At 40.1% G+C, this 144,179-nt stretch overlaps 1 protein-coding gene across 1 annotated transcript; it reads left to right on the top strand.

Annotated features, from left to right (window-relative positions):
• The first annotated feature begins 48,497 nt into the window (after window positions 1-48,497).
• GRM3 (glutamate metabotropic receptor 3) lies at window positions 48,498-142,025 on the top strand. The gene is made up of 5 exons (XM_065939642.1): window positions 48,498-48,965; window positions 72,790-73,645; window positions 118,446-119,512; window positions 129,826-130,000; window positions 141,952-142,025. Exons 1-5 carry the CDS (start codon window positions 48,498-48,500, stop codon window positions 142,023-142,025), a joined length of 2,640 nt encoding a protein of 879 aa, XP_065795714.1.
• The last annotated feature ends 2,154 nt before the right edge of the window (window positions 142,026-144,179 follow it).

The following is a 144,179-nucleotide window of genomic DNA, read 5'->3' as shown; positions in this document are numbered from 1 at the left end:
TACACTGGGAGGCACTTTTTGGTAGTTCTAAAGTCACAGACCTCATTAATTAGAGTCAAGACTTCTGGCCTTAATTCCATATATTTCTACTTTACAGCTATTTTCCCGCTTTAAAAAATTACCTAGAATTTAAGTTCTTATGCAGTCCTAATAGCCCCAAATAACGGAACTACTAATACAACCCACACCTGAAACTTCATTTTGTGCCTGACACAAATCATTTCTTTTAACAGCAATAAAAATTCACAGGTAATATAGAAATTGTGTTTGTTGAATGAATCCCAAAGAGGTCATCTTTCCTTGAGTCTCAATACAGGTGGACTCTATGACCTGTAACATCTCCTATTGAGTTCTACATTATTAAAAAAAATTAAATAACATGAGGAATATGGTTCAAATGATAGCCATAATGATAATTAAAAGGAATGACAATGACACCTGTGAGAAAAGGTAGACAAAATTAGAACTGGTAATGCTAGAGTGGGAGCAGGCTGGGGAGTAACGCTATCCTTCTAGTACCCAGGGCAATACTGCATACAGAACGGTGATTGTCTGAGTCCTGTTGGTACTGATAGCAGGAGAAAAAGCAGAATATGTCTAAGTACTCATTCCTTTCTTAGCACTAACCTTAAAGGGGAGTTGAATGGATGCTAAGAAAAGTCACTAAACACAAGATTTTATTACCAAAACAAAGTAGTAATAGTCATTCACTGTTTGCTCAGTCATGTCTGACTTTTTGTGACCCTATGGACTATAGCCCATCAGGCTCCTCTGTCCATGGAATTTTCCAGACAAGAATATTGGAGTGGGTTGCCATTTCCTCCTCCAGGGGAATCTTCCCGACCCAGGGATCGAACTCAGGACTCCTGCATTGCAGTCAGATTCATTACCACTGAACCACCTGGGAAGCCTTTGGTCATTCACCAAAGGGCTTTTTGAGGGCTTCTCTGGTGGCCCAATGGTAAAGAGTCCGCCTGCCAATGCAGCAGTCCTGAGTTTGATCCCTGGGTCGGGAAGATCCCCTGGAGGAGGAAATGGCAACCCACTTTAGTATTATTGCCTGGAAAGTCTTTTGGAAAGAAGAGTCTGGCGGGCTACAGGCAATGGAGTCGCAGAGTCAGACAGGACTTAGTGACTAAATAAAAACAAACAAGAAAAGAACTTTTTACTGAGATATTTTTAAAAACTAAACATGTATTTGCATCTCATCATGGGGAGGCAGGTTGTGGTGATGTCCAGAGTCGGGGAGCCACACACCTGTTCTTTGAGGGAGGCTGAAGGTGCTGATTGGACACAAAGGTAATGACCAAATATCATTTAATTAAGCGAAGAAGATTCTGAGAATTCTGAGGATTTCTTCTCCAGCCCTGCCTCACCAAATGCAGTCTTCACCTTGTTCCCTCATATCGCTATACCAGCATATCGCTGCGAATCTTTGGCAGCGTAGATCACACTGAGCTATATTGGTTTGCTGAGCCCTTGTGGCAGATGCATAATGCAAAATCTGTGGCCAAGATAGTACATGTGGTAACAAATGGATTTTTAAATCGTATGTGTTTACAATTATAACTCAGCACTGCAGGCTCATTGATTATAAATGAAATAAATCTAAGGAGAGAATGAATTTTTTTCTAGACTTCCTCCAAGAGGGGCCTTGGTCACTAATTCAAGGGAATGGAGAATGTGTGTGAACCAGTGGTATTAAGAAGGTAGAAACATTAAATTGATCCCTCCGACTCTGCTTGAAAACAAACTACCAGCACAGTTGCTGATTCCGCCTACAAACCCTGAGTCTATCAAACTGCTTCCTTCCTGAGAAACTGCTCGCTAGCACCGACTGTCTGGGAGACAGTTAGGAAATCGTTTTCCAGGCAAAGCACTAATAGCTGAATTTAGCTTTTTGATTAGCACAGAATGTAACCACCAGGTTTCAGAGCGCATATCATCTATCTCTATAGTATCCAAAACAACTTACTTGAAGACACAGTCTTCATGCTGTAAAATCATCTTCCTGGGAGTGCTTTAAATTTCTTCACTTTGCAGAACTTAGTGGCAAGGAGCCCAACTCTCCTTGCTGGGAAGTTTTCCTAAGTGAGGACTAAAATTAGTTGAATCACTGTTCCTCGAACTCTAGTATGTGCTTCAGACACCTGGGGATATTGTTAAAATGCAAATCTTGATACAAAAGTCCTGTGATGGGTCCTAAAAGTCTATTTCTAGCAAAATCCTGGTTCATGTCTCTGCTGGTGATTCAAAGAATACACTCTTGAATGGCCAGAGTCAGATCATTTGCAAAAGCCAATTCAATTCAGCATTCAATTAATAAGTACTTGTTCTCTGCCAAACACAGTGTCGGGTGTGGTCTTCCGGAGTTGCATCTCTAAAAGACTGCAGTATGATTGAGAAAATTTAGTTCAGTTCCTGTAATGCCTTCACAAAGTTTCCAAACTTCCCAACTGACTGAAAAAAATAAATCTCCAGAGGCATCTGTTTAAAGTTCAGTTCAGTCACTCAGACATGTCCGACCCTTTGCGACCCCATCGACTGCAGCACACCAGGCCTCCCTTTCCATCACCAACTCACAGAGTCCACTCAGACTCATGTCCAATAAGTCGGTGATGCCACCCAACCATCTCATCCTCTGTCGTCCTCTTCTCCTCCCACCTTCAATCTTTCCCAGCATCAGGGTCTTTTCCAATGAGTCGGTTCTTCACATCAGGTAGCCAAACTATTGGAGTTTCAACTTCAGCACCAGTCCTTCTAATTAATATTCAGGACTGATTTCCTTTAGGATGGACTGGTTGGATTTCCTTGCAGGCCAAGGGATTCTTAAGAGTCTTCTCCAGCACCACAGTTCAAAAGCATCAACTCTTTGGTGTTCAGCTTTCTTTATAGTCCAACTCTCACATCCCTACATGACTACTGATAAAACCATACCTTTGACTAGATGGACCTTTGTTGGCAAAGTAATGTCTCTGCTTTTTAATATGCTGTCTAGGTTGGTCATAACTTTTATTCCAAGGGCAAGCATCTTTTAATTTCATGGCTATAGTCACCAACTGCAGTGATTTTGGAGCCCCCAAAAATAAAGTCTGCCACTGTTTCCATTTTTTTCCTCATCTATTTGCCATGAAGTGATGGGATCAGATGCCATGATCTTAGTTTTCTGAATATTGAGTTTTAATCAACTTTCTCAATCTCCTCTTTCACTTTCATCATGAGGCTCTTTCATTCTTCTTCATTTTCTGCCATAAGGGTGGTGTCATCTGCATATCTGAGGGTATTGATATTTCTCCCAGCAATCTTGATTCCAGTTTGTGCTTCATCCAGCCTGGCACTTCACATGATGTACTCTGCATATAAGTTAAATAAGCAGGGTGACAGTATACAGCCTTGACATACTCTTTTTCCTATTTGGAACCAGTCTGTTGTTCCATGTCCAGTTCTAACTGCTGCTTCTGGACCTGCATACAGATTTCTCAGGAGGCAGGTCAGGTGGTCTGGTATTCCCAACCCTTTCAGAATTTTCCACAGTTTGTTGTGACCCACACAGTCAAAGGTTTTGGCATAGTCAGTAAAGCAGAAGTAGATGCTTTTCTGGAACTCTCTTGCTTTTTCTATGATCCAATAGATGTTGCCAGTTTGATCTCCGGCTCCTCTGCCTTTTCTAAATCCAGCTTGAACAACTGGAATTTCACAGTTCAAGTACTGTTGAAGCCTGGCTTGGAGAATTTTGAGCATTACTTTACTAGCATGTGAGATAAATGCAATTGTGCCATAGTCTGAGCATTCTTTGGCATTGCCTTTCTTTCCAATTCTGTGGCCACTGCTGAGTTTTCCAAATCTGCTGGCACATTGAGTGCAGCACTTTCACAGCATCATCTTTCAGAATTTGAAATAGCTCAACTGGAATTCCATCACCTCGACTAGCTTTGTTCGTAGTGCTGCTTCCTAAGGCCCACTTGACTTTGCATTCCAGGATGTCTGGCTCTAGGCGAGTGATCAAACCATTGTGTTTACCTGTTTCATGAAGATCTTTTTTGTACAGTTCTTCTGTGTATTCTTGCCACCTCTTCTTAATATCTTCTGCTTCTGACAGGTGCATACCATTTCTGTCCTTTATTGTGCCCATCCTGGCAAGTTTAAAGTTGCTCACTAGAATTAATGTAAAACCTAAACACTATCATTGAGCAGTGATTGCTCTCTGACTGGAAACACTTCTGCACAGTACCACCGGTTACAGGCGTGGGACATGACTTCTCCGTAACATGAATCTGATTCGTCCACATCACTGTTATAACTCAGGGGGACTTTCTTCACTCCTCTCCATCTTAATTTTCTTATCTAAAAAATGTCAGCGATTAGACTATTCTTTAAGGACTGGTTTGAGGATTAAGTGAAGTAATGTGTATAAAACCTAAGCACAGGGCCTGACACAGAGTAGGTATTCCAGCCCCAGTGGCTGCACCCACCCCAAGCTTAATGACATAAAACCACCACCATTACACAATACCGTGGATTCTGTGGGTCAAGAATTTAGAAGGGGCACCACAGTGTCAGGGTGGTCAGACTTCTGACGGGGTACCTCAAAGCTCCAAGCATGAGGTTAAGAATAACCGAGGCAGAAGCTGCTTCTCCTTTCCTGAGCTAGCCTCATAGGTCACACATATCACTTCTACCACGTTCCTTTAATTATGACTAGCTCTCCCATTAAGGGTAGGACAATAGGCGCCACCTATCAATGAGAGCAGCAAATCTCATTGTAGATGAACACGCAGGATAGCTATCCTTGGACAATAAAGTCTACCATGATAGGCAAACAGTAACTATTTCTCTCCTTGTGGACTAGAAACCTATCAAATAGTTGTCCTACTGTAACATCTACAATTCTACCTGTGGAGGCAAAAACTCAGTCCTGGGTCCTCCAGGGATCATTGTTTAATTGCATCTGTGTCTAATTGCATCTATGCCTACTTCTTAGTCTAAGAATATCTCTGACAATTGCCAACTCACAAGCACAACTGGGTATATTCAGAGAAACCCTTACCCCTAAGTGTGGAAAGTAATCATCTCCTTGAGTCGCAAGACTTTACAGATCATGACAGAACTCTTCCCAAACAAAAGGCCATTCTTCCTCATAAGTTGAGCCCAAACTCCTTGATAGCAAGGGCTCTGTCTCTGTCAGCCTCCAATTTCTAGATTGGGACTGCATTGCAGAGTGTGGTTCAGAGTTGGTACTGCATCAGGTTGCAATAATTCAACTCCATTCTCTGTGTTCTCACACTACTTCCTATCCTACCCAGGTTCTTTACTGAATCTAGTATATCATCACTAATCCTTCCTTCCTTATTTCCCCCAGTTGGACATTTAACAGCCTACTCTGGATATCCAGAACAATATAAAAATACAACTCCAATAGCACCACTTTCCACTCTCCTTCTTCATGTCAAGTAAGTTGCTTTTCAAGTATGTAATTTAAAATGAAAGCACTAAGAGATCATTTAAAGGTGAATCTCAGAATTCCTGCTCCAGTTAACTGTTTACACTCTGTGCAACTCAACTCGGAATCCACTGCATTTTGATACATTCATTTTCTCTGGTACCACTCTTCTTCATGTAGCTGGTCAATATTGATTTTTCTTAAGTCATAACTGTGTGTCAGCAACCATATCTGAGTACTGGGAATAAGAAACAAAAGGGGAACAGAAACTGAAGTATCTATTTTGAAATTGCAGCCAGGACTGAGGCAGAGAAAGTAAAGAACTGAGTGGGAATCAAATTTAAGGTCTCAAGACCCAGTCAACAATAAAACCTATACATTAGGGGAGAATCCAAAATGAGTAAAACAGAGTCCTCTTTTCCAGCAAAGTTAAGTAAGATATGCATGAGGAAAATAAGTGCAAGATAACTATAACACAAGGCAGAAGGTGACATAGCACAAGAAAGACACAACAAATCCAGAGGAAATTTTAATGGAAGGAATGTCATTTTAACCAAAAAAGACCCTCTGGGGAGAAAAACTCTCTAGGAAGACATATGACGTCTGTTCTGGTCTGGTCCCTAGTTGTAACTCCTGTCCTAGTATCCCCACCACAATTCACATGTGCTGTAGCCCCTTCTTTACCCAAATGTGAAACCCTATCAATCCTTAAAGACGTCCTTCAGACGCCTCTTCCTCAGAAGGTGTTAGTTACTGGTACTTTTTGCCTCTCAGCCTGTTGTACATAAAGCTGCCACAGCACATAAAACAGTGTGGTTTTTTTTTTTTGTTTTGTTTTGTTTTTCCCATTTATTTTTATTAGTTGGAGGCTAATTACTTTACAATATTGTAGTGGTTTTTGTCATACATTGACATGAATCAGCCATGATTTACATGTGTTCCCCATCCCTCTCCACCCCATCCCTCTGGATCTTCCCAGTGCACCAGCCCCGAGCACTCGTCTCATGCATCCAACCTGGGCTGGTGATCTGCTTCACCCTTGATAGTATACTTGTTTCAGTGCTGTTCTCTCAAAACATCCCACCCTCGCCTTCTCCCACAGAGTCCAAAAGTCTGTTCTGTACATCTGTGCCTCTTTTTCTGTTTTGCATATAGGGTTATCGTTACCATCTTTCTAAACTCCATATATATGTGTTAGTATGCAGTATTGGTCTTTATCTTTCTGGCTTACTTCACTCTGTATAATGGACTCCAGTTTCTTCCATCTCATTAGAACTGATTCAAATGAATTCTTTTTAATGGCTGAGTAATATTCCACGGTATATATGTACCACAGCTTCCTTATCCATTCGTCTGCTGATGGGCATCTAGGTTGCTTCCACGTCCTGGCTATTACAAACAGTAGTAATGTCAAAATGACTATACTATCCAAAGCAATCTATAGATTCAATGCAATCCCTATCAAGCTACCAATGGTATTTTTCACAGAACTAGAATAATTTCAAAATTTGTATGGAAATACAAAAAACCTCAAATAACCAAAGCAATCTTAAGAAAGAAAAATGGAACTGGAGGAATCAACCTGCCTGACTTCAGACTCTACTACAAAGCCACAGTCATCAAGACAGTATGGTACTGGCACAAAGACAGAAATACAGATCAATGGAACAAAATAGAAAGCCCAGAGATAAATCCACATACCTATGGACACCTTATCTTCGACAGAGGCAAGGATATACAATGGAAAAAAGACAACCTCTTTAACAAGTGGTGCTGGGAAAAGTGGTCAACCACTTGTAAAAGAATGAAACTAGAACACTTTCTAACACCATACACAAAAATAAACTCAAAATGGATTAAAGATCTAAATGTAAGACCAGAAACTATAAAACTCCTAGAGGAGAACATAGGCAATACAGTGTGTTTTATATTTATCTTTCTTATCAGCCACTGATGTTCTTGATGGAAGAAGCTACCCTTTTCCTCCTTACACCTGTATGTTGAGTACAACACTTGATACCTTGTAACACTGACCAAATGGATGTTGAATATAGAAATGAGAATCTGAGGTCAGGTCAGAAGTCCAACACAAGTGAAACATATGTTAAGAAAAAATACGGTGAGATGTTACTGTTTCTCAGTTCGCATCGGTGTATACATGAGGGTGCCTGAACTAAAGCATGAGTCCGCAGACTTTAGCCCACAGACCAAAGTGCCCCCCTTTGTTTTTGTACTGGGACATGGTTGCACCCATTTGTTTCTGTATCATCCATGGCTGCTTTTATTACCCATTCCAGAGCTGAGTAGATTTTAACAGAAAACATATGACTTGCAAAACTGAAAAGATATAGTATATCTGAGCCTTTATAGAAAAAGTTGGCCAACCCATGATATGTAATGTTTAGAATGATAAAGTACAGGGTCTAAAAATGCCATGTTATATCCTGGAGATGATTTTATTGCTTCAAAAACCCCCTTTTCCTATGAACATCCTTTCATACACTTTCTTACCACACTACTTCATATGACCGCGCTCCTACGCAGACCCGCTTCCATACCTGCCACCTCTATTGCGGTCAGTCTCACAGCAGTCACTGTACAAAGAATGCAGACCTTGCCCTCTAGGAACTTAGAATTAAGCACACAAGAAAAGTGACTAGTAGGAGCATCAGCAGTCCCTCTGCCTCCCACAGACCACACGGATTCTTAAGGAAAGAGCATACGCAACAGGGAGGCAGTTCCTATGGAATATGGATAAAGCCATTAATGAATTTGCAGCAACATGGGCAGATATAGAGATTACCATACTAAGCAAAGTAAAGTCAGACAAAGACAAATATTATATAATATCACTTACATGTGACACCTCAAAAAATGATACAAACCAACTGATTTACAAAACAAACAGACTCACAGATAGAGAAAGCAAACTTAACAGTTGTCAAAGGGGAAAGTGGGGGATGAATTAGGAGTTTGGGGTTAATAGGTACACACTACTCTACTGAAAACAGATAAACAACAAGGACCTACTATATAGCATAGGGAACTATATTTAGTATCTTGTAATAACCTATAATGAAAAAGAATCTGAAAAGGTATACACATGTATAACTGAGATATATATATATATAACAATCACCTTTCTATATACCTGAAACTAACACATTGTAAATCAACTCTATTTCAAAAAAATTCTTTTTAATTTTTAAAAAGCAAGTTTCTTGAAATTTGTAATGGGCCCTTAAAACAGGCCAAACTAATTAATGAAAGTCAAATGTGGGACTACCTATACTTTAGTCATCATTTTTTCAATTTACTTGCAGCAGGTGTGCACAAACTTGCCTATCCTGAGAACCTGTGAACCAGTAGCATCCAGAGACATATCCCTTTCTTCCCCAGGCAGTGGGGCACATCAATGAATTAAACTCATCTAGTGAAAGAAACCGGAGAAGGCAATGGCACCCCACTCCAGCACTCTTGCCTGGAAAATCCCATGGACGGAGGAGCCTGGTAGGCTGCAGTCTATGGGGTCGCAAAGAGTCGGACATGACTGAGCGACTTCACTTTCACTTTTCACTTTTATGCATTGAAGAAGGAAATGGCAACCCACTCCAGTGTCTTTGCCTGGAGAATCCCAGGAATGGGGGAGTCTGGTGGGCTGCCGTCTGTGAGATCACACAGAGTCAGACATGACTGAAGTGACTTAGCAGCAGCAGCAGCAGTGAAAGAAAGTGAAGTCACTCAGTCCTGTCCAACTCTGCAACTCCATGGACTGTAGCCCACCAGGCTTCTCCGGCCACAGAATTTTCCAGGCAAGAGTACTGGAGTGGGTTGCATTTCCTTCTCCAGAGTCCATAAGGTCTCACAGAGACAAACATGACTGAAGGGACTATGAGCACACACACACAATGGCTTAGACGGGCTTCCCAGGTGGTGCTAGTGGTAAAGAAACCCCCCGTCAATGTAGGAGACCCAGGAGCCTTGGGTTTGACCCCTGGGTCAAGAAGATCCTCTAGAGAAAGGAATGGCTACCCACTCCAGTATTCTTGCCTGGAGAATTTCATGAACAGAGGAGTCTGGCGGGTGATAGTCCATGGGGTCTCAAAAGAGTCAAACACAGCTACACAACTAACACCACAATCACTCAGCCATCAGGTCTGAGGTCTTCCAGATCCCCGACTCCCTGCACTGTCCCCACTACTGAGCTGACAGCCTTTCACATCATCTTCTCCCCTCCTCCCAGCAGAGGCTCCCACTGCTTCAGTCACTTGTGAGTATGCAGGTGTGACTTTCCCTGTATGTCTACTGTCCTTCACTGCCACACGCAGAGCAGAGCAGCCAAATCCACATCTGTTCCATTGGTCAGAATGTTATCATTTAGTTAAATGAGCAGGCAATGAAACTGGTAAATAATTGCAATTAAGTTCAAACTTCCCACAGTGAAATGCAGTGCTGGAGGTACACAATTATTATTACAGGGTTTACAGTGATACAGAGTCCAAATGCTAGACTATCTTTTCCTAGTCTAAAAATAGTACCTTCCAAGATAAGGAGTTTACAGTTGTCACAGTCAATTTATCCCCCAAAGAAAGTAGCTCTCTTTTATCTGCTCTGATTCTATCTTCATAGAGTGAATTCAGATGCAATCACCAAGCATTACTTCCAGTTAGCTTCCTGTTGTGAAATTATTTTTAAGCGGATTTTTTAGCTGAAGAATGCTGATGTCCTTTACAAATAGCAAGGTATAGTAGTTAAGCATTTTCTATTTCTAAGTTGCACTTGCTATGAGCTAAGTTGCTTCAGTTGTGTCCAGTTCTATGCAACTCTGTGGACTGTAGCCCACCAGGCTCCTCTGTCCATGGGGATTCTCCAGGCAAGAATACTGGAGTGGGTTGTCATGCTCTCCTCCAGGGGATCTTTCCAACCCAGGGATCGAACTTTTGTTCTTATGTCTCCTGCATTGGCAGGGTAAGCTGCACTGCCTGCGTTCATATCCCAGCTCTACCAACCTCAAGCAAAATAATCTCTTCCCGTCTCTATACGTCAGTTTCTTCACCTAAAAAATGATGATGACAGGGCTTACCACATGATGATTTCAGAAGGATGAAGTGAGATAACATAGCTAATCTAACATTCTTAGAATAATGAAGTGAAAGTCACTCAGTCATGTCTGACTCTTTGCGACCGCATGAACTATACAATCCATTGAATTCTCCAGGCCACAGCTGAAGTGGGTAGCCTTTCCCTTCTCCAGGGATTCTTAAAATAGTGCCTGCCATAAAATGTGTGTCAGCAGTATTATTTCTCACTCTGAATTCATCTTTATTTTTCTAGACAGCATCTCTGTGTTACTCAATGGTTCCACACAGAAGTGACTCCATCTTGTTAATGGCTTTTGAAAAGTGGTTTTGAACAAAATGCTGTTTTATGCTTCTGATCCCAAACATGCTTTTCTGTCACGGACAAAAGCTATGATTTCTAGTGTTAACTTTACCCTTTTTCATTAGTAATGAAGCCATTCACTTAGGGCTCGTATCTCAGTCCTAAGTTAAAGGAAAATGATGATTTCACATATATATGTATCAAATGACATATTTTTAACTTTCCCAACAGAATCTGAACAAATTGCTTGCATACGTTACTGTCAACAGAAATAATTTCACAAGTCTTGTTCTGTCCCATCATAGTTCATTGCTGCTTTGATCATATAAGATCAACTGCATTCTTTCAATAGCCCAGCATATTTAAATTTCTATTAAAAAATAGTGTGACTGGTTGCCATAGTGGAAAGCTATTAAAAATATGATGGGTCTCAGTGGAAAGGAATGGCCCAGTATTCTTGTCTCCAAGGTGTTCATTTTTATAGATTGTATTTGCTACTCTATTAATTTTGTGAGTTTTCATAAGGAAAATCAGCTTTCCAGAAATCACATTATCTGTATCTTTTCCCTTAATAACTTTAGAAACCAACTAATTTTTGCCAAATTTGCAGAAAAGACAGAACTTAGAATTTTTCCTGAAACTTCAAATATATACACATATGTAAAACCATACTCCAAAAATAATTTTCAAAATAATTAAATAACAAGTATTAGCTAGACCATCACTCTCCCAACTGTTTTATACTCCTGGACTTGGCAAGACAGTCTACACCCCTTGCTTTTACTTTCTCACCACTTACTCTCTAAACCTTAGTATTCTCTCCGCCACTGGAACTACTAGTCACCTGGGTTTGAATCCTAGGAATCATCTCTGATTTTTCTCTCTATTCACTATTCAAAATCAATTACCAAATTCTTTTTACTCTTCCCAAGAAATGACTCACAACTACAACTATTTCATTTCATCTTCTGGGAACACCAAACTACCCCCTGCACTGCTAAACCTGATTCCTAATAAGCTCCCCACCCCAGCATCTCTCCACACTGATCTACAGGGTAGATGTGCATATGCACGCTCACTCATGTATGTATTCACATCAACATCCTTCCTGGATTCCATGTTGTAACTCCAAAACAAGAAAATCTTGCCGAAGTTACCAAACACCATGCATACATTTGTGTTCTACGTGAGTGTTTCTGTTTTGCATATAGATTCATTTCTATTATTTTTTAGATTCCACATAGAAGTGATATCATATTGAAATAGTATTTATCTTTTCCTGTCTTATTTCATTTAGTATGATAACTTCTAGATCTATCCATGTTGCTGCAAATGGCAATATTTCATTTCTTTTTAACAGCTGAGTAATATTCCATTAAGGGGCTTCCCCTGGCAGCTCAGGGGTAAAGAATCTGTCTGCCAACGCAGGAGACACAGGTTTTATCTCTGGGTCAGGAGGATCCTCTGGAGTAGAGGATGGCAACCCACTCCAGTATTTTTGCCTGGGAAATCCCGTGGACAGAGAAGGCTGACAGGCTACAGTCTATGGGGTTACAAAAGAGTAGGATATGACTTAGCAACTAAACAACAACAATAATATTCCATTATATATGTATATAGAGATATGTATGTATATATCATATATGTGGGTCTGTATGTATATGCCACATCTTATTAAACCAATCACCTCTTGATAAGCATTTGGGTTGTTTCCATATCTTGGCTATTTTAAATAGAGTTGTAATGAACATTGGTATACATGCATTTGAAAGATTAAAATGTAAAATGTGTAACCACTATGGAGAACAGTATGAAGGTTCCTAAAAAAACTAAAAATAGAACTACGATATGACCCAGCAATCCCACTTCTAGGGCTATATCCAGAGAAAACCATAATTCAAAAAGATACATGCCTTAAAAAAAAAAGAAAAAGATACATGCCTCTGCCGTTAATTGCAGCAGTATTTACAATAGCCAGGACATGGAAGCAACTTAAACATTCATCAACAGGGAAACGGATAAAGAAGATGATAAAGAAGATATCATTCAGCCATTAAAAATAATGAAATGATATCATCTGCAGCAACATGGGGGCACACAGAGATTGTCATACTGAGCAAAGTAAGTCAGACAGGGAAAGATAAATATCATTTGATATGGCTTATATATGGAATACAGAAAAAGGGTACAAATGAACTTATCTACAAAACAGAAATAGAGTTACAGATGTAGAAAACAAACTTAACCGGGGGGTGGGGGGAGGGCGGGGGCAAGGAGAGCGATAAATTGGGAGACTGGGATTGACGTGTACATACTGCTACATATAAAGTAGATAACTAGAGTAATGATGACCTACCGTAGAGGGAACTCTATTCAGTACTCCATAACAGCCTATATGGAAAAAGACTCTAGAAAAAGTGGATGTATATACATCTGTATGTACAGCTGATTCACTTTGTTGTACATGTGAAACACAACATTGTAAATCAACTGTACTCCAACAATAAAAAGAAAAATGTTATGACGCATATTATATTCTACATGGACAGTATTTCAATTATTTAAAATATATACTAAGAGTCTTCCATATATAAGATATATTAGGAGAAATAAGAATGTAACTGATGAGGTCCCTGACCACAAGGAGTCTACAATTTAGCAGAGAAGGAGTAAAATGAGTAGATAAGTTTTAAGGCACAGTTTACTAGGTGTCTTAAGAATGGAAATATCACGTCAGGACTCAAGAACACCCAAGTAGGAGGCAGATCCAAACCAGAGGAGAAGATAAACCTAAGGCACATGGCAATGAGGACTGGGAAAACAAATGTGGATACAGAGGCAGTGGTTCATGTCCAACAAGCACAGCAAGTTTAGGTGTGGTTCAAGCAGAAGATTTTAACTCAGAGACTGTGCCTCAACAGAGGCGGCATCTTGCTAATGATACTAAGAGCATAAACAGTAACAGCTAACATTTTTGAGCATTTACTGTACGGCAGGCAATGTCCCAAGGATTAACTAGGTTCATTCTCCCAACAGTCCTATGAAGTAATACTATCAATACAAAGGAAATTTCAATATGAGGAAAGTAAGGTTTAAAAAGATTCAGTAACTTTTCAATAGTCATTCAGGTAGCAGAAGGAGTTAGTGGTAGCTAGAGACTAGGAATAAAGTACCTCTTAAACAAAGGTGGACAGTCATCCTGGGTGACCACTCATTTCACAGAATAGAGAAATAGCTGAAGAAACATCTAGCACCACACTTACCAAAGCACAGGGCTAGTGTGATCTCAATAAGTTCTATGGACTCTGACGACAGCACTGGAATCCAGACTCAGAAGGAAACCGAAATGCTAGGCAGCAAAACTAAGACAGAAGAATATATAAACAGAAACTCCATGAGGAAAGAAAGGATGGGGAAACAGTAAAGGCTGAGACTTAGAAGTAGCTCATTCCCTCAAATAACTGGATTCCCAATTTATGGAAAAAAGACTGAGGTTAAATCCAGAAAACAGCTGCTTTGAGGCTCTTGTCATTCTTCCCTCTGGGAAGTGCTGGGCACACACGAACCTACAGATGGGCAGCATCTGTCACTCCAGAGGGATGGGCCAAGGTTTAGAAGCGCACACACAAACACTGGGTTATAAGAGGGCCTCGTGGATAAAATAAGAGTTGACTTGAATATTCAAGGAACAGAAGAATTTATAAAGACTGGGCAAAAGAAAGGGACTTCTAATGAAGCAAAGATGTAGCAGGGAAACAGGGAGCAATCTAGTTTTGCTGAAGCCAAGCATTTATTTCTAAAAGTAGCCAAAAAACATAGAAAAAGGAAGATGCCAGGTTGAGGACTCCATACAGCATCCAGTGAGATGAATGGTGTCCTATAGAGTTTTGAGGTAATCAAGAGTCATTTTCTTCTACTTCTAACTACTAATTGTTCAAGAAAGAGAAAAGGATAGGTTAAACAGCAGCTCAGCATGAATTACACAGCACACCTCTTTCTAAAGCCTTTGATCTCTCCATCACCTCTACTGCTCACTGATTTGAGCCAGTTCATTACTCAATTACCTCCTTTTCTGGGAGAGATTCCAGGCAGGTAGGAGGCAACACTAAATCCATCAGTTCTGGTGCCTGCTAACAATTCTGTCATTCGAAACTATGGGTTAAAATAAAATTTAGAGATTACTTTTGGATTCAGTTTCTCTCCCCTATTTCTCCCCATAAATAACATGGAATTAGTCATAAGCCATTAATCTCTTCACAGACACGTTAAGGTTAGGGAGCCCCAGTATATACTTACAAAGAAAAAGAGCTCCATATGCCCAGAAATGTCACATAGGAAATTTCTCTGCAGGCAGCTTCATTCTAGAACAACACCCTCTAATGATGCAAATGTCCTTCACAGACAAAGGTACACCCAGAGGTGTATTTCCATTCATGGATAGTTTGGGGTATAGCCAAATTCTCCTCATCCTCTTCTCCTCCATCGTTTCCTCACCCATCATTTTTATTTGTATTTCCACTCCTACAGCTCCCTCCAATTCCTCTCCTCTCCTACTCCACATCTTCCACCCTGGTTCAGTTCTCTTGTACACACACTCAAATGGATTTCCTTCCCCTATGTGTAGTAGAGAATAATACGTGACTACTGCAAAAGCTTTCCCCCTATTTATAATGTGTGAGAGTTTATCATTATTACTACCAGTAATGGTCTCACATATTTGTTAAAATGACTGGAAGGGAATGAAAGAAGGGAGTAAAGAGGATAGTCTCTCTATTTGCATATGAAACTGGATCAGAATCTCAATGTGATAGGGAAACTTCGTCTACAAGAGACCATAGGGATCTGAAGAGAAACTGTGTTAGCTGGACTGGGAAAGAGTGACAACACATGGCTGATGATGACAATGTGATCTCTCTGCTGTTACCCTGCCTCGTTTTCAGCCTTCAGTCCTCACTTAAGAGCAGATCTGCCTGACTGTCAATCACTGCACTCCTCAGTACACGAAACTATGAGAAGCATTAGTTCTTACAAACATTACACAGATTTAGCAATTTTAGAAGTCATACAAAATAATATTCTTATGGTTAGCATTATACTGAAGACACTTCATCTGCCTTCCAATTGATGGTGACTTCTAATTTTTCAGTATTGTTTGCTGCCTTGCCTCCACTGTTAAATATTTGCTAATATGCATACTGATAGTTACTAATGCTGGAATTATCTTGACCTGCTGCAAATCTTTCAAATATATTATATTTTTCAATGCCTAACTTACAAGCACTCATTTGGTCTCACAACTCTCTGCAAAGTAGGCATTATTAACTAAAACTCAGATAATAAAACCAAGCCATGAAGCTACTAGTTCAATAAATTCCTAGTTCATACAACTAGTAAGCACTAGAATGTAGGATTCCAAAAAAGATGTCTATCAATTTGTTTTAATACACCATATTGCCTTTCACAAATAGAAAGAAATCAGGTAATGGGACTAAGGTCCATTTTAATATAAAGACTGCAAAAGTGAAAAGTGTTAGTTGCTCAATTGTGTCCAACTCTTTGCAGCCCCACGGACTGTAGCCTGCCAGGCTCTTCTGTCCATGGGATTTTCCAGGATGCACATTTTTATATAAATATTAGTTATAATGCCATACAGAGCACTTTGCAATTCCTTGAAACACTCGCATAGATAGTATGTCCATCCTCAAAGTATTGCAAGAGAGAAGCAGCACAAGAATTGATTACATTTTACAAACAAGGAAACTGAGTTTAAGAGAAAAGGATGTTTGCCGGAGGCTACGTGATCATTAAGCAGTGGAAGCACAAGGAGCCCGCAAGTCTTCCCAACTTATTTTCCCACTGTGTTTAAAGCAGTTGTGAGCTGAATTAAATTTCAAATTCTATCTGAATTGTCCTAACTGCTATGATACAGTACAATATGATATGATGATACATAATACAAAAGAACACTTAGATAGCACTGAAGAGCACATGGATGGGGGATAAAGCTGATGGATTCACGCTGATTCTAATGGGAGGTGTGTGAGGATCCTTACAGGCTGGCAGGCAGAAAGGTAGAAGAGATTCAAGGTGGTTTCCAGGGGCCATGTGCCAGTTCATTTTTCCTGCAAGCAGGTGATGAACTGTGACTCATTAAAAGAGGCAGGTTCTCAATCAATCTGGTTGGCATCTTTGCCAAAGTTTGTGAGATATTTGTTTGACGTAACAAACAAATCCCAAGAGGGATCATGTCCCAACACAAAAAAAAAGTTATATTTTGCTCATGTAAATTCCATGGGAGTGTTTTAGATGGATGGGTAGCAGTTACCCAGGCATGATCCAAAGAGACCCAGGTATCTTTCATTTATGGCTGTGCCATATTTTGCAGTTGGCTTCCAAGGCTCCTGTGCTTTCCTTCAGTTTAGCAGGGAAGGAAAAAGAACATGGAGACAACCTCAGGAGGAGGTTTACAGGAGCCATACTCCACTCACCTTCCGTTGGCTGAATTCAGTCACAGGAGGTTGGGGTATATTATCTGGCTCGGTGCATCCAAGGAGACGAAGAACTAGATGTGGTGAATAACTGACACACTTTGCCAGAACTCTAGCAAAATATACCTGTGTGCATGTGTGGTTTTTTGTGTTTTTTTTTTAACCTGAATCCATACCTAATGAAATTCTCCTAATATACTCATCAGAAAAAAAAAAATCATACCTATTTTATCTCTTGTGAAAGAAGTCCTGAACACTGTTATTAGGGCCCATAAACAATAGAAACCATCTAATTCCACTTCAAAAATGATAGTTTCTGTGGTTCTTTCATAAATAGCCATAAGCACCTGCCAGATAAGATTTTAGTTCAGAACAGGAAAAGAAACAAGCATAGCCTTGGGCTCAAGAGGATGGACTTAGGAAATGGAAAGTTCAGATCTGACTCCTGACTGTGCTTCTCATTGGTGAGAGTTAATGTTTAACAAGTGTCAAGGACCAAGCAAGTATTTAGCACTTGACATGTATTATCACAGAGTGGATTTTATGGATTCTAAAATAAGTTTAGGGCTTGCTTACCTGCCCAAGGACACAAGAGAATACAGAACTAGGCTCAGACCAAAAGCCTGAGTGAGATTCCAATCCTGTGCTCTCCTCACCCTTCCTGAACTTCTCTGAACACTGGCTACTTCACTTGTAAACAGAACTAACCACACCTACTTCGTATGTTTCTTGCAAATAGTAAATGAGCAAGTATGTAACACAAAAGTAGGCAAATAATGAAAGGCCTGGTTTGTTAATAATATTAAAGAGAGTAACTGCTCTCTCAACATGAGTTTTGATCTACCATAGTTTGTTCATCTTCAAAAAAACATATCTGAGAAGAGTCTGGTAAAAATATTCTTTATGCCTTATCTCTGGGACACAGAGATCTCCAGAAATTTACAGAGGGGCAGCTTTGCTAGTAGTTTATAAGGGTCACATGGCCTCTTCAAGGGCAGGGAATGATATAAAACAATATGATCTTTAAAACTGCTATGGAAGAAAAGAGGTTGAAATGTATTGGTAAAGCCATAATGAAACAGTCAACATTAGCAGCAGACAATCTACAAGCTGGCAGACCAGACAAGAATAAATACTCTCGCATGATCCACTTTGTTCTATGTGAAATCTATGGTACACATTTTCCCCACCAATTAAATACTCCTTTGTCAGATTTGACACAAGAACATTTCCCAGCTTTAGAAGTTCTGCTTTGTTAGGAATATCTTCTGAGCAGCCATGTGATGGAGTATTTAGCATCCCTGGCTGAATGGCAAGGAACTAAGGGCAGGAAGGAGCCGTAGATTTCTCTCTTAAGGATGCCCAGTGCCCACCCCAGGGATGGAAAGAGAAAAGAGTCTCAGGAACTAGTGATGGAATGATTTCCCACTGACTATATTCACAGCCATTGCCCCTCCTCAGCCAACTCCTGCTCCCAGATAGAACAGAAAATGAAACCATCCTGAGCAATACCAAATCTCCAACAAATTTTCAGCTCAGCAAGGAAAAGGCATGGACACTTGTAAACACAGTCAAGCAGAACAAAGTGCCATCTTCATGACACTGGGAGGAAACCACCCTGACTGTGGCAGAGGTCACATTTTAGAATACAAAATACAAAGCTGAATTCACTGTATTAGGTAATAACAGAACTTGAAAGTCAAATATAAAGCCAGGCATGCTGCTCTTCAATTCACTATCTCACTGAACTTTATTTCACCTTCACAACTTCACGTGAAGCAGATGCTCTTTTATCCTCATCTTACAGATTTTCAGATGAGGAAACAGATCCTCAGAGAAGTTACATGACTTGCCCAAGATCACACACTTCACAAACTCCAAAGCACAACTCATTTTTATTCTGCATCCAGGTTCCTGATGCAGGAGGCACTGGGGGTACACTGGAAGATTTCTGAACTTGTCAACTCAGTGCCTTATAACTGTATGAATGGTACTGAAAGTAGCCTAGAACACCATGTACTGCCTCAGAGTCACAGAGTGTACTTACAATTTAAATCGGAGCACCATTTCCATACCCCACATTTATCAGATTATGGAACTGTAGATGAAGGGCAGGGGAGGCCCACTTGGGTCTCTTCATTTTGAGATGCCCTGTGAGCGTCTCTGCCTACCCGTTACAAGAATGTTGCCCTTCCTACCCCTACACGGTGTAGCTGGTTCTCTCAGGAACCTCTTGTTTCCCTCATTCTCTCATGTATTTCCTAAACACTTCATATAATCAATCATGTAACGGCCATCGATTCAGGGCTCTACCAACAGATCAAAACATGGAGCCAAGAACGGCTGCCTCTGATAAAAATTGAGGGGCAGACAATGAGAAAGGTCAATGAACTGAAAACAAAGACTAGAGAGGCTTTGATAAATTATCACTTCTTAATGCCATCAGACCCACTGCAGCAAGTAAGGATCATAAGGAAAGAGCTATATAGTGGCTAAGCCTACAGGCCAGCTGCCTCACATTTTCCAACTGTTGAGATCTGATACTTCCCTTGGTGTCATGGGTTGCTGATTGTGCCGATCGACAGACATGCAAGAATCAATACTCCCAGGTCTCTGAGTGCGTGCTACCTGTGGTCCACTCAGCCAAAGGCATCACTCAAACCTGAGGAAACTGCTTTGGTCAGAGCTGACACCCCAGCCATCTTTAAAAAACTAAAAGAAAAACCATAAATCATGCATAATTCTGTCTCTAGGAGGCAAAGAAGATGAAAAAGAATTCCTAAATTGGTTGATATTACAGTTGCATCAATGCAGAGGTTAACCCGTGTATCATTTATAGTCTGCCCTCCTAAGCACAGTTCCTCCCCATTCACGGCTCCTCCACATCAGCGGGCTCGGCCAATCACAGGCCATGTAGTACCCTAGTATTGACTACTAAAAATATCTGCTTGTAAGTGAACCCACGCATTCAAGCTCGCGTTTTTCAAGGGCCAACTACACACATATACCAACTTGCCACATTTGGGCGGAATTAGAAAGTAGAAGCGTCTTAACTGTACCTGAAGGGAATGAGTTAAACCAGTGATTCTAAAGAGCCAGCCCAGACCAGCAGTGTCCACGTCAGCTGGAAGCTTGCTGAGATTTCAGGTTCGGGAACGCTCTCCAGATCTCCGAAAATAGAAACGCTATGGGTGGAGCCTGGCCATTTGTGGTTCAACACCCACTCCAGGTGTTTCTGATCGTGCTCGGTTTGGTAACTATAGAACTAAGACCACCTGAATGCACCTTTTGAACCTTAACCGAAGTAAAATCAGAGCGGAAAGTACCCGCAGAAGATGAGGAAAGGAGATTTATTACTTAGGATATAGTAGTAAATGATTAAGTCCTTTCTGCCAGTTTTGAGGTGAAATGGTTGGATGGCATCACCAACGTCGACTCAAACTCAATGGACGTGAGTTTGAGTAAGCTCCAGGAGTTGGTGATGGACAGGGAGGCCTGGCATGCTGCGATTCATGGGATCGCAAAGAGTCAGACATGACTGAGCAACTGAAGTGAATTGAACCAGTTTTATATTCCTTGAGAACTTCCATATTTTCATTTCCTTCTTCAATTTCCTCATCTCTAAAATGGGAATAATAGTATAATTTAGTTCACCAGGAAGTTGTGAGGATTAAACAAAATAATGTTTGGATTCACAAAATGTGCCTGGCACAATTGTCACTGTTCAAAAATATTAGCTATTATTATTACAGTTCAAATTAGCACCAAAAACAAACCATCCAAACCTGAAGAAAATGTCCACAAAGATAATCAAATTTAAGCAAACTAAATATAAATGAGAACATTTACAAATCAGGAAGAAAAAGCACCCAGATATAAATGAGGAAAAATAGTACACCCACTATGAATGAAAGACTGTATGAAGTGAAGGGGGAAAAAAAGAGAAAATTTTCCATTTGTGAAGTAACAGCTGAAAAGATAGTTAATAAGATCTGATAACCATTCCAATAGTCCAGCTTCTACTGTGAGTAGAAAAAGTAAATGTAACCTGTCCTTCCTTAGAGTAACCCATTCTAGGAGTAACTCATGCTCTCTTAACCTGGAAAATCAAGACCAAGGAACAGAAGATGAGGTAAAATATTCCACAGTAAAACTGCATTGGACTTAGTGACAAAAATGGACACTAAGCCCATTTAAAAAGCAAGAAATTTTGACAATATAAAACTCAAAATAGTAAGTTTTGTTGCTATTGAAAAACATAAAACCAACCAGATTTTTTTAAATAAATAAAACAAAAAAAATCTGCCTATCCAAAATCAAGCTGCAGAAGAAAGTTTGTGATCTGAAACCCAACTGAATTTTTTTAAGTGCATAAGGAAATTTCAAGAAACAATTCAAAATTCAAAAGTCAAATTATGGGAGAAGTAAGTTAGAGTTGATTTCAAATGAAGCAACAACACTCTTAAAAATTCTTTGGTTATTTCAAAAATCAATCTTCTAACTGACTGAAGACTTGAAGAAAGTAGAAGGAAGCCCTTTGCAAGGACTTCCAACTCATTGACTTCATTCATCCAGAACTTGCTTGATTGATCTGTCATCTTCCTCCCAGGGTGATGGAAATGATTTTCACTTCATCCACTTGTCCCTGCGGTGTTCTATTATTTAGAGTATTGTAAGCATGTCAACTGCAGAGATAGAGATCAACCTGTACAGTTCATGTCTAATTCAACCTTTGCAGGCAGATGAAGGCAGAAATACATGTATAAGTGTGGACTGACCTTGGCAGTCATGCAAAGAAAAAGCAGTCCTCTCAATGCCACTATTTTCCCCCTCCTGCTGAGTTTTCAAGAGCCCTTTCTTCCCAGACCTTGTGAGAGTATAGACATATTTCATGTACTTAAGGATCATAAGGAAAGAGCTATACAGTGGCTAAGCCTACAGACTGGCTGCCTGACATTTTCCAACTGTTGAGATTTGATACTTCCCTTGGTGTCATGGGTTGCTGATTGTGCCTATCGACAGACATGCAAGAATCAATACTCCCAGGTCTCTGAGTGCGTGCTACCTGTGGCCCACTCAGCCAAAGGCATCACTCAAACCTGAGGAAACTGCTTTGGTGGTCAGAGCTGACACCCCAGCCATCTTTAAAAAGCTAAAAGAAAAATCATAAATCATGCATAATTCTGTCTCTAGGAGGCAAAGAAGAAGAAAAAGAATTCCTAAATTGGCTGATATTACAGTTACATCAATACAGAGGTTAATCCATGTATCATTTATAGTCTGCCCTCCTAAGCACAGTTCCTCCCCATTCACGGCTCCTCCACATCAGAGGGCTTGGCCAATCACAGATCATGTAGTACCCTAGTATTGACTATTAAAAATACATGCTTGTAAGTGAACCCACACATTCAAGCTCGAGTTTTTCAAGGGCCAACTACACACATATACCAACTTGCCACATTTGGGCGGAATTAGAAAGTAGAAGCGTCTTAACTGTACCTGAAGGGAATGAGCTAAACCAGTGATTCTAAAGAGCCAGCCCAGACCAGCAGTGATCCATGTCAGCTGGAAGCTTGCTGAGATTTCAGGTTCGGGAACGCTCACCAGATCTCCAAAAATAGAAACGCTATGGGTGGAGCCTGGCCATTTGTGGTTCAACGCCCACTCCAGGTGTTTCTGATCGTGCTCGGTTTGGTAACTATGAAACTAAGACCACCTGAATACCTGAATGCACCTTTTGAACATTAACTGAAGTAAAATCAGAGCCGAAAGTACCCACAGAAGATAAATGTGCTACAGAGTTACTCAGAAGAACAGGCAGTTCAGGAAGTGAGTTAACATCTATAGCCAACTATGCTGAGTTATCCACGAAGAAAGGTGTTTCCAAAGCTGGGCCAGTGTGAGGGACACCAGAGCTGAGTTCCACCTTCAGTTCTGCTCGTTTGCTTTGCTATCTTATTTGCATTGCTACCCTGTCTCTGGACCTATTTCTGCATCATTAAGGTCAGAAGAGTAAACCCCTATTGGTAGTTTCCAAATCCAGAAACTCATCAGAAGGCTTTAACTATAATTCTGGGTACCACCCCAGGTCTTCTTCATCAGAATCACAAGAAATAAGGCCCAGGATATCTATTGTCCAAAAGTTCAGCTCTGGAATGATTTGATTAGATGATCACTAAAGACCATTTTTGTTTTATACCTTGTATGTTGATACTGCTGCTGCTAAGTCACTTCAGTTGTGTCTGACTCTGTGCGACCCCATAGACAACAGCCCACCAGGCTCCCCTGTCCCTGGGATTCTCCAGGCAAGAACACTGGAGTGGGTTGCCATTTCTTTCTCCAATGCATGAAAGTGAAAAGTGAAAGTGAAGTTGCTCAGTCATATGCCCAGCATTGATTTCTCCAAGTATAGAACAAAGAAGAAATGCCTTTTACTGTCAAAATCTTTAAATGGGAATCAGTTCTCCCAAGTTGTTGCACTTCTCTATTGCTGAGTAGCAAACTACCCAAAACTTAATGGCTTAAGATGATAGCATTAATTTTCAACATGAAGCTGCCATTTTTCCAGAGCTTGATGGAGACATCTCATCTCTCTTCCACTCATCCTATCTGGGGCTGCCCAGGACTGGGGGCTGGAATATTTGTGTTCTCAAATGTCTGCTGGTGAAGCCTGGATGTCTACTGGGACCCCTGTGGGTGCTGCCACCTGAAACTCTTACACAATGCCTCTCCACATGCTGCTCAGCTTCTTCCCAGTAAGGTGTCTGGCTCTAAAGGTGAGCATCCCAAGAGAGAGAAAGCAGCAGAAGCAAAAACTCTTGTCCCTTTTACACCTTAAGGTCATACAGCTGCTGGCATCTCCACCTCATTCTCTTCATAAGGAAGTCATGAAATCCCACCCAGCCTCAAAAGGATGGAAAATAGACTCCACCTCTTGAGAGAGAGTGGCAAATTTCTGGAAGAGCATGTAGGACCAGAAATATTTTGTGAGAACTACCACCTGCCATACCATGAGTAAAGTAGAAGATATGTAACAGAGAATAAGGCAGGATGGTAAGAAATAGGATTGGAAAGGCACTGTACAGAAGAGTTGAAAAGAACTTGAAAATCAGGAAGAAGAGTTTAGACATGCTTAGCTAGGAAATCAAGCCATGGAAGGGTTTTAAGCAAAGCGTTCTTTGAGCAAAGGATTCTTACTGCATTTCACCCCCACAAGAGATACATACTGTAAATAAAGGTGAACTTTGTGAAGCGCTCTAGGGAAAGTGTGTTACAGGCCTGGAGCACTGAACTCTGGTTCTTCTCTGGGAGTGCTCTCCATTACTACAGTTGTGAATTTAAGAAAAGAACAATGGGAGCACTCTGAGGTGTTTCCCACATGCCAGACATTTTGAATGTATTATCTTATTTAATCATCACAAGAACAACCAGAGGTCAATATTATTACCACCACTTTCCAGATGAGGAAACTGAAGCTCAGAAATGTTAAATAACTTGCCCAAAGTCAAACAGCTTATAATCCATACACCCATGATTAAAACACAAGTCTGACTACAAAGTGAGGACTTTCTCACTGTGTTGTTCTATATGGCATCATCATTTTGAAAGTGTAAATTCTCAAACATTATATATTTCATGTATGTTTTAATGTTAGATAATGGAAAATGCTCAAACTACCGCACAATTGCACTCATCTCACATGCTAGCAAAGTAATGCTCAAAATTCTCCAAGCCAGGCTTCATCAATAAAACTGTGAAATTCCAGACATTCAAGCTGGATTTAGAAAAAACAGAGGAACCAGAAATCAAATTGCCAACATCCATTGGATCATTGAAAAAGCAAGAAAGTTCCATAAAACATATACTTTTGCTTTATTGACTATGCCAAAGCCTTTGATTGTGTGGATCAGGACAAACTGTGGAAAATTCTTCAAGAGATGGGAATACCAGACCACCTGACCTGCCTCCTGAGAAATCTGTATGCAGGTCAAGAAACAACAGTTAGAACTAGACATGGGACAACAGACTGTTTCCAAATCAGGAAATGAGTATGTCAAGGGTGTATATTTTCACGCTGCTTATTTAACTTATATGCAGAGTACATCATGAGGAATGCTGGACTAGATGAAACAAGCTGGATTCAGGATTGCCGAGAGAAGTATCAATAACCTGAGATATGCAGATGACACCACCCTTATGGCAGAAAATCAAGAAGAACTAAAGAGCCTCTTGATGAAAGTGAAAAAGGAGATTGAAAAGTTGGCTTACAACTCAACATTCAGAAAACTAAGATCTTGGCATCTGGTCCCATCATTTAATGGTAAATAGATGGGGAAATAGTGGAAACAATGGCAGACTTTACTTTTTTGGGCTCCAAAATCACTGCAGATGGTGACTGCAGCCATGAAATTAAAAGACGCTTGCTCCTTGGAAGAAAAGTTACGATCAACCTAGACAGCTTATTAAAAAGCAGAAACATTACTTTGCCAACACAGGTCCATCTAGTCAAAGCTATAGCTTTTCCAGTAGCCATGTACGGATGTGAGAGCTGGACTATAAAGAAAACAGTGCGGAAGAATTGATGCTTTTGAACTGTGGTGTTGGAGAAGACTCTTGAGAGTCCCTTGGACTGCAAGGAGATCCAACCACTCAATCCTAAAGGAAATCAGTCCTGAATATTCATTGGAAGGACTCATGCTGAAGCTGAAACCCTAGTACTTTAGTCACCTGAATCAAAGAACTGACTCATTTGAAAAGACCCTGATGCTGGGAAAGATTGAAGGCAGGAGGAGAAGGGGATGACATGGTTGGATGGCATCACTGATTCAATGGACATGAGTTTGAGTAAACTGTGAGTTAGTGATGGATAGGGAGGCCTGGCTTGCTGTAGTCCATGTGGTCGCAAAGAGTTGGACATGACTGAGTGGCTGAACTGAACTGAACTGAATGAAAAATGAAAGCAACAGAAGATTCAATTAAAATTTTCTGCTTTTGCCTTGAAATAAGAACTTTTTAGGAGAAATGGAAAGGCAGGAGCTATATTCCAAGTTACTATGATCTGTAAGATGTACATTTTCTCCCTTATCACACACAGAGATGCACCTCAATGATTCAGAAAAGCACAGTCTCTGAAAGATCAAAAGAAAACTACAAAAAAGTATAGAAAGAATTTATAGAGACTGCATGGTCCTTCCATTATTCCCTTTCTACTAAAAACAGTGTTCATATCCCATATTTTTTCCCTTTTGAAATCACATTGTTTTTCTTATTCTGATATTGAATCTGTAACCCTGACCATACCATATCCCTGTGACCAGGGACAAATTGGAAGGTTGACAATGCTTATTTTTAGAACTTTTATTAGCAACTACTCACCCCTAAGTACTTAAAATGTCCTCTATGGATTGAAGAAAAAGTTTGTGATATTTATCTTGCCCAGTGGAATCTGTACTATAACGAGAGACTTATGGGTATAAAGAGTAAATCTCATAGCAGAATTGCAGTTTGCAGGCTTTGTAAAAGAGGCTAAGCACCAGGAATCCTGTGAGTGAGAAGGAAGTGTTCAGCACCCCCTCCAAATCTATTATATGCACACTAATGCACTAATTAATTTAAATTTGACCCAAGTCACTTTCATATGTAATTCCTCAAGAAGTGAACTGGCTTAGGCAATGACAATGAGATATTCCACTATAAGGTATTTGGTCTTATATATATAGATATATGTATATCTACATATATCTATCTATCTATCTATACATATAAAACAGCACATCCATGAGCATTTTCTCATTTAAGTTTATGAACAAATTGGGAAGTGTTATTAGCATTATGTCACAGATAAGAAAACTAAGACACCAAGAGCTGTTTAAGATCACATTCGATAATGCTAAAGCTTTTCTTCAAGAAGAGCTATAGCAGACATGTGGAACCAGAAGCCTTTGCCCTCTGTAGCAGCCTAATGTCATATGGGTGTCTCTTCCAGATAGTCTGGGCCCCTGAGAAAAACACAGAGAGTTATGCTGTTGATTTTTTTCTGCAATGGAAAGCAAGAACAACTACCCATCACTAGGTCCCACCAAGAGGAAATAGCACCCATAGGAGTGTGAGGCTCAGAAGGAGACACAAAGATTCCAAACAGACCACACGCTGAGAGTTTCCACAAGGTCAGTGGAGAAGCTTCCAACCTCCTGCTTCTAGAGCAACATGGGGGTGATGGTGAGCACCACCCTCTCAGAGGTAAGAGTTAAATTCCTTCTAGATGTGGCAACATTCTCATGCATGAACAGAGGAATGAAGAAGTGAATGTACCATCACGGAGCTTACAAGAGTTCTAGCATGGTGACCAAAACAAGTGCAGAGATAGATTCTCTACAGTACAGAAGGGGATGTGCCTTACAAAAGATACCCAGAAAAGCACCCTTGGAAGTACATGAATGGTAGTCAGCAGACGCAGAAGTGGGCTCTGCTTAGTTCCTCACGCCCAGGCCTTGGACTCTTAGCCAACACCAGTACATGCTGGTTCCCTCTGCTGTGGCCAAGTCTGGGTCCACTTGCTGTCTTGGCATCTCATGGCCCCGTGTGATAAGTGGCTGATTTATGTGGCGAAGAAAAGCCAGGCTTTCTCATTTGCATTTTACCTTATGGAAATTTCCTTTCCATCTCATAACTCTCCCAGTGCTGGCATTTGGGTCATTTTCTTCTCCAGTTGGCTTTGTCAGACAGCAGCGAACTGCCTGGGCATTTGGCCACAGCTGAGGGGCAGGCAGTGCTTGACTGAGATAAAGTGCATTTGACTTGGCAGGTGTGCCCAAAGCCCCCAAGGGCAGTGGGACGTGTGTTTTATCTAATTACTTGCAGTCACGCCACTGGGGTAGAGTCGGGCACTGGCCAAGGGTAGAGAGAGCTCTCTCTTGTTTTAGCACTGGCCTACCTTGGAGAAGACAGACTTAGATTTAGAACACCACCCTCCAAACCTGGCAATTTGTACACTGAAAATCTGACTGAACAGTCATGAAGGTGAAAAAAATATAACCAGAAATCTTCCCTAGACACCTGCAGACACCTTGAATCTAGGACTTTCTGCCACCTAATTCAGTGACCTTGGTGTAGTTACATGACCATGCTCTGCCTCCAATTCCAACACTACATGAACACCTTCCTGCAGAGCTGCTCACCAAGAACTTAACAGACTGAGAAACTGGACCTTTGGAGTGAGAATTCTTTGGACGAAATATGCTATGTCATCATTATGGTAGAACATATTCACATCTGATTTTTTAAAAATACATGGCCAGGAGGAATTTTTAAAAGAGACGTCGTATTTCCAGAGCTTCTAGAAGAAATCCATAGTTTTACAAAAGCACAGAAACTTTAGAGTAAAGTTAAAGATAATATATTTACTTGATTAAATGGCTCACTTTAGGACAAAGGACAAAGACCTTACTTGTCCCATTCACCTGTGTATCTTGAGTGCCAGCCATGCCAGTGCATTAACTAGCATTGGTTTATATGAATGACTGACGGAGAGGACCAAATTAGAAATCTATGGCTATGTCTAGTCTCCTGGTCTCATACTCAAGGCAAGACAGGCCCTTAATAACTATTTTTACTTTTCATAGTTTTCTCCCTTACTTTTTTTCCAACATTGCCAAAAATATAAAGCTTCTTCTAGGTAGGCCTCAGGTGTTCAGTATCTTTCAAAAATATTGAGTACCTGGGCATATTTTCTAATTGTTTCCTCATCAGGCTCTCTAATTTTTATCTTATGACTAATTTGTTTGTGTTCTATCCTTGGTGGGTAAGGAGGGAGAACAAATAAGAAAGAAATGGCAGGATGGGTCTAATGTAGCCCTGAACTGAGAAATCAAACCAAATATATGACTCATAGAGAGTTAACCATATGCAGAAAACAATTCTATATACACATAGAATGACTTCAGTAGAAGTCTATGCTGTATTTGAGAGGCAAGAAAAGTGTTGTTAAGTTAAATAGACCTCTAGAATTCCAGAAATATGTGTCAACCACGACTTTAAGATGGAAAACAAAATACGCAAGTTAGAGAGCACTGATCATTCAGCTCGAGCCCTCGGTTGTACAGACTGGAAAACTGAAATTCAGAGACTGCCCAAAGCCATGTAACTCATCAGAGTCCAGTCATGGCCTTCAGCACATTTGTTTCACCTTCTAAGGCAAGCTGAACCTCTAGCCTGGTGCATTTGCTAAAGGCCAAATTTCACAAGGCTTATACCACTTTACTCAAAAAGCACATTGGACAGAGATCCAGTGGTACTTTTAGTGATTCTTGGGTAAAGCAGACCGTTTACAATCAGCTTCTTTGAATAACAGGGTTGGCAAACGTCACACAAATTTGGCCTGAAAACAACCGGAAGGAGTCAAATGTCTCACACAGGTTTCAGATTCCAGGGTCCACTCTGCACTGATTTTGCAGTTTGAGCAGAGCAAAGACCACTGAGTCTTCCCATGGAGACAACATGCTCAGAGGACTCTGGAGTCATAAACTGAATTCTAGTCTTTGTTCTGTTTTCTTTCTGATTTAATAATGCAGACGACCCTGCTCACTGCTCCAGATCCTGAGAGGAACTGGAGGAAACACCTTGTAAGCTCACTGCCACATGTAAGTGTCCATGAGTCCATTACACATCCAATCACCCAGAGAAAAATTTCAGCAGATACCCTTGAGCCATGTGGTGAAAAGGCAACTGCCACAACTGCTTAACTAAGTTTCAGTACACTCAACAACGCGGTTTCATCCATAAAATGTGCTCCCCTTTGCAGCTTCTAGACTCTCACTAATATGTCTCAGAACGTGCTAATGGACCCTCTCATATTTGGGAGGTCAAAAATGATTTGAAAGCCATTATTTTAAGAGAAAATTGACAGGGGATTTATTTTTTTATATTTTAAGCCATATTTTCTGTAAGCTCATTGCATTTCCTAATTGGCAATTGTGTTATTGAATACCTTTGATCTTCTACATAAATCAAAGCCTCTATTTCCTTAAAGGTTCAGTGTGTGCTATAAGCTCCCACTCATTTGTCTACAAATAGGGTACTGAAGAGGTTTAGCCTAAACCACATGCAACAGAGTCCAGGTATAATCCTGGCAGAAGTACGCAGAGACATAAATGGAAACCTCAGGCAGACTCTGTTGGAAGATGTTGGGACCATCAGCACTCGTTGCCAATTCTACTCAGCCCATTTCCTGCTTCAGCAGCCCACCCTGGCAAACATCCGAAATGGCCGAGATCTAAAATATCCACACAGCAAGGGATACTATCATCCAACGTTTTTATTAATGATTTCTTCAAGGCCGTATCACAGTCCAGTGAACACGGAGTTGTTCAGCGTGGTCGTTCTAAAAGCAGCTAATAGCAGGATGTAATTGGAAGCAGCTTCGGCTCACTTACAAAACCCTTGCTCTGTTAATTGTGATTTCACAGCCCACTAAGCAGCGCAACCTGGAGCGAACATTTCTGCGAGGAACGTTCAGCGTTCTGTTACTCCGTCCTCCCCGCTGCTGCTCTTCCTGTCGCCCTGTGGTTAACATCACCTTTTTCAAAAGCTCAGGAGATGGAAGTAGCTGGCTTCCTCAAGGCAACATCCTTTTATTTGTCCCCCTACGCGGCAGCAGACAGCCTGTGGATACAGCTATTGTTTTGCTTTTGTCTTGACCTTTCCCTTTTTCCCCGCTGTCCTCAGAGCAGCAGCGTATGTCCAGCACACACCTTGTGTTTCCTACAGCTGGCTGCCAGCCGTCCCTATGAAGCAGCAATGGAAGACCTCTTTGTCCACCTCGGCTCACCCGCTCTGGTACCCCTGATTCTTTCTTTAACAAACTGTCCCCCCAGGAAGGAACAATATTGTCTAATGGAAGGAAAAGATCAGCAGGAATTTCAAATCATTTGGGGGAAAGTAGGACTTCCCTGGTAGCTCAGAAGGTAAAGGATCTGCCTACAATGCAAGAGACCTAGGTTCGATCCGTGAGTCAGAAAGATCCTCTAGAGAAGGGAATGGCAACCCAACCACTATTCTTGTGTGGAGAATTCCATGGACAGAGGAACCTGGCAGGCTACAGCCCATGAGGTCGAAAAGAATCAGACATGACTGACTGACTAACATTTTCACAACAGGTCTCTATCTGGAAGAAAATATATTGGAAGAATCTAGTGTTGTATTACATCCACAGATACTCACAAATAGGCACCACGTGCAGATTAGAGTTCATCCAGGATAAGAGTCCTTAACTAAAGTTTTCGAGAGAGACCCTAAAATAGGGATCCCCTTTCTCTTCAGGACTAAGATTCTTCATATGAAAAATTGAGATCAAGGGTCAGAGTAGACTATTTCTAAGGCTCTTCTATTGAAACATTTTATCATCTGCAAATACTCACACATATCAAAAACAAAAACACAAACTGTGATGCCAAGGACAGTGGCTATTTAGAGGAAGAAGCAGTGGAGCTAGTACATTAAGAGGTACACCGTGAAATTTTTCATGGAATTAGACTACTGTCTATAGTTCACTGGTTGCCACAGAATCCCCTCAAAACCCCAAAAAGAACACTTATCTTCTTTTGATTCACCTATGTCAGACAGCGTCATTCATTCCTCTTGATATTTCAAGTCTTCACAGCTCAAATAATGCATTCCAGGGGAGCATCAAGGGGTAATTTTGTTTCAATCAATATGAAAACATCATTGAACATACTCAGATGCTAACGTTCTAACAAGGGATTTCATGTAAAGTCCACACAGCATCAGTAATATTTAGGGAAATCCAACATGCTCATTCTTTGTGCAGTTTTAACTAAAGGTGCTACTTCTCATCAATAAAGTCAGAGCCCCTTTTCTAATTCTTACCACAAGTTTTTGACCTAATGAGGAAATAATGGTTTTGAATGAAATCTACTTTCCTGGGGTATTCAATTTTCCTCTGGGTATCATGTGAAAATACCATCCTGTGGGTAGCATCTGTGTGTCCCATCACAGACTTGGTAAAGTGGCAGCCCTCCCACTGGGAAGTGGGTCACTGGCATGCTGGGGAGGGGATGGTTGGCTAGTTCAGCATCCATTCCACTGGGATAATTTTGTAGGAATTGCAAACAAGAACTGCAGTTCAGGGCTTTGAAACTCCCCAAGGTTATTACTTGATATGTTCACTAAATAGCAAGGTGGAAATGTCTCATCTTAAGCCACAAGTTACAGAAACATCTGGACAGTGGATGGACTTAGCTCCAAAGATGGCCCTGGTGAGAAGACTAATGGGCACCAGGTGTAGAAACAAATTCATGTTCAAAGATGTCCTCCCTAGCTAGGATCTTTCCAAGAGTCTCACCCTAGGGAAAACAGTCTTCTGAAACTAAAATGGAACTTGTATAGACTTGAGACAAAGTATTTTTGAGGCAATAATACTTAAGGAATTTAAGTGAAGCAAACACAAATGTGTTCAAGTAAAAAGAAGCCCCAGAAAGACATTCAAGCCTCTTGACAGTATCTTACAGGTCTTGCTCTTCTTATCTGTCCACTGGGATATCTGCAAACAATCCTCAAAGACAGGGAGTAATAACAGGAAGGCCAAAGAACTGGGAATCAGACAGATCGGTTGCATTTTTCAGTGACTCAGCAGTCCTGAGCAAGAAGTGCTGAAGTCTGCCCTTAGGCCAGTTTAATTCATCTATTTACAAAAGAAACCTTGGGAAGAGTAAATGAGTACAAATTACAAATAAGCTCCAAAAATGTTAATTATTTTTCCATTCAGGATTGAAGGATCGAGTGAAAAAGGAAACTGTGGCTTATTGTTAAGTGTGAAGGAAAGGAGAAAATAGTCATTTATTTAGCCAACAAATAGTTCTGGCCCACCTGCTAGGTGTTGCCTGGCAACGCATCATCCATTGAAAGGGAAGACCCTACTAAGCTCCACAGATCCACTGGTTCTCCAGAGGTTAGCTATGATAACTGGTTTGTTCACAGCTTGTCAAGTAGCACATCCAGCAGTTTATTTTATGACCAATAGCAGACTTTTGCAGTACAGACCATAGTCAAACATGCAACACAAGTTCTTTGTAGAATAAGCAAATGATAGAGACTTCACTAGCTACAAGCTGACCAATAAGTTAACTTGTGCAGACTAGAACACTATTCTGAGTTAAGAATGACAACAGAAAGCATCAAATGTTATGTTGGTATTTCCTAGGAGCTAGCTAAAGAAAACATGCTGTAAAAAAGAACAGAAATGAAGTGAATGGGTAAAGTGATTGAAACTGGTGATGCTAAGACTAAATTGAAAGTGACAAGAGATGTCTGAATCTGTTCAAGTGACCACAAGTAAAGACTATAAGTGAAGAGCAGCATGTTAACCAGACTAAAGTGGAGATAAGACAGGTGTGTGAAATCCAACTGGAAGAAGGCTGTGACTGGCAGTCAGAAACAAAGACCAAGAGAAGATTAATGTTATCTAACAGTGGCAACAGAGAAAAGAAAGCTAAGTTCGGAGCTGCTGTGATCAAAACAGCAGTCAGGATATGGTGAAGGCCTGAGCATATATAAAATAATGTGCACCTCAAAGATGGGATGAGAAGGATAATTAAAATCAACTTTCTGTACAATTATTTGTGACCTTTTAAATGAAAGGCCATTGTAACCAAAAATACAGAGCATAAGAAAGACAACAGAAGCATATGCCTGGATATATTCTCAGGACTGCTACTTACTGACGCTTTGACCTTGGACCACAAGTTGCCTTCTGCACGCATCAGTTTTGCAGTTATCTAAAATGGCGCCAGGCATCACAGAAGGCAGAATGGTCACACTCAGAGATTAACTGTCTCTGGAAAGGGCAGTGGTATCTACAGCCCTGGGAACCCCATCAGATGGATGGCCTTGAAATGGTAATCAAGCCCAACCTGTGTGGGAGAAGCAAACAACTATGGCAATGAAGGCAGGAGTCTTTGGGTCCCCATCAGGGCACAGTGGAGTGCTCTGCCAAACTCGGTTTGGGTTATATTACATTAGTTTTCGATGATTATCATGCTCTCAAGAAACCGTATTTTTACCATATGTAGCCAGGATGCTATCCATTCATCCCTGTATCTTTAGAATCTACCAGAGGCACTGGCATGTAATGGTATAGTAAATGATTTACTTAAGATTGCTGAACAGAATTTCTTCAACACTGGAACATAAGAAAGTCAAAGATTAATTCCATTTGCTTTTCAGAACTTAAACTGTGAAAGCCTTGGTTGCCTCACTTCACAATGAGTCTGAAGTTCAGCTCCACTAATTGGAGCTCACTGTTCACCTTTCTGCTCCCATCCTACCTGAGATGTTAAGTCGCACGGATGGACTATCAGTTTGCATGTGACTGGTGTATGTGTCAATTACACTCCGATTCCTGGCTTCTGCTTAAATACAGGAAGGAAAACAAAGTGCTTGCCTTCCTATTATAATGAGAAGGAGGTCTCTCTCTGCATCGCCCACACTCATTCTCGATGAAGTAAGGCACCTCATTTTCCACCAGGGCCTCTCACCCGGCATTAAGAGATTCTCTCATCAGGGCTGGAGCTGTCAACAAGCCCAGAGATGTAAAGTTTATATCAATACCCCAGTGATCAATTTGTCCTAAAATCACTTCAAAAAGCACACAGTCATGTTCACCATTCTTTTTCACTTTAGTCTTGCTTTTACTTTTTAAATTTTCATTGAAGGATAATATACATACACTTCATCTGTTGTAATTGTGTATCCATCCTAATTGTGCAGCTTGATGAATCTTAACAAACTGAATACTCCCTGTGAAACAAGAAAGCTACAAGCACTCAGGAAGAACTCCCATGCTTCTTCTAGTCACTAACTTCCCACATCCCCGAGCATGACATCCATCCTCACTTTCAACACCAGAGATGACGTTGACTTGGTTTTGGCTTTTTCATATGTGCAGATTCATACACTATGCGCTCTTCTGTGTCTCGCCCCACCACACCCCCCTTTCCTGCCGGGGGAAATGGCCCTTGTGTAACATGGGAGCACTAATAATTTCATGCGGATAACTTGGGTGGTATATAAGGAAACAAAAGGATACCCTGAAGCTGTGTTATGGGAAGACCTCGTGTTAAACTCAGTCTTTCTTAAAACACAGATTAAGGTTGTCAGACCCGTTTAAAAGTTCAAGCTACCCAAGAGACATGTGAGTCCTGCTGGTTGAAACTCTATGAGCCAAGCTACAGCTGTGTGTTACCAGCTCCCCACATTTGGATGTGGACACAGATAGGGGCTCAACTCTCCCTGAAAGCTAGGCAGGGACTGGCTAAGAGGGTGGAAGGCAGTGCAGACTTGTAGGCACAGTAGTTGCCTTGGAATTTAAGGACTAGTCATTATTACAGCCACAAGCCTCTGTAGCTGAGGTTCCTAATGCTCTGGGATCATGAAGACAGTTTTGCTGGTAGAATCTTAGTAACTGTCTGCTCTTGGCATATGAATCAACTAATGTCCTAGTCCACAGTGACCTGGAGTAAGAGGTGCCCAGCCGCCTCCAGTAAAACTCAGTATGACAGGAAAGGATCAAGGGAGAAGGGATGAAGTAAAGTTGTTCAGAATAAGCAAAATAAATCAACTGGCAGTGAGCACCTCTTTTTCTTAGGTGGTTACTTTCCATCTTCTCCAGGCATTTTATGGTCCTGAGCACCCATACACACTGAACAGTCTAGAATTCACTGGATATCTTAGAAGTTAGGACTTACCTTGCATCACTCAGGCAGCCAGCAATTCCCCAAGATGATGCCACTCCTAAACATCAGCCAGGAGAAAAATAGGATGCCAGAGCATTAGCACCAGGTGGTCTGTTCACTAAAAGGAAAGTAAAGAGACTAGCAGTGAAAGGTATCCAGTCCTGGATCAACGGTGACCTTGAGCTAGAGGTGATCATATGGAGAGTCCAGAATACCTCCCAAATATCACTGGAGCCATTGACAAACTATTCCTTCTACTAGCATTCTTTTTTTCTTTTTTTTTTTTAACCCCTCTGGTGGCTCCAACAATAAAGAATCTGCTTGCAATGCAGGAGACCTGGGTTCGATCCCTGGGTGGGGACAAGGCCCTGGAGAAGTATTCCTGCCTGGAGAATTCCAGGGACAGAGGAACCTGGCAGGCTACAGTCCATGGGGTTGCAAAAAGTCAGACACAACTGAGCACTAACACATACCCAGCCCATTAACAATGTTGTGATAGTTTCAGATGGGCAGCAAAGAGACTCAGCCATATGATACATATACATATATGCATTCTCCCCCAAACTTCCTTATCACTCTAATAGTAGCTAACAGTTATTGAGCTAATTATGGATTATTTCATTTACTCCTAAAACAACCCCATGAGATAGGTACTAATAATGCCTTAAAAGACAACCAAACCAGTATTCTTGTCTGGGAAATCCCATGGACAGAGGGGCCTGGCAGGCTGCAGTCCATGGGGTCACAAAAGAATTGGACACGACTTAGCGACTAAACCACAACAACAAAAATGAAGCAGAAGTGGGTCTATGCCAAGCCAGAAAGTAGATTCATGCCTTAGATCAATGTTTTGACATTCACTATTATATCTGAAACTTTTCTATTTCCTTTAAAGATAGTTACTACAATTCATTCACATATCTCATGACACTTGAACAGCTCGTGATCTGCAGTTAGAAAAACACTGGCTAAAGCAGTATGTTGTATTGCTTTCCCAAGCTCTTCTTATTTGATTCTCTAGGAATGGACTTTATGACCACACCATTAAATTTACCACCACTGGTGTGCTAGTAAATGTCTAACAACTAGATCTTTGGGATTGTGAAGACCCTGGTTACTAATGTTTGCTGGGTTTTACACTGTAAATACTCCCACCATGGCCAATTTGAAGCTATCAACATGACATCGATGAACACAGACGGGAAGAAATACAGATGAGTGGCTCCCAAGAACTACTATCAATCAACTAAAAGAGCACCAATACCTTTCCCCAAAATTTTCAGCAAGAACAGAAAATATGTTTTAAAGTCATGTCAGTGGTCAGAAGAGTTGGAGATGATTTGTCAATGCCATTCAACTGCCCGTTTCATGGCAATTAGGGGTTTCCCAGGTGGTAAATAATCTGTCTGCCAATGAAGGAGATGCAAGAGATGAGGGTTCAATTCATGGGTAAGGAAGATCCCCTGGAGCAGGAAATGGGAACCCACTTCAGTACTTTTGCCTGGGAAATTCCAGGAACAGAGGAGCCTGTCAGCCTACAGTACATGAAACCGCTGAGTCGGATACAACTCAGTGACTCACGTTCATGGCAATTAGCCTAAACCCACAGTCTCACAATATCTAATATATGGATATATAAACAAGCCTTTTCTATTCGAGTAGGGGTTCCTAAATGTTATAACTTGAAGAATGTTAATTAGGCCCTGCTACTTCGTTATCTGTACCCTGAGTATCTAAAATTCCATCATTAAAAGTGTTTCTCTTTTCTGAAGCCCACGTTTTGGCCCATTTAAAACTCTGACCATTCATAAATAGGTGACAACTGAATTGCATTAATGTGCTAACAACCAGTGGTTTAAAATAGCAGATTATTTTATTTGTAGTAAGTAAGAGAATTGAGAAAATGGAAATTCAGATAAAAGTATAAAGGAACTGATGACTTTGGAGTAGTTGCATTTCTAGGAAAATCTGTCACGAACAGGGTAACACAATAGGGACCATCACAAATCCTGGTATCATCTGAGATGCAGGATAGTGTCAGGCATCTGTGGAAAGGTATAACTGAGTAGGAGGAAAATTGCAGGATTAAATAAAATAATCTATTTAGAACATTAATTATAGTTTCTAGCACAGACTAGTTGCTCAGTAAATTTTAGTATCTTTAAAGGGAGGAGATGGGAAAAGAAGAGAGGTTCTATTCAGGAATCATTTACTGAAAAGTGACATAAAAACAGATTTCAAACTGACATAAGCAAAGAGGAATTTATTATCTCACATGACTGAAAAATCTTCCTGGATTAAATAGCATGTCCAATATTGTCAGGTCTTATTATTTCTCCATCTCTTGGCTTTGCATCTCAGACAAGCTTTGCCTTATGGTGGTGAGATGGCTCCCAGCAGCTTAAGGCTTACATCCATTCCTCTAAGTCATTCTAACAGAAAAATGATGGTTTTCTCCTGATGGTTCTAGAAAATATCCTCATATTAACCCTGATTGGCAATGATTTGGTTACAGGCTCATTCTGAAACAAATTGCTGTGGTCAGGGACATAGCACACTCTGGTTAGTCATTCGCGTCACAAGCCACCTAGCAAGTCAGGAATGGATTCACTTCACTTTATGAACTTAAATTTTGGTTCCCAACAGAAAACTGTGGTATGCTTTCCAGAAAAATTGGAAATGGATGCTAATCTGTCAAACTACAAGGGAAAATCCAGCTTTGTTCTAGATCATGAGAATTTTAAAACTGAAACATTTTCCAAATTTCCAACATCTTATTCAGCAAATCAATTCAGGGATGATACGCAAAAGTTTTAACAACTAATATAAAAATGAACAGCAACCATACCCCTTGGACCTGGAAACTAAAGACCAGACTCTTTCAAAACTGAACACTTTTCCAGCCGTGCCACAAGGAAGCTGAGAGAAGTGGGGAAGATATGCCAGAGAGGGAACCAGAGCAGCCGGAGAAGAGGTAGAATATCCAAAAGGTGTGGTAGACTGGCTATTCACCACCTGGACAAAGAGTTTCAATACCATAACAACTAGAACAACTATACCAGTGTGTACCAGTGGTGTTTCAACCTTGGCTGAATCTATTTGCAGCTGTATCATAAAGAAGAATGTGCTGTTGGCTATGATCCTCTTATATTCAGAAGCCTGGCCTTTGAATTAGGAGACCATTCTTTTCGGAGGACACCAGAGGGGCAAAAAGGTTTTCTGCTAACAAGATCGAGGATAAGTGAAAACATATACACAAAGGGAGAAGTAAACTCAAACTATAAAATAAACCAAATAATAGCAGAATTCGTCTTTTCTTACCATTTTAAAATTTGTGACAAATAAAATGGTCATAACCTCATCCTATCAATACTTAATAGTTAGATTTACAGATATTCTTCTATATTAAACCACATATTTACCATTTCTGCTGCTCTTCATTCTTTCCTGTAGATTTGATTTTCCATCTGGTGCCGTTCCGTCTTCCTCTGAAGTAATTCCTTTAGCATTTCTCATAGTGTAAGTCTGTTGGCAGTGAAATAAATCGCTCACTTTTAGCTGCCTGAAAAAAGTTTTTATCTTACTTTTATCCTTGAAATATATTTGAACTGGAAGTAGAATGTTGGGATACTTGACCAATTTTTCCCCCAAACCTTTAAAGATTCCATTGAGTATGGTCACCATTGCTTCTGAAGAAAGGGATCCCTTATTCATACTGTTACCCACAAATTGAGCTGTTTTGCTCTGTTTTCAATGTTTCTCTCTCTCTCTCTCTCTTTTTTTTTTTTTTTTGGTTTTGTCAATTTGGCAAAGATTTGTCTACATATGGTTTTATTTGCATTTATCTTTCTTAGGGTTTGCTGAGCTTATTGGTTCTTTTTTAAGTTTTTTATTTTTTATTTTTTTTTAAGTTTTTTAATCTTAACATTTAATCACAAAATTGAGGGGATTTTCAGCCATTGTTTCCTCAAGTATTTTTTTTCTTCTTTCTCCTCTACTTATGAAACTCAGATTCTACCTGTGTTAGATCTCTTAATATTCAAAAGAACTCTGAAATTTTAACTTTTTTCAATGTTTTTTCTATTAGGTCAGATTAAGTAATTACTTTTCATCTATATTCAGCTTCCCTTGTGGCTCAGCTGACAAAGAATCCCCCTGCAATGCAGAAGACCTGGGTCCGCTCCCTGGGTTGGGAGAAGGGAAAGGCTACCCACTCCAGTATCCTGGCCTGGAGAATTCCATTGACTATATAGTCCTTTGGGTCACAAAGAGTCAGACACGACTGAATGACTTTCACTTTCACTTTCTTTCATCTATATCAAGTTTACTGACTGTTTTACCATCTTCAATCTTTTGTGTCCCCCATATACACCCAGTGGCATTTTTATTTTATATATTTACTAAAAAATTAAGTAGGTTTTTTTGGATATTTACTTTTATATTCTAAAATTTCTGTAGTTTTTTTTTTTTTTTTCATAGCTTCAGTTCTCTGCTAAGATTCCTCATCTGATCATTCCTTTTTTAAAGTCTTTGAACAAACTTATCTTTATAATAAACTATTTAAAGTTCTTATCTGCTAGTTTTAGAATGTGGATCATTTGGGGACCTATTTCTAATGAATGCTTTCTCTCTTTACTTCGGGTCCCATTTTCCTGTTTTCTCATATGTCCAGTAATTTTTGGTTGTATACTATGGAATTATATTGTGTCTGTGCCTCTTGAGGTCAACAAGACTGCCATTGCACCATGTGCAGAAATGCATTCCTGTGCAGAATGTTGGGGAATTCATAGGGCTGAATTGAATGTTTCTTTCTCTCAACGATCATAGTTTGCCTTGTATGTGTTGTCAGTTTTATAGCTGTTATCAGCAAGACGACAAGTCTAATACCAGAAGTCTAATGACATGGACAGAAGCAGAAGCTAGCTAAAGATATTCTGAAGAGTTCATTTAGCACAAGGCAAAGATAGTGCCATTTCAAACACTGTACCATTTATATACTGAGGAGAATTTGATAGATGGGGTGAGATTTTTGTGGAAATATGTATGACATGTATTCTCTTTTGTAAGACTACATTGGAAACTAATGATAAAAGTCTTCTTAAATCTAATTCTATATTTATTTACATTACGATTTTGAGCAATTTGCATTGCTTTCTCTCTCTTGCTCTATTCAGGAAGCAGTAAGGCCTCATTTTTCTTCAAAACACTTTGACATTATTCAAGAGGAAGGACAGTATATACACAGGGTATTATGAATAATATCCACTTGAGGAATCATATTGTTAATAGGTTAAAATGTTCTCCTGTGAAGAATATTCCTCCATTTCTTCCCCTTCATATTTTGTCCAGACCTAGAAGGAAAGCTTATGACAAACCTAATTTTTGTACTCTCTGTTCATGCTGACAAACCTGCAACTTCTAGTAGACTTGGCAGCTTCTAAGAGGAAAAGGATAAAGATGCACTGCAGGGAGCTGGGGGAGGCTCCAATTCCAAGGCGTGGTAATGAGGTTAGGAAACTTAAAGATGAAAAAACAGCTGAAATGGCAACACACACAGACACAGAGGAAAATAATGTGCCCTTTGATATAAACAAAAATAAAGGTTTACTCTGAAGGGAAACAAATGGTTTTTAAATATAACATATATTGAATGATCAACTCAAGTTAACATTATTGTCAAACTACCAGCAGTTACTCTAAGGACCAAAATTTAGCAATGTCAATGAATTGACAGTTCAAAATTGTCAATGTTTTCCTACCTCATAAAAACATATCCCTCTAAATTCAGATGAAAAAGAAAAGTGAGGAGAGCTGTCCAAGGCCAATTAGTGAAGCGGGCAAGTCCATTTTGACTTCATCAATATCTCTTTCTGGCTCCATTGTCCCAGTTGGTAGAGGTCCCCTCTTCACTGTAATCATGTAGGGTTCCTGGGCTTCTTTTATCTTCTCTGTGCATAAAACAGGCTCATAGGAAAGGGTATAATCAGTTTGTTTCCACTTTTCAACTCAATGGTTTGGTTGTTTGAAATTTTTTAATTTATGATTGGACTTCAAACTTCCTCACACTACAGAAATTTGAGGAAAGCAGAGCTCTCTTCCTTAACTTCAAATCTTAATACATAAGCCTGGCATCCACTCTTCTTACTTGTCATTCATGTTTTCACAGAATATAACCTGTTATTTGGTGTGTTACTTTCTATTCCTCCTAATCTCTGTCAGATGGACAATATGTTTTCCAATCTTTCTAATTTTTCCAAGTGCTCTCAACTTTTCTAATTTTATTTAATTTTTTCCTTAAAAGCCAGCAATTTAAAGGATCAGAGCTTTAAATAGGATCAGAGCTATTTAGTGCCTAGTGCCAAGGTTGAATCTTGACCTATGGTAAAAATCATTTTGAAAAAACCTGGTCATTTCTTTATTTCCAAATCATTTTTCCAATCTCCTGACCAGTCTCTCAAAAGCTTACATGCTACTTGGAATTTATCATTTGACAATGATGTACGTGAGACACTGTGAAAAATATAGTATCATTTGAGGTATTGATCTTGATACCAAGTAAATTAAAATCTAATGAGGAAAGAACAATTCACAATTGTTAAATTTCAATTTTCAAATTATGAAAAGTAAATATAAAACAAAATATGATCATCCTAATAAACACTGGCTTCCCACATGGTGCTAGTGATAAAGAACTCACCTCCCAATACAGGAGATGTAAGAGACATGGGTTCAATCCCTGGGTCGGGAAGATCCCCTGGAGAAGGGCATGGCAACCCACTCCAGTATTCTTGCCTAGAGAGTCTCAAGGACAGAGGAGCCTGGTGGGCAACTGTTCATGGGGTCACAAAGAGTTGGCCATGACTGAAGTGACTCAGCATGCAGACAATAAACACAACACAACTTACAAGGGAATTCAGCAAATGGTATTAAACCTCCTTACTGCTGCAGCAATATGGAAGGCTTATAAGGAGTAGAAATTTTAAACTAGATCTGCTAAACATGAATGGATTTTAAATAGATTCTCATAGTAATTCCTTAAATGTTTCTGGAAAAAGTTCCTTTGTTGCCTAACAAGAATAAAAGCAGAACTACACAGTGATACATCCTGCTAATAAAAACACCAGTATGGCTACGGCCTCTGTTTACCCAATTAAAAAAGGTAGTCTAGAAATAAAAACCTTGTCTCTTATTGCCTGTAATTCTTGCAGCTGAAAATTTTATAAAGAAACATACAGCCAAAATGCACATGCTAGCACTAACCCTCAATTTCCTTTGGATCAGTTGGGTGTACAGGCTTTGAGCACACTCAGAAGCCCTTCAGCACCTCAAGGGCTTATTTCTAGGAAAGAGTGAGCATGACTTCTGGCATTATATCTCCCCTGAATAAACCACGTATTCATTGAGTCAAACTGGATTTCATTTTCGACATTTAAGTCCCTGGGCAAAGTCAAGAGAGGAAGCAAAATACACATTAACATAATGCAGAGTATAGCAATATGTTCTGCCCACGTCTTTCAGGGGTTATATTCACAGTCAACCCCTGAGATGCTACTAATGCAAAGATTAATAAAACACTGCTGAGCAGGTTGCCTACTGAGTGGACTATACATGCTTGTTTATAGCACACACGTCACTCACCACTCCTGAATGGAGAACTCTGGAATGCAGAGCCTCTGGCTGCACAAACGTGGCTACAGAAGGAAGCCTGTTTATCTGGAGAATGTGCTACTGGCTGATTGATCATGAAAGGAGCCTGAAAAGAAGTGGTGGCTGCTCTTTCCCACAATCCGATAAGCTGTTACACAGAGATAAACAGTTGCATTGAATTAAGCATGTTTGTCTATTTTTCAATGCTGACTTTTAACTTCCTGTTCTTTCAGTTTCTTGGGGCTTCATTTTTAATAATGCTAAGTGTTTTAAAAGTATGCACAACCCTACAGTCTTAATCATTTCAAGTTCTGCTTTAAGGAAAAGGTAAATAAGAAAATACTGACAGTGAATTTAAACATTACTCTAATTGATGTTTAACTGGTAACTGTCTAAGACTACATAAAGAGTTACTTCAGGATGCCCTGTCAGAGGGCTTAAAACTATTTCACATGAAATCGGCGTTAGTCAACTTGTTTTTAAGTACTTCATATCTAATATTTTAATATATAAAATATGCAATGAATTGCTTTTTCAATCAAATACTAAATAACAATTACCATGTTAAAGGAAACCCATGGCAAACTTATTATCAATGTTTTCACAAATAGTGGAGATAGTTGGTAGAGAGATGAGTACTTTTCCATCACTCTCTCTATAAAAATATACAAGCATTTAAATTCTTCGACACCAGGCATAATGTTCATTTGTTTACAACTAAAGTTTCTATCTTGGGTATCCAGTTCATGGCCCAGCACACACAAAGTAGGTGTTCAATAAATATTTGATGAGTGACTGCATCTGTGAAGCTTTGAAACAGGATAATAGGCATGTTCCTACTTCAGTATTCTCCTGACTGAAAACCAGTAAATGTAGGAATGTAGGTCAACTTGAGGCCACATCTTTCCTGGCTTTGTACAGATCTGCCTCAGCTACAACTTCCAAATTCAAAGGCAGCATTTTCTCCTGCATGTGTACAAAATACTACTGCCTGCTGGCAGTCCTGTCATCAAAGAACATAATAGGGGAAGAACATTTGGGATGATTAGGTAGGTAATGAAATAGAACAACTGATTTCTCTAATTTCCACTTTCTATGTCACAAGTAAAATAGTAGAGTCATTTGCAAATATCATTATTGTGGATGTCTATATTCCTTCAAGAAATATTTGTTGAATATCATCTGGATGGCAGACAGTATGCCAGGCCCTGGGTACACAAAGGTAAATACAACACAGGCCCTACATATGAAACAGATAGACTGACACATACTACAACAATCTGACACACACCACTAATTTCAGCATGATGTGATGATTCATTTGAAGCTTTCTCTGGCTAAAAGCATGTTCTTAAGAGAATTAAGCTTCCCATAAACTATAAGGTCATCTTTACTCTTTGTATAGTCAAATTTCCTTCATATTCAAGTGATATCTACATTTTTAATAGGAAAACGGTAACACTGCGTTGATGACCTTCTTTTAATTAACTATTCTCTTTCATTAGGCACATAAAACAATTATTTTGTAGTGCCAATTTCAGTTTCTTTATCATTAGTGATAATGATCGCAGTGTCTTTTACCTTCCATGGCAGTTTTGCTTCAAAGGGAATTGCACATAAAGATCAAAGAGAGACCAGAATTGACAGGAAACAAACAAGATTCTACTACACTATCAACCTCTTTAAAAATCGTTATTATTATCAGATTTTCTGGTGCCCTATGGCAGATCGCCCAGAGAAGCTCTGGGTTAACACTGAGTGTTCCAATCACCGCCACAGTGAGTGTGGAGGTTCACACCTATTAAAGAAACAAAACCAAACCCAGGTGACTTGTGTGTCTCAAGAAAACAACCCATCACTTGCTGCACATAAAAGGAATAGGAAGCATGTGGAAAGCCAGGTTTTAAAGGGCAATGTCAATAGGAGAAGGAAGAAATGTTAAAGATGTTGAAATAAACACTGAACTAGTTCTTGTCTGGATGTTTTTGTTGCGTTTTGGTTTTCTTCCTACCTTAAAAATCCTTAATGTTGTGCATTTCATTTATTTTAAATGAACAAATAAACAAATATGAATTGTAATAGTAAATGCAAATATTTCTTGGTCTAGCTACAGCAGGAAGACAAAGCAAGAAATAAACAATTTGACTGAGGAAGGAAGATAGGAAAAAATCCTTGGCCTTTTCTGGTACTGACCACGAGATCTTAAATGCTAAGTTGATATTTACTGAACAAACAGTGTAGAAGGGCCTTCCCAGCAAAGAGACCAACATGTGCAGGATGATGATGTCATCATTATCCTCTGAAGTGAAGAGTTCAAATAACTGAAGCATAAGGTTTGAAGTTAGAGATGGGATGAAGCTGATGGGCCTGGTGAACAATAAGACTTGAGAGCTTGCCAGATTCAAGATCATGGAGCATGAAGAAGTCCTTCCTTCAACCTAGAGGCAAGGGGAAGTCAGTATAAATTAATAAGAGATGGGCACTCTGAACAGCAATTAAGATTATACATTACACAGAGTACCTCCTCCAATGGGACACCATTCAATGGTTAATATTTACTAGTATTAATATATTTGAGAGCACACTGGTGATGTGCCTTTTAGACAGTCTAACTGAGCCATAAGCAGCCAGGAAAGACCCCTCCTCCATAAAACCTCACAAATACACCATCATCCACAAAAGTGGGAGAGCAAACCCACATGTGTTATCAGGAAACGGCTGCAGGAGTCCCTGCTCTACTGTCTCTCACCTGCCTCTGAATATAGTAAGCTTACATCACCAAGGGGATGGGAAAATTGAGAGAGTGTGCTGACCAGTGCTTACTCTAGTGCCAGGGAGCCACGTGTCAAGAGTACAACAGCCCACTGATTCACGTGCACGTGCAACCAGACAGCCCCACAGGAGGATTTTTTTTAAAGTCCCCTGGCAAGACCCCAGCCTACTGTCAACAACATGATCCCCACCTTTGCTTGATTCATAAAAGTTGCATATGTTCAAGCTTATCATGTAAAAAGAAGCTTGATTGAGGGAACTGGCCTAAGCTCCAGTGTACTGTGCAAACCCCAGCACTCATGCTTACCATTCTCCCTGAAATGTGAGGCCCATGTCAGGAGCTGCCTAACTCCAGCTAGAGAGGGCAGCCACCAGGCATCACACTTTCTCCAAAATCGATGTTATATCAATGCTACAGGTTATACAATAAAAAATTCCATATGTTTGCATTTGAGGAAGGTTATCTTTTCCTAATTCACAAAAAGATGCTTTGGGGGCTAGCATCAGCTCCCTAGGAATCTACTACTATCATCCTGTTAGAAATAACAAGAGTCTGACATTCCAGGTTTTAAAAAAAGAGGACGTGGCTTTAAAAGATGTTAAGCAGGTAGACGCTACAGAGCATTGTGGCTGATGGGGAAAAAATAAGAAAGGTCGAAATAGGAAGGGTTCTTTTGTGCAGGTTTCTGGTTCAGAAGCCTGGGTACAAAGAAGAACCATTCACAGAGATAAGAGTAGACCCTGAGGTGTCAGAGGATGTGTGGATAGAACTGTTTATGTGTTATGTTTGGTCACTAGGTCATGTCCAACTCTTTGAGACTCTGAGAACTACAGCACACCAGGCTTCCCTGTCCTTCACTATCTTCTGGAGGTTCTCAAACTCACATCCATTGAGTCAATGATGCCATCCAACCATCTCATCCAACCATCTTATCCTCTGTCACCCTCTTCTCCTGCCCTCAATCTTCCCAGTATTTCCTCAGTCTTTTTCATTGAGTCAGCCCTTTGCATCAGGTGGTCAAAGTATTGGAGCTTCAGCTTCAGCATCAGTCCTTCCAATTCAGGGCTGATTTCTGACTGGTTTGATCTCCTTGTTGTCTAAGGGGCTCTCAATTGTAGTGCTAGAGAGTTGTTTAGCAGGCAGTTAGCCTAGGAGACTGTTAAGTGTTTGAAACTGTGAACACTAGATGAGCTAACCCAGGAAAGGAGAGTTCAGTACTGGAATTGAGATGTAATCGGATATGAAGCATGAAAACAGAAACCTAGGAAGCTGAAACAGGTAGAAAAGAACTAAGATTTCAATTAAGTAAAATGAGGACTACAAAGGGTTAATGGAGTTAAAAACTAGAAGATCAGTAGTAGCTTTCTCCAAGGCCATTTTGTCGAGGCAGAACCTTCAACGCAGTGACTGAGAGTATCTGGGGGAGGACAGTGGGACAACAAACACTGCAGACAATCCTTGTGAAGAGGTCAGCTATGAAGGGAGGATGGGGCTATGTTAGCAGAGATGCAGAAACAGGGACAGGGCTACCATTGGATTGTGTTTTATTTTATTCCCAAATAGAAAGTAAGTGTGGATAAATGGAGTTGTTTGTAAATATCGTTGAAAGACAGGGAATAAAGACTTCTGGCCAAGTTGCTTCCCTACCAATAGCAAAGTAAATGACTCAGTAGAGATTACTGAACTGAACATTAGAGAAACCAGAGTCGTAAGGACTGGGTGAGAATACTTGGTAGCATTCCTGGTGCACTGCTCCATATGTGTTTAGTAGATGGTAACTGGAGTCATTATCCCATCAAAGGTCTGAATGGGGGTCATCAGTATAATCACTGTTGCCTTCTTTACCATTTTTGTTCATTCAATTTTTATCTCTTTAGGAATTTGGTGACAGCCTCTGTTAGTCTGCTCCTCCTTTACACGAAGGACAGACCAAAGATCCAGTTTGGCAATGAGAGAGGAGGACTAGCGGGCAGCATTGGCGCCATCCACTGACATCTCCCAGAGGTACAGACACAGGACTCATGAAGATGTTGACAAGACTCCAAGTTCTTACATTAGCTTTGTTTTCAAAGGGATTTTTACTTTGTTTAGGGGACCATAACTTTCTGAGGAGGGAGATTAAAATAGAAGGTGACCTCGTTTTAGGGGGCCTATTTCCTATTAATGAAAAAGGCACTGGAACTGAAGAATGTGGGCGAATCAACGAAGATCGAGGGATCCAACGCCTGGAAGCCATGTTGTTTGCTATTGATGAAATTAACAAAGACAATTACCTGCTCCCAGGAGTGAAGCTGGGTGTTCACATTTTGGATACCTGCTCAAGAGATACCTACGCATTAGAGCAATCACTGGAATTTGTCAGGGCATCTTTGACTAAAGTGGATGAAGCCGAGTATATGTGTCCTGATGGATCCTATGCCATTCAAGAAAATATCCCACTGGTCATTGCAGGGGTGATCGGCGGCTCTTACAGCAGTGTTTCCATACAGGTAAGACTGACAGTGTTGTTGATAAAACACTGTACCGCTTTGTTTTATGTCTTGGGGGAACAAAGGAAAAATATCCTAATAGCTTCATCAATGGATGATATTAACCATGCAAATGTTCATTTCTGTAAGTCTCTGGTAATATAGGTTTACAGATAGAACAGCACATGAGCAATGAAAATTGTTCAGCGATATAGCAGGTAGCTAGTGCAGCATAATGAGGTACTCCAAAATTCAACAACAATTATTAACTACTATAGTTTATAAGCCTGAAGACTGGCTGGAGTGAGCTGATCAAGGCTAGGTTCAGCTGCAGGTAGCTCTGCTCCAAGTTTGTCCCTTATCCTCCACCCGGAATCAGCCAGCTAACCTGGGCATGTTTGTCTGAGTGATGACAGGTGCAAGAGAATGCAAATTTAACTGCACAGGCCCTTTCCAAACTTCTGCATGCCTCACAACTGTGAACATCCCACCAGCCAAAGCAACTCACAAGGTTCTGCCAGAATCAAGAAGCAGGGAAATAGGTGCCACCCACAACCCACATGCTGCTAAATTACATCACAAAAAATGTGGCTACATTGCAGAGCCATGACTTCAAGTCATCAATACAAACAAGCACAAGAAGATACAAAATCACTGAGCTCTTATTTTTTTCACACTAATTTTTCCCCAAGCATTGCTTTATTCAGAGATAAATTATTTAAAAAATTTCTCATGGTATAAACCTGAAAATGTATGCAGAGATGCTAGATAATTACTACCAAAAAAAAATTAGAGGGAACAATTTAGCACATAACTTAAATTAGATAAAAAACTGATAATTGGTTCTCATAATTTTGCTAGGGAAAGAAGGAACATATTAGTCAAACTTTTACAGTGCTCACAGGTCACAGAATTAGGGATGGAAAAGAGCTACGAAATCATCCAGCTCAAAATTCACATTTTCCCATGCCCTAGAAACATTAGTTTCATGAATATTCCCATTGGTAGATAGCACATGAATTAGAACTTAGACTGATATTTTGTACTTTTGGGCTCTTTCAACTCTCCTGTGTGATTTTTATGTTACATGAAGTTCAATATGGTGAATGTGGCAGTAATACAAGTCCATAAGATATGAATCATATACTTTGCTTCCTACCAAATGGCTGTCATCAAAGCTCCATACACTAAAAGAAGTCATATTATTCATTTGAATCAGTTCTAATGAGATGGATGAAACTGGAGCCCATTATACAGAGTGAAGTAAGCCAGAAAGATAAAGAACATTACAGCATACTAACACATATATATGGAATTTAGAAAGATGGTAACGATAACCCTATATGCGAAACAGAAAAAGAGACACAGAAGTACAGAACAGGCTTTTGAACTCTGTGGGAGAAGGTGAGGGTGGGATGTTTCGAAAGAACAGCATGTATATTATCTATGGTGAAACAGATCATCAGCCCAGGTGGGATGCATGAGACAAGTGCTCGAGCCTGGTGCACTGGGAGGACCCAGAGGAATTGGGTGGGGGGGGGGGGGATCGGGATGGGGAATACGTGTAACTCTATGGCTGATTCATATCAATGTATGACAAAACCCACTGAAATGTTGTGAAGTAATTAGCCTCCAACTAATAAAAATAAAATAAAATAAATAAATAAAAAAAATAAAAGAAGTCATATTACACCCTTGTTGTCTGTACATGTCACCAACCACTGTAATTGGCTTTACTCACATTGGAATAATCTTATTTCTATATCAGAGACTCACAGCCTTTAAAATTCTACATAGAGTTCTGTGCTGCTCTAAGCAACTAGTGCAATTTTTTTTCCCTTCTATAAGCACATATTCATATTATGAGTAATTAGGATAATTGATTTTTCATAAATATCCTTTGACTTCATTAGATGGATAGAAAATACTGCTCATCTCAAAGCATATCATGTTAATTTTGCCACTGTTTCCTTGCTTGAATAACAAAAGATGGAATTTGCTATTTGAGAAGAGAGAACTAAAATGTATATTTGTCATACTTCAATAATAATTTTATCAGATAAGTGCCAAACATTTTATAAATATTTATACTGTACTCAATATTACCACTAGTAAAGAACTACAAATATGTTTTTCTGACCTTAGTTTCTCCCAATACAGTAAAAAGCACTCCACAGCAGATGTGTAAAATATATATTTATCCAAAGTAATTAACAAACTGTGCTAGGCAAATAAAATTTTAATCTACTTTTTCTTTTTTATTACCTATAAACTCCTCAAAAGAGGTCAGCTTAAAAATGTAGGTTATTAAAACCCTGCACTTGTTCACAAGGGGAAAAACCACTTAATCATCAAAGGACCTGGCTTATTAGTTCACTTATCTGGTCTATATCACTATAAAGCACAAACGCTGATATGGTTTTTGTCTCCACATTATACATAAGGAAACTAAAACTGTCATGTTATATTGAAAAGGACATCGATTTAGGCAGCACCAAATGGAACTTGAACTCCAGCTCCACAATTCACAAAAAGTGAGTGAGTGTTAGTCGCTCAGTCACATCAGACTCTTTTCGACCCTATGGACAGTAACTCACCAGGCTACTCTGTCCATGGGATTGCCATTTCCTCCTCCAGGAGATATTCCCCACCCAGAATCAAACCTAGGTATCCTGCAACGCAGGCAGATTTTTTATCATCAGAGCCTTCAGGGAAGCCCCAATTTACAAGCTTATTTATAAAATAAGGAAAATACTATCCACTTTAAAAAGTTATTGAGAGGATAAATTGAGAGAAGCCATGGGAAATGCTTCCCAAAAAAACTAACAGATTCAATAGCAGTAACTATCATGAACCTAAAATCATTGGAGATCTGTGGAAGAGCCACCTCTAACACCAGCTCCAAGAAGTCCCAAGAAATTGTTGCTGGTCCCCCATGCGCCTTGTCAGTCAGGTAATCTGTACGAGGCTCCCTGGGTGCATGCTGCAATATCACAGGGGTTAGAGAGACCACTCAAGTCACAGAACTCAGCCTTGACCTCAAGGAACCTAAATTCTGGCTATGGATACAGTACTATTATGGAATAACAGTGACTACACTTCCGAATACATTCAAGGGGCTTACATGGTAAGAAATGACCTTTGGGAAAGTTTTGAGGGTGATTGAGAGAATGAAAGCTGCACTAGAGAAAAGCTAATTGGTCCACAGTCTGAATGAAACACTGGATCTGAGGAAGTCAATCAGAAAGACATCATAGGAGTCTGTGAGCAAGAGGACAAAGACCTTGACAGCAGTGAGGGGGTGAGCCGGAGAAGAAAGGAGAGAGAGGGCTTCACTGCCCCCTCCCCAGTCCCCAGGTGCTCAGGCTCTGATCAGGCCCCCACTGGTCCCCTCAGCCAAAGGAAGTGGGGAGGTGGGGCCATCTGTCTCCACTTTTATCTCCAGGTCGCCTTCCAAGGAATCCTTCACCATAGCCTTGCTTTCAGCTAAGCATTGTGAATGAAAAGCAGTCTTAGGGGCTCTTACATAGCTAATAATTCAGGTGTGTTACCCTTGTGAAGCCTATCTGTCCTTTAATAAGAATTCTTTTAAAGAAATAGTTAATAGCAATCCAAAGCAATAAATTCCTGATGGGGACTTTGAGATACTCTTGTGCCTACATTAATGAGAGAAGTGTCTTAGAAGAGAGGCATTTTCTGGGTGCCCCTCACCCTCACTTTTGCTCAGGACGGATTCTGATCCTCTGCCCTGGTGTCTGGTAACCATGGTGACAGCGTGCAGCTGGTAGCCACAAAGATGCATGCCCGGTGGTCACCTCTGCCATCCATTTTCAACTGCTTTTAACTTCTTGAATAATTACTAGAAAATGTCTGAGCTTGAACTGAGCTGGGGGAAGAAAAGAGAGTTAAACTGTAGGGGAAAAAAAAAAAAAATATATATATATATATATATATATATATATATATACTAAGATAAATCCACCACACAATTTCAAAGATTCTACTCATTTAATTGTTGCATCCAGTACCAAACCACAGCACAGAGTTTTTAGTCACAAAATCACTCCTGAGAGCCAGACTTATCAAGAATGATAAAATTTGTGCATCTTTTCTTTTGTGGTTGGGTCAGTTTAGATATTATCATCTCCCCATTCGGCCGGAATAGCTTTACTGGTGGGATGGCTTCAGGAGGTACTTTTCTCTCCAGTTTCCTCTCCTCTCATTATCTTCCTACTAAAGAAGAATTCCTCTAGAAATCAGCAGAGGAGACACCCTCCACTGTATTAGTTCATACAACAGGCAGCCTGCAGACAGCAAAAACTGTGTGAAAGGAGAAATTCTTAATGATTTGCTGAGTTAATCTGTATCGCCATTGACAAAAAACAGAATATTTTCTTGACACTGTCAATAAGTAGACAAACCACTCTTTGGTGGTCCATTGTCTAAAGCAACAGAATTGAATTTTTAATTTGGTAAGCAATGAAAGCTAGAAGCAAAGTCCTTCTTTATTAGCAAATATTCATAGGGTCTATTCACCACCCCCTCTGGGGAATAAGCTTCTTTTCAAAGTATTTTAAAGATTGTCTTCCACTCCCCTCTATAAGCCTGCAACCCACCCTCTTGGGGAAAACACTATTCAAGTAGAAAAGCAGGTTGGTTGCCTTTAGCAGGGCAATTTTCTACATGGTACTATTCCGAAGCAGTGTTTACGCTTGTGCTTTTTCAAACACACTGTAGTTAGAGCTCCTAAGTTGTTCAGTCAAAAAAAAAAAGTCTCATGAATCGTTTCAAAATGTTCCTCACTCCTTTCAGGAGATGTCTATTTCCTTGGTCTTTCTTGCCTTAGCCAGAGCAAGGTCAGCTACAACAGAACAGGCATAAGTTGACCCAGTTATTATTGCGTCCCTGAGGGTTAAAGTGGCCTCGGCAACAAATGGAAATTTGGGTTAAATAGCTCATACAAAGGGCAGAAGAGAGCCTTGAAAGGATCCTACTGCCTCTTTTCCATGCCTGACACAGTGACATCTTTTTTCAGAATTCTTAGCACTAGCCACATCCCAAGAACTCCCTGACCCTGGGAGGTGGTCATTATATCATTTATCATGACATGGATTTGGACATGACATGCATTGCTCACATCATGTCCCTGAGAAGAGTAACTCAAACTAAATCCCTTGCAATAAGTTTTATCTAGATTTTATCCAGATTTTATCTAGATAGGGTATGAAGAATAGCCTATAAAGACACTAAGCAGTCTATTCCTCCTCCTCCACCCAATTCCACGGTGAGAAAGTGGACCAGCACTCCAGTCAATCTATATTAAGTATTGTCCTCCCTCAATGATTCATTCCTCCTTTAATTCAAATGCTGTGGGGAAGAATCACACATGAATTGCTGTTATCATAGGAACATCAGAAAACCAGATGAAGGACTAGGTGTTACAAAAGGCCTCATAGGGTTGGCTGTGTCCAAGTATCAGATAGACTCCAGAATGGAAAAATAATGCTTTTTTTCCTGTGGATAAATAAATAAATTTAAACTAGAGCAGAGTTTCTTCGCACTGTCACTACTGGGCCGGAAGCTTCTGCTGTGAGGACCGCCGTGGGCATTACAGGCTGGGTCGCGCGTCCCCGGCCCCTCCTCCCGAGACCCCACGCCAACAGGCCCTTAAGCTGCGGTGCACCCAACGCTTCCATACACTGCCAAAGGACAAAGTTCTCCCCCTTCCCCACAGACCAGCTCTGACTTAGAGCCGGGGAATCTAGAGCCAGCATAAGGAAGAGTTATCAGAAACGAAATGATAGTCCTGAATGAGGAGGCTGTAAGTCCTTAGTCGCTGGAGTTATTCAAGCAAAAACTGACCTATAGATAATTGAGGAGACGAAGCAACATATTAGTATCTGAATTGTGTTGCATTTAAGGGCATTTCTTAATTTTATAATTATACGGTGCTCAAGCAAAATACTCTATTAAGATGAGTGATTATAATGAAAGTATCTAAAACATGAAACAAAATAAAGTATAGACTCTTCCATCGGGATTAATTTGAAGAAGTCTAATCAATTGTTACTTCACTTGATTATGGTAGTGTTTGTGTGAGTTTGGTAAATCAAGCATCTCAATTGTGTACTAGTTACAACTAGGACACATATAATTTCACTTTCATTAGAAAATAAGCATTTATTAAGCATACGTAATTTAGGTTCAGCAAGAACACTACTGTGTAGACTAGGGAAGGGGAAGCAGAGAGCATGCAAAATAAAAAGCATAAATCTTATTAAAAAACAGAAACAGGCTCATAGAAATAGAAAACAAGTTTAGAGTTACCAAAGGGGAAAGGAGAGTGAGGATATATTAGGAGTTTGGGATTAACAGAGACACACTACTATATATAAAATAGATAAACAATGAGGAGCTACTATATGGCGTAGAGAACTATATTAATATCTTGTAACAACTCACATGGGAAAAGACTCTGAAAAAGAGGATCACTTTGCTGTATACCTGAAACACTGTAAATCAACTGTACTTCAATAAAAACATTTATAAACAGTAGACATTTTAGGAGCCCCTGAGGCATCTATAAGCAAATATCAAATCCATACATAAAACACATACAAGAAATGAGAATCAGTTGACCGTGTAAGTACTAGGAGACCAGAGAGAATGACGGAATGAGCAGAAGGGAATGGAAGTAAAGAGGAAAAAGACTCTTAGATCTGTGTGAACAGAAAGCCTGCCTTTGAAGTGTCCCTGGAAAGCTGCTTTCTCATACTCTAATGATGTATACTATCTGCTCATTCTTGCCTAAAAAGGAGAACATAGTGTTTCTTCTATCTGGAATGCACTGTCCCTTAGCCATTTGGCCAAGCCAAATCCTTCTCTCCTTCAGTTCTCAGCTCAGACACTGACCTTTAAAAAAAAAAAAAAAACCTTTTATCTGTTTTTAACTTTTTGGCCATGCCACACAGCATATGGAATCTTAGTTCCCTGAGCAGGAATAGAACCCGTGCCTCTTACAGTGAAAGTGCAGGGTCTTAACCACTGTACTGCCAAGGAAGCCTCATACCCTATCTCTTTCGAGAAATGTTTCCCAAGCTCCCACTACTTAAGTGCACATCTCCATTACTAGCTTATTAACTATAATTATTCCTTTGCCTATCTATTTTCCCACCTAACAATAAGCTACTTGAGTTTGGGAACCACATCTTGTATTTTTGTATTGAGGGTGCCTAAAACAACACCTCCTTGAGAGTAAATGCTTTTTGAATGAATTGAAAGAATTAACAGACTGATAACCTGCTGCCTGCTGTCCAGAAGGCTGGAAATCGCTGAATGAATCTTGAGTTGCAGATCACAATCATGACCTACTTATTCTAGGTCAGTCTGAATGATCATAAATGAAAAATAAGCATTTTTCTACAATGGAAAACTGCATATGATACAAAAGACAGATGATGTAGCAAAGTGAGCTTGTGGGACAACCCCCCCCCCCTCCCCACCTTCACTGTGTGCCACAAAAGATGCCTTGATCTGAGAGGAGCTCTAAGTGTTCCACCCCATCTGTCCTTAGACTGACTATTCCCAGAGACTACTATCCAACACCTAACATAGGTGGGCACCCAGGGCCATCCCAGATTAGGTTAGCGCCCCATACTTTCTCTAATCAAGCTCTCCTCAGTCTTTCCACATGAAGAATACAGTGTTGATTATGCCAGATTCTGTGATAGGAGCCAACACAAAAGAGAAGGAGACATCATCCTATCCTTAAGACAAGTAGAGTGACAGCATTAGAAATCCATTCACCAATCCACCTTTAGTGTCTCTATCACTAGAAAAGTAAAAATGATAGTTGCATTTAATGAGCTTAAAATTGCAAGCACAACAATCACAGCACTGATACAGCTATACATTTTTAGCATGCCTTCCTAAAAATTTCAGTTCATTGATTAAAACTCTGGGTGCAGACTAAACAGAATTTATTTAATCCTTCATTGCCTCTTTCCTCATTTCTAAGACTAAGATATTAATAGTACCTCTTTTACTGGGTTATTGCATGAATTAAATGAGAAAATACATGAAAACCAGGTTAAAAAAAGAGTTTCACACATAATGAGAATTAAACATTTTAGATTTTAGTATATATTATCTGTTGGCTTTTTTTTTTTTTTTAACTTTCAACATCTCCAGTGCAAGAGGAATAGTTTCAAGAGGAATTGAGGTTCATGAAGGTCAAGTACCAAGTTTAAGTTTCTACCACTTTACAAGTAGTGGAATCAACATTAAAATCTAGATAGCTTGCCTCCCACACTGCTATCCTGATCACCCCCTCACACAGCATAAGCCTCAGAAAAACTCAACTCAAGAATTATCTCAGATAGAATCTTTTTATTTATTTCCTTCCCAGACTTTTCATGCTAAAGCAATCTCACAAATCCCACCCCACCCTCCCCCCCATCAAAGCAGGCCTGTGCTATTTAAGGACGTTATCACAGGGAGGGAGGCAACAGCAAGAGCAACTCAAAAATGCTTTTGTTAACATTGTTTCACTGTAGAAATTTCTCGCCAGAGGTAATTATCTAAGATGCACTGTTTCTTTTCCTTTGCTTTGGAGTTAATTTATTCCTTAATTAATTCTCCTTCTGTCATGTGTTTATTTGGAAACTACTCATGAAAAAACAAGAGATTACCATCAGGACCACCGGCCACAGGGCAATAGAGTGGTCCATGACTGAGAACCAGCTTCTGCGGTGTTCACACATCTAGGATGGAGGGCATGAAATGAAAATCAAGGGGTACAGGCATTCCTGAAAGATTAGTAAGTGTTTCATAATACAGTACGATTACAGATTAATAGGTCAGCTCATCAATGTAGGACTGCTGAAACTTTCAGTTAAAATGAAGTTGTGATTTTGCTTTAACAGCACAAAGTTCTCTTTGCAAATCACTATTAAATATGTGCCTTTTTAATAGCTCGATATATTCAAGGCTCAGAATTCCAATAGGGAAAGAGCCAATACGTAACAGTTTATAATAATGAAAGTCTATTGATTTAATGCAGAATAGAAGCACTTTTACAGTTCTCTGAAAAAGGCAGTTGAAAACTTACAGAGTATTTTTGCAATTAGTGGACTCTGAAAATTCAAGAATAGTGTTCCAAAAACACCTGCAGTTAAACTCTAAGCAAACACTGCTACTCCAGGCCGTATAGCAGTGGGACTTGGAACACTAAAATTGTGGTGTCTCTATTTTTGACATCACCACCTGGTATATTATGGAAATCCCTCTGTTACTAGTGACAAAGTCTTGATTCCTGCCAGCTCCTTGTCTTTACATTCCCATAGAGGGAACTGTAAAACACAAGAAAATACAATAGGGACAACACCTTCAAAAATTACATTCCAAATATAGACCAGGTTTACTTGCCAAGTGGTCAGAATGGCAAAGCATATTGAGCATTTGCCGTCACTTATTAGGGTCAAATTGGCAGGGCGTGCATCCCAGGGACTAGCAGGTCCCTACCAGGCACTGCGTCTCCACTTTGGGTAGTTGCCATTAGGTTCACAATGAGGCCTCAGAGAAAACAAACCAGGCAATTAAGCTCTCCCCGGGTGGAAAACAGATGTGATGGAACACATAATCTATAATTTGTTCAGGATTTTTCTCCAAAAAGTAACTTTCCATCAAAGTAAAAAGGACATATGTACATTAAGCATATATTACCTATATTGACACAGCAGTTTTAAGGAATATCATTTATACAAGATTTAAGAAATGTGACAATAAATGCAGGCTGGTATCATCCAGTAAACTTCAACTGCTATTAGAGTTCACTTAACTGAATCTCTGCTTTCATTTCTACCTGGAAGAAACTGCTTATGCCCTTTTTCTGAGATGCTTCCAGGAATTTAAAAGTTCTTTAGCCTTTTTATAGTCTCCAGTGATGAACATTATTTATGACCTGCTTCTTTTCAAGAAGATTTCAAGGTGACCTGTAATGACACAAACAGGAGAACAAATTAAGACATGAGTACTTAAGTAATTACTACCAACCAAATAAATGGTTTTAATGAACTCAGGTTTCATTTTTAAACTTCCAATCTTGACCTTTCTACTATTAACTTATTAACTGCTATTAGGATTACAAGGTCCCTGGCCTTCGAAACCTCACAGACTGAGTCAGAATGAGTATGTTGTCCATCTGACTACCCTGCCCTGACTTTTTCTTTTCAAGTCAGATGTCATCCACTGTGGCCTGCTTAGAACATAACTTTGGTCATGTCATTCTTTATTTAAACTTTGTAATGTCTTTTTATCTCTTAAAGAAGAAAAGTCAAAATCTTTATCATAACATGTGAAATATTTAGCAGTCCAGCCACAATCCTTTTACTCTTCCTCACCCTACTAATCCCTAGAGGGGCACTGGGTACCCTGATAACACTGAATGGTCTGCTACTCATAAAGCAGGTGTGAATTTGCCCATCTCTGTCTTTGTGCTCACCTTCCTGCCTGAAAACTTCCTTTCCCTTCCTCTGCTTGGTAAACGCTCTCTCGGTCTTCAAGATCAAGGCTAAGTGTTCCCTCTACGTGGAAACCCACCATGACTCACTTGAACCTGCTTCTTCACCCGTGTTTTTGTATATGTACACGTAGCTCAAAATTTTATCCTTAGTATGCTTCTTTGTCTCCCACAAGACTACACCTTCCTAGAAGACAGTGGGGGTACATTACTCATCTTAGGACAATATAAATTTGAGAATAGGTCTTGTAACATCAATGTCAATTGAAGTTGGCTGAATGAATGACTGCTGGATCAGCCATTCTCACCATCTCTTTCATTTTTTGAACATTTACTAAGTGCCAGCTGGTGAGTTAAGTGCTTCACACATATTATCACTTCATCCTTAAATAACTTCACAAGCCAGAGACTACTTATTCCCTTTTTACAAAAGAGGAGACTAAAGCTTAAGGAATTAAAATAACTTAAATAAACCAATAACTTAAAAAATTAAATTCAAGCAGCTAGTGAGAGAATGGGCTGGTATTCCACTGCTGGCCTATTTGATGCCAATCCTATGTACTGAATGGGTACCCTACTTGCTTATATACCTGGCAGTTCTGTTGAAGTGATGAACATTTAACAGGAAACCCGTGAATAGCATAGTTTTATTTACTACAAATAATATGGTATATAGCCCTCTGCCCTAAACTATTGCAAAGGATCTCAGAAATAAATAAAAATCATTTTTTAAAAATTAAGCTACAGTCCTTAGCTTTTCCTACACATACTCAACAGTTTCGGACTTCAGTTAACAGTAAAAAAAGGATATGAGTGTCTTTTTTAATCAATAGGACTAAATTTATCATATTATGTTATACAAGTGACTTCAGGGGCCACAGAAAAATATGGATTTGTTCAACTTGTGGCTTTGTTAAATCCTCAAGAGGCACTGTAAAAAATCAATATCCAAGGCACAAAAGGATGTGTCTTTAACAGGTCTTTTGCTGTCAAGTCATCCTTGAAGTCATCATTTTGCAGATGTCACTGGCAAACACTAACACACACTGGACCAGATATGCCATAGACTTTCTGATCTTATTGTTAGGGACTGCAACTCAGACTCATTCAACCCCATGATTTCTCTTAAAAATTAATTCACGAGGGGGAAAGGAGTAAAGAGCAGATACAGACTGATACAGTAGGCAAAATGTCATCTTGTTCCCTTTCTAAGTATCTGCTAAGTCTAGTTGGAAACAAGGTCATTCCTGAGACAGTGCCTTGTTAGAATCATGATGAGAAACCTGATATGTCTGATGATGCCACTCTCCCGGGAAAATGTGATTCAAGGGACCCTACATGGTCTACATAGCAGTTCAGCCGCAGTGATAAGGAATGAGAATGCCAAAATGGCTAGCCTTGCTATTCATAAATTACTTAGTCACAAAGGAAGAAAATGAAAATGTCTGACAATATGGGTTACCAACCACAGGTGTTGAGTGCAATGATTTCCGGAGAGAAAGAGATAGCAATCAGGGTTACCATAAGCCATTTATGAAGGTTTCCACCATGATTAAAGAGTCCTTTTCTGGAACATCCCTACAAAATCATCAGGACTAAGTCATACCAGTAATGGGAATAGCAGTACAAATCTTGGGCTAGAGTGTATTTTGTGCTCACAGCATGTAAGAATCAGTGACTTTTGCAGATTAAACTGAGAAAATTGGCATTTGCTATGCTCTGTTATACGACTTCCTAAATCCAGATTAATCTCTGACCCTCAAACATGGGCTCCAGTCAACTCATTTCATGCAAAGCATTCCCAGATGTGCTGCAGGTAGTGTGGTCCAAAACAAACAACAAACAAAAAAATGACTAATCCTTTCTGCAATAACAGTATGATGGCATCCTTTACGGGCCGATAACTCATGTGATGGGAACAGCTTGAATTCCTCAGGCAATTTCTCAACTACACACCACCTCCAGTTTCATTTTAAAATCCAAGCCAATCTGAGGTTTTTGTACAGCTAATGGTACAGCTTGATCATTCTAATAGGAGGGTCACTGTGGTCTCATCCCATAACAACTTTGAGAACTGGCTTTATGTAATAACATGGGTTATAAGGTAGCAGATGGCTTAAAGTACAGTAGTCTTGTGGGCTTGTTTATAATCACTTAATTAAAAGAATGAAACAAAGTATTCAGCACTGCATGTGTGATAAAACAATTAAAGGTGTAGCTTATTCTTAGAAAACAGCCCCAAAGTGATATGGAAACAACACCAAATGCAAAGGCAAACCCTTGGAGGTTATTATCAAGTCTCCTCATTCCCGGGACAGCACCAATGGCTTATTTTTCAAATGCATACAGTTCAGCTTTGTAGATAGCACTTTTCTTAGGAAGTAATAATTTGATGCCTCTTTACCATCTGGAATTCTTATAGCTAAGCACAGTTCCCCATAAAAACCAGCTATTGTTGTCCCCATCAGCACAACCTCAGAAGAAAATAACCACGAAAGTTCTGAAAAGATTGCTCATCATGGACAACCACTTTAGTAGGACACTTACTGCTGCTAGACTCTAGACCTCCATCTGCCTTTTTGTCTTCTGTTGAATAAAATGTCTGGCATTGTGTCACCACAGAAGGCATGAAGCTCATGTTTAAAATGGGTATGTCATATCCCTTATATGTGGACTTTAAAAAGAAAAGATACAAGTGGACTCACTTACAAAACAGAAAGAGACTCAGACTTAAAAAGTGAAATCGTGGTTGCTGGGGTGGGGGGTTGGGGAGGAAATTGTGGTTGCTGGGGGGGCGGGGTGTAGGGATAGCTAGAAAGTCTGGGATGGACATGTACACACTGCTATATTTAAATGGATAACCAACAAGGACCTCTGTATAGCACGTGGAACTCTGCTCAATGTTATGTGCCAGGCAGGATGGAAGTGGGATTTGGGGAAGAATGGATACATGTATTATGTGTGGCTGAGTCCCTTCACTGTTTACCTGAAACTACCACAACGTTGTTAATCAGCCATACTCCAATATAAAAAAAAGTTAAAAGTTTGGGGAAAAAGAATAGGTATCTCAGCAAAACTATAAAATAAAATGGGCATGTCATGGATGTCCAGCATGGGAAGAGCGACCACAGGATGTGGAGGCTCACAGGTGACTGACATTTCTAATTCATATTCCCTTTCTCCACAACATCAAAGGATAGACTACCCCAGCTCTTTCCCAAAGTTTATACTCTTTTATCTCCATGATGAGAGTATCATTGAAATGAAGCATGACACCTAGAATTCTAAAGACTTCCCATGACTTGCTAAAAAAAAAAAAAAAAAAAAAATGCCAGGAGAAGAAAAACTCCCAAATAAATTGGTCTTTAACTCAAAAAATTCTCAACAGTGAATAAGGATGGTTTGAATACCTACAGGAGCCTGACTCCATAGTCAGCTATTGATTATTGGAAAAACATTCCCAAGAAAGTATAAGAACTGAGCAACTGATGTGAGGGCTGAGGATTTGGCTGCTTACGTATCTGTACACAATGCATTAGTCTGCAGAAAAATCTTACCTTATGGGCAGACCTTAGTATGGGTTCATTTGATGAACAACAGAATGGGAAAGACTAGAGATCTCTTCAAGAAAATTAGAGATACCAAGGGAACATTTCATGCAAAGATGGGCTTGATAAAGGACAGAAATGGTATGGACCTAACAGAAGCAGAAGATATTAAGAAGAGGTGGCAAGAATACACAGAAGAACTGTACAAAAAAGATCTTCACAACCCACATAATCACAATGGTGTGATCACTCACCTAGGGCCAGACATCCTGGAATGTGGAGTCAAGTGGGCCTTAGAAAGCATACTACGAACAAAGCTAGTGGAGGTGATGGAATTCCAGGTGAGCTATTTCAAATTCTGAAAGATGATGCCGTGAAAGTGCTGCACTCAATATGCCAGCAAATTTGGAAAACTCAGCAGTGGCTACAAGACTGGAAAAGGTCAGTTTTCATTCTAATCCCAAAGAAAGGCAATGCCAAAGAATGCTCAAACTACTGCACAATTGCACTCATCTCACACGCTAGTAAAGTAATGCTCAAAATTCTCCAAGCCAGGCTTCAGCAACACATGAACCATGAACTTCCAGATGTTCAAGCTGGTTTTAGAAAAGGCAGAGGAACCAGAGATCAAACTGCCAACATCCGCTGGATCATCGAAAAAGCAAAAGAGTTACAGAAAAACATCTATTTCTGCTTTATTGACTATGCCAAAGCCTTCGACTGTGTGGATCACAATTAACTGTGGAAAATTCTGAAAGAGATGAGAATACCAGACCACCTAACCTGCCTTTTGAGAAACATATATGCAGGTCAGGAAGCAACAGTTAGAACTGGACATGGAACAACAGACTGGTTGTAAATAGGAAAAGGAGTACGTCAAGGCTGTATGCTGTCACCCTGCTTATTTAACTTACATGAAGAGTACATCATGAGAAACGCTGGGCTGGAAGAAGCACAAGCTGGAATCACGATTGCTGGGAGAAATATCAATAACCTCAGATATGCAGATGACACCACCCTTATGGCAGAAAGTGAAGAGGAACTAAAAAGTCTCTTGATGAAAGTGAAAGAGGAAAGAGGAGACTGAAAAAGTTGGCTTAAAGCTCAACATTCAGAAAACTAAGATCATGGCCTCTGGTCTCATCACTTCATGGCAAATAGATGGGGAAACAGTGGAAACAGTGTCAGACTTTATTTTTGGGGGCTCCAAAATCACTGCAGTTGGTGATTACAGCCATGAAATTAAAAGACACTTACTCCTTGGAAGGAAAGTTATGACCAACCTAGATAGCATATTAAAAAGCAGAGACATTACTTTGCCAACAAAGGTCTGTCTAGTCAAGGCTATGGTTTTTCCAGTGGTCATGTATGATGTGAGAGTTGGACTGTGAAGAAAGCTGAGCGCCAAAGAATTGATGCTTTTGAACTGTGGAGTTGGAGAAGACTTTTGAGAGTCCCTTGGACTGCAAGGAGATCCAACCAGTCCATCCTAAAGGAGATCAGTCCTGGGTATTCATTGGAAGGACTGATGCTGAAGCTGAAACTCCAATACTTTGGCCACCTGATGGAAGAGTTGACTCATTGGAAAAAACCCTGATGCTGGGAGGGATTGGGGGTAGGAGGAGAAGGGGATGACAGAGGATGAGATGGCTGGATGGCATCACCAACTCGATGGACATGAGTTTGAGTAAACTTTGGGAGTTGGTGATGGACAGGGAGGCCTGGCGTGCTGTGATTCATGGGGTCGCAAAGAGTTGGGCACAAATGAACGACTGAACTGAACTCCCTTAGGTATATGTTTATCTGATTCCTACTTTAGGTTTATATGGTTTGAGGACTAAGGCTCCATGATAAGGCCCTTAGTTTGTTTTCCTTAAGATAAAAGGCACCTTTGTAGCCCAAGGAAATTGGTGCAATAGCCAGATCCAGTTGGCATTATACTGACTTCCTTTTGTATACTCCTAGTTAGTTACACAGAGATATTTGGAGAAATTTTGGTTTTAACAGTATGAAAACCTTTGCTTTGGCTACCTTAAGGTCTAAGCCAGTTGTCTATGTATAATCTCACTTTGGTGAAAACTTGACAATGATTAGCAAAGGATCTACAATGCACAGTATATTGTTTATAGGTAGTATTTGAGAGGAGCTTTACACTGCTTGCTGGGGTAATTAGTTTGGGGGGTTCCCACAGAAACATATTATTGCAATTAGAAAAGGTCACATAGAAGTGCACTCATTCATCGGCTCATTTATTTCACAGATCTTATGGCGTGCAGGCTTCCCAGGGAGCACTAGTGGTAAAGAACCTGCCTGCCAACACAGGAGAGACATAAGAGATGTGGGTTTGATCCCTGGGTCGAGAAGATCCTCTGAATGAGGGCACGGCAATCCACTCCAGTATTCTTGACTGGAAAATCCCCTGGACAGAGGAGCCTGGCAGGCTATAGTTCATAGGGTCACAAAGAGTCGGACACGACTGAAGCGACTTAGCACACACACACATATGCATGGCACACTTCTTTTACTCCACAAGGCATCGAGGAAACAGAAATTAACAACACACATTCCCTGGCCTTCAGAGTTTTCATTCCAGTAGAGGAATTAGTGAATGATCTAGAAGTCACCATACATTTTAATTAGTGCCATGAGAGAAATACATAAAGGAGTGACACTCTCAGAAGATGGGTGCACAATTGAGCCTGAAGTAACTTCTCAGAGAAGGGGCCCTTGAATGGATTCACTGAGCAGACAAGTGGTAAAAGTCATTTTAAGCACAGGGAACAACATAAGCAAAGGCGCATAGATTTGAGGACACAGGACATGAGAGAAATCAGACAGTTTATTGGGAGACAGAAACAATAGGGAAATAGTAGCAGACATTCAACATTATATACCATTGGTTGTTGGACAACTATTACCGGTGAAGGCCATCCTGGGGCTTCCCTGATGGTTCAACAGGTAAAGAATCCACCTGCAATATAGGAGACACAGGAGACATGGGTTGAATCCCTGGATTGGAAAGGGCATGGCAACCCACTTTCGTATTCTTGCCTGGAGAATTTCATGGACAGAGGAGCCTGGAGGGCTACATTCCATGCAGAAGCAAAGAGTTGGACGTGACTGAGTGACTAACACTTTCACTAAAACTGCAAAAATAAAACAAAGGCAGAAATACTAATTCAAACCATCACATCTGCTGGAAAATATAACAGAAGCTGGCCAAGGCCAGCATCTTTAGCATTTCTCAAATCTTAAAAAAAAGAAAAGCAGTCCATACATTTGTGACTTGAGAGGTTGCATTGAAAACATTGCACTGCGTCAGTTCAGTTGCTCAGTCGTGTCCGACTCTTTGCGACCCCATGAATCACAGCACGCCAGGCCTCCCTGTCCATCACCAACTCCCAAAGTTTACTCAAACTCATGCCCATTGAGTTGGTGATGCCATCCAGTCATCTCATCCTCTGTCATCCCCTTCTCCTCCTGCTCCCAATCCCTCCCAGCATCAGGGTTTTTTCCAATGAGTCAACTCTTCACATGAGGTGGCCAAAGTATTGGAGTTTCAGCTTCAGCATCAGTCCTTCCAATGAATACCCAGAACTGATCTCCTTTAGGATGGACTGGTTGGATCTCCTTGCAGTCCAAGGGACTCTCAAAAGTCTTCTCCAACTCCACAGTTCAAAAGCATCAATTCTTTGGCACTCAGCTTTCTTCACAGTCCAACTCTCACATCCATACATGACCACTGGAAAAACCATAGCCTTGACTAGACAGACCTTTGTTGGCAAAGTAATATCTCTGCTTTTCAATATGCTATCCAGGTTGGTCATAACTTTCCTTTCAAGGAGTAAGTGTCTTTTAATTTCATGGCTGTAATCACCAACTGCAGTGATTTTGGAGCCCCCAAAAATAAAGTCTGACACTGTTTCCACTGTTTCCCCATCTATTTGCCATGAAGTGATGGGACCAGAGGCCATGATCTTAGTTTTCTGAGTGTTGACCTTTCACTGCCTAGTCCAGGATAAATTCCAACCACCCAGAAAGTGGCTACCCCTCAGGTGTTTGAACACTGAACAAAAGACTACAGTACACCGTGTGCAGAAAGGGCTTCTAGGAACCCTGGATGCAGCCTTTCAGCCCTTAGGGAACAATGGGTTCCTCCATAAGGTCTTGGGGTAACCTACATAAATCGTAAAGCCAAACTTGATCACAATATGTATAACTCGAAGCTTTCAAACTCCCAGCTGAAATGACCCCTGGTTTCTTAGACCACTGTTCTTACCTCTGTAGATGGTCAGGAAGTAAACAAACAGCTATCTCAAAGTACAGAACTGACAAATGAAAAAGTATATTTTTACTAATAAGGAATGACTACTCATGGTCCTCCAGTCAAGGAGACAGTGCCTTAAGAAATGAAAAAGGATGGACATATTATAACTTGAAATATATCATTGCTATACTGTAACGAGAGGAATTCCATATGGCAGAGGTTAAGAGCTTGAATTGCAGAATGAGCTGAATAAGAGGAGAAGGGGACGACAGAGGATGAGATGGTTGGATAGCATCACCAACTCAATGGACGTACATTTGAGCAAGCTCCGGGAGTGGGTGATGGACAGGGAGGCCTGGTGTGCTGCAGCCCATGGGGTTGCAAAGAATCAGATACAACTGAGCGACTGAACCAAACTGAACTGGGAAAGTAAGCACAGTGTCAGACACCTGGGACGCAAGATCCCCAGTGCTCTGTGCCTGGGTTCCTCAATCTATAAAATGAGACAATGGTAGTATCAGCCTCATAAGATTGTTATGAGGATTAAAGGAGATAATACATCAATAACAGTGGATCTAAAATTGAATCTAAAGACAGCAAACCACTTAATAATTACCCTTTGACTTTAGCCACCCTTGGATTTCTGGTGGATTTTTGCAACATTCAACTTGGCATCTATACCCTCATTTTCCCCTAGTTTTCTTACTTTTTATTCACTTACATGTAATTTTAACTTAAATCCAGAAACATACATCCCTTCCTATGTAATATCACCTAATTGCCAGAAAAGAAGGCTAGCCCTTTGGAAAAATCAAGAAACTGGGCTCCACTCAGCTTTTTTGCTTATTGGTTGTGTAAATTTTAGAAAGCCACTTCACTTTGTGAGCTTCAGTTTCCTCACCTATAAAGCAAAAAGCTTAGATTAGCTTCATGGCTCCTTCTAGCTCAAAAATGTAATGATCTCATAGTTTATTTATGTTTTTTTCCAAACTCACTGATAAAAATTTAATCTTACTTGACCACCTCATATAGAATTTCTTCCAAGCTACTCTACTTTAGTATATTTAAATTTTTATCCAATTCCTATCACTTTTCCCTTTTCATAAGAATCCAGGTAATGTCCTCAATACCTTGTTGAAGTCAGAGTTCATGGCTACAACTCCTCCCTAAATGGTCCAACCAATGTTGGAAGATTCTACTGAAATTCATTCTCAGTGAATCCATGCTGATTTCTAGCAATTTTTTTGATCATTTCTAAATGCCTGAATGCTCTCTACAGGGAACTCTGAGAAAAAAAATTACCAAAATATATCATGATTATTGATTTATATTTGTTCCTGATTTATAGTTCCTGAATTTTCTCTTACTCCTCACTTTTTATCCTCTGACAGTCCTCCCATTATTAATTTCTCAAAAATTATTAATAGTAATTACCTGATTTAATCTGTGATTTCTTCCAGAATTCAGAGGCAAACTTAATTGATAATGGACCCATTTGTGGTCTTCTGCCCTGCTTGGGTGTGAGAGAACTTTTTCATATATTTGTATCACAATCTCCAGATTAGGAAACATCCTCATGAAGGCACATAAGGAGGCAGAAAGAGCTGGGCAGTGTCTTGCTTTCACTCATTTAGAACCAACTCTCCCAACCAGTGATTCTCTCTCTTCTTACCACAGCTTCTCCTAAAATATAATTGAAAAACAATCATAGCAACAATCATCACTCCATTTTCACATTCTGTGCTTTATTCTTCCTAGTTCTCACAGGCTCATGCCAATCTTGTATATTGTCCAAGGCCTGCCCAAGGACCTAACACACCTACAGGTTTCGTCCCTCTCGCTAGTTCTTTCAGCACTCACATGGCCCAATGCAGCCTAGCCATCCAGTAGCTTCTTTGGAGATCTTGACTTCTCTGCCTTATTGAGACTGTTCTGTATTATTTGAATTATTTTTTAAGTTTTCCTATTGCTCTTAAGCTATATACCTTTTTATTAGAGTTTCTAACCATGAAAAGTATCTCTCTACTTTTAAAGTGGTTTTCCATAAAGGATATAACTAGATCTTTTTTCCCTTCCTCCACTCCTACTAACACTATAACTGGGTAACTTTCTTCCAAAAGTCCACATTATTTCTCCATCCTAAAATGATTCTTCTATTTTTAAAATGATGTCCAATGTAAATGTCCTCTTACACCTTCATGTTTTCACAGAGGAAACCACATGACCAGTAAAGCAAATCAAGAATGCTTCAGCTGGCCGGTTTTATGCTAAAAAGAAAGCTCCTAGTAGCAATTAGGTGATCCATAGTGTAAACCACAATACTGCTTCTGTTCCTCCCTCCTGTTCTTCCTACCTGGGTGCCCTTCTGTGCTTCAGACCTCAGATTCACAGTCACGCAGGAGACAGCAGACTCAGGGTTATAAGAGAGCAGCTATAGTCCTTCAGGTCAAAAGACCTGCTTCTAAATCATGATTTTGCCTCTATTTTCTAATCCTATGATCACAAACAAATTTCTTCATCTCAGTTTCTGCACTGCTACAATGGAGAAAACAATATTTATCATAAAAGGCAGTTGTGAATATCAAAGGAGAAAATACACATATAAATACCCAGTACATTTGTCACTGGCTTTACAACAGAATAAATAATTTTGAAAATGCATAAATCAAACTAAGAACTTTATTCTTCTCTAGAAGTCAGGCTGGAGAGGGTGAGAGAGGGAAAGAAAATGAGATTTACAATCTGCTTATTTCTGTGGTATTTAATTTTTATATTAAGCATTTTTACTCATGTAATCTAAGGAAACTAGTATTAAAATGAATGGTTCACCATGACAAAAGGACTTCAACACTTTGTTCTATCATTCATTTGCATTACATGTGTTTCAAAAATGTAAATGTAACTCTGAACATCATGCTCTGACTATATGATTGCTCCATGCTATTTAAGAGGTAATACAATTGGGATTACACTTTATTAGAGTTCCATTCTCATGTTTAGCTCACTAAATGTGCCTCCTTTTTCTAAAGTAGGCTGTAGTCTCCTCATTAAACACTCATATACAAGCTATTCTATTATTGAAGTAGAATTGATTTACAAACTTGTGTTAGCTGCAGGTGTACAACAAAGTGATTTCAGATATATAGATAGAGATACATATTTATATATCTATATATATTCCTTCAGATTCTTTTCCATTATAGATTATTACAAGATATTGAATACAGTTCCACGTGCTATACAGTAGATCTTTATTATTTTGTACATAATCATTTGTGTATCAGATAACTACTCATAAAAGGGGTAGCAATCACTGCAGTTGTATTCTAACCTACTACCTACTACCTGCTACAATTGTGCCCCTTCCTACCCAGAGAATCTTCTCCACATCGCCATCATTCTATGCCCAGTTCACTCTCTTGTACGTCTGCCTTGTTTGTAAATTGTTCTCAGATATCCTGGACAGGTGGAGCCACAGGATCCTATTCATCAAAAGACAAGAACTTTTTCTTTACTCATATGCCTCCGGGAGAAGGAAGTTTCAACAGTTTAGGATTCTTTCCCTGTGGTTCCTAGCTGCCAGAAAAAGATGTCTACAGGCATTTTTCAGGTCCTTTCATTCTCTGCCTCCCTGAGGGGTTCAGATCCTGATGAACAGAACTTGAAGATTAGAAAACTGTAGCATCCAGAAGAGACGGTCTCTCCAATGTCATCCAAAGTCTCCATAATCAAGCCAAGTCCGTGCACAGACAGGGACAGTCCCATCACAGTCTGCCACAGTGCTACCTACATTAGAAAGAAGCCAGGTACTCAGTACCGAGGTGATGACAGTACTGGCTCAGTGCCATCACAGTCAGGCTGAGTAAACAACCAGCACTCCCAAGTTCAAATGAATCAGCAGAGTCCATTTTGTTCAGGGTCTATAGGCCTGAGAAAAAAATAAATGGCAAACTAGCGTTCATCCGCCCACTTACCCATTCACTCACCTCCATTCCCCAAAATTCACTCACATCCTAGTATATATACATATATTAAAAATCAAGATGCAAAAAATATCTGGATCCTAAATTTGCATTATATTGCATGCTAAGTGCCAGATTTTCTTGCTGTTCTATTTGTAGTTACATGAGAGGTACCATGATTTGCAAAGATATAGAAAACATTTTTGATAGCTCTGGGCTATATCAAGCGTTGGTTTTAATAGCAGACCAGATCTCTGAGAACGTGCTGTGTGGCTGTGTATGAATATGGCTGTTGGTCTCCACTGCCAGATGAAATGATGGTTAATCAGGACTCAGCTGTCAGTTGTTTGATGTTACTTGTGCTCTTTGCTAACAGCTGCCGACTTCAAGCTGTGCTTCCTCCATGTCAAACAGAAACCTGAAACCACAATTTTCAGAAGGGAAATTTCAAAGCTCTCATAGAGTATGTTGGAATAGCCAACATTATTTCCAGTTAAAGTCTACTTAGTATATTATGTAACTAAAATCATTGTAAAGATAGAAAGGTTCAGAATATGTGAGGTAGCCAGGAAAAACAAAAACCTATTAGATTTACATATGATCTGCATATATATTTTAAAATGTATAAACTTCACAAATACACTATGCATAAAATGTTCCTTGATATGCTACTCTCACTTTCCTTTTTTATTCTGTAATAAATAAGAAGTGAAATATTATTGCAAGGTAAATTATAAGAAATGTACATTCTTTATTCAGAATAAACTTTAAACATTTTAAAGTAAATAGTTCCTTATTGACAAGGTCCTCAACACTCCCTAATTTGCTTTTTAATAAAAAATATCATAAAAATAGCATTTGTATGCTTGGGCTATGTATAATCCAAGCAGAAGCAAAGTGTTAAAAAGGCAAAGAAAATGTTGGTCAAGTTCTTTAAGGTTAGAAAGGTATATGCCTAACTTGGGGTGGACCAAAAAGAATGGACTTTCTTTTTTTTTTTTTTTTGGCTTAACCTAGATAATAAGTGTCTAATTTGAACTGTCCATGTGGCATACAGTTCCCAAATTAAACTCTTTCAGAGACTGCCTTTTTTAGCAAAAGAGGGGGAAGTGAGAATTAGACAACACCCAGGCTCTTTCTATACAACCACAGCCAAGTTTGTCTAAAAACCGAATTTGGCTAATTCACTGTAGTTCATTGTTAGACTGAGTTATAAGAGGACTCCAGAAACTTAAAGCAGCCCCACTGATACCTGAACAGAACTGATTCTGGTCCAGGATGTAGTATAAAGTCTAGGAGAGAGAGACATGTCCTTCTCATTTCTCTTTGTCTTTTCCCAACACTTGAATTACCTGCTTGGAACCTGTTTCCTAATTCCCCAAATACAGTGTCCAGGAAAGCAGCTGGCAAAGCGTCCAGAACAGCTTAGCGATCTGGAGCTGCAAAGGGAGCTGGGTAAAGGCCTGGTATGCTTCACCCTTGCTGTGCAGTCAGTTACCTCCGGATTGCTAAAAAAAATAATGGTACCTGCCTTGTCTCCCTCCCCCAGGTGGCAAACCTGCTGAGGCTCTTCCAGATCCCACAGATAAGCTACGCATCCACCAGCGCCAAACTCAGCGACAAATCGCGCTACGATTACTTTGCCAGGACCGTGCCCCCCGATTTCTACCAGGCCAAAGCCATGGCCGAGATCTTGCGTTTCTTCAACTGGACCTACGTGTCCACCGTGGCCTCGGAGGGCGACTATGGGGAGACGGGGATCGAGGCCTTCGAGCAGGAAGCCCGCCTGCGCAACATCTGCATCGCCACTGCGGAGAAGGTGGGCCGCTCCAACATCCGCAAATCCTACGACAGCGTGATCCGCGAGCTGCTGCAGAAGCCCAACGCGCGCGTCGTGGTCCTCTTCATGCGCAGCGACGACTCCCGGGAGCTCATCGCCGCTGCCAGCCGCGCCAACGCCTCTTTCACCTGGGTGGCCAGCGACGGCTGGGGTGCGCAAGAAAGCATCATCAAGGGCAGCGAGCATGTGGCCTATGGCGCCATCACCCTGGAGCTGGCCTCGCAGCCCATCCGCCCATTTGATCGCTACTTCCAGAGCCTCAACCCCTACAACAACCACCGCAACCCCTGGTTCCGGGACTTCTGGGAGCAGAAGTTCCAGTGCAGCCTCCAGAACAAGCACAACCACCGGCGCCCTTGCGACAAGCACCTGGCCATCGACAGCAGCAACTACGAGCAGGAATCCAAGATTATGTTCGTGGTGAATGCGGTGTATGCCATCGCCCATGCCCTGCACAAAATGCAGCGCACGCTCTGCCCCAACACCACCAAGCTCTGCGACGCCATGAAGATCCTGGACGGGAAGAAGCTGTACAAGGATTACTTGCTGAAAATCAACTTCACAGGTAAGCAAGAAGCCTTTAATCAATCATCTTCTATGATGCAAACAGTGGAATCAAAGAGGAATCAAATACCTCTGCCCCAACCCAGAAATCTTTGTTTCAGAGCCACCCAAGCGATTCAAACTGAAATATTACAGGAGGCAATATGATGGGTTTTTTTATGTCAGTTACTTATTTTTGAGTGAATATCTTGGCTGGTACACCATATGAGATTGAAGCACCCCTCGGCTGTACTGACCTTCGGTAGCTGCCTAGATGTGGGCTATGCCACATTTGCTATTTTTCTTGTGATTAGCTGTGGGATATGACACCTGTGCCATGGGCATTTAATCTTCTTTAGCAGAACTGACAACTCTCTAAGGAACATGAACTTCCAAGCTTTCCTTCTGGGTGATTTGAGCAAAAGAGTCTCATAACTTTCACAGTGGGGGTGAGAAAAAAAAAAGTCACTCTTTTTCCAGAGCCTAATTAGGGAAGGAAAGAGAAAAACACTCAGAGCATGGTGATTCCAGGCATTCGAGTTTATATCTTCTGCTGTAGAGCAGCATTTCCATGTCAGTATTAAGAGTTGTGGATTTTTCTCAGATTATCTTATGAAATGACACTGTTTTCCTGGGAGCTTGACTTTAAGCAAACTGAAGACTGATGGAAGTCATGCTGATATAGAAGTGAACATCCAGAGGTGTGTTCAAAGTGGCTTTTGCTGCTCTATTTGTTTATAAAAATGGTCTATACATTTCTCAATATAGCACTGTGTTTTAATGTACTACTAATATACAAAAACACACAACATCTTTAGAATTGCATGCTCTTCTACAGTGCATGTGATATCATTGCATTAAGGTACCAGTTCTGGGGAATTTCACTTAAACCTAAATCATAAAATGGTAAGTAATATTACTGAGCACAAAAGATTTTGATGCCAAAAATGTTGCAATGATAGAACACTTTCATTTGTCTAAACTGCTAATCATCTCCTATGCCACTAGGGCATCATTCTAGTCTGCAGAGTCTGTTTCAATTGATTTATCATCCAAGACATGAAAGTTTTATGCTCAAATCATATTATCAGTGAAGCAAGTAGCAGTTCTCACTTCTCCCTTATAGATAATCACTCAGAAGTCAAATGGACTGAAAAAAATCAATAGTAATACTGAAAGAAGACCTCATGAAAACTGGCTTCTAGTCCAGAACTCTAACCCTTACTCTAGCCTAGAAAATAAGCACCAAAATTATCAGCCTGCATTTTAGCACATCTTTTCTTCATTCTACACAGAGAGCCAAAAGTAGCTAAAATTGATTATGTCAGCATTCACTCCTATTCATCTGATGGATACTGTCTCTTACCATTAGAACAGGCACTGAAAATGGTAAAGATGAAGCCTTTCCTATGCCTTGTATTCCCACAGGTGTATTCCATATAAGAATATGTGCATGTGTGTGTATGTGTGTGTGTGTGTGTGAGAGAGAGAGAGAGATATACATGTATACATGTCCAGGATTTATCTCAAAATCCCAGATCAGTTCACACTGATGACTCCAGAATATAAGAATGGACCATAGAGTCAGTTAAAAAAAAAAAAGAAAGAAAGAAAGAAAAAAAAAGGAATATCTTTAAATATAAATGAACTCTCAAGTATCTATAAATAGCATCTACAATGCACTTAATTCTTAAAGCTGAATAAGATAAGCAACTTCCTTCCCTTTCAGACTACCCTTGGGGTAATCATTCATCTTTATGCACCACAAGTATTAATTAACTCTGTTATTCTAGTCCATTACTCCTTGGTATGCAAATATAGAAATATATCCGCTCATGAACAGCTAATAGAACGAAAACTCTTGGATTTCAGAGAGCCTTTGCAAAGTGTTTTTTGTAACCAAAATATTTTCCTTGATTTCACTGATTGAGTCTTAAATGGCAAAGAAAAATGAAGAAATAAGGCCATTATTTGGATAAATGAAACAACAGGATCTTCTTTTTGTCTGCCTTGTTCAATTACTGGCTTCGATTCTACAATTTAGTTTGGCTGTGGAGACCTGACCACAAAGTGCTATTTTCACCCTCTCAATTTGCTTGACATTACTACTAGTCACTCTCCATCTCTGAAGACAATAGCAGGGTGAAAAATAGATTCACACTACAGAAAAGAGAGGGAATTTAGACCAGCTACCAGGCACATATGCATAGCAGTAAGACTTGGGCAAGAAAATGCCTTACTATGAGAGGATCCTGAGATGCTAAACTAGCTAAATATGTCTGTTGGAAGAATAAGGTTAACCTAGTAAACTACTGAAAAGTAGATCTGTTTTACATTTTTTTGGAAATAGTATCTCTAACTTTCTAACTTGAATACTGAGGTAGTGGATTAGGCACAGTAGTGAACACTTCAGCAAACCTTGCACAATCTTCTCTTGGATGAGAAAAGTCTTCATGCACCCATCTGCTTGTACTCTGCATTTACTCCAGGATTCTTCTGGCAGACAGTTGTAGTCAATCCCGTTAGAGCCCTAGTCCTCAGGATGGAAGTTCTAAGCCTCCTGAGAATACTTCTGTGTTCCTGGGTACATTCCTACTAACTTGTTCCAACACTGGCCACTATGAGTATTCCTTAAAGTTAACCAACTGTAAATATTCCTTTTGCAAAAGAGATTTTTGCAAAACTATGTATGCTATGTTAAAAAGACTTCTAAATAGTGAGCCTTCCTGGCATAAGATCTAATGACTCTCTACCTCTCTAGACTCATCATCTGCCACCACCCAGCATTCACCCTTCCTTTCAATAAGACTACTTGCAGATGCATGAACATCATGCCTTTCTTTCTGCCTCTGTACCCTCTGTATATGCTATATCCTCTACCTGGAACACGCTTACCCCATCCCCTTCTGTCAGGTCTAGCCCCTTCACTTATTCCATCTCAACTGCTACTACTCTGGTCTAAGCTGCCAACATCCACCTCCAACCCATCCACAGCACAACAGCCAGAATGGCATTTTACAGTGTTCAGTTCAGTTCAGTCGTTCAGTCATGTCCGACTCTTTGGGACCCCATGGACTGCAAGGCCTCCCTTTCCATCACCAACTCACAGAGCTTATTCAGACTCATGTCAATGGAGTCGGTGATGCCATCCAACCATCTCATCTGGTCGTCGTCTTCTCCTCCCACCTTCAGTCTTTCCCAGCATCAGGGTCTTTTCAAATGTGTCAGTTCTTCGCATCAGGTGGCCAAGCTATTGGCATTTTAGCTTCAGCAGCAATCCTTCCAATGAATATTCAGGATTGGTTTCCTTTAGGATAGATTGGTTGAACCTCTTTGCTGTTCAAGGGACTCTCAAAAGTCTTCTCCAACTCCACAGTTCAAAAGGATCAATTCTTCAGTGCTCAGCTTTCTTTATAGTCCAACTCTCACATCCATACATGACTACTGGAAAAGCCATAGCTTTGACTAGACGGACCTTTGTTGGCAAAGTAATGTCTCTGCTTTTTAATAAGCTGTCTAGGTTGGGCATAGATTTTCTTCCAAGAAGTAAGCGTCTTTTAATTTCATGGCTGCAGTCACCATCTGCAGTGATTTTGAAGCTCAAAAAAATAAAGTCTGCCACGGTTGCCACTGTTTCCCCATCTATTTCCCATGAAGTGATGGGGCCAGATGCCATGATCTTAGTTTTCTGAATACTGAGTTATAAGCCAACTTTTTAAATCTCCTCTTTCACTTTCATCAAGAGGCTCTTTAGTTCTTCTTCATTTTCTGCCGTAAGGGTGGTGTCATTCTGAGGTTATTGATATTTCTCTTGGCTATCTTGATTCCAGTTTGTGCTTCATCCAGTCCAGCATTTCTCATGATGTACTCTGCATATAAGTTAAATAAGCAGTGTGAAAATATATACCCTTGACATACTCCTTTCCCGATTTGGAACCAGTCTGTTGTTCCATGTCCAGTTCTAACTGTTGCTTCTTGACCTGCATACAGGTTTCTCAGGAGGCAGGTCAGATGGTCTGATATTCCCATCTCTTGAAGAATTTTCCACAGTTTGTCTTGATCCACACAGCCAAAGGCTTTAGCATAGTCAATAAAGCAGATGTTTTTCTGGAACTCTCTTGCTTTTTTGATGATCCAAGAAATGTTGGCAATTTGGTCTCTGGTTCTCTGTCTTTTCTAAATCCATCTTGAACATCTGGAAGTTCACAGTTCATGTACTGTTGAAGCCTGGCTTGGAAAATTTTGATCATTACTTTGCTAGCATATGAGATGAGTGCAATTTTGCAGTAGTTTGAGCATTCTTTGGCATTGCCTTTCTTTAGGATTGGAATGAAAGTCAGAGCAAGTCACTCCTCTACTCAAAACCTCTTAGAGAATCTCCCCATGTCACTCACAGTCCAAGTCAAACTTCTAACAGTGTTCTACAAGGTCCAACCTGGTTGGCCCACCCTGGCTCCCACATCCCTTTTACTGCTGCTCCCCTGCCATCATCCGTTACCCCCTTCACTTGCTCACTTCATTCCAGCCAGCCTTGTTTCCATACTTAGGGCTTTTCCACTCCCAATTCCCTCTGTCTGGTAAAGCCCTTTCCCCAGACATCCCAAGAGCTAATTTATTCCCTTATTTCCATCGGGCTTTCCTTAAATTCTAGTTTCTTATTGAGGCCCACCTGGCAATGCTTCTTAAGATGGCAATGCCCCCAATCCCTACCACATGTGCCCCTGTTTCCCCTTAACCTGTTCTATGTTTTTTTTCACTCCATGATTTTTTTACCTTCTCTTATATCAATAATATTTACATTTTCATGCTTATTCTTTATTGCTTGATCTTCACACTTGAATATAAACTCCTGAGAACAGAAATTATCAGTTTTATTCACTGCAGTAGCCCCAGCATAATACGTGTTCAGTAAATATTTGTTGATTAAGACTAGCACTCAACACCCATATTCATGTTTCCTTCTCTATCTCCATTACTAGATTGTGAACTTTTTCAAGGCAGTAAACATATGTTCCATCTCTGATCTCAAATACGCAATGCATTTACTAGTATAGAGTGCACAATATATCAGTGTTTACCAAAGGAATATGGGATGAGAAAAATAATCAATAGCTTTATAATGTGATTCTTTTTCGTGAAAATTAAATGTGTATTTTTTCACTAACAAATGAATTTCAAGAAAGAAAAGTTTATGACTTCTAGAATGACTGGCTTTTTTTTTTAACCTAAGCACTGTCCGTTAGTTGCATTCTATCCTTGTATTTGAGGCCAATTTGAAACCAAAGAGCATCAGCACTGGATCTGGGATTTGCTCCTGTTTTATATATGAAGCACCATAACTGGAAGGAATCTGCCAAGATCATCATCTTCTTAGTGGCGAGGAGCAAAGTTGAAACCCAGGTCATCAGACCCAGTGCTGCTTTTATACATACACGGGAACTCTGGGAAGCTGGGGACTTTGATCCCAAACACCTAACACAGTGACTGACACATGCTCACTGTTTATTAACGGAGTGCTTATTAAAGGAATAAAAGACAGTGAGTCCATAAGTTCGAAATATGCTTCTTCTTGCTCTCCTTTTCATTATACCTTTAATGCGCCTGGATCACTTTCTCAATTATTTGGAGCTAAGGTTACTCATAAAACAGCCAAACTTTGGAAGCTGAGCCTTAGAAACTAAACCTTAGGATATTAAAAGAAAAAAAACCTTCAAAGTATTCTTTTATTAGTAAAAATTTTTCCACCTGAAAGAGCCATGTCATGTTGAATTTTAAAATAAATATTTAAATGAGAATTATGTTCAGTGGCATGAGACTTTTCCAAATCATTTTGAATAAACTTCCATGCACTCATCATGTAAAAAAGAGAGCTTAAACTCACCATTGCAGATAAAAACAGAGGAGACAGACAGATTAAAACAGAGAGGGCTATGAAACAGTTAAGGAAATGCAATGTCATGTCATTTTCTATGTTCATGGTCTAGTACAATGCCTCTCACTTTTTATTATGAGACAAGCTCCAGAAAATGGAACAGACTAAAATCATAGAGTTCCAAAAGGCCTTCCTCAAAGAGAAACATACTTTAATTCCTCACTTGACAGAGGTAGAAATTCAGGATGTCAGCATTGTGATCTTCACTTCCTGAAACACCTACAAGTGAACACAACTGTCAGGGTGATGTGGTAACTAGAGTACACCCAATTCAGGAGAAAGCACTCCCATTGTCTGTGCACACTCTCAGGGTTGTCCGAGGCCCAGCCAGTGTCGAGGATGCATTATCTCGGGAATAAATAACACTCTTAACATTCCTTTGTGTGATTCACAAGCCTGGGCTAAAATGTTTGAGAATGGAAAAACTGAGAAATTTACACAGCAGGAAACTGATCCAAGATCACAAGAAAAATAGGTGGTAGAACAAATCCTCAAGGTCCTGGCGTAGCCATTGATTCCAACTAAAGTTTAGACTTTAGTCCGGGTCCTGGGGACCCAACAGTAAACAAGACAGTTGGAGTTCCAGCTTTGTGAAGCTTACACCAACAGCCAGTCCCCAGAACAACCTCAAAAGATAGAAGCAGGATCAGTGGGGCTGCATAAAAAAGAATGAAACAATGCCATCTGCAGCAAGATGGATGGGCCTCGAGGTTGTCATAGTAAGTGAAATAACTCAGAGAAAGATGAATATGTGATATCACTGATATGTGAAATCTTAAAAAATGATACAAATGTACTTATTTACAAAATGGAAACAGACTTAGAAAACAATGGTATGGTTACCAAAGGGGAAAGGTGGGCAGGAAGGGGAAAATTAGGAAGTTGAAATTAACATAGACACATATTAATATATGTAAAATAGATGACCAACAGCACCTACTGTATAACACAAGGAACTCTACTTAATATTCTATGATAACCAATATGGGAAAAGAGTCTGACAAAGAATGCATATATATATATGTTTGACTGAATCAGTTTGCTGTCCACCTGAAACTAATATAACATTGTAAATCACTGTACTCCAATATAAACAATGTCTTTTATTTATTTTTTTTTTAATTTAATTTAATTTTATTTTATTAGTTGGAGGCCTTTTAAAGAATTAGCACTGCTGCAGTAGTGTTCTTGTCTGGAGAATTCCATGGAGGAGCCTGGCGGGCTACAGTCCGTTAAAGCTGCAAAGAGTCAGACACGACCGAAGCAACTTAGCACGCACACACACCTTAAGTTTTGGATTCTGTTTGGTTTTGAGTTTTGTTTTGGATTGGAAAATCACTGTGTTTCTTATGCCCAGAATAAATCTAAATTCACTGAACAAATCTTACTCCCAAGACTTGAATTATAAGCCAAGAGGGCAGCTCCTTATTAGTACAGGACCTGGTCGTCATAATGGGCTGAACAGTAGAACACACAGCTGTGAACGTTTTGTCTTCATTTGTTTGTTAGTTGCTTTTCTCTTTCTCTCTCTCTTTGCGGCACACTTGTCTCCTGGTACCAGCAAAGAGACAGGCTCCTGAGATCGGAGGGGCCTGGAGCTCATGGAGATGGTCTAGCTTTGTTCTTATGTTTACAATTCTCCAAACCTAAAAGAGGAGCAGAGGCAGAAAATGGGTAGTCCAGCCTCACTGCCCCATTCAGCTCTGCATCTGACTCATCCGGTAGGTAGAACGTTCACTCCTGTTTGGAGCTGTAATCACAGAGCACAGGCCAGGAAGGGCAGGTTTTCTGGGACACTGCACTCTTAAGGAATATGTGTGAGCTGGCCCCAACCCAGCAAGGCTCTCCTCTTGAAAAGTCCAGGGCCATCCAAGGCACAGCAAGGAAGCCAAAATGGTAATGGCCACATCTTTAGATGAATGGCCTTTGAAGTTCCTGAAAGAGCAAGCTGCTCTTGATCCTGCTTCCTCCCCTGGAACTTTTGTAGTTCCCACAAAGGCACAGAAGCTTGTTCCAGCTCTGCTGATCAAAAGCATTTGCAAAATGTAAAGATAAATATCCTGTACTCTTTTTTTGCCCCCTTTTTGCTCTGGTCAGCTTCCTGGGGTCACCAGAATAAGATCTAAACCCCCAAAGGACACTGCTCACGCAGTTACTTATTTGTTTATACATCATGCATCTGTGCTTTGGTCGCCTAGAAGCTTGAGAAATGATTCTCATTTTAAGGTCACACAGTGGAGAACAGGAGCCTCTAGAAAACCTAATTTTCCACTTTGGCCTGAGCTTTCTGCTGCTGCTGCTTGTTATTATGATCATATGGTTGTTCTTATTGTTACTATGATTATTTCATAATGCTTACTTTCTCTCTATCCATTTGAAGAGCCTGCCTGTCAATGAAACAGAAAAACATGATCATCCCCAATAAAATGGATTTTACCATCTTGCTAATTGGAAAAAAATAATACAATGAGTGTGCTATTTCTTCTATGTGTCCAGACTCTGGGACACTGTGGTGTATTTACAAGCACATTACTAGTAAAGGTGTCTGGAGACTGAAGAAAATATTCAGACCATTTTTTAAAATATATAATCAGCATATTCTTCAAAAATAAACTTAGTCTACAATCCTAACTTTCGGGATACCCAGGGAGTGCTGATTATGGGAAGTTCCCCAGAGCTGGGTTTAGTAAACCTTCCTAGGAACCTAGCAAAATTCTCCTAATGCCTAAGCATCACTGCACAGCTTCTGTAGATGACGGGAGCTGATGTTCTGCGCTGAGGAGTAGGCACCGAGGAGGCTGGCTAAGGGACTCAAGGACTGGTCACTCTTCTAACCACCCTCTTTTATTTTTTTTTAACTTTTCATTTTATATTGGAGTATACTTGATTAACAAAGGTGTGATAGTTTCAGGTGTATCACAAAATGATTCAGTTATACATATACATGTATCTATTCTTTTTCAAATTCTTTTGGCATATAGGTTGTTACATAATATAACTGGGGTCATGTATCTTTTCAGACCATATTTTTCTCCAGATATATGCCCAGGAGTGGAATTCCAGGACCATATGATAACTCTATTTCTAGTTTTTTAAGGAAACTCCATTCTGTTTTCCATACTGACTGTACCAGTGTACTTCTCTCCAATGATATAGGAGGGTGACCTCCCTCTTACTTTAAATACTTAACAGATGTTCACGGTATATTTAGTCACTATATATGACATCACCAGGCAAGATTACATAGTCATTCTTCACATTTTCCCCCAAATACCTAACATTGTACCTGAGGTAATGTAGATACTCCACTTGAGTGTGTTTCATTCCAAAACTGTGATAGCTAAATAATTCATTTTGCTGTCTAAGATAAATTGGAATTTGAAAAGGTGGCAGAGTCCCCAGAACTTATAGTGCTAAATAACATTTCAGAATATTCAAGTATTTAATTCCATCCAAAAACTATAAACAATTTTACTAGCAGAGGATTGACCCTATATTAAATTTGCAGAATAACATCACAAATACAAGCTTATCCACAAACTAAGCCACTGACCCTAGTATGATTAGATGTTCTAAGACTGACCTTTAATATTTTTCTTTGTTATTTAAAAAAAATCAAGCTTATTGCAATATAATTGACATACAACATTTTGCAAGTGTAAAGTGTGCAACATGTTGACACATTTATATGTTACAAAGTAATTACCATTATAGCCTTGCTAACACCTCCATCCATTACAGAATTAGCATTATATTTCTGTGGTGAGAACATTTAAGAACTGTTCTCTTTGCAACTTTCCAGTATGTAATACAGTTTTATTGGTTACAATCACAATGTTTTACATTAGATCCTCCAAATTTATTCCTCTTATTACCAGAAGTTATTGCTATATTGCTATACTAAATAGAGTATAATTTTGAAACTTTTCAAAGAATATTTAGTTTTCACAGTGAATTAGTGTCAGGTACTGTAAAGTATGAAAAAAATGAGTGCATCCTTTCTACACTTAAGTAGCTTCATAACTAGTAAAGGCACTAAGAGAATGTATCTTGTACTATATACAACATTTCATCTCTGGCATCTTAAGAGAGGGACAGGTAGAAGAGAGAGAATATAGGTACAAAGAAGAAATCAACAGTGAGCTGGATTTTAGAAAAGGCTTTCTAAAATATAGAACACTGAATATGACTATTTTGTTAGAAGTAGAGAGGGAGAAGGAGATTCCAGGTGAATTCAACCATTCCACACCACACCAGCATGTTAGTAACGTGTAATTTCTCTTTAATTTGCGTTAAATGCAGAGCTCTTCTGGAAACTAAAATTAAACAGTAGAGTATCGATCTGAGTTTTTAGAGTAGATCTGAAATGTGCCTTTTCAGTCTCCTCCTATAGAAAATGCATAAAATTTTCCCAAATCACATTGTTTGTGATCACTATCCTCTTATCTTAACCCTGAACTTCAGCTAAAACCAGTAGAGCTCTAACCTGAAGAAAGGATGAAAAGAAAAAGAAACCACAGTTTATTGATTGCCGCCTGCCTGACAATAGCCATTGTACATTTCATTCATTAATTCTCACAAAAATCCTGTCAGCTAAGTACATGTTATTTCCCCCGGTTTAAAGGTTTTCAATGAAACCCAAAGGAGTTAAATCACTGTCTCAAATTTGCAAAGCTAAGTAGCCTCCAAAGGCAACTTAAGGCTGTTTCCTAATCACACATTATTTTCCACTATTGTTTCCTAAGGAGAGAAAAGGTAAGTTTATACCGAGAAAAAGGAGACAGTCATTTGACTCAGCTTACTGTGTGCAGTTGCACAAATAATAAAAAACTGCTCCAAAATGATCATTCTCTGAAAAGAAATCTGTTAACTCTTTCATTAATTGCCATAATGGTGTCTTCATAAAGAATGACTGTTTGCTGAGGCCTCCGACTATATACTTCACTACTAATTGCACTAGATCAATATTCTTGACATCATACTGTTATTTGCAAAAATCAATAATAAATTGCAAAAAAAGAGTAATCAGGCTGCAGGTCACTGTATCTTAAACACTGTTTAAGACTGCATTTCTGCATTTTTCTTCCCTGTCACCCCATTCTCTCACTCTAATTCTAATTATAAACCTTCATACTTAATTAAAAGTAAATTGATAAAGAGGGAAAATAGTGGATGTAAAACCCTTCCTGAATTTTCATCCAAGACTGTAGTAATTGTGAGGACTTGTTTGTCTAAAGTATTTGAATGTTTTTTTCTGTTCTGTTCTTATTATTGGGTAGTGGTGGTTGCTTAGCACACATCACAAATCAGGTGTTCTTTCTAAAAATTTTTAAATATGCTTGGGACTTTCATACATTAGAACTTTTTATTTTTAAGGATTTTTCTGTCACTAAGTTTTGTTTATAGTTCCGATTATTGATCGCATATCTTAGCACTATACTAGCTTCTCAGGGTACCTAAAAAGTCTTCTCAGGGATACAGGTATGTATGGTTGATTCGTTTGCTATACAGCAGAAACTAATACAACATTGTAAAGCAATTATATTCCAATAAAAATATAGCAAAAAAGTCTTCTTATCCCTAAAATATTATAATCTAATAAAAATTTATCTTTAATTATCTCTATTTTAATAAAAGTAGAAAACAAAGAAAATGTCTCAATCATCAAAAAGCAACCTTTGGATAATGAGGTTATTTATAGCCTCTTCATTCTTATTGATTAAGAACTCTGTGTCAACTCCAGATATATTTTAAATAAAATTATATATGAAAGTGAAAATGTTAGTTGTTTAGTCGTGTCCAACTCTTTGGGACCCCATGAACTGTAACCCACCAGGCTCCTCTGTCCATGGGATTCTCCAGGCAAGAATACTGGAGTGGGTTGCCATTTCCTTCTCCAGGGGATCTTCCTGACCCAGGGATCGAACCCAGATCTCCCACATTGCAGAAAGACGCTTTAACCTCTATACCGTCTAAGTCAATTGCAACAGATTATCTAAAGACTGATTTGGTCCAAACGCCTGTTTTCATAACTTACAGCAGATATCTGGAGTCGACTGAGTGAGAAATCTATCTTTTAAGATCATTCCTCCTTCTGCAACATCAGTAAACTTGTGGAGAGTTTCCCATAGTCTATTTAGGAATTTACCAGGAGTTTTCTTCTCTCCCTGTTCTATGTCAGCCAAATTGGCACAGTCTAAAGTCTTAGCGTGTGCTTGCTTAAGTCCTTCAAGAATACATCCAGCAAAGCGGCTCTACTATTGTGTTGACTAAAAAAAAACGATGTACAACTTGAGAATTGTGAGTTAAGTTTTATTTGGAGAAAAATGAGGACTGCAGCCCGGGAGGCAGCATCTCAGATAGCTCTGAGAGACTGCTCCAAAGCAGCAGTGGGGAAAAGTCAGTATATAAGGTTTTGTTGAAGGGGGAGATCAATGCCATGAAGCACTTATTTTACAAAGGTTTTGTTAGTCATGAGGCTCTGATGTCACCATGAAGGTATTTAGTCCTTCTCTAGATAAAAGGAGATGCAAGGATTGAGATCATAAAATCTGTTCCTAAAAACATCCAACTATCTAAAGGCTTGTCCCACCAGATTCCCTGGAGCACAGAATGCCCCACTCCACCCTGATTTCCCTCAGAGGTTGTTGAAGGTCAACAGCTATAGCAGCTTGGGGTTCACTTTCCATAGAGGCAGATTGCAAATGCCTTTATTGTTCCGTCCTTGGCAGTGCTCTTGGTAAGTGCCAATTTGTAGCTGACTGTTGGAACCACTTGGCTCCCAGTAGGAAGGAGGGCTATTTTGTGTTCCCTCTTTTTCCTTATCTCACGTTCAAGCCATTCATCTCCAAAAGCAGTGAGTGAGTGAAGTCACTCAGTCGTGTCCAACTCTTTACCACCCCATGGACTGTAGCCCACCAGGCTCCTCCATCCATGAAATTTTCTAGGCAAGAGTACTGGAGTGGGTTGCCATTTCCTTCTCCAGGGGATCTTCCCGACCCAGAGATCAAACCCGGGTCTCCCACATCATGGGCAGACACTTTACTGTCTGAGCCACCAGGCAATCCCCAAAAGCAGTAGCTTCCCCCAAAACTCAAGCTCTCAAGTCAGGAGTCAGTGACTGTCCCAAGACATGCATTATATCTCTTCAAATAAGCTCATAAAATAAAGTTTGTCCAGTAAAGCCTTCTATGTACCTTTTGGATCCTGTCGATCGTCTTGGCCACAGTTGGTACTGTTTGAATGTCTACCACGACTGAGGCAACCCCTACTGGAAGGGTGCCCTGATTCTCAGCCTGTTCAGTTGGGAGCCTCTGATACAGGGGCAAAGTAAGAGGACAGGAGGGAGCTGAAGATTTCACACCCAAATCTGCACCCTTTGGACACAAGTCTGGTATGTCTCGCAGAGAGATAAAGAGCAACACATATGGCACTTCTACCCATTTCTTGTTTTCTACAGAACCAGTCTAGTTGTAAAACTGGATTGTAATTAAGAGACCTTCAACAGGCCAGCATTCCCCATCTTCCAAAGGATACTGTGACCTTTCAGTATCACAGAAGATCAGAAGTGTCTTTTTAAATTCTAGGGATCAAACTTGTCCCAGTTTTCTTAAATACATTTTAAAGAAGTGGTTCTGGAACTGCTAGCTCCCATCTGTAAGAGAGAAAAAAGTGGCATCCACAGCCGTGGCTTTTTTCCACTGGAAGCATCCTTCCTGGAAGCTCTGGATGGGGGTGTAGACAGACTCTCTTTCCTTCCCTGGTCAGACCTAGCCTGTCCCTTACTGACGCAGGCATCTTACTCATCTGTCCCGGTTCTATCACCAAGGCAGGGTGGAGATGCTCCAGGGGTAGAGCTGATGGCATCCCAGATTGATTTTCAGGTCCTTACCACCAAGAAAAACCTTTGTTTGATTTGCTAGAGTAGTTTCCCAGAATGTTTCCCAAGCTAAGGGGAAGCATTCGTCTTACATGTACCCGTGCACATCTCTGAGTTCAGTCCTGACTGCAGTAGAAGCGGTGAGTCATAAAGGGACAAACGACAACCAAGATGTCCCTTCTGCGTGTCACCATGCCAGTATATGCGAGAGCAAAAGAGGTGGTGGAGGGGTGGCCAGAGAGGAAAAAGTGATTTTTGTCCTCAAGCTACTAGGGCCAATCCTTCCAGTTCATTCCCACAGATTCCACAAAAGGAATATCTAGGGACTTGAGACAAATCCATCAGAGAGCCTCCTCTGATCCACTGACAGTTACCACTTCCAAAGGAAGAAGCCCACTGTACTTCCCATGTGAACAGGTCCTGCAGTTCCTGACGTGTGTCCTCAGAAACCTCACGGTCACCAGCAGGACTTCTATCCACATAGACAGGAGACACCGTCGTGACAAAGACACTTTCAGGTTCCTGGCCCCTGAGGCAGGCCTTTAATCTGAGTCGGATTAGAAGCCATCAGAAGGCTCTGAAAAGGAAGTGAGGGGAACCACACCAAAGATTTAGAAGAGGGCGCTGTTTGAAAGCATGGTGACCCAGCAGAAAAGCTGGCTTTCCCACATGCTGCTAGTAGCAGAGAATCCTCCTGCCAATGCAGGAGACGCAAGATACAGCTTCAATCCTTGGATCAGGAAGATCCCCTGGAGAAGGAATGGCAACCCACTACCGTATTCTTGCCTGGAAAAATCCCATGGATGGAGGAGCCTGGTGGGCTACAGTCCATGGAGTGGCAAAGAGTCGGACACGACTGAGTGTCTGAGCATGCACACATCAAAAAAGCTACTGAGGAAACGTAAAGAGACCTGTCAAGGTTGGCATCCTAATATACACCTTCTATAAATTCTGAAGATTCTAAGACATTTAAATTTCTCAAGAGTAAACCTTTTGTTAAATCTCTGAAGCACTCAACTAGAACTGGAATCTGTTTTATTATGCATTACCTACGAATCACAGATGAATTTACTTTTCATGTTAAGCTTTGAATTTTATACTCCAGATTTAAAACTGGACAAAAGTGCTTACCAAATAACAATGTGGTTCTATAGGAATTTGTATTCTCTCCACCCAGACTTCCGACCATATAATTGTTGATCATATCTACAAAGAGAGAAAAATCATGGTGATAATAGGATATTCTTTTCTCTTCAAATCTGTCTTCCCCACAGCACAATACACCTACTCCAATTGTGCAACTTCAAGCAGTTCTCAAATTGTTCTGGCCTCATGCACTTCCTGTGCATAATATTGATAGTAAGGGGATCTACTTCTGTCCCTTTAATATTTATTATTAATGATAGGAACATCACAAAATGTTATGAGCTTCATTGATCAAAACATTAAGTCATTTCTACTATAATTATTGAAGCATCTTTCTTATGTCATACACAGAAAGAGGACAAAGAAAAAGATGTGATTACTATGCTTGAACGACCACATAATCAGCTGCAAGAGGCAAACGTATATCTTAAAACATCACATGAGGCGGGATGCATTAAAGTCTATAATTATTAAGGCAGTAAAAGAACTCATTTGGGACTTTACATTTTAAAAACATAGAGTATCTCATTTTATTTTTATACCCTTTACTAATGAACAATGCTTATTAAACACAGGTGAAGGTAATGCATATTTCAACTAGGGATTGAGAAAAGGGCAGGATTTGCTGAAGAAGGTCCTCTCAAGAGGAACTTGAAGAACAAGACATTTTTAAAATTGGGTAAATATTTGCACAAGTATAATAGGTAAGACACCTTAAAAATCCCCAAACTAGAGCCACTGTCTTCTCACTCAAGGATGGCAAGTATGGTTAATGATGACCTTGGGTTTTCTATTCTAGGGAAAACTGCATCGATTATGGCCTATAATGGTTTACTCAGCCTCATTCCTTGTCAAACAGTCAAGATACTAGAAACTTCTGCTCAGTATATTAAGTAAGAATATATTGAAACCCATTACATGATTGTAGTCATCATCAGCATTCAGGAACCTAGTAAGCACAAACCTTGCTTTCAAGAATTACATGGGTATAAAGTGAAATCTCAAAAATTACATTCTGCTAGAAATTTATAAATACATGCTACTTTTCTTATGAAGAAAAACAGTGTTGATGTAGCCTGTATCATCAAGAATTTCATCTTCTGGTTCTGCTTCACTGAGAAGGACAAGGCAATCTTGTGTGGTTCCTCCAAATTGGAAACTACTTCACATAATATGGACTGAAAATATCCCCTCTAGTTTGAAAATGTCTTCTTTCTTGAAGCCAGTTTTTGCTCAATGACTTCGTCATAGAAGGTAACCCTAACTGAAGGTTAACTGCATATAACCCAGTATTATAAGAGAATCAGATGTGAGGTCTGCCCCGAGTTGTGACATTAACTAGCCCTGAGATCTTGAAGCAAGTTAGGCAAGCTCTCTGGTCCTCAGTTATCTCATATACCAAATAAAAGAATCTTTCTTGAAAAGAGCCTTCTTTTTTTTTTTTAAGGAAATTTTAATTAAAACCCTCATTTCTTTCTCTCTCTCTCTCTCTCACACACACACACACATATACCTCACATACAAATACACCCATTGCAGTAAGGGCTCATCTTCTTTCACAAAACTCCCACAGAATAGTTTCTTTACTTTATCTTTTAGTACCACAGAAACAATGGATCATTTTCCCAACATCGTCAAAATTTTGTGTAGACAACACTGTTTCCTGGTCCTGTGGGAGCATGTTTAATCCATATTGCTCAGTATGACATTGTTCCTGTTTGTCTAGAGTTCATAATAAAATTGCCCAGAAAATCTATTTTTCTGTGAGTTTCACCATAAGGGTAGCATCAGGTGAGAAGTAGAGAAGAGAAAGCAGGAACTAACAGCAACTCATTTCAAACATAAATTTTGTTTACAACATATGAGGTACCATCCAATTGCTTTAAAGCCATCATTAGAGCAAAAGTTCATGGTAAGGGACAACAGTAAGTTTACTGAAAAGCTGGGGGGAAAAAAAATCTAGCTTTTTATCTTTTCAATTTTTTTTCAGATAGCTAATATCAAGAATCAACTTTTGAACTTTTAAGACATTGTTAGCTTGTGCTAAAAGAACCAATAAAAGAAACTAAATCATTCCATGAACCATCTTTGCTGCTCTGTCCTAGGTATATGATTTTTTCTTTCTGCATTGTCCCCGCTTTCCAGGAAGTGTCATCTCCAGGGACTATTGAAGGTAGATGAGTGAAGAGAGTCAGAATTTTGATGGTGCTCTTTTGCCCACCTGATGCTCCCGTGGCAAATGTGCCCCAAACTCTCAACTATGTTCTTGATCTGACCGAGTATCTATCTGACCCTACATGCTGAGAGGATTCAGAGAGCTCTCATTGAGCAGATTCTTTTAACAAAATGGAACGTTGAGGTTACTTAATCAAAGTTTTCAAGCTCTTTTAAAAATTAACCTATTTCTTAAACAGTATTATAAGAAGTAGAATATCAAAAACAGATAAAAGTGGAGGCACTTTGATTGAAATCGGGGGTGTTGGGAACCCCGATATCCATCCAATAGTCTGCTTCCCTACTGTTCCTTCTCCTCGGTTCATTGTGGTCATTTGCTGGACGAGAAGCCAGAGATATATCTCAATCTATATAATAGAAAGACTGTATAAGACATATAGAGCATTACATTGATACATTATATAACATAGATGGAGAAGGAAATGGCAACCTACTCCAGTATCCCCGCCTGGGAAATCCTGTGGACTGAGGGCCCTGACAGGCTACAGTCCGTAGGGTCACAAAAAGTGGGACGCTACTTAGGGACCAAACAACAACGTGATACAGAACGTGTGAAATAGAAGCTTCCCTATTTACAGATTTTAAACTTCCTAATTTGTACTCAGACTAGCAAAGTTATGATCTGGAATAAAAATTCTACCCCTCTCTACCACCATCAAATGGGGGCTTGAGCAACTCTCTCTGGCCATCATGCCCACAGCCATTGCATGTTGTTACTTTGAAGTGTTTTCATGAAAAGCGTTTACCCCATTTTGAAAGGTTAAAAGTAGCAAGAATGTTAAAAGTGCTAATAAGATGTATTTGATCATAAGACAAAATAAGTGTAAGATCATTTTTTAAGTGTGACCAATTTTACAACACCCATAGAGATCAAACATCAGAGAGCTCTGCTGTTTCTCACAGACAGCCTGACTCAGAAGGTGGGGAAGCCCACGCCCTCGTGCTGATGCAGTTGAGCATCCGGAGACAAGGATAAGCAACAGATCAAAGTGGGAAACTTTGGAGTGTGTGGGGCTGCAAAACTGGTACTTCACCTCTGATGCCTGTTAACCATGTGATGATTCAAAAAGATGCTAGAACTCCAATAAAGAACTGAAAACTAATTCTTCATAAAAGTGTTGCTGTTGAAACTTCTGTCCCTAGCCACAGATGGCCCACTGGTTTCAAAGCACATGTGACTAAACAGAATCAAAGTGAGCATTAAAGTAGTGATGGAGAATAGAGCCTCTGAGAAAATCCTCACGGTATTTGCAGGGAACATCAAGGGTAATCTCATCCCAGTAGACTTTTGATGTAGAAAAATCGGTCTATTTGGGAAAAGAATAATGTGCCTATTTTACCATTCCTGTTTATGTTTAGTAAAAATGAAGGGACTGTAGGCATAAACTCACCTCAGTCACTTTGGGCTTAGGACCAAAAGGACTGATGGACAACGTTTTGGAGTCTAGTTCGTTCATATTAGGTGCTTCCCAGGTGGTGCTAGAGGTAAAGAATCCGCCTGCCAGTGTAGGAGACACAAACACGGGTTCGACCCCTGGGTTGGGAAGATCCCCTGGAGAAGGAATGGCAACCCACTCCAGTATTGCTGCCGGGAAAATTCCATGGGCAAAGGAACCTGGTGGGCTACAGTCCATGGGGCCACAAAGAGTCAGATACAACTGAGTGATAGAGAACCAGTTTGCTCCATATAATGAACAAATAAACTTCTGAGTAACACCAAAACCCCCTTATCTTGACTCATTTGGTCTATCTGGGGGGTACTATACTTAAATTTTTATTTTCCTTGGTAGATACAAATTGGTTGACAGAATGAAGTCTAATCACAGTGGCCCTCGTTATTATCCGAACTCTAGTTATTTCCGAGTTCTGAGATTATTTTCATTATTCCCCTAATTTAAAAGTACAACATAAAAATAAATTGTATTGTGTTTCAAGTCATAAAATCTATACTCATCTGCTAAATGTGGAAAATTCTCCCCATAAAGCTAATTAACTAGATAAAAGGTCCATATCAGGCTTGAAGCAGTTCCTGTCTCTAAGGTCCTAAACTCAGTAATTAATTATGTTTCTGAGAGTCTCTGAAAACACTTTTCCAGCTTCCTGGGTCTTTAGAAATGAAACATTTTGGGCATCATCCAAAATATCTTAATCTTTCAATCTGCTTAGAGTCCAGTGAAGTTCTGCAAGGAAAGAAGGGTGTGTGAATCCTTAACATCCTCATCATTTCATCAGTTATTCACCTCAGGGTTCAGATAACACCAACTGAATTTTTAATCAACCTCATTTTTTGAGATGTGTTAACATTCAAGTGACCATTCATTTGCAGTGAGTTTAGGGTATTGGCTAGGTTGAAATCAAAGCTATTAATAAAGCGTGAGTTAAGCACTGAAAGTGTAGAACAAATAAAGAGATGTGCTGTTATTTAATAAGCCACATCTTGGTCCCTGTTAAAGTTCCCCGCGTTAGGAAAGGTGTGTGTGGACATGTCCTAGTGGCCAGGACTCTTGGGCAGCATCACCTGTGTATTATACCATCATGTTAACTTCATTCCTCTATTGAGGGAAATGCTTTGTCAATTCAAGATCTCTCATGCGACGTGACATTTTGTCAGCTAGAACCCTAGTTGTGTGTGAGTTGCTGAGGGGAGTACACTGGGAAAAAACATGTACATGGACATAGGATCTAAAGGAACTGGCATCAAGGAGGGAAGAGAAAAGTGAACATCACCTTCCCCACTGAATCATTCTGCCTAACCCTTTACTTTGGGCTTCCCCCCAAATCCAGACCAGATGGTTTTTTTAAAGCTCCTCAGGGGAAAACAGACTATAAACATCTAAGCATAATCAAAAGATGTGCATAGATAACACTGATTCTTTATAAAGCCCACGTATGCCTAGGAGTTCACACTGCCAATTATACAGTTGTGTTCACTGTCACAATCTGAATACACTCACCCTTCTCTATATTGTCTCCAGATTTGAAAAGCTTTCAAATTATTCTTAAAGAAACAAGAGTTATATAATACTTCAAAAAACAACTAGTAGAGGATGGGGTAGATAATATCAGAAGAAATACAGCCTGTTGAAGATAGAAAGCTATCCTCCAAAGAATACTTGAAATGACATGCTCTTCCCTTTCCCTTGGAATTCCATAATGTCACCCTAACAAAGCTGAAGAGGGTTGGAATTTTTAATTACAGGCTCCCTTGCTATGTTTACCAAACAGCTAGTAGCCCTGAGGGTGGAATTAGGCTGTTTAAAGTCATGTTTTAATCTCCTTTGTAATTGCGATTTGATTGTGGGTGTAAATTACCTATTAGCTTTGCCACCTTCAGTGCCAGCTACTTCCCAGAGTGCATAATTTTGAATTAAAAGGCTGATATCCATCCAAAAGTTTCCCAGAATGTTTCATGGGCTTGGTGAATTATGCATTAAACAGAATTCTTTAAAAAGAAGGCAAGAGGTTCCTTTGATGTCAGCTGGGGTTTTTCATCATATTATGGACTATTAATTTCTAGACTCTTTTAGAGGTACTTTCTTGAAATCTATGTTCAATTTAGGACTTATTACTGATCTTTCTCTAACCTTTATATTTTATTTTAACAGCATCATATATCACCCTGAATATGGCAGGTTCTGGCAGAAAGCTGGTGGTTAATTTCCTTGGGGGTGTAGGCATGGGGTGAGGAGGAAGAAATGGATAGTTTGCTGCAAAGACACCATCTGCTGGACAAAGTGTGGATATACTGTTAGGAATCTGCCTGCACATTAAGGAAAATGATTTAGAAGCCTATGAGGACAGAACCAATTAGGGAGCTGAGACGTATATGGGGGCTCATCTGTGGGACTTCTCTAAGCTATATCCAGATGCTAGTGGCCTCATTTCATGACTTTTTTTTTAACACCTCACAAGTTGTGTTGATGTGTTTGATTTTGAGCTGTGTTCCGTATTCAACTGTAACATTATAGGATATAATAAGCAGAACTGATCATAAGGAAATAAACAGGGACCTCCTTTATGCAAAAGGGTGTAAAGATGGTCAAGTTTCCACCATCATGGGCAAATGCAGATTCTGGGGAAATTATTTATGTTTTACACAATGCCATATTTCTATTCTCTCTCTCTTTCTATTTCTGTACACAAAGCACTTTGAAATTTGTCAAGGGCTGTGCTTTTCTACACCTTTTAAACTGGGTGAACATAGACCTTATCCTTCAATATAGAGCCCTCTGAGAGTGAAAAGGAATGCTGTGAACAACACAAGAGAGTGCATAAGCTGGAGCTGTCCTGGGCTAATTCAGATAAAACATCCCTCTCATCATAGGTAACCCAATCTCCTCACAAACAGAAACCAACTCTCAGTCTCTATCTACTGCCAATTTATGTTAGAGAACGAAACTTAAAAGTTTAAATGATTCGGTGCCTTGAAAAGATTCCAGAGTGGGGCAGTGAGAAAAACTTAAATTTTCATCACAAATAGGTTCAGCACTGAAATTATTTGATTCTGTTTCGCATGCGTTAGTTCATCCATGACTCAATATCACAGGGATGTCAGATAAAGTTTCACAAGTACCTAGAAGGGATTTACACTAAGTCACTTCCGTTGTGTCTGACTCTTTGTGACGCTATGGACTACAGCCCAACAGGCTCCTCTGTCCATGGGATTCTCCGGGCAACAATACTAGAGTGGGTTGCCACGCCCTCCTCCAGGGGATCTTCCTGATCCAGGCAGGGATCCAACCCGCCTCTCCCACGTCTCCTGCATTGGCAGGAGGGTTCTTTACCACAGCACCACCTGGGATTAAAAGCCCTTCTATTAATACCTGGGTGGATACACTGCTTTATGAATAAGGCAACATTTGAAGTGAGCATTGAAAAAGAAGCAGGATTTGGGGACTGGGCACCCCAACAAAGATAGAAGCTTTCAATAATAACCTGTGCAAATCAAGGGAAGTATAGTGCTTCCTCATCACATAGTTAACACTGCTTTTCCGCAAACATTTCTTAAAGCTTACTCAGTGTCAAGCGCTCACTCTGACACACTGGTGGATGAAACAGACATCAGCTTCTCCCTTGAAGAACACACAGCCTGGCAAGCAGTAGTACTGAGCATCTGTATTTCAGAGGCCATTTCTGAATTCGAGCCAAGTTGGGAATCATCAGTGTATTTAAATTGACAGGAAACAGATAAGATGGCTTAGGAAAATGTAGAGGAAAAAGGAAAAGGCACAGAACCAAACCCTGATGTGCTCTGATATTTAGAAATAGGATGAAGAAATTCTCAAAGGTGCAACAACAACAAAACTAGCTGGCATGGTAACAACAAAACAAAAAGAAAAAGATATCCCATTCCTCTCTCCAATTGGGGATTTAGGCAGAGCTCAGAAGAAACGAAGCTTGTCACGGTGTAGAGCAGATGTAGCTTTAAGCTTCCTCGTTATCTAATAATTAACAAAATAATTTTAAAATTATGAACACCTTTCTCCAAGGAATCCTACATCCTCTTTGTGTCCCTTCTAGTGTATCTCCCTGGCACTGTAATTAAATTATAAAATTATACGTTATTGAAAATTAATCTAAAACACCATTACCATCTATGCTATATTTGATTTTAGATTTCCTTTGGGGAAATGTGCAGTTCTACCTTTTCACTTTCACTGAGGTGAATCAAACCAGGGCTACAATCCCCATCTTATTTATGAATATAAAATTAACTCGAAATATAGCTCAGTCAGTCTCCCCAACTCCCTCCTGTATGGTATACTATGTCACACTGTCCATCATTTTTTAATGAATCTTATTCAATGAGCTGTTCAGGGGCCTGCTTCTGATTGCCTTTTATGTTAATTTTTAACATTAGAAAATTTAAAGTATAACTTAGGCTGGAGGTGAATGTGAAGAACGACAAATACTTCCCATATTTCCTGAGCCTAGTCTCGTTTTAGCTCCCATCTTGTTAGGCTTTGGAGTTCATTTATCCACTCAGTAAATATTTAATAAGCATCCAGTACGTGTTAGGCCCTGTTCAGTTCAGTTCAGTCGCTGAGTCGTGTCCGACACTATGCGACCCCATGAATCACAGCATGCCAGGCCTCCCTGTCCATCACCAACTCCCGGAGTTTACTCAAACTCATGTCTATCGAGTCGGTGATTCCATCCAGCCATCTCATCCTCTGTCGTCCCCTTCTCCTCCTGCCCCCAATCCCTCCCAGCATCAGGGTCTTTTCCAATGAGTTAACTCTTCAAATGAGGTGGCCAAAGTATTGGAGTTTCAGCTTCAGCATCAGTCCTTCCAATGAACACCCAGGGCTGATCTTTAGGATGGACTGGTTGGATCTCCTTGCAGTCCAAGGGACTCTCAAGAGTCTTCTCCAACATCACAGTTGAAAAGCATCAATTTTTCGGCACTCAGCTTTCTTCACAGTCCAATTCTCACATCCATACATGACCACCAGAAAAACCATAGCCTTGACCAGTCAGACCTTTGTTGACAAAGTAATGTCTCTGCTTTTTAATATGCTATCTAGGTTGGTCATAACTTTCCTTCCAAGGAGTAAGCGTCTTTTATATTCATGGCTGCAGTCACCATCTGCAGTGATTTTGGAACCCAAAAAAATAAAGTCTGACACTGTTTCCACTGTCTCCCCATCTATTTCCCATGAGGTGATGGGACCAGATGCCATGATCTTAGTTTTCTGAATGTTGAGCTTTAAGCCAACTTTTTCACTCTCCTCTTTCACTTTCATCAAGAGTCTCTTTAGTTCTTCTTCACCTTCTGCCATAAGTGTGGTGCATCTGTATATCTGAGGTTATTGATATTTCTCCCGGCAATCTTGATTCCAGCTTGTGCTTCTTCCAGGCCAGCATTTCTCATGATGTACTCTGCATGTAAGTTAAATAAGCAAGGTGACAATATACAGCCTTGACGTACTCCTTTTCCTATCTGGAACCAGTCTGTTGTTCCATGTCCAGTTCTGTTGCTTCCTGACCTGCATATATGTTTCTCAAGAGGCAGGTCAGGTGGTCTGGTATTCCCATCTCTTGAAGAATTTTCCACAGTTTATTGTGATCCACACAGTCAAAGGCTTTGGCATAGTCAATAAAGCAGAAATAGATGTTTTTCTGAAACTCTCTTGCTTTTTCGGTGATCCAGCGGATATTGGCAATTTGATCTCTGGTTCCTCTGCCTTTTCTAAAACCAGCTTGAACATCTGGAAGTTCACAGTTCACGTATCGCTGAAGCCTGGCTTGGAGAACTTTGAGCATTACTCTACTAGCTTGTGAGATGAGTGCAATTGTGCAGTAGTTTGAGCATTCTTTGGCATTGCCTTTCTTAGGGATTGGAATGAAAATGGACATTTTCCAGTCCTGTGGCCACTGCTGAGTTTTCCAAATTTGCTGGCATATTGAGTTCAGCACTTTCACAGCATCGTCTTTCAGGATTTGAAATAGCTCAACTGGAATTCCATCATCTCTATAGTCAACAAAAGAGTCCGAAATGCAGTACTTGGATGCAATCTCAAAAACGACTGAATGATCTCTGTTCATTTCCAGGGCAAACCATTCAATATCAAGGTAATCCAAGCCTATGCCCCAACCAGTAATGCTGAAGAAACTGAAGTTGAACGGTTCTATGAAGACCTACAAGATCTGTTAGAACTAACACCCAAAAAAGATGTCCTTTTCATTATAGGGGACTGGAATGCAAAAGCAGGAAGTCAAGAAAAACCTGGAGTAACAGGCAAATTTGGCCTTGGAGTACGGAATGAAGCAGGGCAAATGCTAATAGTGTTTTGCCAAGAGAATGCACTGGTCATAGCAAACACCCTCTTCCAACAACACAAGAGAAGACTCTACACATGGACATCACCAGATGGTCAACACTGAAATCAGATTGATTATATTCTTTGCAGTCAAAGATGGAGAAGCTCTATACAGTCAGCAAAAACAAGACTGGGAGCTGACTGTGGCTCAGATCATGAACTCCTTATCGCCAAATTCAGACTTAAACTGAAGAAAGTAGGGATAACCACTAGACCATTCATGCATGACCTAAATCAAATCCCTTATGACTATACAGTGGAAGTGAGAAATAGATTTAAGGGACTAGATCTGATAGACAGACTGCCTGATGAACTATGGATGGAAGTTCGTGACATTGTACAGGAGACAGGGACCAAGACCATCCCCATGGAAAAGAAATGCAAAAAGGCAAAATGGTTTTCTGAGGAGGCCTTACAAATAGTTGTGAAAAGAAGAGAAGTGAAAAGCAAAGGAGAAAAGGAAAGATATTCCCATCTGAATGCAGAGTTCCAAAGAATAGCCAGGAGAGATAAGAAAGCCTTCCTTAGTAATCAATGCAAAGAAATAGAGGAAAACAACAGAATGAGAAAGACTAGAGATCTCTTCAAGAGAATTAGAGATACCAAGGGAATATTTCATGCAAAGATGGGCTCAATAAAGGACAGAAATGGTATGGACCTAACAGAAGCAGAAGATATTAAGAAGAGGTGGCAAGAATACACAGAAGAACTATACAAAAAAGATCTTCATGACCCAGATAATCACAATGTTGTGATCACTCACCTAGAGCCAGACATCCTGGAATGTGAAGTCAAGTGGGCCTTAGAAAGCATCACTGCAAACAAAGCTGGTGGAGATGATGGAATTCCAGCTAGGCCCTGTACCTGCACATTAAGGCTAGAAAGGTATCCTAATCTACCTTCAAGGAAGTTAGAATCTATTGGAGAATACACATGAGTAAAGAGGTGACTACAGAATAGTGTAATAAGTCTACCCCACTTTGGACACAATTGATCTTTTACTTTTTTTATTCATTCTTTTTTAGGATTCTCTGGCTTCTATTACTTTTCACAACACAATTCTTCTACTACATCCATTTCCATACCCTCTTTATCTTTTCTCCTTCTTCTGCAGCCCTTCTCTTTCAGTCTCCTTGGAAGGCTTCCTCTTCTCACCCTGTGTCCAAACTCTCAATGGTGGGACACCTAAAGACTCCATCCTCCTACTCCTCTCCATAGCATTACCTCGCTCCTCTAGTCCCTAACATTGGACATCATCCCTGTAGTAATGACTGACAAGTGAACTTTCTCCATCCCTGCCCTCTCTGCTGGCATAGAGAATTGTATATTTAATGGCTTCTTTTACATCTCATCTTGCATAGGCAAAAAAATCTCATTTATCATATCCAACTCAAAGATCTTTATTTTTCACCTCTCCTTCCTGCACCAAAACATACATAAATAGACACACACCCAATCTTTTGTGAATTTTAGTCAATAGTACCATCACCTGCTTATTTAAATAAAACCTTACAATCAGTCAAAGATTAACTCTGTTTTCTCATTCCTAATGTTCAGTTCATAAGTGCTGCTTCAAAAGATACTTCCTAAATCTGACCACTTCTTACTGTCTGCAGTCCTCTTCCAAATCATCCATCTTCATCTCTTGATCCCTGAAACAGGAGCTAAATGACTTTCCTTGTCTCCCTTCTGATACTCTTAGAGTTCATTCTCCACATAGTAACCAGAGTGAGCTTTTCAAAATGTAAATCTAGTCAGAATATCCTCTGAACACTTTTCATTGATGATAGAATAAAATTTAAATACATTACCAAAGCCCATAAGCCCCTCTGGGATCCAGTCTCCTGCTTGACACTCCAAATTCATATCTTGCACCACACTTTCTTCTTATTCTTTATACATGAACCATACTGGCTTTCTTCTTGTCCACTGAGCACTTTAAGCTTGTTCCAACTTGAGAAACTGTATTTCCTGCTCCTTCAATCTAGTATATTCTTCCTCCAGAGCCTCAAGTGTCTCACTTCTTCCTGTGTTTAAGTTCAGCTCAGATATTACTTCCCTGAAGAATCCTCCCAACCATCATTACCTGTCATTCTCTATACCATTACCTTGCTTGACGTTTTGTCACAGCATTTACTGATCACAATTTGAAGTTACAGTGTATGTTTATTTGTTTGTAATCCACTAGGGTCATCTGCATGGAGGCAAGGATTGTACTCATGTTGGTCACAGGTTTAGCCTTTAGCATCTGCTACGTGTTTGATTAATACATGAATCAACTGAGGCTAGAGTCAAATACTATGAGAATACTAAGGAGTCTCGCATATCCTAATTCAGTGGGGGGAGGGAGTCAGCAAAAATAACACGTGTCTTCAGACATAAATAAAGGTTAATAAGAAGGAGTCAGGTGAAGGAAACTGCTTGTGCAAAGAAACAAAGGCAAGAACATGGAAGTTTCAGGGAATAAGAAGTGACTCAGTGCTCACAGAGCACAGAGCTTTCGAAGGATTTTCTGGGGCAGAAGTGGTGGGGACACACACTGGGAAGAAGGATGTGCGGGAAGAGTTAAGCATTTGATAGAGGAGTAAAAGGATCACATTGTCAAAGACATAGAGTCTCCTGTTGAGGAATCTGAAGTATTTTTCATGAAGTCATAAGCCCATTGGAAGGTTTTAATTGAGAGGGAACCTAACAAATATGGTTTTAGGAAGGTTGTTACTGCCATAGCATGATTGGGCTGACTGGGGGGGCAGGGGGGACGGTGGGTTCAGCTAAAATCTGGAAATTCACTTACTAGGCTGAAAAGTCTTCTCTGGATGTCTGTAAGTATCAGTTCACTTAGTCACTCAGTCATGTCCAACTCTTTGCGACACCATGGACTGCAATATGCCAGGCTTCCCTGTCCATCACCAACTCCTGGAACCTCCTCAAACTCATGTTCATCCCATTGGTGATGCCATCCAACCATCTCATCTTCTGTCGTCCCCTTCTCCTCCTGCCTTCAATCTTTGCCAGCATCAGGGTCTTTTCCAATGAGTTGGTTCTTCGCATCAAGTGGCTGAAGTATTGGAGTTTCAACTTCAGTATCAGTTCTTCCAATGAATATTCAGGACTGATTTCCTTTAGGATTGACTGGTTGGATTTCCTTGCAGTCCAAGGGACTCTCAGGAGTCTTCTCCAACACGACAGTTCAAAATCAAAAGCATCAATTCTTTGGCGCTTAGCTTTCTTTATAGTTCAACTCTCACATCCATACATGACTACTGGAAAAACCAGAACTTTGACTAGATGGACCTTTGTTGGTAAAGTAATGTCTCTGCCTTTTAATATGCTGTCTGCTGCTGCTGCTGCTAAGTCGCTTCAGTCATGTCCAACTCTGTGCGACCCCATAGACGGCAGCCCACCAGGCTCCCCCGTCCCTGGGATTCTCCAGGCAAGAACACTGGAGTGGGTTGCCATTTCCTTCTAAAGTCAAAAAATTAATGTGTATGAATCAGGAAAGATGGAAAGAATTCAGAGCCTTCTACAGTTTCTCAACCTCCCCCTTTACTTTAATTAATAATATGCAATTTTTTATTTTTTCACAATGAAAATTCACAAATATGGTCTCAAAAGTTATTAATCAATGAGATACTCAAAGCAACAACATTAAATCTGTCCAGAAGACACTTATACCATCAAAGCAAATATCTGGTATGCAGCCTTGAGCCAGAAAGGGGATTTAAATCTTTTGAAGTAGACCATGCACTACACACACACACACACACACACACACACACACACACACGGCATGTCTCCATAGATGTTGTCTCATATTGCAGACAAGGCTATTCCTTCTAGTCTAGATCACTCCTTTCCCTGGTGACAGTCAAAAAATTAATTCCTTCTAAAATTACCCACTTACAGAAATTTTCACATCACACTGTGAAGGTGTTTGCTTGTTATGCCTAAAAGACCAGCCCTGATTGTCATTCCTAATCACTCATCTAACAATTATTGAAATGCTTACTATGTGCCTCTTACTGTGCTAAATATTAAGGATGAATAAGACATGGTTTCTGCCTTCAAGACAACTAAATCAGTATGTGAAAATCACTGAGGTAGATGAACTCACTGAATATTTATGGAAGCACCATGAACAAACACATAAATCAGGCTGGGGAGACAAGACTCATACTAAGGACAAACCATAGTTCAGAACACAAGTGCTGTTGTCAGACAGACCAGGGCCTGGTTCTGAGATGTGCACATACTCGTCTCACGACTCAGCCTCTTTCACATTCACTTCTCTCACATGAAAATGTTCAATAAGGACCCACTTGATTTGGTTAAATTAAATGAGATGATGTATGGAAAACACAAGAGTAGCACTACTCAAGTAGATGCATATGCAGCAGTATTCATAAATATAGCTTATAATTCCTCTCTTCGATGATTATAAGAAGGAACTGTTGAGAAGGTACTAAAGGGTATTTATTATCCAGTAAGAGAGGTACGTATAAGGCCAAATGCCTCAATGGTCTCAGAAACCTGCAGCCTCACTCACTTCCCAGCAGCACCTAAAATTCCAGAAACTAAATACAATTGGCAACTCACTCCAGTATCCTTGTCTGGGAAATCCCACGGACAGAGGACCCTGGCAGGCTACAGTCCATGCAGTAACAAGAGTCAGATATGACTTAGCGACTAAACCACCTCCACCTAATACAACAATTAATAAAAGAAGAAGGTCTGATCTAGCAATGCTACATGATGTGGATCAGCTTCCAGGATATGCACATGTACACTTTGGACCAAAAGCTTCTCTTCTGGGCACCAAATCTCTTATCTTGTTGACCAAACCTCTGATGGGAACTGGGCAAAGAAGCTGTAGGGTATCCCTCAGCCATCACAGTCACCCCCAAAACATCTGTCTACAAGCTCATTGTTGTAAGACATATCTACCTGTAAGATATATCCCTGCCAACGCTCCTCCACCATCTTCTACTACTTCACTAGAAAGAAGACTTCACTTTTTATGGCAATTATCACAGCCAGAGACACTGGATGCCATTTGCTGAATTCATTGGATGAAAATAAAAAAGAAAGCAATAGCTGTCATTGTTTGTATGCCTTTATGCATGTGTGAGAAGCAGTAAATCTAAGGGAAAAAGAGCTTTTCATCTTTCCCCTTTATTCCAGCAACAAAATTTTTGCAAATTTCTTCTCTCTCAAATCGTACATTATTAGGCGAGACCTTGAAAAAAGAAAGGATTTTACATACATTCCAATTGCTACCTTAATAATGTTATTGCTTATTGCTTTTGCTTCAAATGAGTTACCATATAGTACATTTAAGGACAATCACACACCCTAAAGCCAACCACAGAAATGCTCCAAGGACAATTTGGAACCTGTTTGAAGAAAAGTATTGAAAACTGACCACTGTAGCAGCAGCAATCAGAGATGTAGGGGCCGAGTTGAAGTTAATACCAGGCTGCCCAGCAGGCCCGGGGGCACAAACACATCACAATGGCTATGATCAGCAACCAAAAAATGAACTCTCCTCCAAACTGCAATTTCTGCAGTGCAATTACTCAAAGGCATTTGATCCAAGATGTACCACACGTTCTATCTCATGAATGCCAAAATCACACATCATCGCCACCTCCTTCCAAAGCTGTCTGTCATTAGTTCTGAGTGGAAAGCACTCGCCACAATGAAAATAGTCAAAAACAAAATAGATTTAAAAGCAACACAAACAACAAAACAAAACACACACACACACACACACAAATCCCTTCCCACTCCACACTCCACAGAAGGTGCTTTGAAGTCAAAATAAAATAGGATCTGCCAAGTTCTAGGAGAATGACAAAGACTCCCCACTGTCCTTAAAAATATTCTTCCCACCCTTCCAAAATTATCTGTTCCCAAATGATCATATTCAATCCCATTAAGATTGCAGACTTTTACAAAATGAACCTATGATCCAACTTTTGCAGTGATTTTAAATTTATACTCGTCTCTATAACCAATAATCATGCCCTTGGGGGCAAGTTTTGATGTGGTGAATGTTTCTGGCTCATAACACATGGAAAGCGTATAAGTGTTGTGGGAAAAAAAACCTGGATGCTCAAAATTCAAACATCCAATGCCAGTGCCTAGACACAGATCTGAGTGTGGCTTGTCCTGCTGGGAGTAGACCAGACCTGCATTTAGGGCGTGGCAGGTGTGGTAAAGAACCCGCCTGCCTATGCAGGTAGACGTAAGGGACCCAGATTTGGTCCCTGGGTCAGGAAGATCCCCTGGAGAAGAAAATGGCAACCCACTCCAGTATTCTTGCCTGGAGAATCCCATGGACAGAGGAGTCTGGAGGGCTGTAACCCATAGGGTCGGGTGATCCATAGGGTCACACAGTCGGGCACACACTGCAGCAACTTAGCGTACAAAAGGTGCTCTCAGATTTCCATCAGGGTCTCAGCCCTGGTGCTTGCATGGACAGGGGAGGCAGAATTACTTTATCTCAAAGTCATTATTCTAAAATAGATAACAGAAAGTAATTAAAACCTTAAATTGGGCCTTCCCAAATTAACTCATTAGGTAGTATGTATTAAGTACCTTAGACAAGCAGATAATCTACTTAACTTGCAAACATTTTTTAGTGTTCAGATGAAAGCTTTGAAGTATTAACCCTAAATATATCAGGTTTCTTCAGAGTGTTATGACATACTCATAGCATCATAATAATATACAATGGGCTTCCCTGGTGGCTCAGTTGGTAAAAAAAAATCTTCCTGCAGTGTAGGAGACCAGGTTCAATCCCTGGTTTGAGAAGATTCTCTGGAGAAGGAAATGGCAACCCATTCCAGTATTCTTGCCTGGGAAATCCTATGGACAGAGGAGCCTGGCAGGCTACAGTCCATGGGGTGGCAGGAGTTGGACACAACTTAGTGACTAAACCACCGCCAATAATAAACTGTAATAATATATACTATACCATATATATTTATAAGAATTTTATCAACTTATCATCTGATGCTTGGGGAGGTCCCTTGCTTTCTGCCTCGTATTATTCATTCTTTCTTTCTTCTTCTAGTTCCTTTATCCTCCAGCACAAAATTGGTAAATGCTAGCTACTAAGGTTCTAGCAATTAATAAGACAAAATCCTTACTATCAAACATGTTATAGGTTCTCCAAAAGAAAAGGATAGGGATAGGAAAGCAGAACCAGAACAAACTTTCCAAAGCAAAATTGCTTTCACCCTTCCAGGCTCTTTCCCCTTCAGCATCCCCCCCCCCCCCCCCACGCCCATCTTCTGGCAAGAAATCCCTAGAAGTACAGAGAGACAAAGTCATAGGTTTTTCTTCCTCAGTTCCATAGCCAAAATTATACCCTGAAGAAAAGGTCCAACATTTCTTCACTACCTCTAGCTTTGTGTGTGTGTGTGTGTGTGTGTGTGTGTGTGTGTGTGTGTGTTTGTGTTGATATCCAAATGTAACAGAGGTACTCAGGCAAGGTTTAGGGTGTGGTGGGATGCAGTTAATTCATAAGCAATTTGCAAAATTGGAAGCAAAGACAATATTACAGATAATATACTCCATGGTAACAAGTTGAATGAAGAGGAACGTTTCCTTAGCTATAAATAAATATATTATGTTCTAAACACTTAGGTGGTTTTAGTCTAATTTAGGTCAGTGAAGTCTGGAATCTAAAGAACTATGGTTCGTAGATTAGCTATGGTTCCTGTAATGATTATGGGAACAGACCTAAGCCATTTAATGAGGACTCAGAGAACCAGCTGGCTGACAACACAGTGGCTGTACAATGGTAGACACTGATTCACTCTCTCATTCATTCATTTGTTAATTTAACAACCATTTTTCAACTGCCTACCAGAGGACAGATGCTCTAATAATCAGAGAGTGATAGAACCTTTCAGTACACTAAACACTATACTAAGCACTGTCAATGTAATGGTCCCAGGAATTCTCTGCGTCACTGAAACATGAGTAAGTAACCAGTAAGTGATGAAACCCAGATTCTGATGTCGGCAGGCAGGCAGGCCCCAGTGAAAATCAATGCATGGCATGGTTCCAGGTCTCCTGGGGCTCTCAGTCTAGACTGGGGTCCCAGAGCAAATAAACAATTTATTAACGATGAATCACTCTCTGCTACAGGTATACACTCGGGCTCTGGAACCCCAGAAGAGAGTTCATTTATGGTCAGGCATCATTGTTTACTTGCATTCTCCACCAAAACACTTCCTCCAGTTACCTCCTCTCTCCTCATTTTGAAAAGAAAATCAAATTTTGAAATCTTAAATTTTCTTCCTAAATAGTAGGATTATTTTTTCGTCTCCCTTGGTATTTGTTGAGGTAGTTACACCTGGCTTAAAACAACTGTTTTTCAAGAACCTATTCTGTATTAGGCATTATTTGAGGGGTGGAAGTTCAAATACCTCACCAAATATGTATTTGAACTGCAACTCCCATCAGCCATGGCAGTTTTTCAATAAAGGCCCAGGGTTATCTGGTCTTTCTGTGATTCAAGAGATGAAAATAAATCTAAACTTTTCTCTCAGTATTTTAATAAAGCTAATTCAAGTGTTTTACAAATACTCTGGTGGCTCAGACAATGAAGAATCTGTCCTCAAAGCAGGAGACCTGGGTTCGATCCCTGGGTTGAGAAGATCCCCTGGAGAATGGAATGGCAACCCACTCCAGTATTCTTCCCTGGAGAATTCCATGGTCAGAGGAGTCTGGAGGACTACAGTCCATGACTGAGCAACTAACACTTTTACAAACGCAGTAAAGGACAAATAAAACTATTTCTCAGGCTGATCTTAGCCTATGGATCCCAGGTTACAATCTCTGAAAGAATTGAGTTTGGCTTCTGCCACTGAGGAGCTCAAAACAAGGATAGTAATGGAAAAGAGAGAAAAAAACGATTTATACTAAGAGAAAGACGATGAATGCCGAAGAAAAGGAATATTATACGTAGGCTCAGAGAGGAATTACACTTTCAACTGAGATTCAGCAAAGGGCAGCAATTCAATGTGAGCAATTTCACAGGCATTTACAAGAAAGAGATGGCATATGGAGCACAGGGAAGGGGGTGAGTTAAGCTGCAGGTGGAAAATTGCAGGCTGCATCATGGCAAAGTGGAAGAGGATTATTGGAGTTTCTTGTTCATTGTGAAAGGAGAAAGTGAAACATACAAACAGTGAGATGGACTGGATTTTGCAGGACTGTGGAATTTAGCATGATACTTTATTTTGGAGGGTATAGTCCCAAGAATCACCAATACACAAGATGTTAGGCATCCTTCAATGAAGTAAATGAAATAAAGTTTGGAAGTCCAAATCTTGGGGAAAGGCTGTATACCACATCAATCTCTGGGTGATTCTCAAAACAGATTCACAAATTAGATGCTCTAAGAACTAAACCCTGTACAGTTAGGAATAAACTTTAAAGCAATTACCTAGCTTCCACATACTGTAGATGCCTTCAGAATATTAAGGTTGTATAGATATATGGATAGATAGGAATATGCTATATATTATTGTTGTTTAGTAGCTAAGTCGTGTCCAACTCTTTTGCGACCCCATGGACTGTAGCCTGTCAGGCTGCTTTGTCCATGAGATTTCCCAGGCAAGAATACTGGAGTGGGTAGCCATTCCCTTCTCCAGGGGCTCTTCCTGACCCAGGGATTGAACCCACATCTCCTACAATGGCAGACAGATTCTTTACCACTGAACCACCAGGCTATAATAGGAGTGTGAACCAGTAAAATAAAGGGGGGCAGGGAGAGGAGAGAGACTGGATACAGAAAGTTACCTGGGAGGATATCACAATAATCCATTGTAATAATAACAGTTTTGGATTGCTAGCACTCCCTGTGAACCAGATATCACATGAGGTGCTGTTCATACATACGTATTGTAATGAGGACCAGAGTTAGGGTAAGAGCAATCCTAACTTTCCTCAGTTTCAGGAAAATGTTGGATCAGCCAGTATTCACTCCTCTCCTCCCATCCTCTCAGCTTTTTCTATAATTTTTCCCTGTCCTTTTACTTCTAATACAAGTGCATGTACCCTATAACTACAATTTGAAATAAACATTAGACATTTGAATGCTGCCATTAAACCATTTTTCCAACAACTGAGACTCATTCTTCTCTTTTTACTGTTCCCTGAAGTAGGTTGTTAACAGTGCCAAATCCCTATTCAGCTTTTTCTCCTCCTGGGTTTTAGTACATAAGTATCAATAAGCCAAGAGGAAACAAATTTCAATGTTTGTTAAAAAAAAAAATGAGCAAGGGCTTGATCTCCTTCCCACCGCCCTCGCCCTACGATACTGCCGTGATATTACAGGTAGGATGAAAGGCAAAGGCCAGAAGCGGGGAAAAAAGCTTTGGTTTCCTCCCTCTAAACAGCTGAATCTTTAGAGCAAATTCTAAGCCTACAAATCCAAACGTCTGTTTACATGAGGAGTGAATATCAGGACTTTATTCCCCCCATCTTCCAGGCAGGAGGAACAGAGATCCTGGAGGAGGATCGGAGCCGCTAGACAAATGTTAGCATGTCTGCATACTCTGCAGACTAGAGGTGCAAACGTGGGCATGAAGGTGGTCCAGGTCAGCCCTGAGAGGTGGGTCCTCCGTCAGTTGGCCATGGGAGGTGGAAGAGTACCTGTCTGTCTTTCTTAATCACTGTGATTCTGACAGTTAGGGGAAAACGATCCACAAATGTCAGACTCTGCCAATCACATCCACAGATTCTCTTCTGTGGAGGAGAAAGATAAGATGGAAGGAGCAGAAATCCCTCTTTCTTAGGGCTGAGGCCAAAACATGAAAGGATATTATTTTAGGAAAGCTGGACAAACCTTCTTTGCCCAAAATTCTTTCTCCAAAAGATACCACATTCCATCATCAATAATGTATCCCTGATGACCTTTTACACTGTCCTCTAAGTATGATCTCTTTCAATATGAACAGCCCTGAAAGGAGTAACCTAAACAGAATCTAGTGCTTTGATGGGAATTACTTTTGCCTAGGGCTATGTGGGAAGCTGGGGTATCAGGAACAAGAAAGCATGCTGAGAAAAAAAGAAGATAAAAAGGAAGTAGATGAGTCCCCAGAACAATTTGTGCCACCTTCATTATTACACACCTGCTCAGATGCTATCAGCAAATACTATCATATTCTCACTGATTTCAAGGATGACTTTGGGTAAAGTACTAGATGTTAACAATGCCCTAGCCTCTGGTTTTGCAGTAAAAGTACCATCTGGGAAATGAGGGAATTTATGCAAGAAAATGATATATATATGACTTTATAATAGATAAAATTAACTTGGTGATAGAATCCTAACATCTCTTAAATATAATAATTATATATTATATAAGTATACATAATGTTATATACATTATAGATACTGTCAGTAGATATTGTCTAATTATATAATTGACATGTATGTGTGTGCTCAGTCGTGTCCAACTCTTTGTGACCCCATGGACTGTAGCCCACCAGGCTCCTCTGTCCATGGGATTTTCCAGGCAAGAATACTGGAGTGGGTTGCCATTTCCTTCTCTGGGAGATCTTCTTGATCCAGGGATTGAACCCACATCTCTTGCACCTCCTGCATTGGCGGGCAGATTCTTTACCTCTGCGCCACCTGGAAGCCCTATATAATTGATAATTACATACTAATATATTATATAATTATATAAGGGATATGTTAGAGTTCTATCAGTAAGTTAATTTAGCACAATTGGAGGAAGAGTGGAAGACTCATCTGATTTAAAATGATTCCTGAGGTTGATTAATTTCTAGGAATATTTCCTAAGAAGGAACAAAATAACTAGATTTATGATACCCTTTGCACTCTTATTTTTAGAATAATTCAAAATAGATTTTATGCACAAATTGGGGTGAAAATGTAAAGCAATTACTTTCAATTTTGTCACCTTAATTATTTCCAGTGGAACAGAAACCCTTTTGGGAAGATGCAGGTTTGGAATTTTTAACAGTGTGTGAAAGTGCTTGGTGCCATGACAAGGTCACTTAACACACAGGAGTTCACTGATGCAGTCCCTCTCATAAAGACCTGCTATGCTACAGTGATTTAGGAAAAACATGACAATGTAACAATAGACCCGCATATTGGGAGGAGAAGCAATTTATTTCCCCTGTATTCTCTTTGCACCATACCACACAGAGTGTCAAATGCATGTCCAGGCATGCATAAGGCAAGAGACTAGAAATTAATTTGCTTCCCTCATAGAAACCGCAGTTACCGCATGCTAAGCTGCCCCTGCCTATCTGTGGATGTTCACCCATGAATGTTGAATAAAATTTCTGCTGTTTGGCTTTTTATATGAAATGGTATACTGTTTGCTTAAAAAGGAAAACTCATTTTATCAAGTATTCTTGCAATCGTGATTACATTCTTCAGAATATTAGCTCTGCTACTATTTTTTAAATACGTTTTCTTTTTTTAACAGTTTTTACTGCTGACTTACTATCACCTCTCTGAAAGGGATTTTCTCAGTTTTCAACTTCACATTTCATTCTTGTGAAGCATTTAGAATTGGAGCCCAGCAGGCCAAGTGACTGAAGGGCGGGACAATGGGAAACAGATGCCTTTTTTTTTTTAACAAAGTCATGGACATGTGCTTGTATCCAACTTTGGTTTGGGGAAGCATTTTTTTTTAATCTATGCGATTAAATTATTTAATTTATGTGAGGTAGTCACCTTTAAAAGCATGAGGACAGATTAAATTTATCCTCAGAATTCACAATTTCTTTTCATAAAATTGAACACCTCTGGTGAGTGTTGCAAAGTCACAGCGTTCTTGGGTGCTTAGATTTGTGCCGGAGATGTCACGTTAAAAAGGAAGACGATTCCCACAGAGACCCCACTGCCTGTCCCCCCTCCCACAGCTCTTCCTGCTGTGATCTGCTCTAAAAGGGTCCCTGACACACCCCTGTGACACACGAGAGGCTGCTGCTCTCCTACAAGGTGACTGACGGCCAGGAGACACCCAGCCAGGCTGACCGTTTTTTCCAAAATGGATAAAAGGAAAATCACAGAGATCTGTATGAAATGGGGTCTGTGGCAGAGGTGAGAGGATGTGGAGAGGGGGCTGGGGGCAGCAAAGCTGTTGGCGAATGTGAAAAGGAAAGGACTTTGAAGGAGAACACGGAAAGGACTTTGTAAGCTGGAAATGACTGGAGGAAGGAGAAAGACTAGATAATTATGACATCCATATTACAACACCAATAAAAAATTTCTCTGGAATGGACATTTTCAATTTTTAAAGAGGTCTGAGGTTATTAAACTATTTCTAAAACTCCAAACAGGTATTCCCTTAGACCAGGATTTCTCAATCTTGGCACTGATGAAATTTAGGGCTGGGAAACTATTTGTTGTGAGTTTGTGATCCGTGCCTTGTGGACTGGTTAGTAGCAGCCCAGGCCTCTCTCCACTAGATGGAAGTAGCCCCCAGCCTGAGTCATGACAACCAAAATATCTCCAGACATTGTCAAATATTTTCTGGGAGGGAATATCACTTCTGGCTGAGAACCACTGGCTGTTAACCATGGCTGTACAATAATACAGTCACCTATCAAAATACAAGTGCAGGCCCATTTCCTGAGACTGATGGTTAATCGGTCTCTGGTATGACTCAATCACTGGCATGTGTTTGAAGTTCTTAGAATGATGCTATTCGACCTAATAAGTCTAATCATCAGTTTAGGAAGCAATCAGTGAATGCATACTGCATGCCCAGCATCGCCTTGGATGGAGAGCACAGATGAATGAGAGGCTTAGGACCTAGTGAAGAGACAGACATACCGTGGAAACTTTTCCAAGATGTACTCGATGTTCTTAATGTTAAATGTACAGGACACTGTACCAACACAGAGGAGGAACTGGTAGCCTGATGGCACCGCATCTGAGATGTCACTACATTTCCATCAGAACGGCTAAAATTCAGAAGCCGCAACATTCAGTAAGTAAAGCAACCAGAACTCACATACATAGTAGCTTTACTACTGTCCAGATGTACGTATGTACACTTGTACACAGATACACACATCAGAAGTGCACACAGGCATTGGAGAGGTCGTAGCATCATCACGCAGGAGATGCTCCCAGAGCCTCCGCAGTGACCCTTAGCGCTCATGTTCTCATACATGTCAAGGGCTTCCTAACAGAAGCATCTGTGACCCTCTGCCGGGGAGCTGTCTCTGGCCACAGCCCCAGGCTCTGCCTGTACCTGGAGCAGCCGAAGGGGCCTGGGGCAGCCATTAACCAATGACAAGCAAGAGCTGTCCCACCCCAGCTAGGCAGTAGCTTTGGTATTCTGTCCCAACACCCATTCTGTAAAGACCCCAGGGAGAATGAGACCCATGGCGCTCACACACACACTGTATTGGATTCACTCCTGTTGTATGTCTTATTTCTACATTTCCCTATCAACTTTCAAATCAACTATTTGAACCTAAATCTAGTCTTAAGGTTTACTGCCAGGATAACCCAGCTAAAGACGAAGTATGATTCATATAAGCTGAAGACTTTAAAAAGAAGAGGGAAAAGGCATGACCATCAACAGCAGCATGGTTAAGTAAATGTGGCACATCCATATAATAAAATATGATGCATCAATAAAAGTAAACCAACTATAGCTTCTTAATGTTACTTGAATGAATCTCACCAACATTCATTTTGAGCAAAAGATATTAGAAATAACATAATTTATTTATTTTATTACTTTATTACTATATTCATATCATGCATAATATCAGGCAACCATTGTTCATGGTACTTAAACATGATGATGGTACCTTTGGGAAGAAGCAAGGATAAACAGGGATAGGAACAAGAGTACTGGCAATGTTCCGTTTCCTAATATCCATAATGTTGCATAGGAGTATTCACTTTGTGATAATCCTTATTTTTACCCCTTTTCTGTATATGCATTTCAATTAAAAGTTCTTAAAACTTTCATCATAGGGCATGTGACACAAGCAATAGATTATGTAATGGAGATCAGGACTTGGGGAAGAGAGGGTAGAAAAAGATGTGGTAGTTACGTTAGCTTAGGTTAAAAATGGCCCCTAACCAAGATTCAGGGGCCACCGTGAACCTTCCAGCTAAAACAAAACAAAACAAAACAAAAATAAAACAAGCGAAAGCAGACCCTGAGCCTGCCCCCTGAATTTGGGCTGAAGGAGATCGAAATCTCACTAATTTCCACTCACTGCTATTTTCTCTGTGCCTTGCCTCCACACTCTTCATTCTTAGTCTAGGAAAACATTGTTCCTTTCTGAGCCTCCTCCAGGGCTGAAAATTCCAGCTGTAATATGTGATTCTGGATAGGGAAACAGGAAAATGTGTAATGAGACATCAGAAGTGTTAGCTGAGCTAACTTCTCAGGAGAACTGGAGATGTCTTTACACCAAGTCTTAACACTAAAAAAAAATCCAATGTTCTTTCAATAGCTTTTCTAGAACACTCACTTTCCCTTGCACCTGAGGTACTTAGCCAGTATTTTTCCCCGTATGAGACAGCACTTCAGACATCTAGATAGTGCTGTGCCTCAGCAACCACTCTCAGGTGATAAATAACCGTGGAAATGCATCAGCAATTGTGTTCCTAATCAGTAGGTAAATTAATTACACATAGCCAAGAGTTCATTTCTATTCTTTCCTGTCTTCCTGCCGCATGATGTTTGTAAAGGATTCTGTTGGCTCCAGCCAGAGGATTTTGATTTCTTCACCTCTTGACCCCTAATGAGGTCTTTCAAGGGAAAAGTCATTTCCTGTCTTCCCACCTAGGTCTTTATTCCAATCCATCAAAAAAGTTCACGGAAACTTCAGTGATGGCTTGGTTATAAAATTGAAGCCATGTTGCCGCTGGTAGCTCTTGCGATCTTTATTAGCATTTATGGATGTGAACCCAGGCAGTGGCAGTTATATTCCCATTATTAACAGCCTGTTAAGAGCCACATTACTGTCTTACCTTATTGGACTTCTGTCTGAGAGGAAAAAATAAAGAACTGATTTAATTTCCTCCTGCCACTGACCTGTGGCATTTGTAAGGTATCGACCTGCCTCATCTCTGTGAAACGGACCCTAGAAGGGCTGGTCACCTTGGTATGAAACTTCCCAAATAAACCCATTTGAAACTGGGATCAGAACTAACTGGATAAGGAGCTAAACTGAGAAGTTAGTCTCCTGAGTTGAGGCCAGATCAGGTTTCCTCTGCAACATGAAGACCTGATTTTGACGCACTAATGCAGTGAAGTAGAATTTGGAGAAAAGTTCTTAGTCTTTGTGGGAAAAAAAAAACAAAAATTCCTCTATCTTTCCAATTCTTCCCCAACCCCTTTAGTTTTTTTCATGCTGTTACCACAACAACAGAGGTGATTTATCTTTCCATTTTGAATGATGCTTGGTTCCCTTGGGGAGATTCAACTCGAGAAATAGGAAACTCATTCTAAAGAACAGTACAGCTTATCGCCAGAGAACCCTACTTCCGGGTCACTGGACTGGAACTATTTCCCAGGTGAGTCATTTGACTTAGAAGCAACTGTGATTGCATCAGGAAGGTGACAGGATCGATACTTTCACGCTGCTCTGTCACTTAAAGTCACCCCAGCAACACCTGAGAAAGAGCTGGGTTTTCCTACCTGCCCCCTCACTACCCAGGTCAGTCGTGTTTGGATCGGCATTCAGGTACAGGAAGATTCTCCCTGTGGAATATTTGGCAGATATGGTTTATCTTTTTCTTCTAGGTTCCCCTTCCACTCTTTTTCCTTCTAGGATAGACATAGCAAGGGCTTCCCAAGGGGTAGAGTGGTAAAGAATCCACCTGCCAATGCAGGAGGCTCGAGAGACCCGAGTTCAATCTCAGGGTTGGGAAGATCCCCTAGAGGAGGAAATGGTAACCCACAAAAGTATTCTTGCCTGGAGAATCCCGTGGACAGAGGAGCCTGGAGGGCTACAGTCCATGGGATTCTCCGGGCAGGATTCTCTCAGATCTCAAAGGGTCGGACATGACTGAGGGACTAATACACACACAGACACAGTAGCTCTTTATTCCAAACTACGGATCAGAACACTTCTGCTGACAATGGGTTTGTTACATATTTAATGAGACAGATTTAATAAGAGGAAAATTTATATTAAAAAATTCCACCCAACGACTATCTGTTTACCACTCACTTAACCAAGCACTTGTGATAATATTTGCAGCAGTATCATTTTCCTTATTTATTTACTCTGCAAGCTGTTCTGCCTGACCTGGCCCAAATATTCATTATACTTTTTAACTTTATAATTTATTTTTATCAAAATAATGCATGTACATAATTTTTACATGACTTTGACAAAGCTCATAAGAAAGGGCAATAGTCTCTTGTCACCCTTTCCCAGGTCAGTTTGTCCAATAATTTATTTTGACTCTCTTGATACTGTCCTCCTTCTATTTTCTCTTTCTCTCTTTCTAAAACATCTCTTGATTGGATGCTGAAATTCCATACAATCTTCTCAAATCTTTGTTTTATTTTCCACTTTCCTTCTGAGCATTTTGGTCAAACTTTGGGAATTCTCTCAAATCTAACTTTCAATCCTTATACTGAATTTCTATTTTCTGCTCTCAATTCCAGAAGTTCATTCTTGCTCTCTGAATGTTCCTTTTTCTTTTTTTTTCTTTATTATTTTTCAGTGGGTTTTGTCATACATTGATATGAATCAGCCATAGAGTTACACGTATTCCCCATTCCGGTCCCCCATCCCACCTCCCTCTCCACCCGATTCCTCTGTGAATGTTCCTTTTTAAGAATAGACTGTAGCTATCTCCTAGACGCAGCATCTTTTCCTATCTCTCTGAACTCATTATTGTTATAAAGTTTTCATCTTTTGCTCCCTGCGTTGTCTCTATCGATGCCAAGTTTCCTTTTCTGGTTGTCTTTCTCTTTCAGGTTGGAAGTTCACTCAAATATCTGATGTTCCTTGATTGTTAATGTATATTTTCCTTGTTTATTATTGTATTTTGAATAGGCATTATAATCATATGCTTCAAAATGCAAAAATATAAATATAAAAGAATTCAGTAAAAATTTCTCACCCATCTTTGCCATGCATCTGCCCACTTCCCATCTCTTGCCATTGGTAACCACTGTCCTTGAGCATCCTCCCAGAGGTCCTTTATGCACAAAAGAGCTGTAGAAGCGACATTTCCCAGCCATTCTTGAAGTTGGGTGTGACACTGTAACTAATTTCTAGTCAATAAATGTGAACAGAAACATGTGCCACTTCCAGGTTTATACTTATAGGAAGCAGTTCAACTACTTCATACTCTTTATCTCCTTCAACTGGGTGGATGCTGATGAGAAGGAGGCCCTAGGAATTGGTACAGCTTCAAGATGGAAGGGACCCGAGTTCCTGAATCACCGTGTGGAGGAGAGATACCCATGGACCAAGACCTTAGCCTGCTGCACGAGGGAGACATAAACTTCCATTGTGTTTGAACCCTTAAATAACCTGGGTCTATTTATCCACACAGGCAAGCCTTCCCTAACTAATAAAATTTGTCTACACATCACAGAGACATCAGCCACATTCTCACGTTTAAGGAAAGAGTAAAAGTCAGCAGCGTGAAATAGTAGGCACAGAGTCAACCAGAGAAGGTGGCATAAAAATGGCAGCAGATGTTGGCAAGAGTCATGATGAGCAGCAGCTGGAAGAGAGGAACCAGACATGCCCAGACAGCTGCTGCTCTTAGGTACCAGTTATAAGAGACAGTGCTGAGGGTACCAATCCTGTACAGTTAGGAACAAACTTTAAAGCAACTGCATAGCTTCTGCATACTGTAGGTGCCTTCAGAATATTCAGGTTGTGTGTAGATAGATAGATAGGAGTTTGTTATACATGGGGCTTCCCCAGTGACTCACTGGTAAAGAATCTGCTTGCAATGCAGGAGCCACAGGAGACGTGGGTTCGATCCTTGGGTCAGGAAGATCCCTTGGAGGAGGGCATGGCAATCCACTCCAGTATTCTTGCCTGGAGAATCCCATGGACAGAGGAGCCTGGTGGGCTATAGTCCATAAGGTCACAAAAGAGTCAGACATGACTGAAGTGACTTAGCATGCATGCTGTATATAGATGCTTGCAAATACATAGTCACAATGACTATCCTCCAAAATATGAAGATACTACAGTTGAAGGATTATGGATGAGTGTTGTTTTTCCATCTGAATCATCTAAACTGTTTAAAAGAAACATACCGTCCACTTATGGTGAAAATATTTTTTCTTGACTTTGAAGGAGAAAAAAAAACCTTCCTTTTAATTATATACTTCCATGAAAATATTTAATTTCTAGACATTCAATAAATAATACAGATGCGATTCACAGTTTTGTCCAATTCCTATTTGGAGTTTTTCAAGAAATGAATATTTATATACCACATAGACTATGACTGCATGTTTGCCGTTCGCCAGTTCCCCAGTTCCCCAGTTACATAATCAGCTCCTTTGAAGGCAGACACTATATTGTACTCGCGGATTGTCACAGGCATTTGGCACATAGGAGGCACTCAGGAATGTTAGGTGAATGAATTTATGAATGCTTGAGTATTCCAGTAGCTTTTAATATGTAAATTCAATGGTAATTGATAAATTATCTCAGCCTTGGAATCCTGTTCCCTGTTATTTCAGTTTTGCTAAGTGTATGATATAAAGTAATTGACTGATCATACTTAAGACACCTAAACAGTGTTCTTTTTTTTTTTTCTTTCACTTTACACATCGCAGCTCCATTCATCGCAAATAAAGGTGTAGATAGCATTGTCAAGTTTGACACTTTTGGAGATGGCATGGGACGATACAACGTGTTCAACTTCCAGTATGTGGGTGGCAAGTACTCCTACCTGAAGGTTGGTCATTGGTCAGAAACCTTATCACTAGATGTTGACTCTATCCACTGGTCCCGGAATTCAATGCCCACTTCCCAGTGCAGTGACCCTTGTGCACCCAATGAAATGAAGAATATGCAACCAGGAGATGTCTGCTGCTGGATCTGCATCCCCTGCGAGCCCTACGAATACCTGGCTGATGAGTTCACCTGTATGGATTGCGGCCTTGGGCAGTGGCCCACTGCAGACCTATCTGGCTGCTTTGACCTTCCTGAGGACTACATCAAGTGGGAAGATGCCTGGGCCATTGGTCCGGTCACCATTGCCTGCCTGGGTTTTATGTGCACATGCATGGTTGTGACTGTTTTTATCAAGCACAACAACACACCCTTGGTCAAAGCATCAGGCCGGGAGCTCTGCTACATCCTGTTGTTTGGGGTTGGCCTGTCCTATTGCATGACGTTCTTCTTCATTTCCAAGCCGTCCCCCGTCATCTGCGCATTGCGCCGACTGGGGCTGGGGACCTCCTTCGCTGTCTGTTACTCAGCGCTGCTGACCAAGACAAACTGCATTGCCCGCATCTTCGATGGGGTAAAGAATGGCGCTCAGAGGCCAAAATTCATCAGCCCGAGTTCTCAGGTTTTCATCTGCCTGGGTCTGATACTGGTGCAGATCGCGGTCGTGTCTGTGTGGCTCATCCTGGAGGCTCCAGGCACCAGGCGGCACACCCTTCCAGAGAAGCGGGAAACAGTCATCCTAAAATGCAACGTCAAAGATTCCAGCATGTTGATCTCACTTACCTATGACGTAATCCTGGTCATCTTATGCACTGTGTATGCCTTCAAAACGCGCAAGTGCCCAGAAAATTTCAACGAGGCCAAGTTCATTGGCTTTACCATGTACACCACGTGCATCATCTGGTTGGCCTTCCTCCCTATATTTTATGTGACATCAAGTGACTACAGAGTAAGTCTTGGAATGGTTTCTTCTTTTCCTTCTTCTTATATCCTTCTGCTGTTTTGTTATGTAGAATTTACAGTAGACTCCCTTTATCTCAGCAATCAGGTAGCTAAATGACACATGCTATGATGAACTGCCATGCTGCATATGAAAATTAATTCACTGTGTTTTAAAAGCATTTAATTAGTGCTTACTATGTGGAAAACATTGCACTAGGCACAGAAAGGAAGATATGTGTATATGGCATAGTCATTCAAATAATTTATAATCTGGTGGGAGAAAAGTATAATACACACACACACACCCTTAAAACTTTTAATTAAATTTAGAAAGTGAGTGACGAGAGAATAAGACTTATACCACTAGAGATCTAATGAGAATACTTTAAATTAGACACAAGAGGACCAGGCTACCATAGATCAATCTGTAAGTTAAAGCTGACTTGCAACATTAAGCCAGTATCAGTTTAAAGACCTAAAAACTCTCACTTGAGCTTTAGATAAGCATGATTATTTCTCTAAAATGGGTTAAAATACAATGTTTACTTATTGTATTTTTCCTACAACTTTAGTTCCTACAGGCATGGTATATATATATATATATATATATATATATATATATATAATCCTTGAATTAGTTAAAAATTTTACTGTCTATATTCGGGCAATCTAATTAAATCATTATTCATATAGTCTTCAGTGATATTTAGTTCAAAGTTTTGGGCTTCAATATAATTATCATCTTTTCTGAAAGAAACTCGTTCATCATTCCATCAAAACTTCTCAAATTGTTGAAACGATCCATCAGTTGCTCTTGCATTTAAAATTGTAATTTTAGTATTTTCCAATGAGTAAGTATGAGTGAGTATAGGAATTTTTCCCTCTTAAAGCAATCGGTTTTTATTTTCTATATTTCTTAAGTCATCATAAAGTTTTCCAGAGGCATTATAGTTTCCTTGTTACACTGTGATTTCACCAAATAAAGTGCCTCTGTAGGTTAGAATAGTCTCCAAAACTTTTGTTTATCAGCAGTTCCTATGTTACCAAGCTCTTGAATATCACAACTCAAAAGTAAGACAAAGCTATTTACAGCAACAGATCAAGAGACTGGCAAAGCTTAGCATGTCTAGTCTATTAAATTATCCACTACCATATGACTGAAACGTCTGGACTACCACAAAGGAAAAACAAGAAAAATGAAGAATATATATTCAGTGTTGGGATAACAGTCAGGCTTTCTAAGACTATCTATAAAAATTTTTTTAAATCTGTCAAAGGAAAAAAACATCAAAACTAAATCAGAGGTCAGAACTAAAATCACAGGCCAGATTATAGGCACCACAAGGGAGTTTGTACCTTTTGAGTGTGGGGATTAAATGGAGAACTACAGTTCATGTATTTTAATGCCCCCAATTCTTTTATTTTTTCAGTACACATCACCCTCTTAAAGACCTGTAAAGATTTTCTTTTTCCAGTTCTTAGGGAGCCATCCTTAGTGGATATTGGGGTATTGGGACTGCAAAATAGTTATTATACTGTTAATTATTTCAGCCTCAACATATGATTTGAAACTATTCTTTCTCAGAAAAGCTAATAAAAAAAATAGAGCAGAAAATACTACTGAGAGTGAAATTTAATTTCATTGAATGAACTAGCATTTATTTCTAAAATGACTCCCCCACCCCTTTAACATGATAGCAGTATCATGATTAAATGAAATTAGCTGAAGACCCAAAGTTTCACCACATGACGGAAGTTACTAGAGAAATGCAGCAGAGACTGTAAAGTTGAGTGTTTTAAGGTGTGTGCTAATTAAGGCAACGAATCACACAGAGATCATCTGAGGTCTCACTTATCCTTGCAATAAAGCCAACCCTAAGTTTACGAGAGAAATGAGAAGGTACACCAGAGCCTCCAACACAGTGGTTTTCATTTCAACTGCTCATTGAATCAACTGGGTAGCTTTGAAAAAATACGGATACCTGGGGCAGAGTCCCAGAAATTCTGATTTAATTGGCCTGATCTGTGGCCTGAACTTTAGGATTTGTCAAAGCTTCCCAAGTGACTCTCACAGCCACGATTAAAAATCGCTGCTCTAATGAATCACATGCTCTTCTCATCTCATAGATAGCTTTTCGCTTGGCCTGCATTGTTCTGAAATTCTTTGAAATATCTGTCAGAGTTAGAAAACTGAGAAATGTTTTGTAGCTATCCAGATTCTTGGTTCCTCTTAACAAAATGAAACATGTGAACCCTAATTCCTACATGCAACAATTAGCTGGTTGAGTAGCGTTCATGTCCCTAGACAGAACTCTCACTCCTGATGCCCACAATGCCCACCCACCCCTGAATTCTTACACTTGGTTTCCTTCATGTGTGAAGTATTTGAACTCGGGCCCCTTGTTTTAGATTGAGATTTTAAATTTCTCAGAGGTAAACCATGTGGCTCAGATAGAATCAGCAGCATTAGAAAAGTACACATTAATCTGAGAACCGGCATTAGAAATTTGGACATCGGTCAACAAGGTTTATGATTCAGTACTTTGCCACCTGCTGGGAGTTACACATAAGTATAAAGTACCATTCCAGTCTTCAAAAAGCTTACACTCCAGTTGGGAAAAAATAACAAGAATGAATGAATTCAAGATTAACGCAAAATAGTTTACAATTAAATTACTGATACAAACTCTTAAATGCCTACTTGTTTCAAAAACAGAGTTGGATCAGTAAGAACTTGGTCTTTCCAGGAATACTCCTGCTTAAAAAGGTGAGATTTCACCCTGGACCTTTGTTGGAAAGTGCAATTAAGGTAGTTAGAGAATATAAGCCTTACAGGGAATATTCTTGAAGCAAAATAGAAACGAACCAAGAAAAATGTAATATCGGTTGTACTCAAATGGAAAGTAAGGGGAGTCTAGTAAGCAACTCATGGGAACTGGCAATTTGGTCAGATTATACCAGGTAAAGGAATCATTTAAATAATGTTTAAGGAATTTGAGGTCTTGTCAGCATTTTTTTTTAATTTTTCTTGTTTTCTTTTGGTTGGTTGTTTGCTTGGGCAAAAAAGTAACATAATTAAGGTAAGAGGGAAAGAAAGGAACTGACTCTACCTGATCGACCTCCAAGACCTTACTCTGCTAAATGCTTTGCATACCTGAGCTCATTTATTCTCATTAGCACCCTGGAAAGCAAATTTCATTATCCATTGGAAAGATGAGTAAACAGACTCAGAGGATAATTAACTTCCCAGGTGGCACTGTTAAGAAATAGTAGGACAAGATTTTTGGATCCAAATCCATGCCTTTCATGCTATACCACAAACTTATCTGTTCTTAATAGGAGGAATACATTTGTAGGAGTAAAGCCTAAAACAAGCAAAACTGATGCTGTAAGAGGCATCAAGACAAAGCAAGCAAAAACTTGAGTAAGAATCCAAAAATTTGAAGAATCTTTGAGGAATACCCAGACCATCTCCTTCTTAATTGCAACAAAACCATCCTAGAAAGGGTAAAAAAGCAAACTCTGAGTCATCAGGGATTCAATACATAGTGTACATGGTGTAACTAAAAAATTAGGCCATGTTTGGGTGGAAAGTTTTCCATAAAAAATTAAAATGGTAATTACTAAGTATTTTGTTCAGTCATGTTTTCCAAAAGTATTTGAGCCTTTATCATGGGCCTTAGAGATGCAGCAATTAACATAGACCAGCCCCTCCTCTTTTATAATTTATAGTCTAGCAGGGAACAAGAGGAGATAGAAATGGAGAGTGAGTAATGAACAAATGAAAATTCGGGATAACTCATGCAGGGATGAGTGCTGTGATGGAAGGGAGAAGGGATATGCTACTTCCCAAGCTTTAAGGTGTATACACCTGGGAATCTTGCTAAACATTTTGATTCAGTGAGAAGGGATGAGGCCCAAGAGTCTGGATTTCTAGTAAGCTCCAGGTGATGGAGATGCTGCTGGAGAAAGGACTGTACTTCAGGTTTCAAGGTGCTAGATTCTTTTCTGGGGTTGGGACAGGCACAGCACTTAATCTAGGCAGAGACTTGGGGGTGACTTTAGAATTTTTTTTACAAGGTTTAAGTACTTGCAAAGAAATTTCACTGTTCCCACATTGAATATTTGAAGACTTAAAGAAATGTGTCACATCTCGTTCTTTCAAAAAAATCTTTGCCACCCCTCCTAGTACCCATTTCATAATACTCTACTGAAAGATGGAAAAGCCAGACAGGGGAATTCACACACTAGACAGAAGCAGCAGTGAGCACAAATGCCTCTAGGCAAAAATGTCATAGCAAAGAGAGGTGTATCTGGCTACAGTTTAATGAGTAGATGGAAGTGTGGTTTTGTATGAGAGGTAGGCAGGGCGTGGGGGGGGGCTAGACCACATAGGACTTCATAACACATAGCAAAAAGTTTAGATTTTGTTCTATATGGAAAAAGAAACCACTGAAATTCACTTTTAAGCAGAACAGTTTAGTGATCTCACATTTTAGAAAAAAAAATTCAATCTGCTGAAGACATATATGACAGAAAGGTAACAGCAGGACGTGGGGGAGTGGTTAGGTGTTACAGTAGGTGTTCTGGTTGGAGCTGATGATGACTGGAGCCAAGGGTAGCATGTCAGTGATAGAAACAGAACCTGTCAGGAACTGTGAAGGGTTTTTAAACCACCCCACAGTCTAACAGGTGAGTCCACAACAGTTTCAGGGATGCTGACAGAAGACATGAGATTCCTGATTCAGAGACAAAGGACTTTATCACTCACAGCCACCACTGTATCCAGAACATCAGCATTTGTGTAGGCTTCCCAATTGCCACTAGGCAATGCAGAGTGCGCTGGTGACACTTGTATACACAGTCATCATGACAAGATCAGTGTTACTGACTTTTCTTTTTACCTTCTCTTTGAATCTGGCACAGCCCAGCACTGTTACTGATCTTATCCTTTTTTTAAAAAGTGGGTATTGTGTTCATCATAGGTTTCTAGCAAGATTTTTTTTTTCATTTATTTTTATTAGTTGGAGGCAAATTACTTTACAATATTCTAGTGGTTTTTGCCATACACTGACATGATCTGAGAGAACAGCATTGAAACAAGTATACTATCAAGGGTGAAACAGATCACCAGCCCAGGTTGGATGCATGAGACAAGTGCTCAGGGCTGGTGCACTGGGAAGACCCAGAGGGATGGGATGGGGAGGGAGGCGGGAGGGGGGATCGGGATGGCAACACAGGTTTTTAGCAAGAATTTTTAAGAAACATTGCAATAAAATATTATTGATTTCTGAGTCTGGGATGCCTCCTTAAGTCTCCCTCTCAAGCAAGTGTCTCACTTGTCTCATTCTGATCCCAGCCCTAGCTTCTCCCTAACAGGTCTGGGTAGGATGGTAACTTGGTTGTTTGTAACCAACAGAGCATAGATATTTGAGTTCTTACCTCCCCAGAGTTTCCCAGCACACTGGGTCTGATGCATTCAGTTGGCAGCTACCCTTGGGGATGGGGAGACTTTCATCCTATCCTTCCTGTCTTCTTAAGGCAGCTGCAGTCAGGGTGGAGAGCAAGGGAGGAACCAGGCAGCAGGCAAATCTGCGTGCCAGGAAGGGAAGCACATTTGCTGTGTGTTGCAGGCATGCAGAGCTATGATGGCTCAACTGAATGAAGATCGAATGTTTATGAGCACCCAAAACCGTGAACTGAAGGGCAAGATCATTACTGTCACTATGCAACTTTGGCGACCCCTTAACTCAAGAGGCCAGAGCCAGGTAACTATCTGCCTAGGGAGTACCGCTTGTGTATTTCAGATTACTTGGCAGTGACTCACATAGACAGCAACATTTCTAAAGGCGTCCATCTCAGCTCAGGGCATTTGCTATCTCAACACGATGATATCGCTTAATGTCTTGCCTGGTTTTAGCGTAGAGCTCGGCAAGTGTTCCAGCACTGCAGCTGACTGTAAGAATCTCTCTAGATTTCCTCACATCAGCTTCTCATTCTTTGGTGTAGCACTTTTGTCAGCATTTTAAACCCACTGCAGGTCAGTAAAAGCCCAAATACTAGTCAGTGCCTCATCTATGGTCTTCCAAAGCATTATTCTGTTTCAGGGAAATCTCATAGGGAGGACCAAAGCTCCTTTTCTGCAGCCAAGGTTTCCACTGTAAAAAAGCTGAGACCTTTGTCATCTTGGAATGGATCTAAGTTTGGCAAGAGAGACTACAGCAGGGGATGAACCATAAGGGGCCCAGCTGTTGCCATGCCGCCTTCACAAGCTCTAGTCACCTGCCTCTCTCATCTTCCAGGGGAGGCAGGCAAAGTCCAAATGATCCACCTGGTCTCTGTGAGGTTTCTCTTTTCATGGTCAGCGTAGTCACATGTCCCTGCATCTTTTATGTGAAAAAGAGTGGAACTTTCTGCCCATCAAGGACCCGAATCAGGATAGGGAGGAAATCCACCCCATGCCCAGAGGAGAGTCAGCAACAATTTCAGTACTGGTGCAGCAGCTCTATCTAAACCCACTTCCTGTTACTCAGCCTGCGACCCCATCCCTCAAATCTTCTTCATCGATGGCAATAAAGTAGAGCACTCTTTATTGCCTGGATGACCACATAGTTGGGTCAACCTGTTTGCTACAGATTCTCTGGACTTCTCTCGAGGCCTGTTAATCAGCCCACATTTCCTCTTTGAGAAAACCTTTCCAATCTCAATGTCAGAGCTGTCAAAGACCATAAAGTCTGGATTTTACTCAACTTATTCTAACTTACCATGCTAGCCTGCCACAGTTTTGTGGACACTGACACAAAGGACTTTATAACTCAAAGTAACAGCAGTAGCTGGGAGTTTAGCCCTGGCTCTGGTTCCCTGAGCCTACTTCCTGAAGGCTAGGCAAAGGAGACTGTAACTACCGCATAGTCAGTGGTAGCATTACCTGGAGGAACTGTGAGATTAGGGAACCTGAGTCTTCTCTAATGGATGATATGCTGGTCCCTTGTTTCACAGGCACTATCTCCATCTCTTAAGGCTCTTTGCAATAAAAATCCCTTGAAAAGAAAGTCCAGAACAATGGCAATCAGAGCCACTGCTTGAAAGATATAGAAGCCCAAGAGAATGTAGAGGATTATCTTCCAAAAGAACAAACAGAACTTGCTATTGGACTGGAAATGTGGGTTTAAGGGAAATGGAAAAATTAAGGATGACTCTCAGGTTTGGGGCTGCACAGTTGGGTGGCATTTGGTGTCACTTAAATGGAGACACTTGGAGGAGAGGATCAAGTTCTGCTTACAGATTCATTCTGATTTGCCTACTACATATCCACGATATGCCAAGATGGCAGTTGAGTGTATAGGTCTGGAAGCCCAGAAGATAAGTTGGAACTAGTACTACATATGTGAATATCATCCACAAAGGAAGTACTTATACCCTGGAACTCAATGAGATGGTGAAGGAAAGAGTGTCCAAAACTGAGTTCTGAAACACTCCAGCACTTAGAGCTCAGGTAGAAGAGAAAAAAGTTAGCAAAGGAAACTCAGATGAGGAACTGTCAGTGAAGGAAGGATGTATCCAGGAAGTGGTTAACCATGTCAGGTGTTGCTAGGAGCTTGAGGAAAATGAAAACAGAGCAGCATGAACTGGGAATGTTCAAAGATGCGGGACAAATAATTATATGTAAATGCAGACTTTTTAATAGTGTGATTTATAGAAGGAATTGGGCAACTGAAACTATGAAGCTAATACTTGGGTTTTGAAAAAAAATTAAAAGGTACCTTTTAATTTTGCAGCATAAACTGTGACCAAAATGCACCTTTAGTTTTGCCTCTCATTGCTCCCTTAGTAGTGAGTAAGAGTAATCACACCCCAGCACTGGATGGAAATCCCAGTGGGTAGAACCAAAACACAGGGTGTTCGCCATGTAAGGCACCATGTTAGTGTTGGGACAGAACAGGTGACAATGCTCCAGAGGCCCATGAGTCTGTGCGCCCGTAGGTAACATGAGGTCCTACAATAATTTTCAGTGGGAAATAGTCTACTAGGAATTCAAATGCCTTATCCATGTAATTATCAAAACCATATCATGACTTAACATTCAACCTTATTTTCTCCTGCAGTCCAGCCTGCCTTAGAGCTGTAGCAGTCAGTTTCCCCTTTCTCCCAGCTCATAGTTCCCAGTCCACCAGTTGCTGTTACCCCTCAGCTCTGGTTAAAGAGTAACAAGGAAGAAGTAGGACAGTTCTTAATGTAACAGGATGGCTTTATGATCTTTGAGTCCCCAGTGGCTAAAGACACATCTTTGGGATAATCTGGAAGATGATTAAAGGATGTTTTCATGTGATTATCAGAAATTTCCTGCTGTTTTTTTTCCCTGCAGGTCCTTGAGTGAGTTGGCTGGCAATTTTCTACTCTAACTTGTCACACTTAGGCCCAGAACATCCAGCTGTTCTCCCTCCAGCCTCCTTCCCATCCTAGGAAAGACTCCAGGCCCCTCCACACGGGTCCTAGATTCCCCCCGATGGTTCTCTAGCCCACGGCTCATCTTGTCCAGCATCCCACTCACATAGCCTCTGCTTTGATAAATTCTTAAAGGGCTATTTCAACACACTCGCCAGTCTCCTTGCTGTGGTACAAAAGTAACTGGCCATTTCTCACCTAGGAATCAGGCTCCCAGGCAGAAGATCTTCCCTCCACAGAAAAAATGTCAAACCTTCTGTGAACGGCCACACCGATGCCCTTCTCTGTAGACTTTCAGTGAGGAGATGGGTACAATCCCCCTCTAGTAGAGAGGATATGGAATTCCCAGTAGAACTTTGTGCAAGCTCTTCTCACAAAAGCCTTCCTCCTCCTCTCCTTGTAATGTCTTAAAACATGTGATGAGCTTCACATTTATAGAAGTGTTTTTAGAAAAGGTTTGGAAAACGTGCATATTTGAACCTGTCTCACCCTCAGGGGAAAACTGGCCCCTCTCATACTGGCCCACAGTCAGACCCGAGGCAGGAAGAACAGTTCTAATAACATGTTTTATATATCTGTGTAAAAAAATTGTGCTAGTAATGGACTTGCCATGAATAACATAGTTATGATTGATCAAGGCTTTCCATCGTGGAATTAGACAGTAGACTTTTCTGAGAAGTTAAAGGAGCCTGAAATTGGGGACCAAGTTTGGAGAGCGCTGGAGTGGTTAGGGGAGCAGGAGCTTTAAGACAGTAAGGAGAGATTTACTTTCAGCAATTAAAGTAAAACCAGATTCTGAAGAGTTATGAAATACATGTAACCTGATTTTCAAAAAATCAGAAACAGAAAGAAATCTAAAATGATGTGGCTCTTCTAGTTAATTGTTCAGTCTTCAGTTTTCCTTGATTATAGAAGAAGGTCAGACACTTTGGGGCATGAGAAATTATTGCTATCTGGTAATAGCATCGCCTGAAGAAGAAGGAAAAAGAACTCTAAAATGACTCTAGGATTTACCATAGGAACTGATAGAAGAAATAATTAATTGCCATTTTTCATACTAAGAGTGATTAAATATGTAGAATCTAATTTGGGATTTTCCAGAAAAATCTATGGGAGCTGAAGCCAGGACAAATGAGAAGATCAGAGAAGATGAAGAGTGGAGGCAAGAGAATGAAGAGAGATGATAAAACCTAGTTCTGAGGTTTGCTTTCAGGGGCAGCAAAGGGATAAAGGGAACATTCCTTCTTTGAAAGAAAGGGAAAACAAAGATGAACTAGTGAGTATCTGATGTATCAAAATTCCAGAGAGATGTTAATGAAATGATTTAAGAGTAGGTACCTAGAAGAAAATTGACAGTGTCCCCCACTATTGAGTAAGGAAACCAAGAGCAGATAGGCAGCACTCCCAGCATGAAAGAGACAGAAATATGAAACAGGATCAAATTTGTTCTTAATATAGTAAACCTTAAACAAACCAAGTTGATTAACTCAAACCATCAGACATCAGGTCACTCCATCAGTTAGTACTGTTATTTTACTACTTAAGATTCTGACTTCAGTGGCTCTGCAGAAGTATCTATTATACAAATATAATGAAGAAAACAAACCAAACGAGAAAGTCCATGGGAAGTCTTGGCAAGCCTTGAGGAACACCCATCACAAAGAGTGTTTGCTTACAAATCCTCAGCAATGGTTCCCTGTGGATCCCAGGCTCAGAATATTCAACATAATTGCTGTATTGGTTTGGCCAGAATAAGAACAGAACTGTAGATGATCTGGTTTTCTCAGTTGGCTCCTTTTTTGTAGCATTCTCTTGAGTTGACCACTGTATTGAATTTATAGCCAAGATACTTAACTAGGCAACCTTTTCTTGTAGGTGCAGACAACGACGATGTGCATCTCTGTTAGCCTGAGTGGCTTCGTGGTCCTGGGCTGTTTGTTTGCGCCTAAGGTGCACATCATCCTGTTTCAACCCCAGAAGAATGTGGTCACGCACAGGCTGCACTTGAACAGGTTCAGTGTCAGTGGGACTGGGACCACGTATTCTCACTGTAAGTATGGCGCTTGACACGGACCCCTTCAAACATAGCACTGTGGTGGGGAGCAGGCTGGGAGGGGGAACGGCGGGCATAGACCAAACAGACAACACGTGTCCACCCCATAACCAATCTCAATTCAGTTTTAAAAAGTGCTGGTTTAATCACTGTGTGCCAGGTACTGTGCTGGGTGCTAACAACACAATGACCAGTGGGAGAGGGCAAGTTTCCATATTCAGTCTAGCTGAGATGACCGCCATTAAATCCATGACCACAGCTGGGATTTCTAACGATGTTGTGGACTCAGACAACCAAATTTCTAGTCCAACCAGTTCAGTAGTGAACCTTGAGCACATCACTTTACTGCTTCCTTCCTTAGGTGGTCTGGGAAGTGCTCTATAAAGTGTTTTGTGTCACATAGATGCTGAAGGTGCTTCATAAAAATTAAAAGAGGAAAATAAACAAATAAGATGGAAAATGTAACATCCTAAATACCCACTTGGAAGTTCAAAGTACCTCCTTTAACATGAGCATGATAAAGTTTCTAAGAATCTCTACAGCAAGGAAACCTGTTTCATTCTGTTATTTGCAGTTTCTTAAAAGTATCTGACCACAAGAAGACCAACTCACATCCCATGGAATACATCTTGGAAAATTTGGACTAGATCTACCTCCTATTACAAATACACAATGTTTTTTTCAGCTGACAACCAGCTGAGAAAGCAGTGTGAACTGAAGGATACCAGGATAACTCCCCATTAGAATTCTCTCTCCTCTTAGTCTGCAAATATCTGAAACTATCCTTAGAGAATCATTTAATTCTTTAGAGTCATCCAAAGCACAAATGTACCTAAAGGGGACAACCTTTTAAGCCATTTTCAGCTAATCCATGGTATGAAGTAGGAGAAATTCACTGACAGAAGGATGAAGAAGGGGAAGTGTGGGGGAGAAGGGCTGAAAGGGACAGAGACAAATGACTACTTCACAATTTTGCCCCAAGCCGATTAGAAAGAAAACTTCAAAATAGCTCAACATCACAGAGTGAGCAATCGCATTAGTGCCCCAGTTTCTTCAACAACATACAGAATTTTACAGTGCAGTCCTTTCCCTAGCAAACAAAGGGAAGACTGAGAGCTGCCAGCACCTTTCGGGGACACGCTGAGTATACCACACCTCCCCAGTCTCAGCTGCTATAGAGATGGACACCTTATTTATTTTCAGCTTAATTTCCAGGTGTCACAATGGCTGAGTCCCAGGACCTGGTAAAACCTGTGACATCATTTTCCTTGGCCCTTAAAGAAACGTGCTTATTTCTTGAGCAAATAAATCTCTTGTCTAGCAGCCAAACTATAACAGTTAATCCAGACAGGTAAAAGCTGGCATATAACTAATAATAATAACTAGTAGAAACAAAAACAGTAATGGAGCTAAGAGGAACTATCATTTATCATTTCCTTTGTGCTGGGCATTGTGCTAAATACTTCATACACGTGTACACACATGATATAGCTTATTTCATGCTCACAACTCTAGGAGATAAAGAAACCTATCCGCGTAGCATTGGAAAAGATTTTCAGTCAGAAAGTTGAAAATGTGCTGATTGTAACCAGATATATTTGATAAGGTCCTCTAATACTGAGAAGAGCTCAGAAAAGAATTCACTGGTGAACAGGAATAAATGATTGTTGCTTTAAAAAAAAAAAAAAAAAAAAGAAACCTATCCGAGGTCACACATATTGAAAGTGGCAGAACCAGAACTTAGAGACGGTTTCTCCAATCTCCAAGTGCACCACTGCATGGTTCTACTTCAAACAGGAAATTTCCCATGGATGAGGTACATGGCAGGCTTTCAAGGGAAAACAAAAGAAAGGTTACCTAGGCTGTGCAGCATGATTTACCTCTGGGTGAAAAGAGTCTTGTTGAAAGCTTAGAACTCTTGGTTGTTATTAAAACAAGTTATCAAAATCCCCAAGTCTCTCACAGACATTTTTTCAAATCTCATACATCCAAACCTCAGTAATTTAGAAATGGTGGCATTTTCTGATGCAAAGTCTAGGAATTAATAAATTCCTGAAGAGGTAACAAAGGCACTTTACCCAATCAAGTCTGTCCTCAGAATTTCAGAAACATTCATTGACACAAAAACAATGCGACGCAGCTACCATGGACGCGCTCCGGCTGTCACTCACTGTCTAATCTGCTAGCAGCCCAGCCAAGTACTTCAGCATAGATGTCACCAGCCCAGCATTTTAGGACCGTTTTGTTACTCAGTGAAATTTCATTTGTTTATCTTTTAATAAGTCTAAATTTAGACCTCATGCATGAGTCCCCATGACTTTCCTCTAATTAATCCAAATTAATTAAGGGGCATTAAAGCAACAAAGTGAAGTACTTTTGTCATGTTTCCAGGCAATTTCAAAGTGCATAAGTAACAAATCCATTGATTTTTTTACTTATAATTCTTTATCTTTTACTCACAATAGTTTTATATTTGTAGACTCATTTTACCCCATGAATACTGGACATCACGAGTTCTATTTTATAGCAAGGAAATAAGAGACGTCACTTCTCGATGATACGCAAGGATTCAAGCACTGACAACAGATTTTCTGATTTGTGATTAGTATCCTTCCCATTTTAATACATTGGAACCTCTTCATGAAATCCATTCAATCATTAAATGCTTGAATGCCTTCTGTACACCAGAAATTTCTAAGCACCTGTGTACACAATGAATAGGATGGAATCCCTGGTCCCAGGAAGCTTAGTGTCTAGGGCAGTGTTTTTCGTGCTATAGAATGTAATCCATGAATGGGTCATGAAATTGATTTGGTAGGTTTGACCAGCATTTTTTAAAAGAAAATATAAAGTATCTTAGAGTGTATCACATGTAATGGTGTAAACAGCATTTCATGAAGTTTGCTCAGGTTTATATATGGGTACCCAGGTTCAGGTAAAACATTTATTTCTATGAATTGCCATCAGACAAATTTGAAAGCCATTGATCTATGGAATCTAGTTATAAGTATAAACATGCTACTGACCCACTGTGGTGAAAATCTGAGCAATTGGTTTAACATCTCAGTGCCTGTTTCCTCCATTATAGATTCAGTTCAGTTAATATTCATTTCACTCCTAAATACTGGGAAGTATGTTTTTTAAGTAATCAAGAAAATCCTTAAACTGTTCTGAGTTCATTAAGTAAAGCATATGCTTTTCTTAAGTTGTACATAATTTATATTCTTCTGGTGAGTATTTGCAAGCATGTTATTCCATTGGGTTATTGATACCAATATTGCTGCTGACTTTCTGACTTACTTCCTTCAGAGATAAAAACAAAAACCCCATGTATGGATGAGAGTAAGCTTGTATAGCAACAAAGTTACCCTCAGAGAGACACATTTAGTTACCCATCCCCACATAACAAACCTCCCCCCAAATTTAGAGGTTTAAAAGAAAGCCCTTTTATTATGTCTCTTGGTTTTGTGGGTCAGGAATTCGGGCAGGGCTGGACTGAGCAGTGATTGCTCAGATTTTCACCATAGTGGGTCAGGGAATGGCATCATTTTGAGGGAGACAAGCTGGGTGAATATGTGAGGTTTCACACCATAAAACCTATAGGGCCTGTGCAGGTTAGAATGTTGTTGACACTAATATGAGTTTGCATCAGCATAAACTGGGGGGAGAAGAGAGAAATGGAGTGTGCCCAATAGCCTTCAGAGCTATTATGTACCCAGACATGGTCCTACGGGAATGTGTAGTTCTCTTGCTCATGGTGATCATTCAAATATATGTATGTCATTATCATTAAGATCAGTCAAGAGGCTTCTGCTAACTAATGATGCCCAGATTTGGGTCCCAGAGGAGCCATGGGCATATGGAGATTCATTTTTTTCTGCCAAAACCTTATTCAGAAAGTCACTTGTTTAAGTGGTAATGTGCGAACAGCTCAATTAATAGAATTATTCATTATTACTAAGAATTTGCACATAATAAAAAGAAAGCAGTAGTCTAAAAAGATCAAGGGAGGGACTTCCCTGGCAGTCCAGTGGTTAAGATTTCACCTTTCAAGGCAGAGGGTGAAGGTTCAATCCTGCACCCAATATTGGGAGCTAAGGTTCCATATGCCTCAGGGCCAAAAATAACAAAACCCTGCCAAAAGTGAATTATAACAAATTCAATAAAGACTTTTAAAAAATGGCCCACATCAAACAAAAATCTTTTAATAAAATAAAATGGCAAGGGGAACAGTCTTCTAGCATCATGGATCTATAGCAAGAGAAAGTAACTGCATGAGAGCCAGATTTTGTACTTATCAGTGGTCAAGCTTTGAAGATACCCCAGTTGGCGGGGGCAAGCTACTATTCAACGCTGAATAGCACTTTATAAAAGAAGAAAAGCACATAATACCAAGTGTCTTCTCTACACTGATAGTTCAGAAAAACAGAATAACATACCTGCACTCTACAGTTCAGGGGGTCTCATAACAACTGGCCAGCAAATTAGGAAGTTGTTTGGCAACCCACACTGAAGTGACGGTCTTCTTTGCCACAGGCATAAGTATATTATAAACATAAATCCTCTCTGACCAATGTAGAAAGAGCCTATTGTTTTCAGCAAGTTAAGCCATTTGCTTCAGGCAGAATACACCTAGTGCATCCAAATCAGATAGACGTCAATACATTTTCCCTTAAGAAAGCCAAGTCCACAGCACTGCTGAAAACCTCTTTCTATTGCCTTTCTCTCCCTCATTGAGGAAGGGACGATAGTCTCCATCTGTAATAGGTAACCCCATACACATCAGGGAACTGATGTTTAATACCTCTCCTTTCACTTGACATTTCCCTTTACTTGTCTCACAACCACTCTTACACAACCTTTAAATCATTTTCTCTTTACTTCTACTATTTTCCTAGGTTTTCCCCAAGTAACTATAGCCCACCTCCTTTAATACAGAGACTGGAGCTGCAAGGGATGATATGGATCATTTATTCTAACAAACACATTTATACGAGAAAACCAAGGTCCCATCTATTAGGTACTTTATGGAATTTGATCAGTGAAGTCTTAGATAAAACTCTCAAAAGCTTCTCTGTGGCTCCTCTGGCCTCTCTGGAGTTTCTGCCTCGGTTCGGTCACAGAATTCATCTCAGAGACCATTCTCACACTGAGACTCTTAGCATCTGCAAATTCAGTGATTTTTTTTTTTTTTTTAAGTTCAAAGCATTCTCTTAAGCACAGCACATCTTGTTCTAACGGCATGGGTGCAGACGTGTGTTCCTCTCCAAAACCCACACCAAGGAGTTCAGCGCCATAAGTCATGTCTCTCTGAAAGCCCTGTGATCACCACACCCTGGCTGCACACAGACCAGGTGACAGATTCCAAAAGGGCTACCCACAAAGTTTCTTAGAAAACCTGATTTGATGAAGACAAAGGAATATAATTAACGGTGACCCTCTCTAAATGTCTATGTCAGAGATATAATTTCTCCCATTAACATAGTTTTTTAAAAGTCTCACTTTCTTGAATTAAGTTGCGTTGTATAGTTTCTCTTCTATATTGTATATTAGAACGGAACATAGACACAGCAGTTCAAAGAAAGTTCCTGAACCAGAGAGTTTAGTATTGTATGAGGGATACTTATAGTCATATGCATTTCCATGTAAGCCCAAATTTATTAATGCCTTTAAGAACAGTGTACCATGTTCAGAACTCTGCACATATGTCAATGAAAAAGAAAATATGTATTTAGTCAAATACTGTCCATACATTGATCCTAAATGATCAATACCTTAAAACAAAGCAAAGGGTCTAACATCAATTTATATCCTATTTCATCTACTTCTTTTACATTTTAAGTGAAATTCTCTAGAGAACATCCATAAATGGAGATATCTGTATGCCTATAGCAGGAAAATGCCTACTCATATGGAAAAAAAATTTTTAACATTTCTACCTCACCTGGAGTAATTGCAAAGGCTTTGGGAGAGGAAACACTAACCAAGTAAATGTGACCAATCTGATGGATAATACACACTTGGATTGAAGAAATTTGTGCCCAAGCTCAGCTCTAGGCACCGTGGTCATGGATGAAACAGACCAACTGTATACTCATGATGCTTGCATTCTCATTAAGTAAGGTGGGGCACAGAGAAACCAATACTCCATAAGAACTCAGGTGTTGGTTGATAAGCAATGTGTAGAAAACAATAGGGCACACAGGCGAATAAGGCAGATGGGGAGTAGAATGTATTACTATTTTTATAAAGTGGGAGGAAGTGATAAGGTGATGCTGAGCAGAGTCATGAAGGAAATGAAAGAAGGGAGTTATGCTGATATCTGGGGAAATGACATTCCACACATGGGAAACAGCACATGCAAAGGGCCAAAGAGGCAATGAGCCTATAGGTAAATGGTGAAAAGGAGAGGAGATGAGGACAAAGATGGAGCAGATCCTTTAGGATTCTGGAGCTCATTGTAAGGACTTTTACTTTTCTACTGAAAGAACTGGGAAAACACTCGAAGGGTTTCATCAGAAGTGGCAAGACCTGACTTGAAAAGCATTGCTTTGGCTGTGTGGGCAGAATATAAGACAGGGAGCAGGCAGAGACCTACCTCATTTAGCAGGCTGCTGCCTAGCCCAGATGATGACTTAAATCAGGGTGGTAGCGATAGAAGCCAATACAGTGTGCAGATGCTGGGGACAATTGGAAGATGAGGCCATCAGGATCAGCTTCACAAGAAAGGAGGACTAATACCTGACATTATTTTAACAGAGTTTAAGCTTTCGACTTGGATCCCTAGATGTAGTAGCACTTACAGCTCCTATTCGTTGTTTGAATTAATTGTGAGTTTCTGATCCCAGCCTGAGAACACATTTGGATAAAAAAGAGGAAAAACAGATGTTTAGCAACTAAGAAGAAGGGAAAAGAACAAAAAATAAGTAGAACAGTACAAAAACTTCTTGAGTATTTTTATTTAGAGATAATTGTGCATCCGACTTTGGTATTTCTTGGGGGAGGGAAGTGAAGATAAAGGAACATAATTGGAAAGAAAACACGACAGCATTATGTGGCAAAATGGACTGAGGTATTAAGTTGAAGATCAAGTGGAATTTCTGTTGATAAGGTAATTAAGTTGTATCATGGGTTCTATTTTCTCTTTCCATGAATCTTGTCTCATAAGAAATGAATCACTAAATGAAGCAATCTTTGCTTTCTTAAGTTCTAACTCCACATTTGGAAACTAACTCTTGAGTTTATAGAAAATAATTTCCTCTTCAAACTACTGGTAACAGTTGAAGACATTTTGGTCATAAAGGGAAAATTAAATTATTAATAATGGATTCTCTGTCTCCTACTGAGAAATTTCGACATAGCAAGGCTACCAAATGGTTGGCTAGCAGTGTCACATGTGCCCAGACAACATTATCAACACACGCACTTCTTTTGAAATGGGACCAAGGGGCCCTGGCACAAGTAAATTAAGGTGAAGAGTAAAACAAAAACAGGTCCAATAACAAAGCAGGAGGACAAGGCAACAGACAGTGAATGGAAATTGTATTCCATGACCATAGCAGTAAAATCTCTAAACAAGCAGACACACTGGGGGAAATTATTCAGGGTCACTGGGAGCAAGGAAATGGAACAGATGGAAACAGACTGGAATGTCTGTTCTATTTAAATGTTTATTTTTTTCCTAAGTCTGATGTATTACACAGAGTAACACGCTGATTTTCAGGAACCAAGTCTCAGCCACTAAACTGACTAACAGACTTGGCGTCCATAATAATCTATTAAATAAATATGTTTAACATTGATTGAGAGCCCAGTTACTCAGAAAAATTGGGTCATTTTCTCCAAAGCCTGGCCAGTCTCTGCATTACTGGTACAAGAAGAACGGATTTCATGGTGCTAGACAAGGCTGCCACTGGCTGCATTGATCTCTAAAGCTTCACCAACTTTTGTGAAGCAAAACATGCCTTTGATGGACATGAATGGTACTTCTGTGGTCAGCTGCAGAACTTATTAGGTCTTTTATAGCTTCAGTTTTCACTTTAAATAGCAAAAAGTACCATGTTAACCTAGAGTAACAGCAGCTACCCACTCCCAGGAAAGCCAAAAATAAGCCTGCACACTTCTTATTTCTGACAGAAAGGACAATTATAGAAATCTGCCTAACCGCACTTCATAAAATAGGCTAAACTTATGCCATTAAAAATCTTGTGAGAATTTCATTAGAATTGTAGAAAAGCTCATCACAAACATACACACACACGAAAATGACAATACTTTCCTCTTCCACATATTTTACTACCTTGGGGAATAACAGATGGACTAATACATGAGGCATATGTAAAATATTTATGAAAAGCAAAGTAATTGTGATGGTAAACTCATAAAACAGTAATTTCCTCTGCTATATTCAGCAGCATGTGCAAAAATGAGAATATCTTTTACATAATAAAAAATGCACTGACAAAAGCTACAGATGAAACAGTAAAAGCAAAGCAGAAAAATACAAGTTACAATCCCCTTTGATACACTAAAAAGTGTTTAGGAAAGAAATAAAACTGCAGTGTCTTGTGGGGTTTTTTTGCTGTTGTTATTCCTTGCAAGAAGACCCTGAATTTGCACTATCTTCCTCTCAAATAGTTTAGACATTCTAACATAGGGTGTTCCCTTTAAAGTCCCTATGAAGCAGGTAGATCATTTCAGATTACTCTGTAACATTCCATGATGACATTCACGTGATGCTTGGCAGAAGATTATGTGACACTAATAGTTTGAGAATTTTCCATGTGCCTACCTTTGCAGCCCATGTACTTCTTACCTACATGGTCAATATATACCCGATTTTTAAGAAATTAGAATGCAGTGAACAAGCAGATCGTAAGTGCACTCTTAAGATAGCATTCATCAAATTCCACAATAGCATGCGGAACACTGGAGTAGGTTTCTGATACCATCTTTAGAAATGCAGGTAGAAGGGATTAGACAGGTTCAAGGAGGACAGCAAGGAGCTAACACACTAATCCCTGGTTATGCTAGACGTACCCCCATGACACATCATTCCTTTTCGATCTCTGAAAATGAAAAGCCTTCACAGAAATAATAAAACTTGATCCTGGAAAAAATGAAGAGCTTAATCAAAATGTCAAAGGCAGTACTGCTATGGGAGGCTCACAGCCCAGCCAGTTCTCTGAAGCACAGTCGAGGCCACCGTGCGACTTGAGAAGGAGGAAGGCCAACTCGCTCCAAAACAAGGCCGCTCACAAGCCTCACATTTGCTGTCATTTCTTAAGGATAATAAATTATTTCCCCTGTTGAAATTTCCACTGGCTCCACCGTTTTTTGAAAGGCAACCATTCATGCAATCATTTGAAAAACTATTTATACAGTGTCTGTTACACAACCAGCAAGATGAATAAAATAATGAAAAAGACAAGCAGAGCCCCAGCATACTTTCTAGTCAAGAGTGTAAGACTTAAGATGCTAAGGGGGAAAAAAGGCCAGGGGAAAATTCAGTTTTAAGACTGGGTAACATGACAGAGAGTAACTGGTTGGTTACTTTAGACTAGATAGCTGGATGATAGCCTTTTCCAGAGGATGACATTTCACATGTGGATGACGAGGAGGAGCCAGATGTGTGATTAGGAGAAGGAATAATATTCCTGGTAGAAGCGACAGCTATTGCAAAAGGCCAGAAACTGAGAAACAGATATTCTGTATTAGAGAACAAAATCAAAAGGGGATGGGAGTCGGGGGAGGAGAGAATTAGATGAACTCAGAAAGCTAAGCAGGGTCTAAATCATGCTGAGATTTATAAACCAGAGTCAGGCGAACACAGAGAGGCCACGGGAGGTGCATATGTGGGTGACTTACATCTACAAATACACTGGCCACTGAAGAGAAAAAGCACTGCAGGGAAGCAAGGATGGACACAGGTAGCCCAGTGATGCGGCTGTTACAGCAGCCGAGAGAGAATGCTGGCCTGGCCCAGGGCCCTGGATTCAAACAGACAAGCAGCCGGAGGTGGAGACAGAGTCGACTGGACCTGATGATCGGTTTGACACGGGAGGAGAGAGAAAACAGGAAGGACGTGTAAATGGGAGACTTCTGGTTTGGATAACTGGCCGGATGGTGAGACTGTTCACTGAGAAAAGGAAGGCTAAACAGGGACAGGTCAAGAAATCAAAATTATGTGTTGGCCACCGGATTCTGAAATGTCTGTTAAACAGCCACGTGGAGATGCCAGGGAGACAGGTGGACACGAGGAAGCTGTAGAGAAAGGACACGCGGAGTGGCCAGGAGCACCGCCCTGCGTTTCCCGAGAACTGTGGCTTGAACTTCATTTCACCTTGTTCTTTCTCTTGCCTCATCTAGCTTTGATGAAGCAAGAATCAGATAAGTATATGTAGAAGCTTTGCAAAGAATAAATTAATGCCCTCACATTTATAATTATTATCATGCATCACCTTCCATCAAATATTTATCTGGTATGCACTGTGTCTTTACCATGGAAGCTTCAGGCAATGTAGATTATGCCATCCCTGTCCTCCAGGATATTCTAGCTTCTTGTGGGCTCACATGGTAAAGAAAACTGAGCCTCATTCTAAAAGGGGACAATCTCCAAAAGAGTTAGCACGTCACATGACTCCTCTGTAACCTTAGGCAGCCACACAGACTTGACTTTCTTTTTCTCTCACACACCAAGACAAATAGCACAGAATTGAGAGGCCGGAGTTTCCCTAGCAGGGTGTCTGCTGGCAGACTTCTAGTGCCCCAACTGTGGTGAATGTTCCCACACTGAGTGCCCCATAGTAGCAAATCTCACAATTAGCTTCCCCTTCATGTTTAAAGACATTTCTATGAAAAATGCAGTTTCATGAGGCAAGAATATTTCCACTGCAATAGTGAACATGAACACTTTAGCATGAAGTTAGTTTATTTGGTTAACTGAGAGAGCTATGTCTTTAAAGAATGAGACAGCTGACTGGGCAGCTTGACCTGGGCTGTGGTCAGGTAGCCAAGGAGATCAGCTCCTCTAGTGCAGAGCACGCCAGATGGACAGACCAAGGACAGGACGTCAGCAGTTCCCAAAGGGGATGTGAGGCCATTGCTAACTGATTCTCTTGGCCATGTTGTTTCATCCCATGGAGGATGGGGGTACTTGCTTTTGTTCTCATTTGGTAAAAGGAAAAAGCTTTCAGGGAGACATAAATATAACTTAGCTGTCTTTATATTTCCCACACACACACAAAAAAAATGTTCAAAACAAGTTCAGTTAGGAATTTCATCTAGGAAAATGATGACCCATAAAAAGAATGAATATTTGTATCCGTATTATACTCACACCCTGACACGGTCATCACTGTTGTCACTAATAGAAGCATCATCCCTTTGAAATGCCTTTATTTCTGCAAACTATTATGAAATTGAAGTTCTTACAACTCAGCTCTCACTAGAATTTTCACTGAGGTTATCCACTTGAAGAATGAAAACACGTGAAACCATTCTCAAAGGCAGTGGGTTCACAGATGACTCTTGGGTCCACAGAGTCATCCTGTCCATAGAGAACAAAATTAATTAAGGTATTGAAAATAATAACTTAACACTCTAAGTAAATTGCCATGCGTGTTCAACTTTACGCACCATATTTTAACCAGTTTGGAGATTACCAAAGTTAATTTTAAACCCACAAGTGACTTCTTTCAACAGTGATTATGCTTATCAACTCTCTCCAAGAGGTATGACATTAGCGGAGGTAAGATCCAGGATACACACGAATATTGTGCAGAGCACGTTTTGAAACTTGACCTGCTGCAGCATTAAATCACCTGGCATTTTCTAAAGCCAAGTTAAAATGAGTTTTCCACTAAATTTTAACTAGGATCTAGGATCGTCCATGCCAGTAGCTCTATGACCCCCTTGACTAATGCAGCATTTTCTGTCCTGTTTTCCAGCCTCTGCCAGCACATACGTGCCGACGGTGTGCAACGGCCGGGAAGTCCTCGACTCCACCACCTCATCTCTGTGATTGTGAATTGCAGTTCAGTTGTCGTGTTTTTAGGATATTAGATGAAAGTGCTCATGTGCAGCTCCAGAATGTGGAAACAGCAAACGAATACCCCTAGTACCTTTTTTTAGAAACAGTACAATAAATTATTTTTAAGGACTGTACAGTATATAGTGATGTGCTAGAACTTTTTAGACTGATTTTAGTGATTATTAATGATTCCTTAGAACCTGGAAATAACCCATTGTTTACAGAGCTGAGCACTGGTGACAGGGTCTGACAGGGTCAGTCTATTAGAAAATATGGTGGCAATATTAGATAACTTTTTTTCCTATGAAGTTTTTTGTAGGCCCTTGTTGTAACTAACTTAGGATGAGTTTCTATGTTGTATATTAAAGTTACATTATGTGTAACAGATTGTTTTTCTCAGCACAAAATCAAAAGCATCTGTATTAATGTAAAGATACTGAGAATAAAACCTTCAAGGTTTTCCAGCATGGTGGATAATGGCCTTGTTCTTACTTAACCATTCCAGGTAATTTGAATATGTTGATTTAGACCATTTCTATTTTATTGTTGGAGGAAATTTTCTAACTATGCTTCTCTTTACATCTGTTAATAGATACACTGAACACAAGTTTTACCCTGTAAGAGAACTGTAAGCATGTCTAGACTTCTTTGCAGATCTTTGCAGATCACATGATCAGAATTTGACTGATGACACCATAAATATCAGGTTATTACTGTGGCCAGACAATAATACCCTTAATGGTTTCTTTAAGCCACAACTGCAAGGCAGCCCTGAATTTGCCCAAATAGGTCTCTGAGGTGAGGAGAGAGTTCTTCCATTCCTATATTCTTCTGAATATCGAAACTGACCTGTCAGGGAAGGTTTGATGGCTCTCATTTCCCAAAACCACCTAAATTTCTAGCAAGGAGCCTGGAAAAGCATCCTGTTATTCCATTGGAAAATCACGCTGGTGGTTCACAGCTGAATGAGGCAATGAAAATGCAGGATATCTTCTTTTCCAAAGTCCCAAAAACAATGTTTAGGAGCATATAGACTTGTCACTAAACTTGAATATTTTACTAACCTAAATAAAGAAGCACACAGGGAAAGCATGGATAAGCTAAAATGGGGTCATTCTTACCAGTACTGTCCTATTTCTCCTGATAAGTCCTTGCATCACAAATCATTTATTAATGTAAAGAAATTACTGAGAATCTAACTATCTGCTAGGTCCTGCACCAGATACAATGGACAGGGCATGTATTTGTTTCCTGTAACTAATCTGACGACTTAACATGAACTCAGTGACTTAAAACAACGAAAACTGACTGTGCAGCTGCACCTTCTTGGCTATAGGGGAGGATTCATCCCATCCCTCTTCTAGTTTCTGGTGGTGGTCAGCTTCTTGACATCATATCACTCCAATCTCTGCAACCGTCTTCATGTCACATTCTCCTCTGTGTGTCTCTTATGAGGACACTTGTCATTGGATTTAGGGTACACCTGGATAATGCAGGATGATCTTATCTCAAGATCCTTAATTGCCTCTGCTAAGGCCCTTTTTTGAAATGAAATAACATTAGGATGTGTAACTTCTAGGGGGCCATGCTTCAACTCATGACAGGGGAGAAGAGCATTAACATGTACTTGCCTTTAAGAAGCATCAAGACTGGAAAATATGCTAATAAGGAGACTGCCACTGAGGGAGACAGTGAGAGGAAGGAAGAGGAGGCTATGAGGGACCCACAGGCTAAATAACCAGGACCTAGATAATCAAGATTGACACTATTTTTAAAATATCCACAAATAACGAGTAGGTACATAAAAGCCAATATGACTGGCCTTGAAGGAAATAAACTGAGGAGTCCTGTTAGCAATTCTCTACTTCCTTCTAGATGCCTTTGAATCAGCACCCTCATCAATGTGCCCAAAACTCAGCAGATGCTCAAAGACAACAGTGCAAACAGTTTCTAAATTCTCAGATTCAAAGAACATGGATGGGAAGGAGTGGGTGTGGCAGATTGGGTAACAGTACTTGTCAAAAAAGACACTAGATGTCAAAAAAGAACTCTGTTGTGACTGAAACTGGCAGGAGTACTAGATAGGTGTGCTCAGAATGAGTACCTGCTCAAAATCAAGGCTGAGGCAAGCCTGATGGCAGAGAA

This window comes from Muntiacus reevesi, chromosome 6 (genome assembly GCF_963930625.1).
Source record: "Muntiacus reevesi chromosome 6, mMunRee1.1, whole genome shotgun sequence".
Taxonomy (NCBI): domain Eukaryota; kingdom Metazoa; phylum Chordata; class Mammalia; order Artiodactyla; family Cervidae; genus Muntiacus; species Muntiacus reevesi.
The sequence above is the reverse complement of the archived record's forward strand: the minus strand, read 5'-3'. Positions and strand labels throughout refer to the sequence as shown.

Bases quoted from the DNA above. Each gene is read 5' to 3' on its own strand.
- GRM3 (XM_065939642.1), top strand. From the start codon at position 48,498: ATGAAGATGTTGACAAGACTCCAAGTTCTTACATTAGCTTTGTTTTCA. The intron at 119,513-129,825 runs GTAAGTCTTGGA...CTTTTCTTGTAG, and splicing joins TGACATCAAGTGACTACAGA to GTGCAGACAACGACGATGTG. The intron at 130,001-141,951 runs GTAAGTATGGCG...CCTGTTTTCCAG, and splicing joins TGGGACCACGTATTCTCACT to CCTCTGCCAGCACATACGTG.